The following is a 144,179-nucleotide window of genomic DNA, read 5'->3' on the forward strand; positions in this document are numbered from 1 at the left end:
CAACAGGCATCACTTTACACTTGCTTACACTGAACCGCATTTGCCATCTGAATGCCCATTTTCTCAGTTTCGAGAAACCCTTCTGGAGCTCTTCACAATCTGGAAGTGAGTCTCTTCACACTCAGTGAGCCTCTCTCAGTGGAAGCCAGCTCCCCTGGCAAAGGGCCACCCTCTGGGCTCCCTCATGCTGTTACATGCACAACCAAGTGAGCTCACTGTTGCTGCTGCTGCTTCTGGCACTGATGCCACAGTGGGCATTTTCATTTAAAAATAAAATAAAATTATATACTGTCTGTATTTATTTATTTATTCATTCATTCATTCATTACATTTCTATACTGCCCCATAGCCAAAGCTCTCTGGGAAGTTTACAGAAGTTAAAACAATAAAATATAATTTAAGAGCCATACATCCCTCTTAAGGTGGTTCACACAACATAATTATAATAAAATCATCTATAAATATATCATTATAAAATACAAAAACAGTATTTAAGGGTGCCTATCTAGATAGACGGCCGCTTCTGAACTCAGAGGTGACTGCCTATCCAAACCAAGGCAGGAGAAACATGGGGGGATCGTTCCCTCTGCACCTCTCCTGCCCTGTTATCTCTGCTAGACAGCTGATTTCAGCTGTCTATCCATGGGGTGGGGGCGAGCGGGAGAGGAGGCTGCTGTACGACACATAGGTTGTGTCGTACGTGCAGGTCCGCTCTCCCCGCCCCGGAGTGCCTCCAGCCCCACCCCTTTTCAGCCGCTCGGCGCTCCTCTTCCGAGCATGGAGCACAGGACTTCTCCGTGCTGCCTGTGAGGCAGCACGGATGTGGAGGGAGGTTGGTTTTCCAGGAACCAACCTCGGAGCGCGGGCTCAGAGGTCGGTTCCCAGAAAACAGCATATCCTATGGCCGTCTAGCTGCTGTCTAGCAGCCATAGGATTGCTCCCTCCACCACAAAAACATAACCTAAAACAGAGGTGGGCAACATCCAACCCTCCAGATGTTTTGGCCTACAGGCTATGCTGCCTAGGGCTGACAGGAGTTGTATTGATATGACACGGGGTGTAGATCTGGCCTAGGTAGCAATGGAAAGGACGACAGGAGGAGCAGGGTATATAGGGGGTACGTTAGCAGATTTGCTTGCCTCCCTTCACTCACACAGTGTAGGCTATTGCCCATATCATGACATTCTCATTGAGCTCAATAGTACTACCTTTGGATAGTACTGTTGGGTACACATGGGTACCCAATAGTACATGCATAGGATGTGTACCCATTTCTGTCCCTGGCTAAACAAGTCCCTTACATTGGTGGATCATTGCTGAAAACGCACCCCTGAAAAAGAATTTCCAAAATGCATTGGACCTACAAATAAATCTTTTGGCATCTGGAGTTCCTCCCCCCAACACCCCCATTTGTGGTGCCATCTCAGTTTTGTTGTTGGGTTTTGTTTTTTTCCCCTGCCTAAACAAAACCCCAAATATGGCTTTCCAAAATGACAGGCACTTTGCAAATTTGGAATTGATTTCAGTCCAGCAGTAAGCAGCAGCCAGGAATCTTGCTTTCCCTTCATTTCATAAAGCAGTCTTACAGTTTTTGCTTGCCTTTCTGAACTCCTTTTAATTTTCTTGTTTGTTGCCAATGATTTGTTGTGAGTCTGGAAAGGACTCTTAAAAACAACTGACCCAATTCACTTTCCTTATTATATTAAATGCTCTGCATCCAGAGTTTCCTTTATACATACGATTGAATGCTACTGTGAAAGTCCACAGTTGATTTTGCAGTTACACAGCTTTAAGCTACAATAATTAAGCTGCAAGAAGAAAAAGCTTCTTAATTGGGAGTCAGTCCCATTGAGCTTAATAGACTTACTCTTGAGGAAGCACACATAGTATTGTGCAGTTAGCTCACCTTCTGGTTAGTTAGCACATGGAGGGCTGAAATAGAGCAATATCATTTAATTATAATTGTATTCTGCCCTTCCTCCAAAGAGATCAGGGCACTGAACAAAAGTTTTTTTCCCCATTTTATTCTTGCAGCAAGCCTGTGAGATTGGTTAGACTGAGAGATGGGTGGACTGGTAAGCTTTGTGCCTGAGCAAGTACTCGAACCCAGGGTGCTGTCCTATTGGGGATTACTGCAAATTGGGAGCATTTCAAAGTTATTCGCAGCACAGGATGTTATGGCCAATCTGCAGCCACCCAGAGATTTCCAGTGGAAAAGCCAGATTTTCTGAGACGACTTTTTCTCTGTTTTATTTCTTTAATTTGGGTTCTCTACGCTTCTGGTGCTATGGGTCCCTGTCCTCCATATTTACTTGGGCTTGATAGCCCTGCCCAGGGATGTACCTTTCACCTGGCCATGACTTTGCTGAGCCTTTCCAGCCTTCAGAATCACTCTGTACCCCCATTTAACCAGTGGGAGTAATTAGCCTCCATGATGATGCACTTCTCTGATGTTTGCATTACTTCACTTCTCCAGTGTTATGTTAAACTGCGTCTCTGATATTGTGTAAAAAAGTTGCTTCTTTGATGTTATATAAAGTCACTTCTCCAGCGCCAAGAGCGTTATCATAGTAGCGATCTGGCAAGGTCTCAGGAGCCTGTCAATGCACGCAGGGAGAAAGTGCCCAGAGAAGGAGAAAGGGGGTGGTTGGGGTGGAAGCAATAACTCCGTGATAATTTGCTGGAGTGGGGCAAAATGGCAGGGGGATGCTCTCAGGGGGAGCCTTCAGATGCTGCACTTGAGAATTGTGGATTTTGGCTTCTTCATGCAAATGGGAGTAATCTGGACAGGGGTAGGAAAAAAGCCTCTCTCACTGGTTGAACAGCCCCTGCCAGGCTGATGATGTTCCATTCTACTCCCCACACCAAACCTGGAAGCATGTTGCTTTCAAGCACTGCGTGACCTGTGAAAACCAGATTTTAAAGGTACAATATACTCAGCTTTTCTTGCTTCTGTGTCCCTGATGGACCAACGCTGATTCCATGAAAATATGGATAATACTCTAATGCACTTCTCATTCCATTGTAGTGAAGACCCTCCCCCCCATTTCCCAGCTCCAAATACCATACCCTATTCACAGCCCCCAACTCATATTTTCTAAAATACACCTGTTTTGCATATTTTTAAAAAATTATTTTATGAGCTGTCATTTGCTTTGGGATAAAATAATTAACCTGTTGGTTGACTTCACCATCTCTACCTCAAAATATAGTCATCTTGATCCTAGGGGTGTGCGAAATACTTACCCTCTTCCGGCCAGCAGTCCATGGGGGGGGAGGCGATCCGTCCCTCCCCCCAGGAATCCTTCCCAGCTGGCTCTGCTCCGCGGCAAGGCCACAGAGCCACCAGCTGGGGCCGGCCGCAGCTAGACTTCTGGCCGCTGCTGGGCTGCGGCTGCAAATGGCAGCCGCTACGCTGGCCACCATTTGTGTCCCTGCCGAGCCATGATAGGCTATGTAAGTACCTACATAGCCTATCACGGCAAAAGGCAGGGACGCAAATGGCAGCCGCTACACCACTTGCGTCCCTGTCTTTTGCCATGATAGGCTACGTAGATACTTAAGTAGCCTATTACGGCAAAGAGCCATTTGCGCCCCTGCTCTTTGCCATGATGGGCTACGTAGATACTTATATAGCCTATTATGGCAAACAGCAGGGGCACAAATGGCGTAGTGGCCACCATTTGTGCCCCTGCCTTTTGCCATGATAGGCTATGTAGATACTTACGTAGCCTATGACAGCTTGTCAGGGACACAAATGGCGGCTGGCGTAGCAGCTACCATTTGCAGCTGCAGCCCAGCAGCGGCCGGAAGACGACCCGGAGCTGCCGCCACCGGAGCCGCTGCCACCGCCAGGTAGATCCATTCCGGGGTGGATTTCAGGGGGGTAGTCTGTTCCGCCACGGATTCTGGGGGGCCAGATTCTAAAGAATCCGGCCTTACTGGAGTCCGTGGCAGAATTCTCCAACATCCCTACTTGATCCAAAGAAAATTGGCTATGCTTAAATCCATTTGAAAAGAGTGGGATTAAAATCAGATTCAATGGGACTCCAGCATGACTAAGTTTCCCTGGACTGGGGCCTTTGACATTGGCTTGTCAGCCTGAAGCCTGGTATCAAATTGCCTCTTTTAAAAAAGCTGTGCTGAGGAACTTGGTAATTCCGAATTTGCAAATGCAAATGAATTTAAATATACACAAAGCTCAAATTTCATTAGAAGTGACAGGCCTGGCCAGGTAGCAAGCCGGTCTGCTTCTGAAGGGGAAAGCAAGATGCTCTTTCCGCAAGGCTCCAAAAATGGTTTTGCATCCTGCTATTTGTCGGGTGGAAAATGAGAGCATCACTGTGGTCTTTCTGGCCAACCTCTTTACTATTTGACAGTTGCTTGAAAGCCCTGATGAAATACCTCTGCTCTGTCTCTCCCAGGATGCCACACGCCATTTGCGTAGCTGACTTTACCATGATAGGTAAAATACTTACGTAGCCTATCATGGAAAGAGCAGCGGCACAAACGGCGTAGCAGCCACCGTTTGCGTCCCTGCTCTTTGCCAGGATAGGCTACGTAAATTCTTACGTAGCCTATCTCAGCAGCCTGGCAGGACGCAAATGGCGGCCACTATGGCGGCCGCCATTTGCAGCCACAGCAGCCATCCGTGGCCGGAACTCCGGCTGCAGATGGCCCTGGCTGGTGGCTCCACAGAGCCGCAGCGGAGCAGAGACAGCCCAGGGAGGATTCCGGGGGGAGGGACAGAACGCCTCCCCCCCACCGCGAATCAAAGCTGCGAAAAGGTAAGTGACTTTCGTACATCCCTAGCTGTGTGTTGTTGACTTAACCCATGATAAGGTTGCCAGACAATCAATCACATCATGGGTTGTTCTTCCAATTCATCAGTTGTTTTCTTCCACCCCCTTGCTCCCAGCCCCTATCCCATGAGCCTTTGCGACACCAAAGAGCTGCTTCTGTAGCCTGACAAAACAACCCACAAACAACTCACCATTCTAGGTTCTGATGTAATAATAGCCCATGGCTTGAATAACCCACAGTGGACAACCCAACAACAAGTCATGGGTTCTCTTTGAGGGTTGTTCATGGTTAGCAACCCACAGTTAACCCATAGTCACAGATTCAGATGTAAGGACAACCCTCAATTCAACAAGCTATGGCTTAAGCGATGTGCTGTTGTTATGTGTGAACAGGATCATGTTCTTGCCTCTACCCACCCCACACAAAGCAAGGCTCTGGTGCTTGGTGCACAGCTGGGTGAGGGGGTAAGGTGACCACTTGTGAATTTCCAAAAGAAAGGATATCCATCACCAAAAAAGAGGATGAAAGAGGACACTATTTTGCATAAAATTTACATATGCTAATTTATATGTAAAATGCCAAAGCAGAAATAATTATTATAATTTATATAGAAATACAGTATATCTCACCATAGTGTGGAAGACTGTGACCAGGTGTGCTGTGTGCCTTGCTCAGTCTGCTGCCCAGGTGCTGTTGATGGGCAACTTCAAGGCCCAGCTCTTCCTTCTGATGGTTCTTTATCTTTAAAAGAGGACACCTAGCCACCTTAAGGCAGGAGTCAGGCTGTTTTTGGACTGTACCACTTAAGGCTCTGTTTGCATATACACAAACAGGAAAAAATACTTTTACATTCCCAAAAACACATGTCAAGGAAACAGCCACACTAGCTTGCTTTCCCTTGATATCTAGGGTTTTTTAATGTGGGGGTGTCAGGGTTCCCCTTATGACCTGGACCCCTTAACAACTCCTTAAGGATCTCTTGAATCCTTAAGAGTCCACCTACTTTCTTTTACCATCCCCTTTCTAATAAAGTGGGGTTTACTGTAGGCTGTAGGTGTGGGGTGATTGACACTCTAGACACAGGGTTTAGCCACATTGGTTTATTAGCAAATTAAAGCAAGCAAATCACAACTAAAGTATTTATACAATAAAGATGAGTGATACAAAAGACTTTAAGAGAAAATAAGAGTTGCAAAATGCAAGTTCATTTACTCTATCTGTACTTAGACTTCTCCAGGCTGCTTCTTCCTGCTCCCTCTTCAGGCTCTGCTCTTCCTGACTCTGCTCTTCCTGGCTCGTGGGCTCTCTTTATATACCCTCCTTCCTCAAAACTGAAAGTCCTGTTTCAAACCTGCAGAAATGAAACTTAACCGGGGAAATGAAACTGAAACTTAACCCGGGAAATGAAATTACTCCTCTCAGGGATACCCCCTCTCAACAAAAAACTCCAGACCTCTAAGTCTGACCTTTTTTTCCTTTGCCTCTGTAGGCCTCAAACTTTCACAGGGAGGATGTTTCACCATGTCTTCCCCTATGTACACTCTGACTGCTTCACCAGTAGTTTGTGTAGAAGGCAATAAACTCCAATTGGGAGCAGTGCCTAGAGAGAAAGTGGGCAGCAGCAATTGGTGGCTGGAAGAAGTGGCTCCCTTTTTCCTTAACTTTGAGGGCCAGCTGAATAGGACCCACTACTTACTTGCTTATCCTTTAACCTTTCTCCCAGCTCTGCAGAACTCCCACCTGCCTGGTTTGTGTAGGAGCAGCAGATGTCTCTGCCTACTTGCTCACTGGCTCTCTGCCAAGCAAGTGGTAGCAATGAAAAGAAAGAGGATGAGGGGAAATAGCAGCTGGGAACAATGGTGGTGAGAAGGTAAATACACTGAGGGAGGGGGCCCATTGAGTGTGTCTTGCCCAAGGGTCATCCAAAGCCTAGAGCTGGCCCTGATGGGCAGTGTTAACCCCTTCCCTGACATTAGGACCAGCACCAGCCAGGTTCATTCCACTGTTACCACTGGGAACAAGAAGAAATGGGAGCACTCTTGCCAGAATAAATATTTACTGTTTTTCACCTTGATTCTTCTTGTGCATTTGGATTTTTTTACCCCAATGTTCCAGGGATGGACAAAGCTGACTGTTTCACTTCCTATACCATTTGCATTTTTTAGGAATGTACGAATCCCTTACCTGGCTCCGCACAGGGGCATCTGCGGTGGGGGGGAGGCACTCCGTTCCTCCCCCCGGAATCCTCCCTGGCCGGTTCCGCTCCGTGGCGACTCCGCGGAGTCGCCAGCCAAGGCCGTCCACAGCCGGAGTTCTGGCCACGGCCGGGCTGCTGCTGCCGCAAATGGCAGCCATTGTAGTGGCCGCCATTTGCATCCTTGCAAACAGCTGTGATAGGCTACGTAAGTATTTACGTAGCCTATCACGGCAAAGAGCAGGGACACAAATGGTGGCCGCTACGCCATTTGCGCCCCTGCTCTTTGCCGTGATAGGCTACGTAATTATTTACGCAGCCTATCATGGTAAAGGGAGCCACGCAAATGGCATAGTGGCCGCCATTTGTGTGGCTGCCTTTACCGTGATAGGCTACGTAAATACTTACGTAGCCTATCACAGCGGCAAGGCCGCAAATGGCAGCTGCAGCAGCCTGGCCACAGCCAGCTAGGAGACCAGCCGCTGCCGCTGGAGCCACCGCCACCGGAGCCGCATCCGCCCCAGGCAAGTTCCGTCGCGGGGGGATTTCATGGGGGGGGGGCGGGGGTGGAATTCTCTGACATCCCTAGCATTTTTCCAAGTACATTATTCCATTCAGTTTCCGAATATGTTTTTTTAAGTACACATTAAAATTCATATGCAATTTCATGGACATTTTTATACACATGAAAATCTGTATGCATTTTTGTACACATTTCTCTCTGATATGCAGAGTTCTGCAAGCACTTTTCTGTAACATATGCCTTTCTCTGTGTTATTTCCCTTAAAGTATAGATTTTATGCAATCTCCCTTAATGTGTGTCTTTTGGTACACAATTTTTGATCAGAGAACTGCATTACAAAATTCAGAGAAGTGCAGAAATCAAAGGATTTCGGTCCGCATATTAGTTCAGGAAGTGTGAATTAGTGCAGTTCACATTAAAATGAAAACCAAATGGATTTCTCTCCCATCTTTACAGTGTACATCACTTTGCACTTATTTACACTGAATCTCATTGGCCATTTCATTGCCTATTTATCCAATCTGGAAATGTGTTAGGAGGCTCTTCACAATCCGTTTTGGATTTGACTATTCTATATGACTTGGTGTTATAGAATCATAGAATCATAGAATAGTAGGGAAGGGGCCTACAAGACCATGGAGTCCAACCCCCTGCTCAATGCAGGAATCCTAGTCAGAACATCCCTGGCAGATGGCTGTCCAGCCTCATCTTGAATGCCTCTAATGTGGGAGAGCCCACCACCTCCCTAGGCAATTGGTTCCACTGGGTGAGGGCCAAGAGGCTGTGAGATTTCACCTGGGATCCTGCTAGCTCCCTGAGCTGTCCTTCAGCCTTACCTCCATCTGCCGCTCCTCCCCCTGGCAAGTATTTAAGGCATGGCTGCCAGAGGCAGCACCTCTGTGCGTGCCTCTGTAGCACGCAAAGTGCAGTGAGAAGTTAAACTTAACTTTAAAAACTAAACTTAAATAACTTTGTATTGACAATTTTATGATCCACCCTATCACATCATCTGCGCATAGAGATGCACAGCAGGACTCGTTTTTTCTTAAAGAACCCATGCCAATATCTGTTAAAATCTCAGAAGACAGCAATGATCTTATGGCACAAGTTTCAGGTGAACCGCTTGAAGAGAGCCTGTTCTCAGCGGACTGCCCCATTAAAGCAGACTTGGATGCCTCAGTTGATGCTGCAGTCTCTCATTTGGAGCAGGATAAGAGAGCACTTTCCTTTAGTCTGCCCAGTCTCCTGCATGACAACGATTTGGAGACCCTCTCTAAACACTGTCTCCTGACCTCCAAAGTGATTATTAAATTTTTCCAGGAAATCCGGGACATTAGATTGATGGTGACAGGCTTTAAATCTTACTTAGACGTGTCTGTCAATTTTGTTCACCAGGGTTTTCCTGTGGAGAACCAGGAACTACCGACTATAGTCACAGAGGAGGAAAGTTCCATTTCAGAGCTCTCTTTGGACAAATCTTCCTCCTGTTTGCAGGAGATTGCCCCCCTGCTGCCTCTTCTGAGTGCCCTTGTCGAGGAGGCAGGCTGGTTGGTTCCTAAAGCAGCAAAATACAATTCAGGCAAGGTTTTAAAGAGCAGTCAAAATCCTGGTAATAGGTTCCCCAAAAGGAGGAACCTAAGGAAAACTAAATGTACATCTAACAAAAGATTGGGAGTAGGGGCTGGCAAATTGTCATCATATAGAGTAAATGTTCGCAAGAAGGCAAACAGGTTAAAGTTTAACTCACTATTAACAGTACCAGATGACAGTCAGGATGCTGAAATGAAGGACAAGCCAGTGAGGCAGGTCAAGCACCTCAAAAGGGAGAAAATGCAAATGAACTCCCCGAGCCCACAGTTCAAAATTACTCAGGAATCCAGTACACAGACAGACCCCAGCGGCCTAGTTTTGAATCAGGAGCAAACAGGAGTCATTACATATCTACAACAGGTGCAATCAATCACATGTCAAAGACCCCCACAATTTGATAGAGTCCAATCCTGTCTGATTTTAATGAGAAGCCATCTAGTCTCCTCAAATTTGGTTCTGCCCAAGGCTTATTCAACTCATAGAAATAAGACAGAAGACTTTTTGCAGGCACTGAGACATTCTGGTCTTAAGGACCTTATTTCCCTGGATATAATAGAAGTAGAATACCTCTCAAGCTCCAGAATTCTGGCCTCATTTGCAGACATACACGCTGTTAATTACATCCTAAAGAGCAGAGCAATGTTGGAGAGGAAGGGGATATTGGTTACCAGATACTTCAGGAATATTGCTAAACCCATCCCAGTTAGGTTGCATGGGGAAGCCCGTCAAGTAACCTCTGAGGGAAAACATAGTCCATTACCTTCTGGAGATTACCTCAAACAATGCAGCCAAACTAGGGTGGGTAACTCTAGGAGCATTATATAAATTAGTGAGAAATATAATTTCTGAGTTGGCTAACAACCCTGTGGAGCAGGTTGCATTGCATTGCTTGCATCTTAGGCACTGCCCTAAACCTATAGGTGCTGGTGAAATTAAGGTCTACTTCACAGAGGAAGAAGAAGACCTGGTGAAGCACCCCTGAACAAGAGGAGCTACTGTTTAACTTGTGCTCTCTTTAGGAATTACTGAACGACCATCAGAATAGAGGGGATAAGTCACAGGGTGAAGTGAACTCTCAGTCTTCGTTCAAGTTGCATTTGCATGAAGGATTAGCTACCTTGGAAAAACTACTGCCCCCAGATGAAGCTGCTTGTTAGCATGGTTTAAGCTTCTGCCACCCAAGGCACAGGAATTATCCATTAGGGGTCTACTTTTTCTGCCAGATTCTTTGTTCTCCCTCGTGCGAGATGAAAGGGGTGTTCCCACTTCCCCAGTGGTGCACTCCTATTCAGGGATAACTCCTCCTTTGGACATTTGCTCTACCCCTCGATCCCCCCCCCCCAGTCTCTTTAAACTGTTGACTAAACAGCAGACAGGTTGAAAAAACATATTTAGATTTAAAGATTCTGTCTTGGAGTATTTCCAGATGGCATGCCCAGATAGTGGATAGGGATGGCGGAGAATTTCTCCCCGAAACTTCGGGGGGCCGAGCGCCAACGTGTTCGGCCCCCCGAACAAGTTTCGGGGAGAAATTCTCTGCACCCCCCGCCCCCCCCGGGATGGGACTTACCTTTGCCAAATGTCCCTCCCGGCGGCGGGTCCAGCCAGCGGTTCGGCGGGTGTTCGTCTGGGGCAGGAGCGGCAGCCGGTCTTTCGACCGGCTGCCGCCGCCGCCATTGCAATAAAAGAAAAAAAAACAAAAACGCCCCCGTGATAGGCTACGTGACGATTAACGTAGCCTATCACGGCTAGATTTGCAAAGTCAGCCATGATAGGCTACGTAAATCGACACGTAGCCTATCATGGGTGACTTAAAAAAAAAAAAAAAAGCGCGTATGGGTAATGGCGGCCCCCATAGGGAGCCGCCATTCCCGTTCCTTATTTGGTCGCTGTAGTCTACGTAAAGATTTATGTAGACTATGGCGAAAATAAGGGCAACGCTATTTGCGTTGCCCTTATTTTCGCCGTAGTCTACGTAAATCTTTACGTAGACTACAGCGACCAAATAAGGAACGCGAATGGCGGCTCCCTATGGGGGCTGCCATTTGCGTACGCGCTTTTTTTTTTTAAGTCACCCGTGATAGGCTACGTGACGATTAACATAGCCTATCACGGCTGACTTTGCAGATCTAGCCATGATAGGCTACGTTAATCGTCACATAGCCTATCACGGGGGCGTGGTTTTTTTTTAAAAAAAACCTTTTGAGTTCGCAGCCGGGCGAGGCGAGGCGCCTCCTCCCCGGCCGAAATTTCGGCCGGGCGAGGCGGGAAGCCTCCCCGCCGGCCTGAATTTCGGCCGGGCGAGGCGGGAAGCCTCCCCCCCCGGCCTGAACTTCGCGGGGGGAGCAGCGAAGCGCCTCCCCCCCACTGCGAAAAGCTTCGAGGACAGGTAAGTGAGTTTCGTCCACCCCTAATAGTGGATAAAGAGGTCATTACATACCTACAACAGTTTCAGATAATTTTCTTACAAGAAACTTGGGTGGAGGACGTTTCCTGTCTATAACTGCAGGGTTACAGGGCATTCTCTAAAGCCTCTGTCAGACGCCATAAAAGGGGCCACTGCTGTGGTGGGCTGGCTGTGTTTGTTTTGGTAGAACTAGATGGTAGCTGGCGAATGATAGAACCCCAGTTGCATAATAACATCCTGATGTTACAGATTATCACTAATGGTACCTCCCTTTTCTGTATTAATGCTTATGTTCCACCAGAGAACTCATCACTGTCACCCCAAGATGTGTGGTTATCTTTGGAATCTGGTCTGGGAAATTACGAGTGCCAGTCTGACAACTCCCACATTATTTTGGGAGGTGACCTAATTGCTCGGATAGGACAAACTAATTCAGAGCTGTTCAAACATTTTGGTCTTTGCCTGGACAACCTATTCTGTCTAGACAGGCATTCTCAAGACAGGAAGTTTAACAGGAATGGTTGTAGCCTTATTATGCTGTGTTACAAGTCTTTCCTATTAATTTTGAATGGTAGTTCGAAAGATATATCTTTCGGGCATTACACATTCCTTTCTTCTAGGGGAGCCAGTGTAGTAGATTATTTTTTGATTTCTCCAAATCTAATCCCGGATGTAAAAAGTTTCTCAGTTGAAGATTGGCCAGAGAGTGACCATCTTCCTATTAAGCTTGTCATTCAATTGCCAGTTAAGCCAGCTCAGGAAAAAAACACGTATTCTTTGAAAATGTTCACTGCCTACCATAGACGGTTCAAATGGTCTGAGTCCACGGGTTCAGTGATAACTGACTTGTTATATAGCCTGACTTTACTGGGACTGAGAAATCAAATTCTAGTGGGTCATTTGGAGGTCTTGGAGGGTTACCAGCAAATTGCCAACTACCTAAAACCTTTTCTGGTACAATCTGGTCCCATGCCTGCTATTTGCGTAGCCTACCACATGAAAAAAAAAGCAGGGCCACAAATGGCATCCACTATGCCATTTGTGGCTGTAAAAGTCTTAGTTTAAGCTAAATGCAGCCATTTATGGCTGCATTTACCTTAATCTAAGACCTTTACGGCCGCAAATGGATTACTGGATGCCATTTGCGTCCAGAGACAGTCCCCCTCATGCAGCAATGGCGGCCGTATCGCTGGTGCTTTGGAGCCGGCCAGCAGCTCCGCAGGATCGCCGCAAGCAGGATCCAGCCGAAGAGGATTCCAGAGGGAGGCAGAGGTAAGTGCTCCATTCCACCATGGACTCCGGGGTTCTGTGGCGGAATTCTTCACCATCCCTAAAGGATTGCAAGAACATGAAAAAAGAATTAGCAAGGATACCCGTAGCTTTAAGCGCTTTAGATCAGAGGAGTGTTATAAGACTTTAATTACAACCCATTCATCTTATACGTTTTTAATGACAAAGAAGGCAGAGTCTATTAGACAAAGATGGATGGAGTTGGGATTGGCAGTGAGACAAAAAGATAATGTCAAATTTTGGAATTTGATAAATTCAGGGCTACACTTTTCCATGCTCAGATTAGAATCTCAAATCCCTGGTTCATTATGGCAACAACGTTTTGAAAACATTTTCCAGGGACCCACCTCTATAGAGGTTAATCCTGCTTGTATGGATCTCCCTGACTGGCCACTGGTCTCAGTCTCGGAGATCAAACATTTACTCCATAACCTGGTATCCGGCAAAGCACCTGGTGAACATATGCTCCCCCCAGAATTATTTAAATGCAGCCTTGCCTGGTGGGCCCCAGTGCTGGCAAAGTTGTTTTCATGTATTACTCTAACTGGAATCATCCCTGCCAGGTGGGGGTCCAGCATTATAGTTCAGCTGTACAAAAAGGGTGAAAGTTCAGACCCTAAGAATTATAGGCCAATTAGCCTTTTGGACATAGTTTCTAAAGTGTACGGAAGATTTGAATAAACTGGAAGCGTGGGCAGAAGAAAACATTTTTGCAGATGAACAAGCGGGTTTTCGGTGGGAGAGGAGCACAATTGACCAATGTTTTGTGCTGTCCCATCTGATTTGTAAAAGTCTGAATAGGCCTGGAGGCAGACTGTATGTAGCCTTTGTGGACTGTACTTCTGCATTTGATCTAATAGACAGAAACTGTTTATGGGAAAAATTGTCATATACAAACATTGATAAGCGGTTGCTGTTTTGGGTGCAGAAAATCCACTCTCATACAGATCTGAAAGTTCGTACTGGTCTGTCAGGAGTGCTCTCTGGAAAAGTCAGCACCAGAAGAGGTGACAGACAGGGCTGTATACTGGCCCCCTTTTTGTTCAATTTTTATTAGGGATGGCGGAGAATTTCTCCCCGAAACTTCGGGGGGCCGAGCGCCAACGTGTTCGGCCCGCCGAACAAGTTTCGGGGAGAAATTCTCCACCCCCCCGCCCCCCGCACCCCCCCAAGGACGGGACTTACCTTTGGCAAATGTCCCTCCCAGCCGCGGGTCCAGCCAGCGCTTCGTCGGGTCTTCGTCCGGGGCGGGAGCGGCAGCCAGTCTTTCGACCGGCTGCCGCCGCCGCCATTCCAATAAAAGAAAAAAAAAACGCCCCCGTAATAGCTACGTGACGATTAACGTAGCCTATCACGGCTAGATTTGCAAAGTCAGCCATGATAGGCTAGGTAAATCGTCACGTAGCCTATCACGGGTGACTTAAAAAAAAAAAAAGAGTGTACGGATAATGGCGGCCCCCATAGGGAGCCGCCATTCCCGTTCCTTATTTGGTTGCTGTACTCTACATAAAGATTACGTAGACTACGGCAAAAATATTTTTTATTATTATTATTATTTTCGCCGTAGTCTACGTAAAGATTTACGTAGACAACAGCGACCAAATAAGGAATGCAAATGGCGGCTCCCTATGGGGGCCGCCATTACCCGTACGCGCTTTTTTTTTTTTTTAAGTCACCCGTGATAGGCTACGTGACGATTTACGTAGCCTATCACGGCTGACTTTGCAGATCTAGCCGTGATAGGCTACGTTAATCGTCACGTAGCCTATCACGGGGGCATTTTTTTGTTTTTGTTTTACTTTTAATTTCGCGGCCGGGCGAGGCGAGGCGCCTCCCCCCCGGCCTGAATTTCGGCCGGGCGAGGCGGGAAGCCTCCCCCCCGCCTGAATTTCGGCCGGGCGAGGCGGGAAGCCTCCCCCCCCGGCCTGAACTTTGCAGGGGGAGCAGCAAAGCGCCTCCCCCCCACCGCGAAAAGCTGCGAGACCAGATAAGTGACTTTCGTGCACCCCTAATTTTTATGTGAACAGTTTAGTGGCAGATTTAAGTTTGCTTGATCACTTCCCTCCATCTTTGGGACCCCGAAAGGTACAAATGTTACTTTATGCAGATGATATGTCCCTTCTCTCAACCACTCTAGTCAGTCTAAGCAGACTTTTAAATAAACTTAGTTTGGTCTGCAGACAGAAGAAGTTGGTTATAAATTATTCCAAAACCAAGGTTATGTTTTTTTCTAAAAGGAAACGACTACATAAATGGCACCTGGATGAGCACATAATCGAACGATGTCCTAGCTTTAAATATTTGGGGGTACAATTCTCCTCAAATGGCAGTTGGAAACCCCACATAGAGGCAGTCAAGCTTGCCACCTGGAGGACTGCTAAAGCAACCCTATCTTTCGGGTGGCGCAACAGTGGTTCTCTGGTGGGCCCAACCTTGGAAATATATCTAGCTAAAGTGCTTCCCCAACTTCTGTACGGTGTAGAGTAGGGATGTACGAATCCCTTACCTGGCTCCGCGCAGGGGCATCCGCGGGGGGGGGAGGCGCTCCGTCCCTCCCCCCAGAATCCTCCCTGGCCAGCTCCACTCCACGGCGGCTCTGCGGAGCTGCTGGCCAGGGCCATCCGCAGCCAGAGTTCTGCTGGGCTGCTGCGGCCACAAATGGCAGCCGTCGTAGTGGCCGCCATTTGCGTCCTTGCAAGCAGCTGTGATAGGCTATGTAAATATTTACGTAGCCTATCACGGCAAAGAGCAGGGGCGCAAATGGCTGCCGTTACGCCATGTGCGCCTCTGCTCTTTGCCGTGATAGGCTACGTAAATATTTACATAGCCTATCATGGTAAAGGCAGCCAGCAAATGGTGTAGTGGCCGCCATTTGCGTGGCTGCCTTTACCGTGATAGGCTACGTAAATACTTATGTAGCCTATCATGGCAAAAAGCAGGGGCGCAAATGGCGTAGCGGCCGCCATTTGCATCCCTGCTCTTTGCCATGATAGGCTACGTAAATACTTACATAGCCTATCACAGCTGCTTGCAAGGACGCAAATGGTGGCCACAGCAGCCCAGCCGCGGCCAGCCGGGAGACCAGCCGTTGCTGCTGGATCCGCTGCCGCTGCATCCGCCCCAGGTAAGTTCTGTTGTGGGGGGATTTTGCAGGGTGGCAGGGGGCCTAGAGGCCGTTCCGCCATGGATTCCAGGGGGCCTCACTGGAATCTGTGGCGGAATTCTCTGACATCCCTAGTGTAGAGATATGGGGTCAGGGTCATGCCCCAGCAGTTGAGACCATGCAAAATATATTTTTGAGAGAGCTGCTGACACTTGCACCGGGGGTCCCTTCTTCTCTGCTAAGATTGGAAGTTGGAATTATGTCTATCGAAGCAAGAATAGACAAAACTCTCATCCTTTATGGCAAAAGACTACTGAGCACCACTGATGGAAACCTGGCAAAACAAAGCTTTCTTGAGCAAATTGATAAGGGTGGCTGGGCCCAGCATTGCCTAGTGCTGTCTCAGGCCTATTTTGAGCATCCCTGCAATTCCCTAACTATCTTGGATAAGCAGAATATCAGAGACAGAATCTCCAAAGCAGATTGCCATTAAACTATTCTGGAGAGCCAACGCCAGGCTTTCTCACCATGGTTTTGTCTTTTCAAAAGGGGACAATATTTATAACACTATTTCCAGGATTTAACTTTTGTGGTTCCCAGGAAGGTTTTTACAGCCCTTCGTTTTCAAACCATGCCAACTGCTTACTTGGATGGGAAGTACAATGGGATCCCTTTGGCTCAGCAGACCTGTATTTGTGGTTCTGGGGAAGTTGAGGATATAGTACATTACCTTCTGCATTGCCCCTTGTATGAGGAACCTAGGACCTGCCTTTTGGGGGGGTCTCCTGAAAAGGAGAGCTGGCAGATCTCCTGTGAAAATTATATGTGATCTATTGGCAGACTATAACAAATGTATTACAATGAGGGTAGCATTTGCAGTAGCAGCTCAAAAAATCCGCTGTAACTTTTTAATGACATCTGCTGTGAAATGCCAAGGAGATAATTTATTATAACATAAACCAGTATGAGCTTGGCCAGTTTGTTCATTTGGTATATTTTTGTTATATAAACTGTTTTTATTCTTAGCATAAGTTTTTAATGAACTTTTTCATGTTTATATAGTTATTTTGTTTTACTGTGGCCCGATCTTAGCATTTTTTTTTAAAAAAAATCTTTCTTAGTTTCTATTTCTATTTTTTGTATAGCCCCCTGGATTCTGTTTTTAGGTATTCATTATCTGATGCTTTCGCTTTGGGCTTATATTATATATAACTGTATTGTAACTTATATTTGTAAAGGTCTTTGTGCTATGGACAAATAATAATAAACAAACAAAAAATTGGTTCCATTGTCATATTGCTCTAACAGTCGGGAAGTTTTTCCGGATGTTCAGCCAGAATCTGTCTTCCTATAACTTGAGCCCATTATTCCGTGTCCTGCATTCTGGGATGATCGAGAAGAGATCCTGGCCTTCCTCTCTGTGACAACCTTTCAAGTACTTGAAGAGTGCTATCATATCTCCCCTCTTCTCAAGGCTAAACATGCCCAGTTCTTTCCGTCTCTCTTCATAGGGCTTTGTTTCCAGTCCCCTGATCATCTTCGTTGCCCTCCTCTGAACCCTCTCCAGCTTGTCTGCATCCTTCTTAAAGTGTGGTGCCCAGAACTGGACACAGTACTCCACATGAGGCCTAACTAGTGCTGAGTAGAGGGAAACTAGTACTTCCCAGGATTTGGAAGCCATGCTTCTATTAATGCAGCCCAAAATAGCATTTGCCTTTTTTGCAGCCACATCACATTGTTGGCTCATATTCAGCTTGCGATTGACAACAATTCCAAGATACTTCTCGCTTGTAGTGTTGTTGAGCCACGTATCCCTTATCTTGTAACTGTGCATTTGGTTTCTTTTTCCTAGGTGCAGAACTTGGCATTTATCCCTATTAAATTGCATTCTGTTGTTTTCTACCCTGCACTACAGTCTATCAAGGTCAATTTGAATTTTGTTTCTGTCTTCCAGAGTATTAGCTATCCTGCCCAATTTTGTGTCACCTGCAAATTTGATCAGCATTCCCTACACCTCCTCCTCCAAGTCATTCATAAATATGTTGAAGAGCACTGGGCCCAGGACTGAGCCCTGCGGGACCCCGCTCGTTGCCTCTCCCCAGTTTGAGAAGATCCCATTGATAAGCACTCTTTGAGTCTGATTCTGTAGCCAACTGTGGATCCACCAGATGGTTGTTTCATCTAGCCCGCTTTGAGCTAGTTTGCTCATCAGGATATCATGGGGCACGTTGTCGAAAGCTTTGCTGAAGTCGAGGTATATGATGTCCACAGCATTCCCACAGTCCACAAGGGAGGTTACTTGATTAAAATATCAGATCAGATTCATTGGGTAGAATTTGATCTTGACAAATCCATGTTGGCTTTGAGTAATCACTGCATTGTTTTCAAGGTGCTTACAGATGGATTGCTTTATCATCTGCTCCAGAATTTTCCCAGGGATTGATGTCAGACTGGCTGGTCTGTAGTTCCCAGGTTCCTCCTTTGTACCCTTTTTGAAGATAGGGACAACATTAGCCCTCCGCCAGTCATCTGGCACTTCACCCATCCTCCATGATTTCTCAAAGCTAATAGACACTGTTTCTGAGAGTTCTTCTGCCAGGTCCTTTATTACTCTAGGGTGCAGTTCATCTGGCCCTGGACATTTGAACTATTCAAAGTAATTAGGTGTTCCTTGATCATATGCCTATCAATCTCAAGCTGCAATCCTGCCCCTTCAGCCTGTACTTCGCCTTTGCCAGGGGGGTCATAGACCCTCTTTTGGGAGAAAACTGAGCCAAAGTAGGAATTGAGCACTTCTGCCTTTTCTTTGTCAACTGTTATCATTTTGCCATCCTTATTTAATAGCTGAACTACCATTTCTTTCCTCTGTCTTTTACTGTGCATGTATGTGAAGAAAGCCTTTTTGTTGTTTTTAGCATCCCTCGCTAACTTCAGCTCGTTCTCAGCTTTAGCCTTCCTGACGCCATCCCTGCAATTCTGTGCTACCTGCCTGTACTCTTCCTTTGTTGCTTGGCCTTCCTTCCACTTCCTATATGTGTCCTTTTTTGTTTTCAGGTCATCTCTAAGCTTTTTGTGAGGCCACATTGGATTCGTCTGTTGTCTTCCACCTTTTTTTCTTGTTCGAATTGTTTGTAATTGTGCCTTGAGAATTTCCTTTTTTTAAAACTCCCACCCATCTTGGACTCCTTTTCTCATTAGCATCACTTGCCATGGGACTTTGCTGATAATTGTTCTGAGTTTATTAAAATCAGCTTTCCTCAAATCCAGGGTACACATCTGGCTACACTAGGCTTTTGCTTCCTTTAGAACCATGAACGCAAGGATAACATGGTCACTTTCCCCCAGAGTTCCCGTAACTGCTACTTTATGCACTAAGTCATCTCTGTTGGTTAGGATCAAGTCAAGGATAGCCAATCCTTTAGTTCCTTCCTCTACTTTCTGTAGGAGGAAGTTATCCGCCACACAAGTCAGGAATTTCCTGGAGGGGCCTTGTTTTGCAGAATTTGTCTCCCAAAAAATATCGGGGAAATTGAAGTCCCCCATTACTACTACATCATGCTTCCTTGAAACATTGGCTATTAGCTTTTCAAAAGTTTCATTCTCGTCTTCTCCTTGATTGGGTGGCCAGTAGTAGACTCCAACCACCATGTTCCTTTTATTATTTGCTCCATTTATTTTAACTCAGATGCTCTCGATGTTGCTACCAAGCTCATCCTCCTGTATTTCTGTGCAGAGATATGTATTTTTAACATAAAGTGCAACTCCACCTCCCTTTCTGTTCCTTCTGAATAAGTTATATCCTTCAATTGCTGTATTCCAGTCATGGGAGTCATCCCACCAAGTTTCAGTTATACCTATCAAGTCATAATTTCCCTCCTGTATTAAGGCTTCAAGTTCATTCTCTTTGTTTCCCATACTCTGGGCATTAGTAAATAGACATCAAAGACCATGTGCTTTATAGTCTGGCTTTCTTCCTACATGTTTTTGAAGACTATTATTGGGCGCTATTAGAGCTGTTCTCTCTGTTGCAGTGCATGAGCCTTCGTCCATTGTTACCCCCAACTTTATGTCTCCCTTCCCCATAGGATTCAGTTTAAAGCCCTCCTGATAAAGTTCTTCATGCTAAGATTATCCACAATCTTAGTTACCCCACTACACACCTCTTAGTTCAGTTCATTTATGAATAAGTTTAATAGCACTGATCTCAATGTAGATTGTTATAGAGAAACACACACCTTACTTTTCTCCATTGTAAAAACTGGCCATTTATTCCTGCCCCCTTGCTTCCTGTTACTTTACTGATTATCCTTCTGTAAGAGCAGGGCTGGCTCCAGGGTTGAAGGGGCCCTCAGCAAAGTGCTATCAAAGTCCCCCGGCTGCAGACTTTCCTGGCGGCGGCAGCCATCAACTGGGAAGCCGCCATTTTGAATTTCTCACAGTACCCTGAAGCAAAGCTATGTTGAGCACTATGGGAAACTTTAAATGGTGGTTTGTAGCTGCTCAGCATGGGAGACCAATGCTTCACCTTCTTGAAGGCTTCCTTGACTCAGCTATTTAACCACACAGGTATCCTCTCAGGCGTGTTTGTTCTCTTCTGATCTATAGTATACATTTTATCTGGCCTCGTTATTTTGGTTTTAAATAACACCCAAGTGCCCTGAAGGGTATTGCACCTCCTGCCTTTCCTCTGGAATTCCATTTTAACAAATCCTTTTTTTTCTTTTTTTTTTAAGAAATCACTTCTCCTGAAATTAAGTATCTGTCTGTGTTTGACTTTTTGGAGAGTTTTCCACTCACAAAAAGTTTGGCCAAAAAAATTGAGGACTACTGTCTGTAAACCATAAGCTGAAGTTGACTACACCAATGAAAATTAATGCAAGGGGAGCCGGAGGCAAGGAAATATGTAAGGGTGCAATCCTACGGATGTTTAGACAGAAAACAAGTCCTACAACCCCCAGCATATCCCAGCCAGCCATAAGTAAAGTGAAAATAAATGCGTTCCCTATTTTTCGCCGATTTATCTTACGTAAATATTTACGTAAGATAAAACGGCGAAAAATAGGGAACGCAAATGGCGGCCACCGTAGCTGCCGCCATTTGCCTATGCTGGGGTTTTGTTTTTGTTTTTTTGGTTAGCCGTGATAGGCTACGTAAATTCTTACATATCCTATCATGGCTGCAAGGATGGCAATGGTGGCGGATTCCGCGGGGGGAAGAGGGAGGGGGCCGTTCTGCCACGGATTCCGGGGGGGGGTGGATTCTAAAGAATCCGGCCTCACTGGAATCCATGGCAGAATTCTCCGCCATCCCTAGGAGAGGACAGTGGAGTCATTACAGAGCTACACTTCCCCCTGACCTGTCCTGGGAAAGCAACAGCAACTGAATAAAGAAATGTGTCAAAGGCGACTGTATATGAATGTCACTCCTCATGCTTAGATATCAAGTTGCAGCGCAGGTCAGTTTGACCCAAATTGCCTCTATAAATATAAAATCACCTTGAGTGTTACAAACCCTGAGATATTCAGGGCTAGCTATTAAAGAGGCAGAGCGGCCTCCTTGGTGTCTTTCCTGTTTGGCAGAAAATCATCTCGGGGAGCTGTGGAAGCTCAGCCTAGTTGCTTCCCTGACTCTGACCTGCCTGTTGGTGGTTATTCCCAGGAACACCTTGAAGGCTTTATTGCACTGCAGTATTTCAGCCCAAAGAACAGAGCAAATGTTGGTGTGAAATATCATTTGCTGTTCCCGCCTGTACTTCAAAACACACCAGCCAGGAGCATACAGTCGTAAAATAAAGATGTATGCTTTAATTTCCAACTGGTATCTGGGTAGTCTATAAAACTGAAATACTGGACCATTATTGGAGCTTTCTTTACATCATTATTGTAGCAAGCAACCCTGGCATGCTAAATTTTTCAAAATGGGCAGGGAAGCAAAAGCCATTCCTATTTAAAATGTCAGAATAACAGAGATGCCTGTGTGGAACTGGGCTGCTATGCAGGCAACAGACCATTTGAGTAGAGAGGGGTACATAAAGCGTAAGAACATAAGAAGAGCCATGCTGGATCAGACCAAGGGTCCATCTAGTCCAGCATTCTGTTCACACAGTGTCCAGTTGACTGGGAACCCAGAAGCAGGGCATGAGTGGGACAGCACCCTCCCACCCATGTTCCCCAGCAGCTGGTGTACATAGGCCTACTGTCTCTGATACTGAAGGTAGTGTATAGCCATCAGGACTAGTAGCTATTGATAGCCCGTCTCCTCCATGAATTATCTAAACCCCTTTTAAAGCCATCCAAATTGGTGGCCATCACTACATCTTGTGGTAGTGAATCCCATAGTTTAACTCTGCGCTGTGTGAAGACGTCCTTCCTTTTATCTGACCTGAATCTCCCATCAATCAGCTTCATGGGATCATCCTAATACTAGAGAATTATGAGAGAGGGAGAAAAATATCTAATATTATAAGAGAGGTAGTATCCTTGTGGGGGCCCCCACCACTCTTGCAACAGGCTTTGACACTTCGAAAAATAACCCAAAATGAGCAGAAATGCTCATTTCCAGAATGGGGCAGATCAGCAGAGCTGACAGAACCTGTCCCAACTGAAAATGAGCATTTCTGCTTGTTTCCAGGATTATTTTCAGAAGCTCCAAAGCCCCATTGCACAAGCAGTGGTCTCTGTGAGCATGTCAGGGCAGAGTGGTCCCATTGGATACAGCCAACTGACTTCAGCTTATCTTGCAGTTCTGTGGACTATTTCCTACTCCATGGTAGGGCTAACTCTTAGGAAGAGTGCATAGGATGTTGTACCCAAGATACAGAACTACAGTCAAGGCCAGAAATATTGGAACAAGGATAACGGTTTATAACGGTGCATAATGGCAATGATTATGCAATAACGGTTCATAATGGCAATAATCCTTCTGATGCTTCCATTTTCCAGCTTTCAGCTGATCAACCAACTCTGACCCTATCTGGACAGAGATAGACTAGTTATACATAGTTGCTCATGTTCTGGTAACTTCCCGCATGGATTATTGTAATGTGTTGTGGGGCTGCCTTTGAAAACAGTCTCTAAACTTCAGCTAGTCCAAACTAGGGTTGCAAGATTGTTAAATGGGACTGGATGCTTTGAATGTATTACACGGATGCTTCGTCAGCTGCATCAACTTCCAGTCCATTTCCAGGCTCAATTCAAAGTGCTGGTTTTAACCTTTAGAGCAATGGTTTGCGGCCGATACCCAAAGGAATGCCTCTTCCTATATGTATCGACCAGACCTTGAGGGCCTTACTGGAGCCCCATCTCTGGTGGGTGACTACTAAGGAGGGGGCCTTGTCAGTGATAGCACCCCAGTTGTGAGATGCCTCTATGAGAGCTTCTCCATAATGTAATTCAGCCTGAAAGAGGTTCAACACCTCTGGTTTAGAGAAACAAAACCCAAAGACACTGTTTGGAGAGGAGAGAGAATATAGGAATATATTCCCTTAAATATAAGGAAATATCTCTTTGTTGCTATTGTCTCAAACCGTGCAAATCCAAACACACATTTATTTGATTGTGACTTGGAGGATCCATATGTAAGAGAATTAATAAAATCAGTGTTCTCCTTTCTCAGAAGTGCCTCCACGAGGGCTGCTGTGAGCTTCTCCTATTCAGGTTTTGTATTATGTTGCTTCGCCTCTCGTTATTGATTAAATAAACAGATTCAGGGATCATGCAAGGTACACAACTTTAAAAGGATCCAAACATCTGCCCTTGAAAATATTTGAATTTTAGACTTTTGTTTGGAAGGTTGTCATGAACACCAACAAATGCAAAGCAGGGCTTTCAAAATGACTTTTGTTAGAGGCATATTCTTGAACTATTCATCTGTGCTAAATGCATTTTGCTTGAATTGTATGTCATGTTGCCAGAAAAGAGTTGTTTCCATGCCAACTCATTTGCAGCATGGGAAAGAAGAGGGAGGGGGGAAAGGGAGGGGGGACAGAATCAAAGCTACTAACATCTGGAAGATGTCAGTACTGATAGAAGCCACTTGCCATGAAAGGCAAAAGACGGCAGGAGGCTTTGCCAAGTCAATGCTGCGTATGGGTTAGTATACTGTAAACTCACTGCTCAACAGTGAATTATAATTCCATTTTTGGCAATATGTTGGATCGACCCCTTGTGCCAAAGATAGGTTTGTAATGAAGGGAACATAAATACCATCCATAATTCTAATGTGCTCTCTCTCTCTCTCTCTCTCTCTCTCTCTCTCTCCCCCCCCTCCCACTCCCTCCCTCCCTCCCTCCCTCCCTCCCTCCCTCCCTCTCTCAAGATCTAAGTGGCATATTTTTATCCTAACATTCTTACCATAGCCACTCCATGTACAGCTAAGTGAACTAGTGTTGAGCTACACTTCTGTTTCCATAGTATTTCTTTCAGTTCTCCATACTGCTGAGCGTCCTTTTATAAAGACCCAATTTATCAGCAAGATTAATGCCAATGTCTGAGTTTTGTGTCCACTAGTTTTCCCCTCTCCCTGCTTCCTATGCAGTAACTCTTTTTCTCTCCTCCTCCTCCTCCTCCTCCTCTTATTCTTCTTTCCTTGTTTTGCCTCCAGATAGAAATAAGGTTGTTTGGTTATTATTACCTAAGCATCATGAAATGCCAACGGCTGGAGGTCTGGTACTTGAACAGTTCAAATACCTAGATATATTTAATTTTGAGACTATCCGGGAGCTGTTGTACTGTTAGGCCAATAGGAAGCAGCAGAAGCAGTAATTTTTGCTTCAAGGTGCTGAAACATTTCTAATTTTCTCAACTACAGGCTTACAACTTCATTTAATTTATATTTGTAGAGGCACAGTTATTACTAACCGAAATGTTCTGCAATACAGACGGTGGATGCAATTCACATGCCATCACTGGGGGGAAAAAAACCCATTGGTTTTAATGGATTTAGGCTGCATTCTGTGGATATACCTTCTCGCTTACTGTACAGTAGTAGCAAATACCCAATAAATAGAAGTTTAGTTCGGATTCCTACGAGCTTGCATTATAGGTTCATGTTTCCAGTGCATAAACCTTTCCAAAACTTTCACCCTACAGCCTCAGATAAAAAGGGTTTCCAATTCTGTTCCAGGTAGGGTGGCCACTTAGGCAATGCCAAATAAGAGGAAACATGTCACTAAAAAAGAGGACAAAAGAGCACACCAGCTTGAATTAAATTGATATGAGCTTATATATACATATATATATTTATGCAAATTTAGAACAAATTACTATAATTTAAATAGAAATCCAATACATCACATCATGGAGGACAAGACTGCGACGAGATGATCTGTGTGTCTGCTTTTTCTGCTATCCAGGAGCTGTTAATGGGCAGCTTTAAGGCCCCTGTTGTTAACCGTTCTTTATCTCTAGACTGGACTTGGTCTGTACAGGAGTGGCCCATCCATATAGGCAAACTAGGTGGTCTCCTAGGGCACCAAGTTAGGTGGGGCACCACATTTGAGGGGGGGGACAAATTTTAAAAATACAAATAAAAATGAAAATTTTGTGTCTCTGTTTTATCTGATCTCAGAAACACCAGCTGGACAGATGGGAAAACCAAATAATTATGACTCTATTTAAATAAATATGCTTAAGAAACATTAAATGGAAAATAGGGGTAAAATGTTTCCCGGTTTACCGAAAACCTCAGCCTAGATCTGCCCTTGGGGTTTGGGGGTGGGGCGCCAATCGCATGATTCGCCTAGGACACCAATGCTGGCAGCTGATCCAGGGCTGCCCTTGACTGTACAGCCCCTCAAAGAGAGGACACCTTCAAAAAGAGAAGTGTCCTCTGACAGCCCTTCCAATAAAGGGCTGTTCTCTGTAAAGTAGGATATGTGGCCATCCTACGCCCAGGGGGGGGCCTGAACTTCCTTAGAGGCTTCTCAGGGGTTCCTCAATAAGATCAGTAATAGCAGATAAGTTTCCAGAAAGGGAATTTGTCTACTGTTATATTGGGTGGCAGGAGCACAAGCAAAGAAGAGTCATGCCTTTAAAATACAACTCTTCGTTACTGCTGCATAACATTTCTGGGATAAAACTTCACCCATCAGCCACTGCAGCATGACAACTGCAAGAGCTCAAGAGACCCAATAAGCACTAATTTGAACCACAGCTGCTCCTTGGCCTTTATAAGAAGTACCTGCCAATATTTCCTTATAATGTGCAAGCACAGGGGAATGTTAAGTGCATTCTAGAGTGTGGTGTCGATTTACATGAGGTAATGGTAAGGCCTAATAGACCTCTGTGCATTGCGGACCAACCTACAGGTCCAGAACCCTCAGCAATGTGCAGGGGTCAGTGGCGTGGCTAGAGCCAGACTGTGGGGTGCAGGTCAGGGCCCTGGGGGCCCCCAACAATGCTCAGAGCTTAACAAGGTGGTGGTGGTAGCAGGCATCAGTGGCACCCTCCACTCCATCCACCGTGGCCCGGCCCGCTAGGAAAAGGAAGTGGAACGGCAGCCCGCTGGGGAAACCTGCACTGCAGCCCACCATAAAAAAAACCCCATATTCTTATTACTTACATAAGTAGCAGCAATTTGAACCAACCAGATGCTGCCTTTGGGGGGCATGGCTAATGAGGGCACAGGAGCAACATAAAGACTGCCCCTTCACCACTTCTGTGCACTCATTGGCTGTTCCCCCCCCCCCCGGCAAGGGAGGAACTGACTAGTTCAGATAGCAGCTACTCAGGGTCATTTTTTAAGAGTTATTTTAAAGTAGTGCACTGTAGGGCCTGCCATGTTGCTTGGGGGGGGGAGCAAGAGGAAGAAGCACCACGACTATCACCACCACCACCACCAGGTGTTTAAAAAGGAAGGAAGGAAGGAAGGAAGGAACGAAGGAACGAAGGAAAGAGGGAGGGAGGTCTGGTTAGCAGCAATGGCAATGGTGGGGTGGGGGGGCAGGGAAAGCAACTTGCCTGGGACTCCCTTTAAGCCAGCTGCACCCCTGGCAGGGGTATCATGACAAGCATGTCAACATGGAAAGGTTTCCCTGAAGGTAGAAAGTTTGAAAACCACTGGCCTAAAATATTCAATGTTAGGAAATGTATTTATTTTTAATTTGTGAACCTTTTTTTTATTATTACTAACAAAAAGCCCCTAAAGCAGTGTATAAAGTTAGATGAAACATACCCAAGGTAGGACAATAGCTCTTCATCTTTTCATACATGAATTTAAAAAGGGAGTTTCGATGCTTCTGCAGCTTATGCAAATTTGCATATATACACATTTACTACTACCATTCTTAGCTTAAGGTCTGGGATATGAGCTCTGCGACTAAAGGTGCAATTCAATGCATGTTTAGACAGAAAAAAGGCCTACATGCTGTTAGTTGTAGGCCTTTTTTCTGACTCAACATGCATAGGATTACACTCTTAATTAACTAACATTAAAAGAGCTAGAGAAGGGAGGAATGAATTTTTTCACAAAAAAAATTGAGCCTTTTGATCATGTATTGGAAAGAAAAGGTTCACGTGATTCAACCCTTTTCCCTTCTGGGGACAATATAATATTACCTTGGAAAGTAAGGCAGTTGTTGTTGTTTACTTTATCTAATGTTTACTTTTATTCATTGAATTTACTGCGCTATAACAGAATAGCATTCATTGAACACATATTCTGTGCATGAAATCATCAATCTTGAGAATTTAGGATTATTTATGTATGTATATATGTATTTATTTATTAAAAAAAACCTATATTTTCATTTGCCTCTTAAAGGGCAGTAATTTTTTATTTATAGTTCAGAATAATTTTTAAAAATAAATTCTCATATATATATATATATATTTCTCTGTTATGGTGGCCATGTACGGAATCTCAGGTAACACTTGACGATACCAGTTTTTCATTGCATTTGGATACACACTATTAAGCATTGAAGATACAATCTATTTTTATAGGTTCCTATTATGTTATTTTATATTCTGCAGGAAAAATGGAATTTGCTTTTGTGTGCAGGTGCATTTTATATGCAGTCTTTATTACTACAAAGAAAGCTAATCCTTGGAAAACGTGTTGCTGTTTGGAACGGCGGGTGCTGCTTTCTTGGCTCCCTAGTCAAGGCTGAGCGTGTGCCATGGTAAGTGTCAATATTCCATATATTAAGACCACTTAGGACTAATTTAGATTAATGTTGACTGTCTGTTAACATTGACTCACCAGAAGCTGCCTTGGTTTGGGCGTCCTTCCCAACATGTGCCACATAGGAAAATAGCGTACGATGGAAGTCCTCTCCTGTTACAAATGTAGCATGCCAACACATACAAACAGAGATTAAGGTAACAGGAGAGAGCACTTCAGCTTTAACAAATTAACTGATGGATTATGTCCTTAGAAAGTGATTGACCAAATGAGATATGTCATTTCAAAGTGCAAAGTTGCCAAGAGGCTATGTCAGCCATGCTCCGTCAGCTCAATATGTTGTACTTCTCTCCAGACGTTTAATTAGGGCAAGGTGCCAGCCCCTTCATCCATAGCTTTTGGTCCCTAATGATGAGCAATATGACCGAAGCAAAGTGGTGTTTCTGCCACAAAGGCTACAACTGATAACGAGATCCACCCTTGAACTATTGCACAACGAGGCCACGTCAGGGTAGAAATGGAGAACCCAGACAACTGAAAACTGAGCATGCTATGTGAGCCTTAATATTGTAGGGGGGATGTCTCGTCATGTCTGACCCGATGTCTGATGAAACAATTGAGCTCTCGATGTGGAAATCAGCTTTCAGCAGCACTAGATATTCTCTGGCAAACATGGGATTTCCAGTTCTGTATTCGCCTCCAGTGTGCAAAGCAAGGGTGGCACTTGCAGAGAAGAAGCTGGGCTGGGGGAAGGGTGGTGAGTGGGAGGCAGTGCCAGCTCCAGGTCCTGAAGACCCTTGGGCAAGGCCACTCAATAGGCCCCCTCCCCCAGTGAGTCTACCATTGTCACATGGTCACTTGCTCTCATCATTATTACCCCTTTCTTGCGTGACAGGCAGAGAGTGAGCAAGCAGTCCATGGCATCTACTGCTCCTCCTCCTCACCACCACTGTTGTCTGGGCCAGACCTAGAGGCAGGCAAACAAGCAGGTGGACATGGTGAAGGGGAGAAGCAGCTCTTGGAAGCCCTTATCAGTGGAGCTTTGCTGGGGTGTGGGCCCTTGGCAGATGCCCCACCATGCCTATACTTGATGCCAGCCCTCGTGGGAGGAGCGTTGCTTAATCCTTCCCTTGCCCACCACTTTTTTTTCTGGAGAAACACCCACCCACAGATGCTCCCCTTCCCCACCCCCCACTCTGACTTCCAGCTCAGTTGTGGGGAAGCAGCACCATATCTGAACTTCTAATTCAGATGCTTGGTGAGTCCCAAATGAAAACACAATTATGCTGAAGTTTATAAGGCTACCCATATGTTAAAGCAATCTCTCTTTTAGGGAGGGACTGTAGCTTAGTGGTAGAGTAGATTATTTGTATGCAGAATATCCCAGGCTCTAGCATCTCCAGTTTAAAGGGTTGACATAAAGTCCTTTATTCGTTCAAATGGACTGTGGAGCACCCCAAAGGATTTCTGTAACAAGCAGTAACATAAACAGGGGTACTAATTTCTGCACTCTGCATACATTGATAACTGTAATTTGGAGGCTATTTATCTATAGTTATAGATAAATAGATAGACAATGGCAGAGGAGGCTTGTCCCCCATCAGTAAAATGGATAGCTCAGTGATAAGGCACATGCTTTGAATGCAAAAGATCCCAGGTTCAATTCTGGGCATCTCCATTTAATAATGGATCTTAAGTATCAGGTGATGGGAAAGACTTCTGCCTGAGATCCTGAAGACCCATTATGAGGACAGACAATACTGTACTAGGGGACAAATATTCTGACCTCATATATGGTAGCTTCCTATGTTCTTATGATTGATTTAACAGAAGATGAGTCATACTGGGTAGGACCAAAGGGCCTATCTAGTCCAGCATTCTGTTTGCACAGGGGACAACCAGATGCCTATGGGAAGCCCACAAGCAGGGCATGAGTTAGATAGCACCCTCCTGCTCGTGTTCCCGGCAACCGGCATACAGAGGCATACTGTCTCTGATATTGGAGGTAGGATATAGCCATCATGACTAGTAGCCCCTGGTAGCCTTACCCTCCATGAATTTCAGCATTTCTACATGAGACATTTATCATGTGCCCATCATGCCCTACTCAGGGTTATTTACAGGTTCTTCAGATGATGTCATGACCCTCCAGTTTTGCTTCTGTGTCTAACCAGCACTTTCAGTGAGTATTTTTAGAGCAGGGAAAATGCAGCATTTAATTGTGAAAGCAAAAGAAAGTGCTATTTCCTCTTGTGTATTTGTGCTATTCCACTATACCACAAGTATTCCTCTAGAGGTCATATAGAGGAAAAGCAGGAGAGGAAATGTTTGGCTTTCAACTCTGTGAAGAAACCAAAAGTAGATACAGTGGATTAACAGCCAATTAACAGCCTTGTGTAGAAAAGCTCTTTGTCTAATCCCCCTTTAAAGCCATCCAAAAAGATGGCCATCACTATATCTTGTGGTAGTGAATTCCATTGTTTAGCTATGTAGGGATGGGTGAAATCACTGTGGTTGGAATCGCATGCCGTTCCCCACACAGCCTGCAAGCATCCGGCGAGCAGCGCGCGGCCACCCAATCCCTTACCAAGCTGCCATTTCATGTAAACATGGCAGCTTGGCCTTTTTTCCTAAAGAGTGATTTTATGCAAATGGTGGCTATAAAGCAGCCATTTACTCAAGATTACAGGCATTTTGCGGTCCGGTGAGGGATCAGGGGTCCCCACACTTGCCCAGCTGGTGTCCAGGGGGCCGAGCTGGCGATTTCTCTATGGCTATGAACTGTGTGAAGAAGCCCTTCCTTTTATCTGTCCTGAATTTCCCACCATGCAGCTTCATTGGATGACCCCGGGTTCTAGTATTATGAGACAAGGGAGAAAAATGTCTCCCTATCCACTTTCTCCATACCACTCATAATTTTATACCTCTATCATGTCTCCCCTTTCTCACTGTTTTTCTAAGCTAAACAGCCCCAAATCTTGAAACCTTTCTCCATACGGAAGTTGCTTCCTCCCCTTATTAATTTTGGTTCCTCTTTTCTGCCCCAAAATCTGTATCAAACCCCACCCCTCTTCAGTCAATGTATATTGCAGCTTAACTGCGACAATATTTCTTTACTCTTATGTTGTTGAGCTCCATTATTCTAATTGAACTTGTCTTTCCCCAAATCCTCATGCAGTTGGTGTTGAATTCAATTGGCTTATCTCCATTTTTTTGTATGAATTTTCATTGGTTTTTAGTTAATTGGAAAATTCAAACTTTTAATAATTCTAAATCTGGCTGTATTTTGCCACACATTTTGGCTTATGACCTAGCCTAGTTACTCTACAGCAGGTTTTACTAGGGTTTCAATCAGTCTGAGTTGGTACTCTCATCTTTCAAAAATAAAAACTGTTTGAGAGAATAAAAATGATTCTCTTCACCACTTCTCATTTGAGATCATCACACAGAGGTTTCTTCCCCTACCCCTCCCTAACTTATCTTCATTATCCTAATATGCTGAGGCATCTGTAATAGTTCATCTAATCTTTCATCCTTCCAGTAAGTTTTTCCAGTCAGCTTAGAGCTGCCTGTGCAGGGCATCTGCTTTCTGTGATGAGCCATTTTTGCACATACTGGATCATAAAAACGTAAAATAAGAACAGCCCTGCTGGATTGGATCAAAGGTCTATCTAATCCAGCCTTCTGTATCCAACAGTGGGCAACCAGATGTTTCTGGGAAATTCACAAGCAGGACATAAGAAGATAAGAGTCTGTTTCCCGCCTCCCAGCTGAGCAGAGCTCAGAGGGAGTCTGTTTCCCGCCTCCCAGCTGAGCAAAGCAGAGCAGAGCAGAGCAAGCTGCTCCAGCTGGTCCAGGGACTACAGAAGCAAGCAAGCTCCCAGAGAGCAAGCGACCAGAGCGAACGAACAGGGGGAGCAAACAGGAGTTGGTCAGGGGAGTTCAGCAGGGGAGGTCAAGGGGGAGGCCCCTAACATTTTTTTTTTTTAAAAAAATCTTCATTTTTTATTTTATTTTTTAACTAACTTTTTTTCATTTATTTGTCTTATAACACACACTTCCACACCAGTGGGACTCTGCTTTTAACCTCTAGTGACTAGGGGAGCAGGCACAGGCTAGTCTAGAACAATCACAAAGCTAGACACAAAAAGGGAAAAGAGGCAATGGAAGGACAGGACTCTCCAGTGGTGGTGATCTGCAAGGTGTGTGCAATGTTTGTTTTCTTGCCTGAGAACAACCTGCAACAAGTGCAAATTGATCACGCTGCTGGAAGAAAAAGTAAGTGGACTGGAGCGGTGACTGTCGACCCTCCGGGGAATAAGACAACATGAAGAGTTCTTGGACAGAATGGGGGAACTACAGCAGCAAAGGGAAGACCAGAAGCTTGAAGAGCAACAGCAAGATAAGGCAGTGAGAAATGCTGAGGTGAAGAAAAATGGAGTAGAGGATACTCCTTGGAAAAGGGTGACAGTTAGGAGAAGAAGAACTAGACACCACTCTGTGCCAGTGGAAGCAGTGGAGCTGGGGAACCGATTCCAGGTACTTGCGGATGAGACTGGAAGACAGCCTGCAGAGGAAGAATCACAGGGGAACCTGCATGAGAGTGAGCAAGAGGCTGAAGGTCAGTCAAACAGAGGTGATGAAACCCAGGCCTACAACAAGAAGAAGAGAAGAGTGGTAGTAGTGGGAGACTCCTTGCTGCGTGGGGTCGAGACCCAAGTATGTCGCGAAGACCCATGGACTCACCAGGTATGTTGTCTCCCAGGAGGACGGATTAGAGATGTGACTGAAAGGTTGCCTGCACTCCTAAAGCCCACTGACAGGTATCCCTTTCTTCTCATTCATGTGGGAACAAATGATACCGCCAAGCAGAGCTACGAAGAGATCACGTCAGACTTTGAAGCTTTGGGAAGGAAACTCAAGAACATTGGGGCCCAGATAGTTTTCTCATCCATCCTTCCAGTAGTAAGAAGAGGGATAGAAAGGGAACGAAAAATACTCCGGGTGAATGACTGGCTACGAAGGTGGTGCCGACGAGAGAGATTTGGATTCTGGGACCACGGTCTATACTTCCTGGAAGATGGGTTGCTGGCAAGGGACGGGTGGCACCTCACAAAGGATGGAAAGAATGTGTTTGGCCACAGCATGAGGAACTTCATCAGGAGGGCTTTAAACTGAATCCTACGGGGAAGAGAGATGTAATGTTGGGGGTAGGGTTGGCGGAGAATTTCTCCCCGAAACTTCGGGGGGCCAAGCGCCAACGTGTTCGGCCCCCAAAACAAGTTTCGGGGAGAAATCCTCCAAACCCCCCCGCCCCCCGCACCCCCCCGGGACAGGACTTACCTTCGCCGAATGACCCTCCCGACGGCGGGTCCGGCCGGCGGTTCGGCAGGTGTTCGAGCGGGGCGGGAGCGGCAGCCGGTCTTTCGACCGGCTGCCACCACCGCCATTCCAATAAAAGAAAAAAAAAACACCCCCTGATAGGCTACGTAACGATTAACATAGCCTATCACGGCTAGATTTGCAAAGTCAGCCGTAATAGGCTACGTCAATCGTCACGTAGCCTATCACGGGTGACTTAAAAAAAAAAAAAAAAAAGTGTGTACGGATAATGGCGGCCCCCATAGGGAGCCGCCATTCACGTTCCTTATTTGGTCGCTGTAGTCTACGTGAACATTTACGTAGACTACAGCGACTAAATAAGGAACGCGAATGGCGGCTCCCTATGGGGGCCGCCATTAGCGTACGCGCTTTTTTTTTTTTTAAGTCACCCGTGATAGGTTACGTGACGATTGATGTAGCCTATCACGGCTGACTTTGCAGATCTAGCCATGATAGGCTACATGAATCGTCACGTAGCCTTTCAGGGGGCGTTTTTTTTTTTTTTTTTAAACATTTGCGTTTGCGGCCGGGCGAGGCAGGAAGCCTCCCCCCCCGGCCTGAACTTCGCGGGGGGAGCAGCGAAGCTCCTCCCCCCCACCGCAAACGTCCTTCGAGGACAGGTAAGGGACTTTCGTCCACCCCTAGTTGGGGGTAACAATGGACATAGGCGCATGCACTGCAATGGAGAGAACAGCTCTGATAGCACCCAATAATAGCCTTCAGACACATGTAGGAAGAAAGCCAGACTATGAAGTAGGGATGGCGGAGAATTTCTCCCCGAAACTTCGGGGGGCCTAGCGCCAACGTGTTCGGCCCCCCGAACAAGTTTCGGGGAGAAATCCTCCGAACCCCCCGCCCCCCCCCAGGACGGGACTTACCTTCGCCGAATGTCCCTCCCGGCGGCGGGTCCAGTCGGCGGTTCGGCGGGTGTTTGAGCTGCCGCCGCCGCCATTGCAATAAAAGAAAAACAAAACGCCCCCTGATAGGCTACGTGACGATTAACGTAGCCTATCATGGCTAGATTTGCAAAGTCAGCCGTGATAGGCTACGTCAATCGTCACGTAGCCTATCACGGGTGACTTTAAAAAAAAAGAAAAAAAAAGCGCGTATGGATAATGGCGGCCCCTATAGGGAGCTGCCATTCCCGTTCCTTATTTGGTCACTGTAGTCTACGTAAACATTTACGTAGACTACGGCGAAAATAAGGGCAACGCTATTTGCGTTGCCCTTATTTTCGCCGTAGTCTACGTAAATCTTTACGTAGACTACAGCGACCAAATAAGGAACGCGAATGGCGGCTCCCTATGGGGGCCGCCATTGGCGTACGTGCTTTTTTTTTTTTTTTAAGTCACCCGTGATAGGCTACGTGACGATTGACGTAGCCTATCACGGCTGACTTTGCAAATCTAGCCGTGATAGGCTACGTTAATCGTCACGTAGCCTATCACGGGGGCGTTTTTTTTTAAAAAAAAACTTTCACGTTCGCGGCCAGACGAGGCGGGAAGCCTCCTCCCTGGCCTGAATTTCGGCCGGGGCGAGGCGGGAAGCCTCCCCCCCGGCCTGAACTTCGCGGGGGAGCAGCGAAGCGCCTCCCGCCCACTGCGAACAAGCTTCGGCGAAAGGTAAGGGACCCACCCCTACTATGAAGCACATGGTCTTCAATGTCTATACACTAATGCCCAGAGTATGGGAAACAAACAGAACGAACTTGAACTCTTAATACAGGAGGGAAATTATGACTTGATAGGTATAACTGAGACTTGGTGGGATGACTCTCATGACTGGAATACAGGAATTGAAGGATATCACTTGTTCAAAAAGAACAGGAGGAACAGAAAGGGAGGTGGGGTTGCACTGTATGTGAAAAATACATATCTCTGCACAGAAATACAGGAGGATGAGCTTGGTAACCCCATCGAGAGCATCTGGATCAAAATAAATGGAGCAAAGAATAAAAGGAACATGGTGGTTGGAGTCTACTACCGGCCACCCAACCAAGGAGAAGACGAGGATGAAACTTTTGAAAAGCAAATAACCAATGTTTCAAGGAAGCATGATGTAGTAGTAATGGGGGACTTCCATTTCCCTGATATTTGTTGGGAGACAAATTCTGCAAAACATGGCCCCTCCAGGAAATTCCTGACTTGTGTGGCAGATAACTTCCTCCTACAGAAAGTAGAGGAAGGAACTAGAGGATCGGCTATCCTTGACTTGATCCTAACCAACAGAGATGACTTAGTGGATAAAGTAGCAGTTACAGGAACTCTGAGGGAAGCGACCATGTTGTACTTGAGTTCTTGGTTCTAAGGGAAGCAAAAGCCGAGTGTAGTCAAACGCGTACCCTGGATTTTAGGAAAGCTGATTTTAATAAACTCAGAACAATGATCAGTAAGGTCCCATGGCAAGCAACACTAATGAGAAAAGGAGTGCAAGATGAGTGGGAGTTTTTAAAAAAGGAAATTCTCAAGGCACAATTACAAGCAATTCCAACAAGAAGAAAAGGTGGAAGACAACAGAAGAAGCCAATGTGGCCTCACAAAAAGCTTAGGGATGACCTGAAAACAAAAAAGGACACATAGGAAGTGGAAAGAAGCCCAAACAACTAAGGAAGAGTACAGGCAGGTAGCACAGAATTGATGGCGTCAGGAAGGCTAAAGCTGAGAATGAGCTGAAGTTAGCGAGGGATTCTAAAAACAACAAAAAGGCTTTCTTCAGCTACGTGCATAGTAAAAGACAGAGGAAAGAAATGGTGGTTCAGCTATTAAATGAGGATGGCAAATGATAACAGATGACAAAGAAAAGGCAGAGGTGCTCAATTCCTACTTTGGCTCAGTCTTCTCCCAAAAGAGGGTCTATGACCCCCCTGGCAAAGGCGAAGTACAGGCTGAAGGCGCAGGATTGCAGCTTGAGATTGATAGGCATATGATCAAGGAACACCTAATTACTTTGAATGAGTTCAAATCTCCAGGGCCAGATGAACTGCATCCTAGAGTAATAAAGGAACTGGCAGAAGAACTCTCAGAACCTCTGTCTATTCTCTTTGAGAAATCATGGAGGACGGGGGAAGTGCCAGATGACTGGCGGAGGGCTAATGTTGTCCCTATCTTCAAAAAGGGTAAAAAGGTGGAACCTGGGAACTACAGACCAGTCAGTCTGACATCAATGCCTGGGAAAATTCTGGAGCAGGTGATAAAGCAATCCATCTGTAAGCACCTTGAAAACAATGCAGTGATTATTCGAAGCCAACATGAATTTGTGAAATACAAGTCCTGCCAGATGAATCTGATCTCATTTTTTGATCAAGTAACCTCCCTTGTAGACCGTGGGAATGCTGTAAACATCATATACCTTGACTTCAGCAAAGCTTTCGACAAAGTGCCCCATGATATCCTGATGAGCAAACTAGCTCAAAGCGAGCTAGATGAAACAACAATCCGGTGGATCCACAGTTGGCTACAGAATCGGACTCAAAGAGTGCTTATCAGTCGGACCTTCTCAAACTGGGGAGAGGTAACGAGCGGGGTACCGCAGGGCTCAGTCCTGGGCCCAGTGCTCTTCATTTTTATTAATGACTTGGAGGAGGAGGTGCAGGGAATGCTGATCAAATTTGCAGATGACACAAAATTGGGTGGGATAGCTAATACTTTGGAAGACAGAAACAAAATTCAAAGTGATCTGGATAGACTGGAGCACTGGGCAGAAAACAACAGAATTATATTTACTAGGGATAAATGCCAAGTTCTGCATTTAGGAAAAAGAAACGAAATGCAGTTACAAGATGGGGGATACATGGCTCAACAACACGACAAGTGAGAAGGATCTTGGACTTGTTGTCAATTACAAGCTGAATATGAGCCTACAATGTGATGTGGCTGCAAAAAAGGCAAATGCTATTTTGGGCTGCATTAATAGAAGTATAGCTTCCAAATCCCAGGAAGTACTAGTTCCCCTCTACTAAGCACTAGTTAGGCCTCATGTGGAGCACTGTGTCCAGTTCTGGGCACCACGCTTTAAGAAGGATGCAGACAAACTGGAGAGGGTTCAGAGGAGGGCAACCAAGATGCTCAGGGGACTGGAAACAAAACCCTATGAAGAGAGACTGAAAGAACTGGGCATGTTTAGCCTTGAGAAGAGAAGACTGAGGGAAGATATGATAGCGCTCTTCAAGTACTTGAAAGGTTGTCACAGAGAGGAAGGCCAGGATCTCTTCTCGATCATCCCAGTGTGCAGGACGCAGAATAATGGGCTCCAGTTACAGGAAGCCAGATTCCAGCTGAACATCAGGAAAACCTCCTGACTGTTAGAGCAATATGACAATGGAACCAATTACCTAGGGAGGTGGTGGGCTCTTCCACACTGGAGGCGTTCCAGACGAGGCTGGACAGCCATCTGTCAGGGATGCTCTGACTTGGATCCTGCATTGAGCAGGGGGTTGGACTCGATGGCCTTGTAGGCCCCTTCCAACCCTACTATTCTATTATTCTATGATTCTATGATTCTAAGAGCCATGCTGGTTCAGACCAAGGGTCCAGCATTCTGTTCACATAATGGCCAAATAGCTGCTCACGGGAAGCCCACAAGCAGGACACGAGTGCAACAGCACCCTCCCACCCATGTTCCCCAGCAACTGGCGTACATAGGAACACTTCCTCTGATCCTGGAGGTAGCATATCACCATCAGGACTAGTATCCATCGTGACATGGCACAGATCAGATGCATAGCAGGCAGCATGGTGCAACTCAATGCAGTCCTACCCACATGCATGTTAGAGCCAAACCATGTATTTTCTCTCTCATTTGAAAAGATGCATCCTTGCTCCATATCTCTCTGTGTACGGAGGTAAGATCAGGTAGGTGCCAGACCATGGATTTCTCTGTGGTTGCTTTTACTCTCCCAAATGTCATGCCTCGAAAGATCCACCTGGCAAGCCACCTCCCCCATGTGTGTGCGCATGCGCACGCGTGTGTATATAGATAGCTATAGATACAGACATATACACACAAAGAAACTTTTTTAAAATTCTAGATCTGCCTACCCAAGGCCTCGTCACATTTTGCCTAGGATTCAAAGATTTGTCCCAAGACAAAACATCTGAAAACATTACGGCAAGAAAAAAGATTTTTGTTTTGTTTGGACTATTTGTTTATTTAGAATATGAATATGTTGCACCTTCTAGGCATGAGCCAGCTAATACTTGATAAGACTAGCACAGCAAAATTTCTTGGGAGTAGTGGCATGGGAGAGGCCACACATCTCTACAGATAAAAGTATTAAAAATAATATGTTGATGTTGTACTTAAATCCAAAAATTTTCTCAGTGAATAAAAACAGTGCCTCTAAGTTGTTGCTAAAATGAGTCAGTGGATGTGGCGACGGTGAGGACACTCTCCCCCTCCACAAGTAGTCTGTCCTTAAACAAATGGAATATTTGTTGATGCCAAATCATGTTCCTATTGTTACTTGATCACAATGCCAAATGGTATTGTTCAGCAGGGAGGCAAAAAACACCAGCTTTGCTTCTGTTATGTAAAATAGGCATTATATAATTATGATGCCTCATCTTCTTACAAAGTCTCTAAATCAACAGTAAATGCTGTGCACTCTCTAGCTGTAAATAGGAACATATTGGCTTTGATTTCACCAGAACGTTACATAATTGCTTTGATCTTTATCGTGAATTACTCTTCAGCTGAGTTTCATGGCCTGTGTTGTCAGTTTAAAATTTAGGGGTTGGGTAGAGGTATTATAGACCAAAATGAGAAGAGACAAGGGTTTTGTTTTGTGCAGGAACAGCTGCTCTGAATACCAAGGCTTCCATGGAAGAGATTAGGGCTCTTCGGCTTAGACAAGTGATGGCTGAGTGTAAGGTATGCAAGAGGTATATAAAATCATTAATGGTTTGGGAAATGTGCTCAGGAAACAGCTGTTTACCCTTTTGCATAGTACAAAAAACACATGAGTGTGTGATGATTTCCCTAGCAACAGGTATCTTTAAAAAAAACCAAAAACCTGGATGACACACACGCACACACCTCGAACTTCATCTATAAAACTCTCTTTGCCACATGATATCACCATGGTCAATTACAGAATGAGAGACTTTATGTGGCACTTCTGTTTGCCGAGGCCATGCTGATATTTCCTGCAGTAAAAATATGTCTTCTCTCTCTCTCTCTCTCTCTCTCTCTCTCTCTCTCTCTCTCTCACACACACACACACACACACACACACACATCTGCTCCAGAGGGTTGAGGGTGCCCAGTGGAGGCTGATGGCTCCAATTTCAGTGGGGATGTGAATCCATTCAGAACCAGCCAGAACCCTAAATGAGCTACCCAAGGTGCTGAGCCCTATCTCCAAAATAGGGTCACCTTCCTTTAGAGTTCTGGCTGGTTCTGACTGAAACCCCTGTGAAATCGGAGCCAGTAGCCTCCACTGAGGGTGCCTTTGAAAACTGAAACAGGATCACAGATGTAGGGTGGAAAAAGAATGTGTGAAAATCACCACTCCATTCAATTCAGAGGAGCCTCCGCTGGATCAAACCCCCTTTCGTTTATGGAAGGACTCCTCCCATTAATGGAAAGTCAGTGGATGGATCCAGCCCATTAAATGTGATGGGCAAATGCATGTCCCAAAACACACCTAGTGGACACCTTCCAGGATACCACAGCCAATGGAAGTTTCAGAATGCATGTATCTGAATGATTAGGGACTTGCGTATGCCCTTCAGACATCATGTATCTGATACAGTAAATGCCAGTGTAAGACCCACATAGTAGGGGTGTACTTTGGATTTGTCTGAATCCTGAATTGAATTGGTCTGGTTCAGGCTGATTCAGGAGATGTCAAAATTGAAGCCAGACTCCACCAAAGCAGACCAAATCTGAATTTGAACACGCCTGAAGATTTGCGATTCAAAGGGACCCAGAGACACAGACAGTGTGTCTCCAAAAATGGATATGTTTCTCCCCAAGCTCTCGCAATATCTATATCAGATTGGGGGAAGAGGGAAGGAAGAGGAGAGGGTGTCATTTTTTGACTGGCAGTCCTATCTTCAAATCATAGTGAATGGTTTTATCAGTGCTCTCTAATCCCAGTTCTTTGGGAGAGGGATGTTGAAGTAATATCCAGTGTTCAGTGTGCATTGCTAATTCTCTCTCTCAGGTGTAGGAACATTAAAAGAAGTTTGATGGAGCATGTGGGACCTGGGAGGATGTAGCAGTGGGTGGTTCCTTGAAAATGCTGGATGTTCAAGTCCTTCTGCCTTTGCCACTCTATGCTCTACATTCAATGTCAATCCCTATTGCACAGAACTCCCTAGGCCCTGCGCCTATCCTTTTGAAAGTTTTCAGCTTTGCTGCCTAGGGACACCTCTGTAACATACACCATTTTTAAACAAATTGCAAATACACACACCCCATAAGGAAATTAGCAGATCCTTTTTGGGAAACCTCCAAACTGTAAAGGGTGCTCTTGCACAAAGCCCACTGAACCTATTCATCCCAAACATGGCAGGTTTGATCATCTAAGAAGGAGCAACTATCTCCATAAATTTCATCCAATACTGCCCCAATAAAAAAACCTATTTGCATTTGCATTTTTGTAATCATAATTTAAAGGTGGATATCAAAACCTCTCCTGCACCTATTTGCACAAGCTCCTCATAAAGAACTACTATGACTGTAAATGTCATCCAAGTCTGACACACAAAAAGTTAGAGCCATTTGTTGATTTCCATTAATAGAATCATAGAATCATAGAATAGTAGGGTTGGAAGGGACCTACAAGGCCATTGAGTCCAACCCCCTGCTCAATGCAGGAATCCAAGTCAGAGCATCCCTGACAGATGGCTGTCCAGCCTCATCTTGAACGCCTCCAGAACCCACCACCTCCCTAGGTTCCATTGTCGTATTGCTCTAACAGTCCAGAAGTCAATGGGAAGTATGCAGATTTAGATTTCCAAGTCAAGATTCAGATTTGAACCCAAGTAGAAGCGGGCAGCCTCCAAATCAGTCTGAGCCTAATTGGTCTGCTTTCCAAATCACCAAATTGGGATACTAAACCAGCATCTGCATAGCAGAAGGGGATGAGCTCCTCAAAGAATCCATAAGGAACTCTGGAAGACTGGCACCGCTCCTGTGCCTTATGTTCTGTACCACTAAGTGCTGGGAGAGAGGCAACGTTAGCAAGGGTCACTGTTTCCCAGAGGATGCTGACTGTAGCAATGTGAGGCAATGTCTGTATTGCCAGAATTGCAAAGAGTCATAAGATTAGGCTGAGATGAAATCAATGTATGAATTGTCATCTTGAATGGTCAATCAACATTCACAATGATGAACACGAGAGTGAAGGTTCCAATAGTTCCCCAGAATGTTCTGTGCTTCCTACTGACTCTGGAAAAGTCCTATAATTCAGCGTTGCTACTGAGTCTTTTGAAGTCCTTTTAAAAGTCCTTTAATTCAGCACTGCTATTGTGCTTTGCCTTTAGACAGAGAACACATTTGGATTGGTTCTGTGTGCACCTATTTTGTCACATTGTGGCACTATACCAGTGGTGTTGAACCTCAGGCCCACCAGCCAAATCCAGGCTGTCTAGGGTCCCACTCTGGCCTTCTGGGATTCCCCAGATAGCCATGCTCCCTTCCCTTGGCCCCATCAGCTTTCCTCTGGAACCTCTGGAAAGGTGATGCGGCCAAGGGAAACTTGCTGGCTTTTTCTCCATTCCAAAAGATTAAAAGATGCCTCTCCCAAGGATGAGTTGCTGCTGGCAGTAAGAGCTTTCAGCTCAAAGATGCTGGACTTTTGCCATTGGCCCTGGGCCCTTTTCCCTGGAATGCAGCCCCTGAGAGCTTTTCTGAAATTGATGTTGGCCCTTGGGCTGACCAGCTTTGAACAACCCCGCCTTATACTATGGTTCATTCAAAACATACAGTCCTTCAGATATGCTATGCATTGGTGGGACTTTACAGAGCTGATCTGACCTCAGTAGGAAAATGCAAACACAGGGATCATGTCCATTTTGTTTAATGTTGTAAAGATCTTATATATTGTTGTGTGGTCATCTCTTAACATTATATTCATGTTTAGAGTAAAGATGCCTCCCTCTAAAAAGACTTTCCATACATGCTTCTTTGCAAAATTTAGCCTCGCCATCGAGGACCATATAGGAGGCCATTAACACTAAGAAGAAATCTACTGTCAAGATATTGCAATAAAGGACTAAACTGAAAGTAGGATAGGAGTGCCTTATTGCTACACTGTGCCAATTATATTACCACATTGTTTCTTTGCTACAAGACTGATAAGAATCTACAAGCGCCTAGAGCCCAGGGGACTTGAACATGTCTGGTGAAGATTGGAAATCAATAGGAGTCTATAATCGCAAGCAAACTGCATCATTTTCACTGGAGTGAACGATGACAGGCACCACCGCATTGCCAGAGACATTGTTACACAAAAGTGAAAGCTTTCTTTACTCCTCATGAGCAATACATCAGGATGGTGTAAAAAACCAAACAAAGCACCTGATTCTCTTCTTTAAGGTGGTCTTTAGTGAAATATGCATGTGCTCATGACGATCCTTTTAAAGAAAATCTGAGATTCTTTTAAAAATATGGATGTGGATTTAAAACACACACTAGCTTTTTAAGGACATACAAAGAGCCACGCTGGACCAGACCAAGGGTCCATCCAGTCTAGCATTCTGTTCACACAGTGGCCAACCAGCTGTCAGCCGGAAACCCAGAAGCAGGACACAAATGTAACAGTACCCTCCCACCCATGTTCCCCAACTTGTGTACACAGGCATACTGCATCTGATACTGGAGGTAGCACATATCCATCAGGACTAGTAGCCATTGATAGCCTTCTCCAGGAATTTATCAAGCCCCTTTTACACCTATCCAAATTGGTGGCCATCACTACATTTTGTTTTAGCAAATTCCATAGGTTAACGATGCGCTGCTTGAAGAAGTCCTTCCTTTTATCTGTCCTGAATCTACCACCAATCAGCTTCATGGGATGACCCTGTATTCTAGTATAGTGAGAGAGGTTGGGTCCTATATTTAGATGCCCTCTTGCTGATGGACAAATCCCATCTAGCTTATCATAAATTCCCCAGATCATGTCCACTGAAGTAAAATCCATCTGCAACATATGTTGCCCCCAAACTATAGATGGCGTTTTGTCAGGAACTACAATTAGCTCCCATTCTCCAGGACTTTAGCAAGGGTGTGAAGATGCACTGGTGAATTGAGCCTTTTAAAATGTGCAGCTTTACATGTTTTAATGTTTTTACTGTTTCTAACGTTCTTGTTTTTATAGTTGCAAGGTTTTTTGTTTTAAATTGCTGTACTCCACCTTGATGGCTTTCTATCAGATAAGGCATTCCATAATTGATGGTGATGATAATTTTGACTCCTAAAGCTCAGATGCTGGTTGGTTGTAAGTTAAGCAATGACTGTCAAGTGTGATTATTAGATTTAGTCATAGTCTTGCATGGTTTTCAAACTGGGTTCCAGGGAAGCCTAGTTTCCTTAGAGTGCAATCCTATGCATGTTTAGACAGAAGAAAGTCCTACAGCTTTGTTTGTAGGACTTTTTTCTGTCTAAACATGCATAGGATTGCACCCTTAGAAGCTGGCCAGAGGTTCCACCATGAGAAGATCAGTAATGGCAGAGAAGCATCCCTGAAAGGCAGCCTGCCCACCGCTATGAAGCTTCCCTTGGAATGCAAAGCCAAAGGGCTGAAATTCTGGGGAGAAGTCTCAGTTCACATAGGAGGAGGCCCTCTTAAGCCTGGCCAGGAGTCCACATAAATGGACTATCTGCCCTAGAACTTGTCCCAGATTTTTATTTCACAGTGGACACACAAGGCTTCAGCTGCAGATAAGTCAATTTGGAAGGTGTTCTCTCTAGAGAAAAAAATTGAAAACTGCTGTGGTATTGGAACCAACACAGTGCTATCTGTGCTGCCTGAAGCAGAGTCCAAATGGAGCCCCCCCCCCATCACCCACTGGCTAGGGTCAACAGTTTAGTGTTTGGATACTAATTTCTGCCCTCACCTATTCCCACCCCCCATCATGGTGCCACCTAAAGCAGGGGTGGGGAACCTCAGCCTAGGGAGGCAAATCTGGCCCTATGGGATTCTCCAGATGGCCACACTCCTTCCCCTGGCCCAACCCTCTGTCCTCCAATCACTTGGTGGTTTTCTAGCTTTTGTGAAAAGTATTCCCCTCATTCTAAAAGGCTGAAATGCCTCTCCAAAAGCTTAGTTTGTGGCAGTTCAAACTTTAAGCTACAATACATTGGTATCCTTTTGTATTTTTGACCCCACCCCTTTTGCCTTTAGCCCCACCCCTTTGCTTTCAGTTCTGCCCACCGAGAGCTTCTCCAAAAATTAAATCCAGCCCTCAGACTGAAAGAGGTTCCTCACCCCTGACCTAAAGCATGGTGCCACCTTCATCTTAAGGAGCGCCTCCAGCAACACCAGACAGGCTGCTTAACAAGATCAGCCTCAGATGGCCTTCTCTCTGTCCCATCAGCCAGGACAGCTAGACCGGTGGGGATGAGGGAGAGGGCGTTTTCTGTGGCGGCCCCCACTCTGTGGAACTCCCTCCCTAAGGAATTCCGTCATGCCCCCTCTTTAATGAGCTTCTGCCGTGCATTAAAAACGTGGTTGTTCAGGCAGGCATTTGGGGTGGGTTAGGGTATTTTAGAAAATGTTTTTATTGTAGAATTTTATTGTTTAAAACTGTTTTATTATATGTTGTACATCGCCCAGTGTGGCTGGGTGACCAGCCAGATAGGCGATTAATAAATTTATTAAATAAATAATAATAAATAATCTTGCTGTGGGAAAAGGACGACCTTGCACCAACAGTTAATTTCACTGTTAACATCCTATTTGGTTTCCTTGGTTAAAACTCAACTAATCTTCAAGTTGCCTTATGGAATGGAACCCATTTCAGTGTCTGGTAAGCTTTGACGTTCCCTCGTCATTGCAGGTAATTTGGAAAGAGGAGACATACGGACAAATACTGAACGAACTGGTTGTATTTATGGTTGTGTGGCACAGATAATGTGAATGATGTGAAGGAATGAAGAAGATCGTTAAATGGAAGAAAGGAAACTGTGTGAAATTAGATGCTGGAGAAGAATGTGTCTGAATTGGATAAAAAGGCAAACCAACAAAGCGATGTTGGATAGGACTGGAGGGGGATGGAGACTGATGTGAAGTCCAGAGAAGTGGAAATCAAGTATGGTAGGGCATATTTTGCGAAATGGGAGGACTAGTCCAAAGTATAATTGAAAGAGAATTGGCAGGAAGAAGAGCAAGAGGGAGGCATCGCTATAAATGCATAATCCAAATCCAAAGAAGAGAAAAGAGGGATACTACAAACGGCTTGCACAAAATAGAGAAGGGTGAAAAGTTTTTGGAGACCAGTCTATGGATGAAAAGATGAAAAACGACAGATAACAAGGATGCTAAAAGCCAACCTGATGATAGCAATGGGAACAGCATTTTCAAAGTGAATTCTGGCTACCAATGTCTTTAAAAACAGTAGCCGGCTTTTAGACTTAAAATCAGAGTGGTATGTAAAAAGCACTAAAATGTGAATTCAAAATTCTACAGCAGTCTAACCCAGATTCTGCACCAAGGACGGTGTTCAGGAGTAGGCATGGTCAGGCACCTGCCAAAGGCCCTCACCCGAACAGGGGCCAATTGACAAGAGCCCCCTGGACTTGCTCTTCTCTTCGCCATTGCAACCACCTTGTTCACTTCATTCAGCTTGGGGAATCACAGGCCTGTTCTAATCTATATGGAACTACAAGTCATGCTGAATATTTCTCCCAAAGAAGCTACAGAGAGTTATGCTAAACTGTCCACCCACTGGCGGCCTGTCTTCATGGGTGATTTGCTGTGGATTGGGACCGTTTGGAGGCCCTTTGTGGCACATGGAGTTGTGGCCAGTCTGCGGAAACCCCGGAGGTTATCTGTGTGGAGGCTGCATTTTTGCAAAGACCGTTTACTCCATTGTTTTTCTTTAATCTGGCTCCCCTGTGGTTCAGCTGCTGTGAGCCCATCCCTCCCCTTTAAATTCAGTATGATCAGGCATTCCTAGGGGTATATCTTTCACCTGGCCATGACCTCAGCAACCTAGGTAACTAGAGCAACCACCCTGCCTTTTCAACTCATCAAAAAGGCTAGAGCGCTCTTCCACACCTTCAGAATCATGCTGAACTTCTTTTTCACCAGTGGGAGTAGCTAGCCTCCGTTTCCCAGCCCAGCCACCTGAGAGCCACTCTGATGCTTGTGTTACTTCGCTGCTTCTCTGCACAGAGGGAAAGGACTGGCTGGAGTTGCCTCCCTCTGCTAGCGCTGCTGCTGCGTCTGCTGGATGCCTCCTCTCCTCCCTCTCCTGCATTCTTTAGTGTTCACTGTATCACTGTGTTGATACAGCGAAATACTGGGGCTGCAGGCTCCTGTTCCTGGCCTCCTCCCACTACACAGCTAGTGCTTGAAACAGTACAGCTCCGATTTTCTCAATGGGAAAAAGATGCTACTGATTCTTAATTGGGGGGTGCGGGAAGCAGGCAACAGAGGCTGCAGACTAGGGATGGCAGAGAATTCTGCCACGGATCTCTGGCATTTGGCCCCCCGAAATCTGTGGTGGAACGGCCTGCCACCCCCCGCCCCCTCTGTGGATCCCCCCGGGCCGAGACTTACCTGGGGTGGATCTTCCTGGCGGAGGTGGGTCCAGCGGCGGCTTCGGCGGCGGCAGCGGCGGCTGGTCTTCCGACTGGCTGCCGCCGCCGCCATTTGCAGGTTTGTTTGTTTTTTTACACAGACGTGATAGGCTACGTAAGTTTTTACGTAGCCTAAAACGTCTGGGTAAAAAAAAGGCGTACGCAAGTGGCGGCAGCTATGGCCAGCCGCCGCCATTTGCGTACGCCTTTTTTTTTTTTTACCCAGATGTTTTAGGCTACATAAAAACTTACATAGCCTAAAACGACTGGGTAAAAAAAAAGGCGAACGGAAATTTTCGTTCCTTATTTTGGGCCGTCTTACTCTACGTAATTAATTACGTAGACTAAGACAGCGAAAATCAGGGGAACGCAAATAGCGTCTGCTATGCTATTTGCGTTCCCCTTATTTTCGCCATCATTGTCTACATAAATATTTACGTAGATTAAGACGGCCAAAAAGAAGGAACGCAAATGGCGGCGGCCGTAGTCACCGCCATTTGCTTATGCGGGTGTGGGTTTTTTTACCCAGAGCCTTCCGTGGCTGGAAATCCGGCTACGGATGGCTCTGGCCTGGCTGGGCCTGGCCGGCTGCTCTGCGGAGCACAGCTGGCCACGGAGGATTCCGGGGGGGAGGAACGGAGCACCTCCCCCCCCAGCCAGGATTCCGGGGGGAGGGATGGAACATCTCCCCCCCCACCATCAGCATAATCCGTGAAAGGCAAGTGATTTTCGTACATCCCTACTGCAGACTGAGAGTGGGTGAAGCAGCTAGATCACTGTATTTACTCCTTGGAAGCGAAGCGTGCGACTGGGATTTTATGACTGGGCAACACAGGCTGCAGACTGTCAGTGGGTGAAGCTGCTAAATCACTGTATTCACTTCCTAGAGAAGGAGAAAAGGGATGGGAGCTCTAACTCCCTGACTGTGGGCTGGAATGGGGCAAAATTTTGCTGGTGGGGTGCTCTCATGGGGAGCCTTCAGATGCTGTTGGGGATAATAATGAGGTAGCTAGGGGGAGTCTGGACAGGAGCGGGAAACAAGCCTATCTCATTAGTTGAGCAGCACCTGCTGGGTTGATGGCATTCAGTTCTACTCCCCCACACCCGACCCAAAAGTATGTTGCTTTCAACCACTGTGTGACCTGCGAAAAGTGGATTTTTAAGGTAACGGTGCACTCAGCTTTTCTTGCTTTGTGTGTCCCTGATGGACCACAGTCGATTCCATGAAAATCCAGATAATACTCCAATGTGCTTCTCATTCTGTTGTCATGAAGATTCCCCCCCTGGTGTGACTTGAAGGTGTTACAGCCAGACTGGCGTGATATGTCCTCAGCTAGGGATGTCATGAGTGCAGTTCAGGGTTCGGGAATTCATCAAGCAACCCCCGCCCGCGATCCCTGAACTACGCCTGCTGAGATGCTGTCCTTGTTTGACCCCACTTGTGCCCGCTCATGCTCCCCAGTCCTCACCACGAACCCATTTGGCAAGCGCCACTATTTTCACGCCTTTGATTTCTGTGTAAAACAGGAAGTTAAAAAAATGCATATATTCAGAGAGGCGCAGTTTGGAATTGGGAAAGCTAAATATGTGCAATATTAGAGGTATAATCCCTCTAATATTGCACTTATTTAGCTTTCCCAGCTCCAAACTGCACATATTTGAATATGCACATTTTTTAAAACTTCCTGTTTTACGCAGAAATAGGGATGTACAAAACTCACATACCTTTTCGAAGGGTGACATTCGCAGTGGGGGGGAGGCGCTCCATCCCTCCCCCCAAAATTCTTTCCGGCCAGCTCCGCTCTGCAGACATTCTGCAGAGCTGCCAGCCAGGGCCGCCCGCAGCCGGACATCCGGCCACTGGGCAGCCTGCAGGGACACAAATGGCGGCAGCTGTAGCCGCCGCGATTTGCGTCCCTGTATTTGCCGTAATAGGCTACATAAATATTTACGTAGCCTATCACGGCAAAAAAAACCCCAACAACAGCGGACACAAATGGCGATGGCTATGGCGGACGCCATTTGCGTTCCCTTTTTTTTGCCATGATAGGTTACGTAAATATTTACGTAGCTTATTATAGCAAAAAAAAAAGGGAACGCAAATGGTGGCCACTACGTCATTTGCGCCCCTCTCTTTTGCCATAATAGCCTACGTAAATATTTACGTAGGTTATCATGGCCAAAAAAAAGGGAACGCAAATGGCGGCCGCTGTAGCCGCCACCATTTGCGTTCCACTTTTTTCGCCATGATAGGCTACGTAAATACTTACACAGCCTATTACGGCTTCCGCAGGGACGCAAATGGCATTGCTGCGTTAGCCGTGATAGGCTGCGTAAGTAGTTACGTAGCCTATCACGGCTATAGTAGGGATGTACGAAAGTCACTTACCGTTTTGCAGATCTGCTTCGCAGTGGGGGGGAGGCGCTCCGTCCCTCCCCCCGGAATCCTCGATGGGGGGGAGGCGCTCTGTCCCTCCCCCTGAAGTCCTGCTTGGCCAGCTCCGCTCCGTGGGGATTCCGCGGAGCCACCAGCCGGCTCCGCCCGCAGCTGGACATGCAGCCGCTGGGCAGCAGGGACGCAAATGGCGGCGGCTGTAGCCGCCACTGTTTGCATCCCTGTACTTAACCGTGATAGGCTACTTAAATATTTCTGTAGCCTATCACGGCAAAGTAAAAAAAAACGCGTATGCAAATGGCAGCGGCTACGGCGGCCGCCATGTGCGTTCACTATTTTCCACTGTTCTAGCCTACGTAAATATTTACGTAGGCTAAAACGGCGAAAAATAGCAAACGCAAATGGCAGCCACCGTAGCCGCCACCATTTGTGTATGCTGAGCCTGGCCACGGCCGGCCAGGAGACCCCACCACCACCAAACCCACCGCCGCCGCCGCACCCACCCCTGCACCCACACCCGCCGTCGCCGCCACCACACCTGCCGCCAAATCCGCTGCACCCGCACCCGCCGAATCCACTGCCGCCGCTGCACCCGCCGCATCCGCCCCAGGTAAGTGCCATCCCAGGGGATTCCATGGGGGGGGGCAGGGGGCCGTTCCGCCACGGATTCCAGGAGGCTCACTGTAATCCGTGGCAGAATTCTTCGCCATCCTGAGGCTATAGTGAAGAAGCGAATGGCGGCTGCAGACGCGGCCACCATTCGCAAGTCAACGCGAACGGCAGCAGGTAGGTGTCCCGTTTCGCATGCCTTTCTCGGGGTGGTGGGGCAGGGGGCTCCGTTCCGCCACGGATTCTTGGATCCGTGGCAGAATTCTCTAATATCCCTATGGGAAATGCACCGAACTCGTGGGTGGATCGAGCGCAGGTTTGGGGGGATGCAAGCAGGGGCACTGCTTCGGCGAGTGCCTGGAGAACCTGAACTAGGTTCTTACATCTCTATCCTCAGCTAAAGAATGCTGGTTTTTTCCTCACCTTCAGGTCTCTCCCTCTATTGTAGCCCTCAGAGAAGGCTGGTCCAAGACATTTTGCTGCCTGAGGCTGAGCAGCAAATGCTGCCCCCATCTGCTCAAGGTGCACAGGGTGCACAGTGCCCAAGGCCAGCTAAGTAATTTTGGCACATGAGGCAGAAAATCCCAGAAGCACCCCACTCCTTCTGTGGCAGAAAAAAAAGTCATTGTGATTAATGCAATAACTGACAATGTGCTGCTTTTTCATGTCCCCCAAAATCAGCTGCCTGAGGTGGTGGCTGGCACATTCAGTTTAATCATAGGCCTGGCCCTGCTCTCAGGGTGTCTCCTTACTGGTTGTTAACGGAGAGCTGGCTTGCCAGTCTCGTTCTGCAATGTATATAATTGTAAATTCTCACACTTCTAAATCCTGGGGCATTTCATCTTGCACAGTGTAAGCACTGCTGTTGCCTAAAAGTTTGCACTCTGTGCATTTTTATAAATACTGAATTGTTTAAAAGATTTCTCCCATTTTTGAAAGACTGCATGTTATCAATGCATGTGTAGACCATAAGCCATCCCTACCATTAGGAGGTCACTGCAGGCAGCTGATTTGAGGTGTCATGAAGGGGCAGCAAATCACTAGTTATTCCATTTCTTATTGCTGTCTCTTTTACTCCCAAGGAGATGGAGTGATACTCCTGGGATTTTCTGCTCTAGGTGTCCAAATAACTCGACCAGCTTGGGTACTATATGCACCTGTATCTGTGGACGGGAGGGGGCACCATTAGCTGATCCACGCCAGGCAGCAAAATGTCTTGGGCCAGGCTTGTAGCCCAAGACCTTTCTGAATAGTCCTTGGCTAAGTGAATGTTCAGGAACACTGCACCATCCTTCACCCTGTATGCATTGCCAAGGTACTACAGAGAACGTAATCTAGAAAGCAACAGAATGTTTATGAGTGGCTTTCAACTGTGCTTCAGGGGATTATTTCAACAGCATTCTAGATGACATTGGTAGAATTAACAGAACTTCAATTCCATCTCTGTTTATTAAAATGCAGATGGGTACAAAGAAGCATTGGTGAACCTCCCTTTCATGCATCTTTCTCTCTGTGTCAGGGTCAATTATTTATTAATGCAAACCTTGCATGGAGGATTTCCTATGTCATGAAGAAAGCCGGGGAAAAATAATAATCTAATAAATTGCTACCAAAGATCCCTCGTCATATCACAGATTGAGAAAAATCAGGGTCCCTCCATTTTTACCCCATTTTATCAACTCGTTCTGATATTATTCAAGGGCATTTATTTTGTTTTGCTGCATCAAGAAGATGCAAGAGCAGACATTATCGTTTCCATTAGAACAGTGTCTCTTTCTTTTCATTGATTAGAGACTTGCTAATGTCAGCACGCTCTTTTTATAACCCTGCAGCCATTCTACAGTATTTACACAATGATGAGGATTATTGTAGGGGAAACTGCTGGTAGCTGTCTGAAAAAAAAAACAATCCAGACATCACATGAGCAAAATGAGCTTTGCAAAGGTTTCTCCTCGATCCATCTTGGCAAAATGTAGGTGGCTCTTATTAGCGGCATAACGTTAGACTAAATAAATAAATATTTCAGGGATGGATGATGTTGGTACTGCTGTGGCCCAGAGAAAGCCCACCTCATGAAGTAAGAGATTATGGCTGCAAGCCTGTACCCATTTACCTGGGACCTCTGGCCAATAAGCAGATATGCAGGGGACTGTGCTGTGTGTCTCCTGAAACAAACACTCCACACTGAGTACTCCTCAAAAAGATAAAGAAATGTCCAATAAAGAGATGTTTATTCAAAAGCATGACTTAAAAAATAAAATAATAATCACTACCTACAATACACAATCCTTTTAACTACTTTTTGGAATTTAGGGAGCTAGTGGGCTTCTGGAAGGCATGGGCTTCTGAAGAAAAAAAAGGAGAATCCTCCACCATTCTGGAGGAATGGTACCCCTCTACTTCCCTTTTCCCATGTCAGGGAATTAGGAAATTTACCTGTTCTGAATGGGGTTTCATTGTCCTTGAAGGAACAGGTATGTAGCTTAGGAGTGCTCCTAGATCCAACATTATCATTAGAGGTTCAGATAGCCTCTGTTGCAAGGGGTGCCTATTACCACCTTCGTTTCATAGTTCAGTTACGCCCTTTTCTGGATTGGGTTAGTTTAGCCATGGTGATTCATGCATTGGTAACCTAAATAGTAGGTCTGTAATGCTGTCTGGGGCTACCCTTGAGTTCAGAAGCTGAAACTAGTATAGAATGCAACAGCCAGGGTGTTGAGCGGGACCCATGGCAGCACATTTATTACACCTGTGCTAAAAGAGCTGCACTGGCTGCCTGTTAGATACTGAGCCATGTTCAGAGATTTATTACTGATGTATAAAGCCCTAAATTACTTGGGACCAGGTTACCTGAAAGGTTGTCTTCCCCTCTATAGACTCGCTAGATCACTAAGATCTGAAGGAGGCCCTGTGGGTCATGCTGCGATTTGTAGTTTGTCGTCCTTCATAGGTGTGCCTACCTTCTGGATTCCCCCCTGTTGTGCAGGAGGCACGGATAGCTTTCAGTACCTATTAAAAATGTATCTTTTTTCTTGGGCGTTTCCCAGTCACTAAACACTGGATCTTACTGCCTTGCAATTTAAGTGGTTTTGATGTTTAATATGTATTTATTATGGGTGTGTGTGTATGTGTGTTTTCTTTGTTTGGAAACCACTTCGAGATCTTGGATAGTAAGTGGTCTATAAATATTTTAAATAAATAAAATTAATATATAAATGTTGTTCCACTCATGATTCTGACATGAAATTTTTTAATGTAAAGAATGTTCTTCCTGTGTTTGAACAGATAATGCGGATAAGTAATGTAGATGGTGGATGCGTGTCTATCAATAAACAAATGCATTCAGACATATCTTGGCATGGAATGCAAAGGAAGAGGTCATACAAGCATGCTAGCCCATGGTGATATCAAGGATAGGCATTGTTGGGGACCTACTGAGGGCCCACATCCCAGCAGGGGCCCACTGACAAGTAGGGATGCTGGAGAAATTTGAGACAGGCTAAAATGAGTTTGGATTTCTAAGAATCTGACCTGAGGAATCTGTTGCAGACCAGCCTCTTCAGGCCATGCACAGCCCATGGACTTTTGGATTTGTTTTTTAATTTTCCGAAATTTAAACTAATTTATTCATGGGGAAATGTGCACATTTCTGCTGGGACATATGCCATCCTGGAAAATATACACAGGGAAAGGTTGAATGGAATGGGGGACAATATGCTAAACGTTGCGTACTAATGTAAATTATGTAAATGGTTGCAAACCCCTTTAGGGGAATTATTTGCGTATTTTCCCACATAATGGGGAAAAATAGAATCTGTGCACAGACACCAGAATGAACAATACCACACAATCCACAAAACACAGATGGATGGATTTCACAAAATCCGGATGTCCCTACCGCCAAGAGCCCCCTGGATGTGCTTCTCTTTTCACCATTGCAACCTGCTTGTTCACCTGCCTCTCATTCTAGCCCTGTCAACAGTGGTGGTGAAAAAGAGGAGCAGCAGATGCCAAGTCTGACTTGCCCACTAGCTCTCTGCCAGTCAAGCCAGCAAGTGTTAGCAGTGATGAGAAAGAGGACAGGGAGCAATAGGGACTGGTGAAAAGCTAGTCTCACTGAGGGAAGGAGGAGCCCTCTTAGGGTGTCTTCGACAAGGGCATTCAAAAACCTGAAGCCAGCTTGCTAGCCAGCATGCCCCTCCAAAGGGCATATTTGAAGTTGCACCACATATAAGGGCCAGGTTGTTGGAATGCTTAGAGAACAGAGGCACATCCCCCCCCCCAAAAAAAAGTAGCAGTGAAAATAATGAAGAATGAAATAGGGTGTTCTTTCCCCTTAGATGCAACTTGGGATCTGATCCAAATTCTGTCACATCTCATTTTTTTCCATCTAAATCTGCCTTAACTGCAAGTCAAACAAGATCGTTAACAACTTCATTGCTTATGAGGAACAAATCAGGATGGTAGCTTGTAATTGCTGCAAAAAACGTTTTTGAGACAGAGACGGAGGGAGGGGAGAGGAGAGGAGAGGAGAGGAGAGGAGAGGAGAGGAGAGGAGAGGAGAGGAGAGGAGCGGGGGTTGTGTGTGTGTGGAAAAAAGGATGCTACCTTTTCTGATATCCAGCCATCTGGAAGATTAACAAACACAAATGAATGAAAGAAAATGTAGACACTCCAAGACTGATTTCATCAAAAGTGCTGAGCATTCTGTGACTGATCCAGAAAAATTATTGAAGCATCTGTTTTACTGGATATATATAAATTAGTCTCATCTTATTAACTCTTAACATTATACACTTGTCAAGTGATATAACCCCGCCTGAACATGTTCCTCTGCCTTTGATATCCATGCCAACAACCACACTGCCGACGTTAAGCATTTGTAATGTAACAATGGTAGTTGCCGTTGTCATCTATAAGGAAAGCTTAATCCTAGCAGTCCTTGTCATATTGTGAGCTTTAGAAATGAGCATGTTTTGTTTTCCTTTTCTGTACTTCAGAATTTAATAGCCTTTTAACTTTTCACAGAATAATAGCCCAGCAAGTAGCTGAATATGAATATTCTGAGAGCACCATGCTTTCCTTAATCTTCTTTCCCAGGGAGTGCAGATTAACAAATGGCCTCAGAACTGCGATCTTGTCGTATCTTTTAAAATCAGTCAAACCTGGATGCAGATTCCACAGCCAATTATTGTATAATTTATGTATTTGATTTACAAAAAAAAATGTTATACTGCTTTTTGGCCCCAATAAGGGCCCCCAAAGAAGGTTACCAATAATAATACACACACACGCCTTTAATTAAAGAAAAAAAGAAAATGTAGCTGCACACTACGTATTCAGCATAATGTATACTTTGGCTTGCAGTCAAACAAGCAGGTCATGTTTATTACATTATGCATTTTTGCTTTGCTTAAGTCAAAGAAAACACATCATATACCAGGGGAAACCATCTTTTTTTTTTCATTAATCTCGTCATCAGATCTGACCAGGAAGACCCTAGTCTGCCTTGAAAGCAGCCTAAGAGGTAGCTTCAAAGAAGAGACTGGTTTGGGGAAAGGAAAAAGAAAACTACTTTTACTGATCAAAAGATTAATTACTTTGGAGTGCATGCTTAGTGCAAACTAAGTAAGAAACCACTAAAGCAACTGAATGGAAACCAAAGAGACGATCCTTCCTTTGAACTGAAAGTGGAGTGTATATTATAAAAATGGATGAAGTTCTACTGACTGAGTCAGTTTGAAGGTGGCCTCTCTTAGAGCTCTAAGGTAGGATTAATGGCCTCTTTATCTGATAGCAACCTAAGTCACCCCAAGGAAGTATGTGTTCAGAAGTTCTGGAGCACTGATGTTTGCCTTAATATCTTTTAAGATCACAAAGGGTATCAGAGGAACTAAGAATACCAGGCCAGTGATGTAACAAATTCCTTTGAGAAGGCTATTAAAAAAGCAGTTTATACTTGAATAACCTGAGGGATGTGGTGGTGGTGGCGATAGAGCCTGAGGCTATGGGTGAAAATCCCTCATTTCCTGAGGTGTGGGGGGCAAGGTGAAGGGTCTCTGGTTGCCACTGGCTGAACTGCTCTAATTGTAGGCAGGAGCAGCAGCACACCGAAGGGCTGAGGAAAGGCAAGTTAGAGGAAGCCGAGAGGCCTAGGAACAATGCTCAAACTACAGGGAGGCCAGCAAAGGCTAGTTCCTCATCTTTTGTGATGGCCCTTTTATCTACTCTTTAGAAGGCTACTAGATTTGTTCCCCCGGCCCTATTCAAGCCTCCCCCCTCCCCAATATGTCCCTTCTCCATGGATCTCTCCACCATGTGTCTCTGGGCTCCTTCACCCAGAGTTTTTTTTTTAGTATGATTGTCATCCTTCAGTCATGGTTTTGCCCACATGCGTTACATGATGTCGTTGCCCTGCAGCTGTTGTCCCCCCGCCCCGCATTTCCCCATGTTCTTTCTTAACAGGGTATTCTTTCTTAACAGGGAAAATGCAGTATTTTCTCAGGTAGCACCATCAACCTGCCACCTCCTGCCCATGTACTTCTGCCACGGCACAATGAGCCACTTTTGTGTGGGTGGTTGTTGGGGGTGTGGCTATCATGATGATGTCTGTGACAACGATGGAGTGGGAGTGTCACCCTGCTGCACCGGCAGCCTTTTGCCTCTTTGCCTTTCCACTACTGGTTGCCCGCAGAGCACAATGTGGTGGGAGTCTGTAAGCTTTGCTGCCGCTCCTCCATTTCTCCTTCTTGCCTGCTACCTCCACCACCACCCCAGCAGTGCTTGACAGCGGGATCGGGACATTGCTCTCCTCTGCACGAAATTTCGCAACCCTTTCTATCCAATCCCCATGCACACACAAATGAGAGAAGTGTAACCCCTGTCATCTCCTGCCAGCTGACCGCAGCTGGCGGTGGCGATAAATCACCGGCTGATAACAGGGCTGCAAACCTGTCCAAGGCTGGGGAGCGAAAAAGCTTGTAGCAAGGAATGTTTTACCTGGGCAGTGAGTCCAGAGCCTCGAGGCAAAGATAAGTCCTTTGTCCAGTCCGAGGTCCAAAACACATGAGGGAACACGGGCACAGAGGTGCACAAGGTCCGAGGCTGAGATCCAGCATGTGACATGACATTGCTTCTTCAGCAGTCTAGCCCCAGCCTGCCAAGCCCTTTTAACGGCCATGACTTGAGGCAGCCATATCTAATCAGTCCTCCTGCCTCTGAGAGCCTCTCTGTCTTAAACAGACAGAGGCTCGCCTATGCTGCTACCAGACATGCAGCTGCCTTCGTTCTCCAGGGGTCAGTGGCATTTCGCCCTCCAAATCCTCGGGGGAGACTGCAACTGGGCCTGGAACCTCCATAGGGGGCTTGGGGGCTTGGGCCCCTTCTGTGCTGGTCCCTTCACCTGGGTCTGGAGCCTGCTCTTCCCCTTCATCTTCAGAAGAGTCCGAGGGGGGCATGATGACAACCCCTTTCCATTCGATCCCCTTTCCCAGCATATACACAAACGAGGAACGTGTTACTGTTTGCTTTTACAAGGACAATACTGACTTGCACACGTGGTGGTGGTGGGGACTTCTGAAGCTGTGATGTTTCAGTGCTTCACAATGGGATCGGGGGATTGCTCTGCTCTGCAAGTGCTGCCTGGAAAACTTTCCGCCCTTTCTATTCAGTCCCCAAGTACACAGAACTGAGAGAACTGTAACTGCTTGCTTGGGGTGGGGGGGGGGAGAGCAGACCTCCAACGTTGTGGAATACCATGGCTGAGGTAGGGATCAGAGCTGGCAGAAGTGAAAAGGTGAGGCAAGGAAGTTGAAATGAAAAAAAAATTCATGCCAGGAGGAGGGAGGGACTACCCCAGAGGGAGCGGATAGTGGGGCGTACAATGCCACTGACATCCCACCAGGCTCCGCCCAACAATATAAATGGCCGGTAGCGTTATGCAGTAAAGAAAAAACAGCTGTAAAGAGCTGACTTAAAATCCCACAAAGAATCCAAAAGAAGAAGGAGTGGTAAATGGCAGGAAAAAAGCCTTGTGTGGAGAAGCCCTGTGTGCCTGGTTGAGGTGAACAGCTTTGCATAGGTACTCAAGTATTGCCAAAAAAGAGGAAACGCACCACCAAAAAAGAGGACAACCCCCTAGTGATTTGCATAACATTTGCATATGCGAATTTGTATGTATAAATGCAGATTTAGAAATTATTATTATAATTTAAATAGAAATGCAGTAAATCTCACCATAGCGGAGAAGACTGGGACCAGGTAACCTGCATGCCTGCCTGCCTGTTCAGTCTGCTGGCCGGGCGCTACTTGTTGGTGGGCCGCAGTTCTGATGCTTCTTTACCACTGAACAGGAAATGGAGAGGACAGTGCTAAAAACAGAGGGCAGACCTCAGGCAGCCCATCAAACAGATGGCTGTCCTGTGTGAAGGAGAAGGCCACCCGAGCTCTGCACTGCTTTGCCTGCTTAGGCTGTCTGTCCAGATTCACTCATGTACCCGAACTGCAAAAGGGAGGGCAGAGCGGGACCTGGCCCCCATACTTTTCCTGACAGTCCCCTTAGCTATCATGTTTAAGGCTGCAGGGGACATGATTTGGCTAAAATTGGGAGAAGTCAGAGGTGAGGCTTCAGGATTTCCTTTAAGGCCCCCTATAATTCAAGCACTGCCTAGGAAAAGAGGAAGGAAGCCTTGATAAGGCAAGGACAAGATACCGAGGGATGTTGGAGAATTCCGCCACGGATTCCAGGGAGGCTGAATTCCAGTGAATTTGGCCCCCCGGAATCTATAGCGGAACGAAGCAACCCCCCTTGCCGCCCTGCGAAATGGGCCCAGAACGGAGCCTAGCTGGTGTCGGCCGTCCGGTGTTCCGCGAATGGCAGCTGCGTCTGCGGCCGCCATTCGCCTTCCTTTGAATGGCCATGATAGGCTATGTAAGTATTTACGCAGCCTATCACGACTAACGCAGGGATGCCATTTGCATCCCTGTGAAGGCCATGATAGGCTACGTGATAAGTAACTTACGTAGCCTATCATGGCAAAAGGCAGGAAAGCAAATGGCAGCCGCTACGCCATTTGCATCCCTGCGGAGGCCATGATAGGCTACGTAAATACTTACGTAGCCTATCATGGCAAAAGGCAGGAACGCAAATGGTGGCTGCTACGCCATTTGCGTCCCTTTCTTTTCTTTTGCCATGATAGGCTACGTACATATTTACGTAGCCTATCACGGCAAAAGACAGGGATGCAAATGGCATAGTGGCCACCATTTGCGTCCCTGCTTTTGCCGTGATAGGCTACGTAAATATTTATGTAGCTTATCACGGCTCAGCGAAGGGACGCAAATGGCGGCCCCTACGCCGGCCACCCTTTGTGGCTGCAGACCTGCCACAGCCGGATGGCTAGCTGCAGATGCACCCAGCCGGCGGCTCCGCAGACTCACTGCGGAGCGGAGCTGGCCGGGGAGGATTTCGGGGGGAGGGATGGAGCACCTCCCCCCCCCACCGCAGATGCCACTTATGAAACAGGTAAGTGGTTTCGTACATCCCTAAGGATATCTAGAAGAAAGTGAGGACCAGAAGAATGAGGGAAAGGAGAGAATGCCAGTTCTAGTTGTTGTTGCTCTTTTGATTTCTCAGATGTCTTTGTCTAAAAAAGATTCAAGGCACCTTACAGCAAAATCCAAATATACAAAATTGAAAACAGCTAAAACAATTATCCCCTAAAACACACCCCACTTCATTCCATATTCATCCCATAAAACAACTAAAATGTCAGTGACAACCATAAAACATTCCTGATGTATTAAACAAATTCATCAAATGCCTGGGAATAAAGGAAAGGCCTAACCTGGTGCTGAAAGGTTGATGATGTTGCTGCAAAGCAGCCTTCGCTGGGGAGAACATTCCATAATTGCAGGGGCACTGAAAAGGTCCTCTCCCTTGTTGCCATCCTCCAAACATCGCTCAAAGGAGGCATTTGGAGGAGGGCCTCAGATGTTGATCGTATGAGTAAGTTCATAGTGGGAGAGGTGTTCCATCGAGTATTGCGGTCCCAAGCCATATAAGGATTTATAAGTTAAAACCATCACCTTGAAGTGGACTCAGAAATGTATAGGCAGCCAATGCAAGCAGGCCAGAATCAGTGTTATATACTCAAACCTTCTCATCCACAGTATCAGTTTGGCCACCACATTTTGCACAACCTGTAGTTTCTGAACCAGCTTCAAAGGCAGCCCCACACAGACTGCATTGCAAAACTCTTGGAGGTTACCAAGATTTAATAAACCATGAGGGGCAAGGATCACACACAGATGTGGATCCTTGCTCCTCATGGCAAGTGGATGCACTGTTGGCAAGGGATGGGTTGCACCTCACAAGGGCTGGGAAGAATGCGTTTGGCCACAGCATGAAGAACTTCATCAGGAGGGCTTTAAACTGAATCCTACGGGGAAGGGAGATGTAAAGTTGGGAGTAACAATGGACGAAGGCTCATGCACCACAACAGACACAACAATGCCCAATAATAGTCTTCACAAACATGTAGGAAGAAAGCCAGACTATAAAGTACAAGCTATTCAATATCTATATAATAATGCCCAGAGTACAGGAAACTAACAGAACGAACTTGAACTCTTAATACGGGAGGGAAATTATAACTTGATAGGTGTAACTGAGACTTGGTGGGATGACTCCCATGATAACTGGAATACAGCAAGTGAAGGATACAACTTGTTCAGAAGGAACAGAAAGGGAGGTGGAGTTGCACTGTATGTTAAAAATACATATCCCTGCACAGAAATACAGGAGGATGAGCTTGGTAGCCCCACCAAGAGCATCTGGGTTAAAATTAATGGAGCAAAGAATAAAAGGAACATGGGGGTCAGAGTCTACTATCGGCCACACAATCAAGAAGAAGAGGATGAAACTTTTGAAAAGCAAATAGCCAATGTTTCAAGGAGGCAAGATGTAGTAGTAATGGGGGACTTCAATTTCCCCAATATTTGTTGGGAGACAACTTCTGCAAAATATGGCCCCTCCAAGAAATTCCTGACTTGTGTTGCTGATAACTTCCTCCTACAGAACGTAGAGGAAGGAACTAGAGGACCAGCTGTCCTTGACTTGATCCTAACCAATGGAGATGACTTAGTGGATAAAGTAGCAGTTACGGGAATTCTGGAGGAAAGTGACCATGTTGTACTTGAGTTCATGGTTCTAGGAAGCAAAAGCTGATTGTATCTAAATGCGCACCCTAGATTTTAGGAAAGCCAATTTTAATAAACTCAGAACAATGATCAGTAAGGTCCCATGGCAAGAGACTTTAATGAGAAAAGGAATCCAAGATGAGTGGGAGTTTTTAAAAAAGGAAATTCTAAAGGCACAATTACAAACAATTCCAACAAGAAAAAAAGGTGGAAGCTAATGTGGCTTCACAAAAAGCTTAGGGATGACCTGAAAACAAAAAAGGACACATATAGGAAGTGAAAGAAAGGCCAAGTCACAAAGGAAGAGTACAGGCAGGTAGCACAGAATTGCAGGGATGATGTCAGGAAGCTAAAGCTGAGAACGAGCTGAGGTTAGCGAGGGATGCTAAAAGCAACAAAAAGGCTTTCTTCAGATACATGCATAGTAAAAGACAGAGGAAATAAATGGTAGTTCAGCTATTAAATAAGGATGGCAAAATGATAACAGTTGACAAAGAAAAGGCAGAAGTGCTCAATTCCTACTTTGGCTCAGTCTTCTCCCAAAAGTGGGTCTATGACTCCCTTGGCAAAGGCGAAGTACAGGCTGAAGGAGCAGGATTGCAGCTTGAGATCGATAGGCATATGGTCAAGGAACACCTAATTACTTGGAATGAGTTCAAATCCCCAGGGCCAGATGAACTGCATTCTAGAGTAATAAAGGAACTGGCAGAAGAACTCTCAGAACCACTGTCTATTACCTTTTGAAATCATGGAGGACGGGTAGGGATGTCAGAGAATTCCGCCACGGATCTCAGTGAGGCCGAATGCCAGTGCATTCGGCCCCCCGAAATCTGTGGCAGAACAGCCTGCCACCACCCCGCCACCCCCAGGGATCCCCCCCAGGATGAGACTTAACTGGGGCGGGTGTTCCGGGCGGCAGCACCGGCTCCAGTGGCTGGTGTTCCGACCAGCTGCCACCGCAATTTGAAGTCTGGCGTTTGTGTGGTTTTTTTTTTTACAGAGACGTGATAGGCTACGTAAAGACTTACGTAGCCTATCACATCCCGGTAAAAAAAAAAAAAAAAAGCGTATGCAAATGGCGGCGGCTATGGCTGCCGCCATTTGCATAGGGATGTACGAAAGTCACTTACCTTTCCGTGGATTATGTTCATGGTGGGGGGGAGGCGTTCCATCCCTCTCCCCAGAATCCTCGACGGGGGGGAGGTGATCCGGTCCTCCCCGCCGGAATCCTCGACGGGGGGGAGGCGATCCGGTCCTCCCCCCCGGAATCCTGCCCGGCCGGCTGTGCTCCACAGCAGCTCCACAGAGCAGCCAGCCAGGCCCAGGCCAGGGCCATCCGCAGCCGGATTTCCGACTGTGGAGGGCTCTGGGTAAAAAAAAAAAAAGCATACGCAAATGGTGGCGGCTCTGGCCGCCGCCATTTGCATTCCTTATTTTTTGCCGTCTTAGTCTACGTAAATATTTACATAGATTATTACGGCGAAAATAAAGGGGAACACAAATAGCATAGTGGGCGCTATTTGCGTCCCTTTTTGATTCGCCGTTTTAGCCTACGTAAATATTTACGCAGACAAAGACGGCGAAAAATAAGGAACGCAAATGGCCGTGGCTGTATCCACCGCCATTTGCATATGCGGGTTTTGTTTTGTTTTTTACCCAGAGTCCTCCGCGGCTGGAAATCCTTATTTTTCGCCTTCTTAGTCTATGTAAATATTTACGTAGGCTAAAATGGCGAATCAAAAAGGGACGCAAATAGCGCCCACTACACTATTTGTATTCCCCTTTATTTTCACCATAATAGTCTACATAAATATTTACATAGACTAAGATGGCGAAAAATAAGGAATGCAAATGGCGGCAGCTGTAGCCGCCGCCATTTGCTTACGCCATTTTTTTGTTTTTTGTTTACCCAGCAGCCACTGCAGCTGGAAATCCGGCTGCGGACAGCCCTGGCCTGGCTGGCTGCTCCATGGAGCCACCACAGAGCACAGCCAGCCATCAAGGATTCTGGGGGGAAGGACCAGATCGCCTCCCCCCCGTCGAGGATTCCGGCGGGAGGGACGGAACGCCCCCCCCCCATGAACAGAATCCACTAAGGACGGGTGAAGATGACTGGAGGAGAGCTAATATTGTCCTATCTTCAAAAAGGGCAAAAAGGGGAACCTGGGAACTACAGACAAGTCAATCTGACATCAATCCCTTGGAAAATTCTGGAGCAGATTATAAAGCAATCTATCTGTAAGTACCTTGAAAACAATGCAGTGATTACTTGAAGCCAACATGGATTTGTCAACAACAAATCCTGCCAGACTAATCTGATCTCATTTTTTGATCAGGTAACCTCCTTTGTGGACTGTGGGAATGCTGTGGACATAATATACCTCGACTTCAGCAAAGCTTTTGACAATGTCTAGAAAGCTAGTGGGCTAGATGAAACAACGATCAGGTGGATCCATAGTTGGCTACAGAATCAGATTCAAAGAGTGCTTCTCAATGGGATCTTCTCAAACTAGGGAGAGGTAACAAGCGGGGTACCGCAGGGCTTTTTTATTAATAACTTGGATGAGGAGGTGCAAGGAATGCTGATAAAATTTGCAGATGACACGAAATTGGGCAGGATAGCAAATACCTTGGAGGATAGAAACAAAATTCAAAGTGATCTTGATAGGCTGGAGCACTGGGCAGAAAACAACAGAATGGCATTTAATAGGGATAAATGCCCAGTTCTGCATCTAGGAAAAAGAAAACAAATGTGCAGTTTCAAGATGTGGGGGATACTTGGCTCAACAATATTACAAGCGAGAAGAAGGATCTTGGAATGGTTGTAGATCACAAGCTGAATATGAGCCAACAATGTGATGTGGCTGCAAAAAAAGGCAAGTGCTATTTTGGGCTGCATTAATAGAAGTATAGCTTCCAAATCCCATGACGTACTAGTTGCCCTCTACTCACTTAGGCCTCATCTGGAGTACTTTGTCCACTTCTGGGCACCACACTTTAAGAAGGATGCAGACAAGCTGGAGAGGGTTCAGAGGAGGCCCACAAAGATGATCAGGGGACTGGAAACAAAGCCCTACGAGGAGAGACTGAAAGAACTGGGCATGTTTAGCCTTGAGAAGAGAAGACTGAGGGGAGATATGATAGCACTCTTCAAGTACTTGAAAGGTTGTCACAGAGAGGAAGGCCAGGATCTCTTCTCGATCATCCTAGAGTACAGGACATGGAATAATGGGCTCAAGTTACAGGAAGCCAGATTCTGTTAGCAGTGCAACAATGGAACCAATTACGTAGGGAGGTGGTGGGCTCTCCCACACTGGAGGCATTCAAGATGAAGCTGGACAGCCACTTGTTTGTTTGTTTTTAATCTATTTTTATTTTATTTTTACAAATAAAATAAACACTACCAACAATATAATCAAAATTGTCAGTTCCCAACATTACAATATTCTAGAAAAAGAAAAGAAAGGGAGGATAGCAAAAGAAGGAAGAGAAAAAAGAAGAAAAAACAGAATTATATTAAACTTCAATAAAGACAAACCAAATACCCAAACAGTCTTCTAGCTAGGGATGGCAGAGAATTCCACCACAGAATCCCCCCAGGAAGGAACTTACCTGAGGCAGATGCAGCAGCAGCTCCGGTGGCAGGTCTGGCGGCAGCAGCGGCTGGTCTCCCGGTCGGCCACGGCTGGGCTGCTGCAGCTGCCATTTGCAGCCGTGATAGGCTACGTAAGTATTTACATAGCCTATCACAGCAAAGAGCAGGGGCACAAATGGCATAGCAGCCGTCATTTGCGTCCCTGCTCTTTGCCGTGATAGGCTACGTAAATACTTATGTAGCCTATCATGGCTGCTAGCAAGGACGCAAATGGCGGCCGCTATGACGGCTGCCATTTGCGACCACAGCAGCCCGGCGGCTATGTGGAGCCGCCACAGAGCAGAGCCGGCCGGGGAGGATTCCGGGGGGAGGGACGGAGCACCTCCCCCCCCCCACAGATGCCCCTGCGTGGAGCCAGGTAAGGGATTCATACATCCTTACTTCTAGCACAGAAATAGAAGTAAACAATCCATTTCCATTAGCCATAAATTACTATTCAGTTAAAACGTATTAATAAACATTAAAGGTTTAACCAGCAAGGAACAGCAACAACAATAATCCCATAGTGATATTAATAGTGATAATTATTAGTAGTGATAATAGAGAGCCAGTGTGGTGTAGTGGCTAGATTGCTGGACTGGGAGCTGGGAGATCCGGGTTCTAGTCCCCACTCAGCCATGGAAGCTCACTGGGTGACTTTGGGCCAGTCACAGACTCTCAGCCCAACCCACCTCACAGGGTTGTTGTGAGGATAAAATGGAGAGGAGGAGGATAATGTAAGCCGCCTTGGGTTCCTTGCAAGAGGAAAAAAGGCGGGATATAAATGCAATAAATAAATAAATAATAAATAAATAAATATAATAGAAAGGGGGGGGAGAAGTTCAAGAGAAAGACAAAAACAGGAACAAATCATTTGCATATTTTAAGTAGTATCATATCTAAAAATAGATTTATATGTGTACTCACACATACGCACACAAATATGCACTTTAATACAATATAACATAAAAAAAGAGGAGAGAAGGAAAAAAATGCAAACATTTATCTTTGGCCTACTGCCTGACCAGTTATCAGCTAAAACCCAAACAACACTTCAAAAGAACAGTAAAAATGGCTAAGTTCCAACTCCAGAGACTGAGAGAGTTGGTTCCCTGAATTTAATTTTAATACCAATTAAAAATATTTCTGCAGCGTCAGGATCCAAGAATCATCTTGGATCTTCATCTGATCTTCAAAAAGAACACAAAATGTAGCCAGATATTTAATATGATATTGCAGGTTAATTTGCTTTGCCAAACTTCTTGCCTTGGCAAATTGCCTTCATATGTCAGCAATTTCTTTAGAAAGAAGAAAGAGCATAATCTTGTCATTTGCTGGTCCCCACCGGAGCTCATGCTGTTCTCTTGCCAAACACATAAGTAGGGATGTCAGAGAATTTCGCCACGAATCTCGGGGAGGCTGAATGCCAGCGAATTCGGCCCCCTGAAATTGGTGGCGAAACGGTCTGCCCCCCCGCCCCCCCCGGGACGGGACTTACCTTGGGCGAATCCTCCTGGTGGCGGCGGCGGCTCCGGTGGCGGGGCGGTGGCGGCCAGTCTTCCGACCGGCTTCCCCCACCGCCATTTCCAGTAAAAAAAAAAAAACCAACAAAAAAACGTGATAGGCTACGTACAGATTTACGTAGCCTATCATGGCTAGATTTTTTAAAAATACCATGATAGGCTACATAAATGTTTATGTAGCCTATCACAGCTGAGTAAAAAAAAAACTGCACGTACGCAAATGGTGGCGCCCATGGGTGCCGCCATTTGCGTTCCTTATTTTGGCACATCTAGTCTATGTAAACATTTACGTAGACTACGGAGAAAATAAGGGGAACGCAAATAGCGTAGTGTCTACGCTATTTGTGTTCCCCTTATTTTCGCCGTAGTCAACGTAAATGTTTATGTAGACTAGACGTGCCAAAATAAGGAACGCAAATGGCGGCACCCATGGGCGCCGCCATTTGCGTACATGCGCGGGGGGGGGTTGTTTTGTTTTACTCAGCCGTGATAAGCTACGTAAACATTTACGTAGCCTATCACGGCTGACTGCAGGGACGCATTTGCAGCCCGGCCAGCCAGGGAGTGGAGGGATGGAGTGCCTCCCCCCTGGCCAGAATTTCGGGGGGGAGGGACGGAGCGCCTCCCCCCCACCGCGAATCAAACTTCGTTAAAGGTAAGTGACTTTCATACATCCCTACGCATAAGGTAGTTTTTTTGTAGAGACTTGTGAAAATTGAACAATAATAGTCCCAGAAGTCCCTTTAGCACCACGCCTTGAACAAGGAACATGATATGCATGCTCAATATCAAGTAAGAAATCATATGGAAAAACAAATAGCTCATGCAAAAGTTTATCCATAAATTCCACCAAGCCTATATCAGTAGCCATGTCTTTAATACCAAGGATATGTAGATTTGCTCTGCATTTGAAGGCCTCCAGTTGAGAGATTCAAGCAGACAAAACATTATGGGACACTTTCATGGCCATTTCATGTGCAACAATCTGATCTTCAAGATCATTAACCTTCACTTCCATCTTTTGAAAAGAGATATTATTTAAATCCACAGCCCCCTGAAGGGCAGTTATTGAGTCCTGAATTGTTTCAAATTTCTTTGACTGCTCTCGTAGCTGCAAAGACATAGTTTTTATCAAAGCAAGCAACTCCTCTTCATCTCCGGCATTTCTAGAAACCTTTGCTGAGGGACCCATTGGGAGGGTAGGTGGCGTTTTCAAGCCTTTCCTTTTTTCCTTTGGTTCTGCCATCCTCCACTTTCCAAAGCACAACAGGCAAGTATAATTGCAGAAACAAGAAAAACAAACTTACACAGATTTAATTACAAGTCCTCAGATATTGCTGTTAGTTTAAGTTCAGAGATGTTGTTTGGAGCCATTTGACCTTGTGTTAGGGATGTACGAATCCCTTACCTGGTTCTAGTCCGGGGCTTCAGCAGTGAGGGGGTGGCGACCCGTCCCTCCCCCCAGAATCCTCCCCAGCTGGCTCCACTTCACGGCAAGGCCGCGGAGCTGCCGGACGGGGCCAGCCACAGCTGGACTTCCGGCTACTGCCGGGCTGCTGCGGCCGCAAATTGTGGCCGTCGTAGTGGCTGCCATTTGCGTCCATGCATTAAGCCGTGATAGTCTACGTAAGTATTTACATAGCCTATTATGGCCTAATGAAGGCACACAAATGGCGGCCGCTACGACGGCCGCCATTTGCGGCCGCAGCAGCCCAGCAGTGGCCAGAAGACAAGCCGGAGCTGCCGCCGCTGCATCCACTGCCACACCCTCCACCACAGCTGCCGCTGCATCCGCCACCAGGTATGTCCATTCTGGGGGGGGATTGCAGGGGGTGGCGGGGGGGGAAGGCCATTCTGCCACCAATTCCAGGATTTAGAATCCGGCCTCACTGGACTCCGTGGAGGAATTCTCCAACATCCCTACCTTGTGTCTCCTAATTGCTTAGAAGTTTCAAACAGTGTGCAGTGATGACACTCCGGCGTCTATTCTTAGATTTCAGCCCCTCTGTTTCTTCACAAAAGGAACTGTTCTTCCAAGATTTCATCCAGATGGTACTGTAGGCTTCCTCTTTTAATTCCAGGGGAAGATAAAAAGGTTTCTCAACCTTTTCCCTGCTGTTTGAGATAGGCAACCTGCAGAACTCTGCAACTCACTGCCAGACGCCATGGCTCCAACCGGATATCTCCTGGACAGCCACTTGTCAGGGATGCTTTGACTTGATTTCCTGCATTGAGCAGGGGGCTGGACTCAATGTTCTTATAGGCCCCGTCCAACCCTACTATTATCTGGTTCTATTACTCTAAGTGGTCGCAGGAACCTGTCCACACAAGTGTGGTAAGGCTTGCAGCCCCACTATAGAAGACTAGTGTCAGTGCAATTTGCTCAAGGCATCAAAGTTACATTTGATTACCACTGTATCTTCAAAGATCTTGCAGATCTTCAGCTTTGTAATAAAGCTCTATGATTTAAAAAAAAGAGTTTTGTAAAACCACCAGTTAGTAGGAGATATATAACAAGTTCATTGAGGTAGATTAGAGGAGTGCAGACAAGAAAGCATTCATTGGGTTATTTCAAGAATATAGCCTATTCCATAGCAAATGAAAACTTAAATATCCTCATTTAAACATTAGTGGCAAAAGTGCTATTCTGAAAATAATAATCTCACGCATCAGAGAGACAGCTCTCTGGCAGCCCTTGGGAAGGGCCATAGCTCAATGGTAGGGCATCTGCTTTGCACGCAGGAAGTCTCAGGTTCGATGCCCAGCATCTCCAGGTGGGGCTAGGAAAGAATCCTGCCTGAAACCCCGGAGAGCGGCTGCCAGCCAGCATTGACAATACTAAGGTAGATGGACAAATGACTCCAGTATTTCATTTTCAATTACTCCAGTATAATGCAGCTTCCTATGTAACTAGGGATTTTTTTTGCTATTCTCCCTTTAAAGGCTGTATGCAGATGTACCTCAGTCGATGAGTGGTTGCAGGTTTTCCTGCTCTGTGGTGAGCTCTGCTTCACCCGGCCTTTGCTCCTCTTGTACTGACCCATGTACCTGGCTGTGACGCCAATATGAATTTTTGCTGCTCCCCTATGCTTAGGCAGGCTTGGGGGGCAGGGGGATACATTTTTTTCAGGCAACAATCATGTTTATAGTTAAGCATTGATTTGGCAGCTTTAAAAATATATGAAACATTGCATATGCTAAAAAGGTAAGCCAATCAACACACTGCAAAGCTGGCTGCAGAAGGCAGAGGGAGATGGCTTTGTCAGTCTCACAAAGGACAGCCAATCAACACTCTGCACAGCCAGATTCTATTGGACAAAGGAAGAACTGGTTGCTCCTGACCTTGATTGTGTTTGGAAGTTTGTACATCTGTCCAAACAGAGATAAATGTGGATCTACAGCAGGCTCACTGCTCAAGATATGTACATCTATGTTCAGCCTGTAATGAGAAGAATAGCTTTCCAGATTCCTCTGAGGAATGAAGACAGCTTGTCTGTAGCATGGTTTTGATGCTAAATCCAAAACTGTTTCTCTCCTCGTGTCTAAATTTAGTAATGAGAATATGATAGAGCAGTTTCCAAGTTTCTGTCATCTTTATCCTGCAGGAAACTGCAGCTTAACTTAAAATTGTGTCAAATATTCAATATTAATTTATCTAATCAAATCGATTTTCTGCTTCAAAGAAGGTGGATCAAAGCCAAATTTTCTTTGAATTTCACATGATAGCTCAAGACATTTATTTTTCATTCCAAACAGTTAGTCTGAAATATGCCTACATTTTTACTATTTTCAAAACTTAATATTATTTCCTTAATGTTTCATTGCTTTATTTGCTAGTGAACCAATGTCTCAAGGAGCCATGTAGCCTGATCTTATGTATGTTTCCTCAGAAGTAAATCCCACTGAATTCAGTGAGGTATATACCCGGCTAAGTACACACGGGACTGCAGCCTCACAGGAGACATTGTACCTAGCAAACTTAGGTTTCCTTAATTTCTCAGAGGACAGGGTAGCTGTTCATGAATCTAGTGTGGGTCATGGAATCATAGAATCATAGAATCATAGAACAGTAGGGTTGGAAGGGGCCTACAAGGCCATCGAGTCCAACCCCCTGCTCAATGCAGGAATCCAAGTCAGAGCATCCCTGACAGATGGCTGTCCAGCCTCGTCTTGAATGCCTCCAGTGTGGGAGAGCGCACCACCTCCCTAGGTAATTGGTTCCATCATGAGTGAGTGAATGCATTTTTGCTTAATGTCACAGAACCATAGCTTTGGAGGGGGCTTTGTAGCCTATCTAGTCCAACTCCCTGCTCGTTTCAGGAAATCCTGCTAGAACATCCCCAACAGACAGCCTCTGCTTGAAGCCTCTGCTTGAAGACCTCCAGCAAGGGAGAGCCCACCACCCCTCTAAGTAATTGGCTCCATTGACAAACTGGTCTTGCCATCAAGAAGTTTCTCCTAACAGTCAACCAAAATCTACCTTCTTGTAATTTATGCCCATTAGATCTAACCCTGTCTCCTGGAGCAGCAGAGAACAAGTCTTTGTCTTCATCTGTGTGACAGTTCTTCAGGTATGGGAAGAGTGCTATCATGTCCCTTCTCACTCTCCTCTTCTCCAAGTTAAATATATCCAGTTCCTTCAACCTTTCCTCATAGGACTTGGTTTTTGTAACGTTGACCATCCTGGTTGCCCTCCTCTCAGCCATTCCAATTTGTTTATATCTTTCTTGAACAAATTTACACAATGATAGCTGTCCAGCAACTGAAGTAGGGTTCAGCCACAACTCAGACGACTACCTATGCTGGTGGGATTGCACCTGTTCACCACCATTCTTCCACTGAAGTTCACCCAGCAGTCAGAATGGGCTGGTGTGGAAGCTGCTTCCCAGCAGTCATGCTGCGCAGGTTCAGACCAAAGTTCCCTTACCTTTTCATATCTAGCCAACTGACAGTATGATTCATGTACAGTGTAATCCTCTACATGTCTACTCAGAAGTAAGCCCCATTGAATTCAATGGGACTTACTTTCAGATAAGTGGAGATAGGATTGCAGCCACAGAGCCTTTAAGAACATAAGAAGAGCCATGCTGGATCAGACCAAGGGTCCAACTAGTCCAGCATTCAGTTCACACAATGGCCAACCAGCTGCCCACAGGAAGCCCACAAACAGGACATGAATGCAACAGCATCCTCCCACCCATGTTCCCCAACAACTGGTGTACATGGGCATACTGCCTCTGATACTGGAGGTAGCATATAGGTATCAGGACTAGTAGCCATTGATATCCTTCTACTCCAGGAATTTGTCTAACCCCCTTTAAAAGCCATCCAAATTGGTGGCGATAAGTCTTGTGGTAGCAAATTCCATAGTTTAATTATGCACTGTGTGAAGAAGTACCTCCTTTTATCTGTCCAGAATCACCAATCAGCTTCATGGGATGACCCCGGGTCCTAGTAACTTGAGAGGGAGAAAAATGTCTCCCTATCCACATTCTCCACACCATGCATAATTTTGTACACCTCAATCATGTCTCCCCTTATTTGCCTTTTTTCCAGCTAAACAATCCTAGCTGTTGTAACCTTCCCTCATAGGGGAGATGCTCCAGACTCTTGACCATTTTAGTTGCCCTTTTCTGCACTTTTTCCAGCTTTACAATATCTTTTTTTAGATGTAGTGACCAGAACTGTACACAGTATTCTAAGTGTGGTGGCATCATAGATTTGTATAAGGGCAGTGTGATATTAGCAGTTTTATTCTCAGGGCTTCTTCACATGTAGCTTTTATCCAGCAATTGAGATTGCTCACTCAGGGAAGTTTGTGGGCCCTTTAGATGATGTCATTAACCTCCAAGTGTCTCCTACACTAATGACGTTTATTCCATTGTTAAAAGGATTGGAGATAATGAGCTATCAAATTACCCTACTTGTGTTCTGCCTGAGTTCCCTCCATGAAAAAGGAAAAGCTGCAAGAAGAGGAGCTAGATCAATCAAAGATATGGAAGACTCAGATAAGGGGGAGAAGGAAGGGAAAAGGGAAGGCCGGGGGGGGGGGAAGCCCATTCTCCCAGCTTGGAGAGATTCTTTTGGAGCCCCTCACAACCCTTTTTGTTTTCACCACCCTAAATAATTTGGTGTCATCTGCAAACTTGGCCACTTCACTGCCCACTCCTAATTCCAGATCATTTATGAACAGGTTGAAAAGCATTGGTCCTAATACCAATACCTGTGGAACCCCACTGTTTACTTCCCCCCATTGGGAGCATTTACCATTTATTCCTACTCTCTGCTTTCTGTTCTTTAACCAGTTGCTGATCCATAAGAGGACCTCACCTCTTATTCCATGACTGCTAAATCTGCTCAGGAGTCTTTGGGAAGGGACTTTATCAAAAACCTTTTGGAAGTCCAACTAAGCAATGACTACTGGATCACCCCTGTCTACATGTTTTTTGACACTCTCAAAGAACTCTGAAAGCACTCTACACAAGGCCTTTATTGTGCACTTGTGATTCCTCACTTATGATAGTTTGTGGGTCCTTTACACAACGTTGTTATCCTCCAGGGCCTCTCCCATGCTTTGCAACCATTTTAGCAGGGGGTTTTCTAACGAGGGAAGTCTGGTATTATTTGTGAATGGTGGGGCCTAATGTAATTAGGGATGTGTGAACCCACCTCCATCCAGGTTCTGCGGGTGCCCTCCCAGCCCCTGCCTCCACTCGCCAGTCCCTGGACTGCACTCAAGCCCCTCCTGTGCTCGGCAAGTGACCTGCAATCACCCCAGTGGCCTCATCAAGCTCTGTGGTCACCTTTAAAAAATAAAATAAAATGGCAGTTGCAAAAATACACATATTTGCATATGCGCAAAAATACGCATTTTTGCAGATGTGCATGAATATGTGCATTTGCAAATTGCAAATATTTGTGTATGCGCATTTTCACACATGCACCAATATGCACATTTGCAAAATGCACATTTTTGCACATATGCAAATATGTGCATTTTTGTGATCACCATTATATTTTTCAAAAAATGGTGACCATGGATCTTGACAAGGCCGCCAGGGTGAGGGGGCGAGTGGGGGCAGGGGCTCAGTGAGTGGGGCTCAGGGGTTCGGGCAAGGGGGATTCTGCTGGATTCCTGAATGGAATCGGGCGCCTGCACCATCCCTAAATGTAATTGAGCATTTCTGCTATACCACAGCACCACTTAGTGCTTGTGTAATGGAACATAAGGAAAGGAGGACAAAGAAAAAGCCTGGGGAAAAAACACATCAGAGGGAGCAGTCCCATGGCTGCTAGTCAGTGGCTAGATGGCTGTAGGATATGTGGTTTTCCGGGAACCGACCTCGGAGCCCACACTCCGAGATCGGTTCCTGGAGAACCAACCTTCACCTCCTTCCATGCCCTGTGCTCCACACTTGGAAGAGGAGTGTGGAGCAGCCAAAATGGGGCATTCCAGGGGGCGTTCCGGGGAAGGGAAGGTGGAAATGCCAGTATGATACATCCTATGTGTTGTCCGGAAGCCTCCTCCCTCGCTCTGCCTTCCCGCGACTAGAAGGCCAAAATTAGCTGTCTAGCCACAAATGCAGGGCAGGAAAAGTGCAGAGGGAACGATCCCCTCTGTGCTTCTCCTGCCCTGCATTGGATAGGAAGTTGCCTCCGGGTGTGGAGGCGGTTGCCTATCCCCATAGGATTGCGCCCTAAAGGAGCTAATCTTAATCCTGCAAAAGAATCTGGAAACAGAAGCCTCGGTAAAGTGGCAGGTGAGAGCCTCATGTAGAAAAGCCCATAGTGAAGCTATTGCCTGCTGTTTACCCATCTCTCTGTTGGCTCCTTCTTCCCTCCCTGTAACTCCCACTACAATAGATTTCCTCAACCTGGTGCCTTCCAGATGTGTTGAACCACAAATTCCATAATTCCCAGTGGCATGGCCATTATGGGAGTTAAAGTCCAGCACATCTGGAGGGGTACCAGTTGGAAGATGCTGCACTATAGGCACAAAGCATGTTCCCTCCCCACAGGAGTGTGGCCTTCTACATGTAGGTAGAGATGAGTGCTCTCCCAATCCCCCTAGGTACGGGCAGTTTGCAGAGGCATGATTTGGGAAGGAATGTTTTTAATAGTGGAGTTGTTGCAAGTTACAATCAATATATGTTAGAAATGGGGTTTTTAAAAATTCTTTAAGGAGAAAGGCTTTTTACATATTCTACATAAACCTGAAATGAGAGGAGCACTTCTAAGAAACTTGTTATGAACTTTCTCTGGGTCATGCCCAGCGGGGTGATGCTTGTTTTTAAAAGGTGAGCTTCCCCATCTTCCTCTTTCCCCATCCCTTTACCTCTATTCAAAGAAAGTAACTATGCTACTTAACCTAATGATGCTCTGATATTCTCTTCCAATCTCCTGGGATACAAAATTGTTTCTCCTTTCTTTTATGTACCTGCGCTTCAGTCAAGAGTTATTACAGATTTATTTAAAGCTCTGTTCCTTTCCCAGAAAAAGGACTGATTGTATAACAGCATTAATATTCTTTTAAAATTTCAGCAGGAGGTGGCAGTATACTAGCTGGTGGGGAACGTGGGTGGGAGGCTGCTGTTGCACTCATCTCCTGCTTCTAGGTTTTCCATGGGCAGCTGGTTGACCGCTGTGTGAACAGAATTCTGGACTAGGTGGACCTTGTTCCGATCCAGCATGGCTCTTCCTATGTCCATATGGCTTTGCACAGCCATATGGCCTGGAGTAGCAAAGGCCTTTTTCCACCATATTGATGCTTCAATTCCTCCTCCCAAGTTAAGGTAATCTGTTAAAAGAAACAAAAAAAGAAAGAAAACCCTGCTCATTTATTAGTTACTGGTCTTTGACCATTTCTTTAATGCAAGCCTGCAGCTTCCCTTGGCAAGCTGATTTGCATAATGTGTTATTATGTCTAAATGGAAAACTAAATGTCTCCATGTGGTCTTTAAATGACAAGTGCTTGTCAGCTTCATGCAATATTCAAAAGTAATAGATCCAAATCACAACAGCTCGCACAGAGATGTTAAAAAACTTGTTGTGTATCCTTCCTTGACAAATTTACACTTTGGTATGGAATTGTCAATTAGAGTTTTCATGTGTTAAACACTTCAGTTCAACTGTGAACGGATTTTGTGTGGCTTTTATTCTGCCGTGCTTTGAGAAATTACTATTCACACAACAGGCTTTTCTCCCCCCCCCCCCCCGCCCTTTCTCTCCCTCTCAAACAATGCAGCTCCGGGAATAATCTCCAGATGACCTTGGCAAGATATACTGAAGAACTTCTGCGTTAATTATTCTGGGAAACACAAATGCCTCATGACAATGGTTCCAAGCACGTGCGGAGGAAATCTGTGACCACGTTTCCATTTTAAACAGCGTTTGACTTGAAATTTCCTGACACTCATAGATTGTTCCAGACCCTTCCCTGAAAAGTAGAAGTTCAGGGCAGCTTTCACAGGAGCCTTGTTCAGGCATTCATGTAAATACAAATGATGGTGTGGTGTGTGTGTGTGTGTGTGTGTGTGTGTGGCAGGGGAAGATTAGGATCCCACTGGCATTTTCTCCACCTCTATATGTTCAAGTGCCCTGTTTGCACAAAGCCTATTGGCACAACTGTGTATAGCAGGGTGGGCAACCCATGCCCCATGGGCCGCATGTGGCCCCGTAGGGTTTTTTACAGTCCCCAGCTGGTCCCCTGAATCCCCTGCCATTGGGTCCCCATGTCACTGAATTCCCATTGATTCTGCTGGGAACCAGGGCCCTGGGAGTGCACACCTTGTTTCCTAGCAGAATTGTTGGGAATCCAGCCACTTCTGGTGGTGGCAGCAGGGGAGGGGAACACCTCACAAAGTTTCTCGCCCCTGGTGTATAGGCTTCTGTACATGTGATCCATACCCTTCATTTTTCCAGCTGCACGTGTGGCACTATGACACATTTGCAAATGGGATGCTTGAACATGTGGAGACTGAGGGCAAAGGCAGGGATGCAACTCTGGTCCCCTGGCCATATGCTTATTTCTACCTACATGAATACCTGTACAGCATGGATGGGCAACTTGTAGCCTTCCAGATGTTTTGGCCTACAACTCTCATCGACCCTAGCCAGCACAGCCAATGGTGAGGGATGGTGGGACGTGTAGGCGAAGACATCTGGAGGGCAACAAGTTGCTCCCCCATGCTGTATTCAGTTAGGGTAAGGTTCATTTTGGATGAGAGAGGTTTGCAGATTTCTGGTGTCGTTATCATAATTACCTGCTTTCTTACAACTGCACAGGTTGAGCAGCTGTTACGTGAGTGCAGAAGCAAACATATGGGAAGTATTAAATTCATAGGCAGTTCACAAAACTGGTCTTTCCCAGCTCTTCTCGCGTACATCCCCTGGACCCAAGCAGATCTGGGAATGTGACTCATATTCCAGAAAATTGGAGGAGCTGTGTGTCCCCGCAACAAATGGACTACACAAAGCCTAAAAGTCAAGCTCTTCGTAACAAACTATCCATGATTCCAAGTATATGTTGCATAATACACACACTAATGGGCATGTATTGGGACCGCCTCATCACAGGAAGAAGCCTTGCAATCCCAGTATCTCAGTTTCAAAGTATCAATGAATGGAATTGATTTCCAAATGAATGTAATGGATTGTATGCCCAATTCCAAAAGCCATGCTATTGATTTCAGCAGAAGCTTTAAGAGTGCACTGCTTTGGTCTGAATAATGAGGTGAAGCAGGCTGATTCAGAGATGCCTTGTCACAATCAAAAGCAGATCAGAATAGCAACAAGGTACCCCTGAAGTGAAGCACCTCATTGACAAGGTGCTTCATCTGCTTCGGAGATTTGTAGCTCTTCTTAAGCCTTCTGAGCAGCCCAGACTGGCTGCCTCCAAAATGTACCAACTTGTGAAAGATCACATGGAGGGAGAAGAGGAAGAGGGAGGGGAGAAGGGGAGAGGAGATGGAGGCACCAAATGTATTAATTTGAGAGAGATCCAGCCACCAGGAGGGGCAGAAGATGAGGAGGGAGGGGGGATGGGGAGAGGAAGAGGAGGAGGAGGAAGAGGGAGCTTTGCTGTGAGTCAGTCTCCATTTGCTCATTGTGAGAGAGGTGGTGTTACTGGAGAGGAGAGGACTCTGTCTGAATGTTATTTGGGTAGAGCAGTGGTCTCTAAAGTGGGGTGCACGCACTCTAGGGGGTGCACAAGACGAATCATTGGAGTGCGTGAGCTGCCTGATAATTAAGCAGCCTCCCACTGCCCTGATGAGCTGCCATTGCGTGCAATGAAGGTGGCAGTGGCAATGGCAGCAGGGTAGGATAGGAGCCAAGAGGGAAGCTCCAAGGCATTCCTCTCTCAGCTCAAGTCCTATCCTGCCTCTGCTGCAGCCACCAAGAGCAACTGCACCAGTCTCTGCCAGGCATGGCAGAGGAAGTTGCGGCACCGGAGCAGCTGGCATCCTGCTGAAGGAGATTAACCCTTCTCACTCTCCTTTGGCAAAATGAAGCCGAGAAGAAAGCACAGGCTATGACTAGGGATGTACGAAAGTCACTTACCTTTCCGCGGATTATGTTTACGGTGGGGGGGGAGGCGTTCCATCCCTCCCCCCGGAATCCATAAATACAGAATATTTACGTAGGCTAAAACGGCGAATCAAAAAGGGATGCAAATAGCACCCGCTATGCTATCTGCGTTCCCCTTTATTTTTGCTGTCATAGTCTACGTAAATATCTACATAGACTAAGACAGCCAAAAATAAGGAACGCAAATGGCGGCGGCTGTAGCCACCGCCATTTGCGTACGCGTGTTTTTTTTTTAACCCAGCCGTGATAGGCTACGTAAATCTTTACATAGCCTATCACGTCTCTGTAAAAAAAGAAACAACCTCCAGTCTGCAAATGGCAGTGGCGGCAGCCGGTCGGAAGACCAACAGCCGCTGAAGCTGCCGCCGGAGCCGCCACTGCCCGGAAGATCCGCCCCAGGTAAGTCTTGTCCCGGGGGGGAACCATGGGGGGTAGGGGTGTGGCAGGCCGTTCTGCCACAGATTTTGGGGGGCCGAATGCACTGGCATTTGGCCTCACCAAGATCTGTGGTGGAATTCTCTGACATCGCTAGCTATGACAGCTACGTTAGTCTCACCCCACCCTGCCCCGCCCTTCTGTAATAGGTTTACTGCTCATTCTTGTTCTTTGTTCATTGAAAAATCCAGAAAATTCCACTGTTGTTGCTTATCTTCCCCCCGCTCCACTCTCACACACACTTTTTCAATTCTCTCTCAACCATTCGTTTGCCCTTACTTTGATTCTGCCTAGAATTTTTATGAATATACATATCTAAATACAGTACTTTCCTTTCCTTGTTCTTGGCTCCCCTCCACCCCCCTTCTCAATTCTTGTATTCCTTTCCTTCCCATTTTTGATCTCTTATCCTAAAGCATAAAAAAAATAACCTTTCTCTTCTGTTAGGTTTATAGTTAGTCCCCTCCCCCCTTTGCTTATAGTTTAATGTTTGCTTTTCTTTTTGTTCGTATGCGTGTGTGCTTGTGTTGTGTGGAAAGCAAACAAGGACTACACACAATCCACATTTCCAAAAACAGTGGGCAAAGCACTACACACATTAACCGCTATTATTTAGATAATATTATACTACACTGTGTGTTGCAAAGCAAGCCAGCCCAATATGAGGCATCTTCAAGGTCTTGGCAGGGGCACAGGTGGGCAAGATGCTGCTGTGCCCTCCTGGCAGGGTTGCTGTGTTGCTTCCTGCCTCTTCAGTCCAGCAGACAACTGTCGTTGCTCTTTGTTCAAGTCCATGTGCCCACCTGGCAGGGTTGCTATATTTGTTTGCTTCCTGCCTACCAGCCAGTGTTTTCCCAGGCAATTCAGCCAAAGGGACCCTGAGGTTATTGACTGTAAATAGGAAAGTAGTATTAGTGGAAAGGGGTTATTTGCACTTCAAAGAAACCTACAGCAGAGTTTAGGGATAGTGACCTCCTCATCACTTCAACAACTAACTTGGTTATGAAGTGTGGTTCGAGTTACTGAGAACAGCAGATTTTACCTGTGCCTAGCACAAAAACTCCTGTGCCAAACTGTCTGAAACTTGGTGGGTTGGATGCCCTCCTGGGGGGCTGTGCAGTTCCCAACTTTCATGCACTTCTGTACAACTAGTGAAAAGTTAGAGCTCTTTGCTTTGAGAGATTTCCTTGAAAGAATCAAGTTTCACCTGAGCCTTGCACAAAAAGTAGTGGGCTAAACTGTCTGAGATTTGGCAGGTGGGGTGCCTTCCAAGGGGGCTGTGCATTTCCCAAATGACATGGGCAAGCAGTGAAAAGTTATAGCTCTTTGCTTTGAGAGTTTTTGTGGAATAATTCAAATTTCACCTGCACCTAGCACAAAAACTACTCAGCAAAATTGTCTGACATTTGGCAGGTGGACATCCCTCCAGGGGGGCTGAGAGTAGGGATGGCGGAGAATTCTGCCACAGATTTCAGTGAGGCCAAATGCACTGGCATTCGGGCCCCCGAAATCTATGGCGGAACAGCCTCCCACCCCCTGCCCCCCACGGATTCCCCCCTGGACGAAGCTTACCTGGGGCGGATGTTCCGGCAGTGGCAGCTCTGGCGGCGGTGGCGGCTGGTCTTTCGACTGGCTGCTGTGGCCGCCATTTGCATCTGCTGTTCGCCATGATAGGCTACGTAAGTATTTACGTAGCCTATCACGGCAAGCAAAAAAAAAACAGCGTATGCAAATGGCGGCTACAGCGACTGCCATTTGCATTCCCTATTTTTCGCCATTTTAGCCTACGTAAATATTTAGGTAGGCTATTACGGCGAAAAAAAAGGGGAATGCAAATAGTGTAGTGGATGCTATTTGCGTTCCTTTTTTTTCCCGCCGTAATACGTAATAAATATGTAAATATTTACGTAGGCTAAAACGGCAAAAAATAGGGAACGCAAATGGCGGCCGCCGTAGCCACTGTCATTTGCATATGCTGTTTTTTTTGTTTTGTTTTGTTGTTTTTTGCCTGCCATGATGGGCTACGTAAATACTTACGTAGCCTATCACAGCAGCCTGGCTGGATGCAAATGGCGGCTGCTACAGCGGCCGCCATTTGCATCCGCAGCAGCCAGTCCACGGCCGGAACTCTGGCTGTGGCCGGTGCTGGCCGGCTGCTCCACGGAGCCGCCGCGGAGCAGAGCCGGCCGGGCAGGATTCCGGGGGGAGGGACGGAGTGCCTCCCCCCACACCGTGAAAAATTCTGCGAAAAGGTAAGTGACTTTCGTACATCCCTAGCTGAGAGTTCTCCATATTTCATGGGTGTATCATGAAAACTGGAAAAGTTATGGCCATTGTGTTTTCCCATGCAAGTCAGCGGGAAAAGGCCAAAAACGAGTGATTCAGATGTCCGAATCTTGCTTCGGATTCAGATCTGAGTTGAAGCGGATGGGGTCTGAATTAGCCTGAAGTGAAGCAGAGCTGCTTCTGAAGGTACAAAGTGGCATCTGAAGTGAAGTGGGGGGTCCGTGCACAGCCCTACTTCATCCCAAGGAAAATAGCTCACAAAACTAAAATCAAGAAAAGTAATTCACAGCATGGAAGAAGTGAAGCATGATAGCTAATGGAACATTAATCTTCATAGGGACTGATTATGAAACAAGCAATGGGGGAGGACTGAAGGCTTCATGCCCTGTTTATGGGCTTCCTGGAGGCATCTGGCTGGCCACAGTTAGAAAAAGGATGCTGGACTAGATGGAATACCACTCTGACCCAGCAAGGCTCTTGGGTTAGTGTGGTATTTTTGCTTTAAGCATATATAAGGCTTTAAAATCTTTAATGTTGACCTTCCCAACGAATTTCCTGATGCAGATTTGTCTGATAGACAATAAGTGGCCCATGGCCATGCAGTAAATTTCATCACCAGACAAGAATATGAACTTAGCACTCCCATTTCCAAGCTCAAAATTCTATTCATTGTGCCACATGGGCTGTTTTTACATGGCATGGCATGATGCACAGAACCTGAAGCAAACCTGAGTGAGCCTTAGGCTCATGCGCTCCCCCCTTCTCTTCTCCTGAGTAGAGTTCACATGCTTTCACTTCAACTTTTTAGTTAACCATAGCTTGCCATTTGGTCTGGACTCAGAACTATGGCTAACGTTAACTATGGTTAGTTTAAACAATCCAGCTTCAGAAACCATGGTTTGGAGTTGGCTTGTTTGAAACTAACCACAGTTTGTTCATGTTAGCCATAGTTTGTCAATCAGGTCAACATGACAAACTATGGTTAAGTAAAAGCGGAAATTTCTGACCTCCTCCTCCTGGCCACATGGAAGAAGGCGCAGGTGGGGTGGTGGGGAGAAGCCAAGGCTTGTCAGGTTCACGTCAGTTCATGCATGTTCATGCATGGCTTAGTGTCATATGCAAACCAGCTCACTGGCTCATAAAGATGTCTGATCATTCTTTGTTCTTTCCATTTTTAAAAATGCTTTGTATTTAAAAAACAAACAAACAACCCACCACACTTTGTATCTTTGTATACATTCTTTGTATTATTTTTTAAAAGTATCAGATACCAAATTAGTCTGAGAGCAGTTAAGACACAATAACCAACCACACCTGAAACAAATGCTACCAATCAAATTGAAATAGGTAAGTAAACTGTTCATGTGAACTATTTAATGAACACTTTCTAAATAAGTGACACATTTTATAATAGGCGAAAAAGACTTCTTCACAAATAATTAACTAATGAGAGATAAAGGCTTCTGTTTCTGAGGGCGGGGGAGGATGTATTCACAATGAATAATTCATCTAGCTGTAGTTGACTATAACATTATTTCTGGTGAAACTATATTACAGGCTGAAGACTTTATATATCATAATGGCAAGTAAATTTTGTGCTCCAAGTGGCTGTTAAATAGCCTCATAGGCTGCACATGATGTTGAAATAAAGTATAGCACTACTGCCTGTGTTTTGCATATTTCTGAGTATAGGTTTTTGTTTTTTTGTTTTTGCTAATTTTTTTTAAGAAGACATAGTCTGATATATGTGCAATGGTTTATACACGCAGCACTCCATGTATCAAAGTGGGAATAAACCCCCCGTTGGGTAAAACCAGCAGAAATGAAAAAGCTTCCCAGTGCAGCTTTTAGTAATCTACCCTTGCCAAAAGAATAGATTTAATTATCTAATGAGATGGCAATCAGACTTGATCTGAAGGTAAAAGAAAAGTAGCTGGTAATGTAAAATTAAATAAAATGCACACACACGCCACTATTGGTTTTTGCTTTTATTCTCTTGCAGACAAAGGGTTTAAAAAAGGAAAGAAGGGAGCCTCTTATCCTTCTCTCCATACCTGTTGAATTCTCAGTGAAAGATTCTGCATCCCTGGGAAGGCATGTTGAGTTTCAGCCACTTAGGAAGTCCAGTTCTATTCTAAGGAAGTCAGACCTTCCAGCCAACTTTATGGGGGGCAATTATGACATATTACTGAATGAATTGCACACTGTGATTAAACTGATAGGAGGTTCTCAGCATCAGCCCTTGCACTGAAAGGGGTTCTGATTACCATTTGTGTTCTGCATTTTAGTAATCAGAAATCATTATGCAGAATAGCTGAATAGCAGGACATCTCTTATAGCTGTGCTAACTTGATAGGAGTTTTGGAAAAATCCAGCTTATAAGTAAATATTACTTTTAGCTCATGGCATCAGTGTATTGTCTGGTCTTTAGTTCACCAAGAGCCTGATCCAAAATGCTGTGGTATCTGTGCAGAAACACTCTTGGAGCACTAACATAAGGTCAGGGCTTATGGAGCTGTTCTGGCACCTAGGCTTTTTGAATGCGCCATCCAAAGGACTAATTTGCTGGGATAGCAACATCTGGGAACGGGAGCAAACATCACATCTACCATGAGGATGCTGCTGAAAATGGCCGCCCTGCGGTGAGCAACCCTGCTCTGTTGCTGAAATGTGGACAACCATCAATCCAGGGAGCGCTGCCATCTTTTGATACGTGTCTGTGATCCAAATTCACGTTCCTGGCAGCTGCTGGAGGGCACATAAAAGTTCAAATTATGACCATCAGAACTCTGTGTGGTAAGTGTTATGGTTGGGACAGAGATGACGCATAACAGGAAGGTCATTTTTGGCAGTGCTGGCCCAAGCCATTTTGTTGCCTGAGCTGGAGCCCTGGCCCCCACCCAGCTTGGGCTAACACTTTAAAACTGGAGTAGGCAACCTGGTGCCCTCCAGATGTTTTGGACTATGACTCCCATCAGCCCTACATAGCATGAGGGATTGTGGGAGTTGTAGTCCAAAACACCAGGCTGCCTATACTACTCTTTAAATTTTTTAAAAAAAACTCTTGCAGCACCATTGGGAGACCAATTTCTGTCTTCATCTATTCTCCCTCCCCCCTGGTGCCACCTGAAATAGGTAGCTTCACTCTGCTGCGTGATGTGGCTGGTCCTGTTTTTTGGTGGAATCCATATGGCGAATAGAATCGCACTCTCTCTCTCTTTCTGTCTCTCGCCCTCCCTCTTAGCCACCACTAATATTTCTTGGCCTGGTCTCTTTTTAGTGAAAGATACCAATTTTACCAGGTAATCTTCTCTGCCTGCTTTGAAAGGCATTCAGTGTCACAGTTGCTGCAGCGGATCAATAAACCCCAGGATGGTACAGTTAAACTCTAGCCATTTTTTAACAGCTTCCGAGTCTTATCCTCCATAATTTAGATTCAGTGGAACTTGCTTCTACATGTAGAGCCTTGGAGGCTAATCCTAACCATATTTATTCAGGAACACATCCCATTGATTTCAATGTTGCTTACTTCTGGATAAATATACTTAAGATTTCAGTTTTGCAGCCCTATCTTACAGGTCTATTGAAAAGTAATTCAGTGGGACTTACGTACATACCAGATAGCAGTTTATTTAGTCTTAGTTATAAGCATCTGCTGTATGTGTGTGTGTGTGGGGGGGGGGTGTTTAAATATAATTATATATTGTGTCTGTAGCCCTGTATCCCACATGTGATTACCATCACATGAGGGGGAGAGTGGGGACAAGCCCATTCATCGCCTTCCATGTGTTAGAAAGGTGACCTTCTCCAGCAGAAAGCTTTCTCCACTCATGGAACCTCTGTATATGATTTAGAATGCTGGAAGATCAAGATTTGAAGGTTTCAGACTTCACATCATGTAGTTTGCGGCTGATGAGAATAATTATACTCTAGAGTAAGTGTGTGCGACCGTGATTCGGATTAGAAATACCATGCACTGGGAGAAGAAGGTTAAACTTCCCCCCCATTTTCCCCCTGACCTCCCCCCCCCCCGCACCATGCAATGTTTTTAAAAAGGGAAAAAAAACCTCTCAGTGGGTATCAGTGGGCATTTTACTTCCCCCCTGGGTGGGTTAATTGAAGGGGAATGATGGGGGGGGGGCAAATGGTGGCGGGGGGGGAGATGTAATCCTCCTCTCTGGTGCATGGCAGTCCCAATCTGAATCAAGGCCATGCACACTTACTCTAGAGAAAGAAAAAAAAATCCTTACCCACACACTACACAATTAGCATTATGTATAGTTTGACCCTAAATTGCCTGGGGAGTGTCCATAGGTAGAGAATGCTCCCCACTGCAACAATTTGCCTTCCCAGCACATGGAGGGTGGCCAGGATTAGGACAGTGGTGCGACAGAGGGAGAGCAGCCAGCCCACCCTTCCCCAATTTCCCCCTTATCACATAACGCCTGAGGGAGGCTTCTGTCTGTATTACACATGTAAGTGAGTGATGGCCCTTTTTCTTTTGGGTGTGGAGTCAAACCTCAAACATTTCTTTTAAATACATGCAATTTAGTCCATTCCGTTTTATTGCTGTTCATATTTTCTCACGTTTCTGAGAATATTAGTCAACTCCGATTCATTGGTTTTTTTTAAGCAAGCTCTCCCAGAGATTTAAACTACTTAACAGGTGCGAAGCACCATGTTAGAGTTCCTGAATTATTTTAACTAAATTACCATTGATCAGAATATAGAAAAACATCTTCTGGAGGAGTTATATGGTTCTTTCTTCCTGTAAAGTACTAAAATGATGCGCTTTGACATATTTTGACACCTGGCTCTTCAAACAATTTGCCACTAACTATTATATTGAGGTCTTAACCAATTTTATAACCATCTGTTTGTCACTGAAATGTGAATGCCTTCTTTACACAGACACACACAGAGAGAAAGTGCATGGCAGGCAGATGAACCACCATTTACTCCGAAGTAGCATCAGTGAGGTCAACAGAGCAATAGTGGTGGATGACCCAGCGGGGTGACGTTCAGCCTTCACTCTCAAGTTCCCACCCATCCGCACTGGTACGAATGGAGTCATCAGTTCCTATGAGAGTGGGGAAAAGCAGTTGTGTGAGTGTTCCTGCTGGCCAACAAGGTGGAAAGGGGTGGTGCTGCCATTGCCCTTCTTCACCATTACTGGGATGGTATGAGCAGAATTGGGAAGGGGTGTGCTCAAAAGTGGGCTACGGTTATTGCCCTGATTCTGCTAAGAGGACTTGAGCAGGATGATTAGCTTTTATGAGCAGCTCTAATAGGTTTCTTCCTACATCCCAAATTAGGGATGCGGGGCCTATTTTCCAGTTGCTGCTGCTTGCTTTTCTTCAGACATGTCCTTCCTCACACACTTTGCATGAGGAAAATGGCTGCTCTACTTACAAAGGCCTCTTTTTGTTTGTGCGGAAATGTTCTCTGGATCATGAGGTGGTCATGTTAACTGAAGAACACACCCCTTTATCTCATTTAATTATTTAGAGTTCATTTATAAAATCAAGAGAGGGAGATAAAGGATGGGAGAACCCATGATTTACAAGCTTGACTAAATTATCTGAAAATCACTTCAAAGCTTGTTTTGACTGTCCCCCCTTTTTTACTTGCCTTTCAGCTCATTCAAAGGGGGAAAGTGCACATTTAAAACGGGAAAAGTGCACATTTCCGTGTGTATTTTTCAAAAGTGAGTACCTTTCCCCCATTGACTAATGCATGAAAATATTTTTTAAATGCGCTTTTCAAAATGCGGGTTTTTTTATATATGTACACATTTTTCTAACATGATAGCAAATTCTGGAATTCGCAAACATTTCTTTAAAAAAGCATTCTTGCTTACTTTCAGGATTGTGAACAGGACATGCTTGCATGATTTGTGAACAGAAACAAAGTTCTTGTACATTCCTAGAGGGTGACCTGGTGACTGCTTTCCTACTGGACCTGGATCCTGGGAAGTTGGTATAGAACAAGCCAAAGGTAGAACACAGTAAAAGTGGCTTCCTAGCAGCTTCCTTTTCTAGCCAGAGTTGGATCAACCATGACATGATGTGGCCTCTGATTCTGACAATGCCTGAATACATGCTTGTGTGAACAAATGTAGCATGTGAGACAGCATGACACTCAGCAACCATTTCCACAATCACAACAGTCCTGTTTAGAAATGCTGTTTTTGAGGAAATTGCTTCTGAGTTTACCATCACCAGGATAATACATTTCTCCACATGATCAGCATGATGACAATGAAGGGGGGGGGACCAAGTGTGAACAGTCTCTAAAGTTAGAACACACACACAAAAGGGTAGTCTTTAGAATTTCGCTTTGTAAACTAGATTACCTAACTCGGCAAATATATTTCTCAGAAGAAAGGACAATTCAACTCCATGACAAACTTGAAATGGTCTTATCAGCAAGTTATGTGGAAATATCTACACAACAAGTCAACAACCAGTATTCAATTTCTGAAAACACACACCCATGGATTAGAGTTGAAAGGCACAATGCCTTTTTGGATGGTTTCTGATCCCTAGGGTGTGAGGTCAAAAGCAATTGTGTGCTATTAATTCTCCCTGCAAAGAAGTCTTCCAGCCTCCACCATTATATCCCTATGGGTCAATGGGTTTCATACTTTTTACTGAACCCTTTCCTCAGTGACATGGCATGTTCTTCCATGGAACCCTTATGCATTGCAGAGAATTCTGGGGCATATTCTGTAGGAAAAGAAAGAAAGACCAGCAGCCATGTTTCTTAATGGTATCATCCCACCTACTCTACAGCAAATGTCCCCAACCTGGTGCCCTCCAGATATTTTGGACTTGAGTTCCCATAAGCCCCAGCCAGCATGGCCAATGGTCAGGAATGCTGGGAGTTGTAGTCTAAAACATCTGGCAGGCACCAGGTTGAGAAAGGCTGTTCTAGGGCATAGTTGACATGGGGCGCTGTTGGGCCTCACCACCACCCTGAATGAACTGAGAATATGTTCTAGAGCAGAAGTGCAGTACCTGTGGCCCAAGGAGCCCTCAGCCTAATTTCATGCAGCCCTCAGTGCCATCTGTCTCCCCAGATGCAACAAGCCTACTCTTGCTCTACACTGCCTCTCTGGGGATCACTTCCTCTTCCCCTTTGTGCATGTGTATCTGGGCAAGTGGTAGAGAAGGAATGGGGAGAGGAAGAGCTATACAGTCCTGCAATGCTGCAAACTCCACCATCTTTGGCTCTGGCTCCACCGACCATGGATGGTGACCCCCAGTTGACTTTCCACATGGCTCAATGGCCCTTCATAGGAAAACAATTCCCCACCCATGCTTTTGAGCATACCCAGCACACTGTGTCCTTCCAGACAGAGGGCTCTTAACGTTATCAGTCAAAAGGCACTGTGCAGCTCCTTCATCTTTTCCCCTTAATGGATATTTTCTGGTAAGAGAAAAGACAGATGCAGTGGTGGGAAAACATAGAAGAGCTACAAATTGAAGACAACATCACCTGGACCCTATGTAAAATACTGTGAATGAGGCAGGGTGATTGCACAATAAAATCAACATGTACACATTGCAACGACAGCAACAACAAAAATCAGTAGTGAGGGGGCAAACTTGTCTTTCAGAGACGTTTGTCCTCCACTACTATCTTCTCACTGAAGAAACCTACACAGGGCCCCAAGGAACCCAAGGGTCCCTCTCAAAACAGTTTGAAAACCATCACAATAGGATTTCTGTTGCTTTTATGGCACATATTACTCTCACACGACAACTGTGTCACCTAAGGGCCTTGGATGGTGGAAATTTCAGGGTATGAAGTATCTTTTTTTGGGTAGGAAATGTAAAATCAACGCCAATATTTGTGTGTCTGTGGGTACATATGCTTCACGGAACAAGCACAACTTGAAATAAATGAATTGGGCTTTCTTTTTTAATAAGGTAAGTCATGCAATTATGTGATACCTAATTTCTGTGCATAATTAACATGATTGTACATGCAGATCAAGTAATTATGCATGCAAATAATCGTAATTAACTGTTTCATGGGTAATTATTCAATTATTTAATTTCCACGCACAATCACAGTAATTGAGTGCACAAATTAAGAATGCAATTGTGTGTACAAGTTCAGTGCATACTCATGTGCTTAATAATCTAGCTCATGTAGGGGGAGTTTTTCTCATTTCTCCTGCATGACATGGACATTCTCTGCTTATATCCTATGATAGTTTGCTACTAGCAATGGCATGACCATTATATATGAGCTGGAAATGTCGTAAGACTGTCGTTGGTATTCATAATTTCCCTTCCAAGATTTCATTTGATTTTGTTAATATTTCTCATGAATACTGTGAGTGCAAATGATTCCTCAGTGGAAGGTAGCCCAAAGCGAGGAAGGACTACTGAAGTTCCCCTGCAAGCTCAGGAGCTTTCTTGGGCTTGGCTCTTTGGGACTTAGTTTGGGCTTGCACACACACAGAGAGCCAGGACCATTAGGCAGAGTGAGGCGATCACCTCAGACAGGAGATGCTGAGTTGCAGCTAAGGATGGACGAAAGTCCCTTACCTGGTCCCGCAACTTGCTTCGCGGTGGGGGGGAGGCGCTCCATTTCTCCCCCCGAAATTCAGGCCGGGGGGGAGGCGCCCCATCCCTCGCCGCCGAAATTCAGGCCGAGGAGGAGCGCCCCATCTCCCCGGCCGTGAAATAAAAAAAGTAAATAATAATAATAAAAAATCACGTGATAGGCTACGTAACGATTTACGTAGCCTATCACAGCTAGATTTTCAAAGTCAGCCGTGATAGGCTATGTATATCATTACATAGCCTATCACGGCTGACTTTGGGGGAAAAAAAAAAAGCGCGTACACAAATGGCAGCGCCCATGGGTGCCGCCATTTGCGTTCCTTATTTGGGCACAGGTAGTCTACGTAAATCTACGTAAACCGTAGTCTACATAAATAAGGGCTATTGCGTTGCCCTTATTTTTGCCGTAGTCTACGTAAATCTTTACGTAGACTACCTGTGCCCAAATAAGGAACGCAAATGGCGGCGCCCATGGGTGCCGCCATTTGCGTTCCTTATTTGGGCACAGGTAGTCTACGTAAATCTACGTAAACCGTAGTCTACATAAATAAGGGCTATTGCGTTGCCCTTATTTTTGCCGTAGTCTACGTAAATCTTTACGTAGACTACCCGTGCCCAAATAAGGAACGCAAATGGTGGCGCCCATGGGCGCCGCCATTTGCGTACGTGCTTTTTTTTTTTTTTTTCAAAGTCAGCCATGATAGGCTACGTAAAGATTTACGTAGCCTATCATGGCTGACTGAAAATCTAGCCGAGATAGGCTACGTAAATCGTTACGTAGCCTATCACGTGTTTTTTTTTACTTTACTTTGTAATGGCGGCGGCGGCCAGTCGGAAGACCAGCCACCGCCATCGCCACCGCCACCGCCACCACCAAAACGCCGCCGAAACGCCTCCAGGACCCGCCGCCGAGAGGGACATTCGAAGGAGGTAAGTCCCATCCCGGGGGCGTGGGGGGGCGGAGAATTTCCCCAACAATTTCGGGGGGCCGAATGCGTTGGCATTCGGCCTCCCGGAGATTCGTGGAGAAATTCTCCACCATCCTTAGTTGCAGCAGTGGCAGCTGCCTGGCTGTTCTCACAAATTCTCTGGCTGTTCACCTCTGTTGGAGGACAGAGCAATATATGTCACACAACCTGTCCTGGACCCCTTCCTGGCTGTTCTCATGAATTCCTGGCTGTTCTCACGAATTCTGTGGCTGTTCACCTCTGTTGGAGGACAGAGCAATATATGTCACACAACCTGTCTTGGACCCCTTCCTGGCTGTTCTCATGAATTCCTGGCTATTCTCATGAATTCTGTGGCTGTTCACCTCTGTTGGAGGACAGAGCAATATTTGTCACACAACCTGTCCTGGACCCCCAAAACTAGCCTGCTGCCTCAGGTGTGGTGGATTGTGCCATCCCATTGCCAGTTTTGAAGTAAGATTCAACTCCAATCGGGTCAGCTTCTGGGGAAGAGGCACCATCTTGTCCTTTGCCTCAGGCAGCAACATGTCTTGGGCCCACCCTACATAGAACCTGATTTGGCCAAAAGCATTGATTTAAAGCTGATGTCCCCATTATGGCCACTAAGAAGAAGTCATTTTAAGGTTGCTATCCTATGCATGTTTAGATATAAAAAGTCCTACAATTCCCATCATGCCCCAGCCAGCAAGGCTGGCTGGCTCTGACATGCTGGGAGTTGTAGGACTTTTTTCTGTCTAAACATGCATAGGATTGTGCCCTAAATCACTTTGCATGATAGAGGGATCACGGCATGGACTTGAGTGGGGTTGTTTTTGTGTGTGTGTGTTTTTTAAAACAGGAAAAAGCCTGAGTGTTGTATGTAAAATTGCACAGTGGATGGCTTTACACCAATGTCTTGACATATTATGCCTGCTTCCACCTGGTTTTAAGATGCCCGCCAGTGTTAAAACTACAGTCAAGTTGATTTTAAAAACATCTTTTCATAAATTAATAACCAATGACAGAAGAACATAAATGTAATGTAATTGGGGCAAACAATGAAAATGGATCAATACTGTAAAACAGCCTCTTTCTAACATATAATAGGTGCGGTGTTATCTGTCCTAACAGATCTTAACATTAGGAGTTACTTTACTCCTTGTTACTATTTTTCATCTTCAGTGTATCTATTCAGTAGCAAAATAACATTTTCATTTCCCCCATTAATAAGCTGCCACCATTTTGCAGCTGTTTATAAATTAATGATTAATGCCAAGTCTCCTCAGCAATGCACAAGTATCCAAGGCAGATTTTCTCCCTGTGAAAGCAGATGACCGGAAGCAGAGCAACTCCCAGTTAGTGTAGGCAACAGTGAGCTAATTGAACCAATGGTATCTGACTCAGTATAAGGCAGTTTCCTATATTGCAATGACCCAACCTGCATTGGCCACACTCATCCAGACTAAAATGGCTGGATAGATTTTTTTAAAAATATATAATTGGGGATACACATTCAAAGTTGGGCCCATCGGGTTTTATGTGTGACTAGTGGTTGCCTGTGACTACAGCTGGATTGGGGCCAAAATCATCATCATCATCATCATCATATTATTATTATTATTATTATTATTATTATTATTATTAAAATTTAAATACTGCTCTCCACAAAGGTATCAAAGTGGTGAACATAAAATACAATGGCATAAAAGCAACAATAAATATAACAATAAAAATGACACAATACAAATTCATCAGCAATAAAACTGCACACGCTACGTGCTACAAACCATAGCTGGGTCACACTTCAGGGAAAGTCTGTATAAAGAGATGAGTTAGTTATCATAGCAGAACACATTCAGGATCCAATGGGATTTGAAGTCAGTCATTTCCTCTATACTCTCAAACACTTTTCCGCCCAGAAACAAATTCATCTTTAAGTCAGTGTTCCATCTTGTGGTTCCCGCTGGCTTTTATTCACAGTATATACCCACGTCCACCCAAAACCGGGAATTAAAACCTCTAGAAAAGGATAATTTTGAAATATCCATAAATGAGTATAATTGGAATGACTTTCCACCCAGTAATGTGGGCACTGGATTTGAAGCGGAGAGACAAATCGCTAATTAGCAACAATAAAATGTTGGATGTTCTTGTTTTCCCACTTTTGCTGACTTCACAGAGCTTGCAGCTGCCTTATAGATAGCTTTTCCAAACATTTTATCATTCTGTAAGATTTATGCTTCCTCACCCACCCCCCTTCCAGTCTGGTTGTTTCAATATTTCTTTACCGTTATTTTGTGTTACTGAAGATAATTGTAATTTCCTTTTTCCTTTTTCAAAGATAGTCCATGTTTCTCAAGGGCACGTCTGCTGAACTGCTTATCATGCATGCAATGAAAAACTGAATGCACTGACAAAACCCAATTTTTCCCCAGGTTAAGGATGCCCCCTGCTATAATAAAGAAGGATCAACCTGGTGATCATATCTGACCCCATGCCCCATCTCTTTCTTATTGCGACAGATTCAGTCAGACAAGTTGTTCCTCATGACAGACAAGACATGACCTTGTGGAGACTTGGGAAAATTCAGGATAAGCTGGAATTCTAAGTAATTTATCTGGTGTTAACAATATTACTTCAAATGCCCTCGAAATCTCTTCATAGAAGAGAGAACTTTGCACAAGTATTAGCGATATTAATCTCACAGATTGGCAGAAATCATGGGGGAGCGGGGAGAGAAGCAGAAAAGAAGACATTTTCATGAGGGAGAGATAGGTCTATTAAGGTACAATCCTATGCATTATTTAGACAGAAAATGTCCTACAACTCCCAGCATGGCTGTGAGTGCTGGGAGTTGTAGGACTTTTTTCTGTACAAACATGCAAAGGAGTGTGCCCTTAATCTTCGACAAGGGATCCATAATCAGGCAGCGCAATCCAATACAGGTTTACTCAGAAGCAAGTTCCACTGTGTTCAATGAGACTTACTTCCAGGTAAGTGCATACAAATGCAGCCATAATCTTCTTGGGGTTGAACTCAGTGGTCTTACAGGCCCCTTCCAACCCTACTGTTCTATGATTCTATGCTTCTTTGGCTATTTTTGAGCATATATTCTCCTTTATGTACAGATTGTAAAAGGGTGAGGTATGTAACAGCATTCTGTGGTGTTTATACATGTGCCACAAGGGGATGGAAGGGAAATACAGCTGTGTTATGCATTTCAGGGATCTCTCTATGCACTGATGTCTCTGGTGCACTGGATCAGGCCCATGGTGTTTCATATGTAAAAAAAAATAAATAGAAAATTAACTTACAAGGTCCTGCCCCAACTGGTTCAGAGGAGGGCAACGAAGATGATCAGAGGACTGGAAACAAAGCCCTACGAGGAGAGACTGAAAGAACTGGGCATGTTTAGCCGTGAGAAGAGAAGACTGAGGGGAGATAGGATAGCGCTCTTCAAATACTTGAAAGGTTGTCACAGAGAGGAAGGCCAGGATCTCTTCTCCATCATCCCAGAGTGCAGGACACGGAATCATGGGCTCCAGTTACAGGAAGCCAGATTCTGGCTGAACACCAGGAAAAACTTCCTGCCTGTTGGAGCAATGTGACAATGGAACCAATTACCTAGGGAGGTGGTGGGCTCTCCCACACTGGAGGCATTCAAGATGAAGGTGGTCAGGCACTTGTCAGGGATGCTTTGACTTGGATTCCTGCACTGAGCGGGAGGGTCTACTCGATGGTCTTATAGGCCCCTTCCAACCCTACTATTCTATGATTCTAAATTTCAGCAACAAACAATTAGAGAGGAGGAGTGGGTTGGAGAGGAAAGGCTGAGAAGGGATTCTGTAAGCAGGGGTGAGCAACGTGTGGCCCTCCGGGTGTTTTGACCAACAACTCCCATCATCCCTGACCATTGGCTATGCTGGCTGGGACTGATGGAAGTTGTACACCAAAACATCTGGAGGGCCAACAAGTTGCCCATCCCTGCTGTAAGCAAATGCAGTGGCAATTAGGGATGGGGACTAAAGGGTTCCAAGACATGGTCTGAAGGCCCATGAGGCAGCCACCTTGCTGAAGCTAAGCAGGTCTGGGCCTGGTCAGTGCTTGGAGGGGAGACCACCTGGGAACCTCATGTAGCCACCTTGAGTTCCACGATGGAAGAAAGGTGGGATATAAGTGTACTAAATAAATAAAATCAATCAATAAATAAAGGGTTAAGCCAATGGCTTCATAGAGAAAGGTAACTTCTGAGGAGGGATTTGAAGGCACAGACAGAAGTTGCATCATAGAGATGTCCTTGGAGGGGATTCAAGGCTTAAGGTATAGAAATGGATAATGGGTAGTCTTTTAATAGAGTGTGAAGGATGCATCCAATGTTGTGTCCACACACTCAGCTCCACTCCTCTGGCCTCTGTGTGGTGAGTGAAGTTGAAAAGGAGGAGACGGCTACACGCACACAACTGGGAGTCTGGCAGATTGGGGCTCCCAATTGCAAAGCAGACTCCCAGATAGGTTTTCCTGGAGGATAAGCGGCACCCTGTTTTGTAGTTTCCAGTATATAAATATGAACACACCCACTATATAGAGAAGTAGGGGAAAAGTCATCACCTGATTAAAATTTTAGTTGATCATTCTATGACACTGAATTAAATTAAATCTCCATGTAATTAAACAAAGTATCTGAAGGATGTTTCTGTCCATGCTCTTCAATCATCATCAGAGGCCTGGCTCTGAGTGCTTCTACATATTGAGATTCAGTGGGTGGCTACTCTGGGGTGGGCCTTTTCAGTGGTAGCCTCCCAACTGTGGGATGTTCTCTCCAAAGAGTTCCTCCTGGCACCTACTTGGTTAATTTTTCAGTTCCAGGCAAAGAGCTTTTGTTCCCTCGGCCTTTTAACTTGCTATACACTCTGCTGCCCAGATTTATCTTAAAGTTGTGTCTTAGGGAGAAATCTTATGTTCTTTTCACACAAACAGGGCTTGGAGATTAGGAGCTTCTCATCCTGCAACTTTACTGGGACTTCTGCTTCCAAATTCTTTGCAGGATTAAGATCGGCTCTTTACACACGTTTCCCCCCTTTTCCCCATTGATCTCATTTCTCTGTAAGTTCTGTGTATTTCATTCTACAGCTTGTGTAATACAATTGTATTCAATGTTAGTCCTACTTAGAGTAGATCCATTGAAATGAATGGGACTTAAACTAACATTGGATACAATTCTGGGCTTTCACTTGTCACTGCTCCTGGAGTGATGGTGGAGCATCCAGAGCTGGGGTTTGTCCCCCTGATTCCACAGCCTCCCCAAGTGAGGTGTCTTCTGGGTAGCAGCCTCAAGGTGTGTTGATTCCTTGTGGTCCCAGAACATGCTTCCTTTGAGGAAGTCTCACCTGGCTCTGGGTCCAGACATGAACTGATCATGACAGTAATGATCAGTCAACGTAGAGGAGACAATACTGAGCTAGATGGACCACTTGTCTGACTCAGCATAAGGCAACTTCCTACATGTAATGTGTAAGGGTTCTCATAGTGGTAGTCTCAGGTTATGTTACCTAAAATCTATAAGTAAGGTTAGCAAGAAAAAGAAGGCGAAACTACAGTACGCTCATTTGAAATATAAGGAAACTGGGTTGCACATTTTGGGCCATCCTATATATGTTCGGAAATAAATAAAGCACGTGTTGTAATAGGACAGTAGTGGTTGGCTTGCCTTATATCGAGCTTTTTAATGCTCACAAAGAATTCATTGATCATGATGCTTTGAAGGAAAGTTTTTGGTGTGTATTTCTAATAGGGATGGTGGAGAAATCCACCATGGATCCCGGTGAGGCCGAATGCCAGTGCATTCGACCCCCTGAAATCCATGGTGGAACGAAGCCCCTGCCCCCCCAACCCATGAAAGGCGCGTGGAACGGAGCCCCCAACCCATGAAAGGTGAATGAAATGGAGCATTTACCTGCTGCCATCCGTGCTGACTTGCTAATGGCGGCCACCCTGCAGCCGCCATTCGCTTCCTGATAGTAGCCGTGATAGGCTACGTAAATACTTACATAGCCTATCATGGCAGCCTGGCTGGACACAAATGGCGGCCGCTATGGCGGCCGCCATTTGCATCTGCAGCAGCCCATCTGCAGCTGGAACTCCAGCTGCGGATGGCCCTGGCCAGCCGCCGCAGAGCAGAGCCGGCCGGGCAGGATTCTGGGGAGGAGGACCGGATCGCCTCCTCCCCCCTGTCAAGGATTCTGGGGGGAGGGATGGAGCACCTCCCCCCCCCACCACGAATCACATCCGTGAAAAGGTAAGTTACTTTTGTGCATCCCTATTTTCTAACAGCTGATTGAAAATGGCCTTCTTCTGACCCGGCTCTGTGAAATGTAGGGATGTCAGAGAATTTCACCATGAATCTCGGGGAGGCCAAATGCCAGCGCATTCGGCCCCCCGAAATCGGTGGTGAAACAGTCTGCCCCCCCGCCCCACCCGGGACAGGACTTACCTTCGGCGAATCTTCCTGGCGGCGGCTCTGGCGGCTCTGGCGGCGGTGCGGCGGCGGTGCGGAAGCCGGTCTTCTGACCGGCTGCCGCCGCCACCATTTCCAGTAAAACAAAAAACAAAAACAAAAAAACGTGATAGGCTACGTAAAGATTTATGTAGCCTATCATGGCTAGATTTTTAAAAAACACCGTGATAGGCTACGTAAATGTTTACGTAGCCTATCACGGCTGCTTTAAAAGAAAAAAAAATGCGCGTATGCAAATGGCAGCGCCCATGGGCACCGCCATTTGCATTCCTTATTTTGGCATGTCTTAGTCTATGTAAACATTTATGTAGACTAAGACAGTGAAAATAAGGAACACAAATGGCGGTGCCCATGGGCGCCGCCATTTGCGTACGCACATTTTTTCCTTTTAAAGCAGCCGTGATAGGCTATGTAAACGTTTACGTAGCCTATCACGGCTGACTGCAGGGACGCAAACGGCAGCGGCTACGGCCGCCGCCATTTGAGGAGCCGTCCGGCCAAGATTCGGGGGGGAGGGACAGAGTGCCTCCCCCCTGGCCAGAATTTGGGGGGGAGCGATGGAGCGCCTCCCCCCCACCGCGAATGTCACCCGTCGAAAAGGTAAGTGACTTTCGTACATCCCTAGTGAAATGCTCTGCTCTTAGCTCTGACAGTGAGAAACAAGGATTTCTCTGTAAGTCATTAGGAAGGAAGATTTGCTTTGTTAACTGACCAGACCAAAGGGAGTGAGAAATAAAATCTAAATAGAGGGAGAAATAAAATCTAAAATAATCACACACACACACACACACACACACAGAGAGAGTAGGTGTCATGGGCCACGAACCTAAACCCTCATCCTCAGAGGATTCTGACCTCTCATCTTCAAAAGAAGAAGCTCCTGAGTTAACTGTTCGAGGAGTGGAATTGGTTACAGAATTATGTCAGAGCTGTCCACCTCCTCAGGACCCAGATCTCTAAGAAGACCCCAGGGATCTGCCCCCTGTCATCCTCAAGCTCTGAGGACTCCAGCCATGAAGACACAAGCATGCCACAGCTACCCTTCCATTGTCATAGTCTGTGACTGCTAAAACAGACCACACCACTTTAAAAGAAAAGGCTTTAGTCAGTGTAGAGGTGGGACTAACCAACCTAAAGGATGCTAACCCACTGTTTAAGTGTCAGTCATGACCTACTGCTTGTTGGAGCAACATATACGCAGACTTGTCTGGTGGTAACCCCTACTTGGAGTTCTCCTTGGTGCTTTCCCATTCTTGCCTTCTGGGGAAATCTGACTTGCCCCAAACCCTGTAAAGACCCAAACCCATAGTGGGACCCTGTAATCCAGACCTCACCAGCACCCCACAGTTATCAGCCCTCACCACAAGAGAGGCAGAATAGAACAGCAGGTGATGTTATGTTTTTACTGTATTCATTGTTTTAATCAATTTTAATTATGCCTGGAAGCCACCTTGTGAGTGCCATTTGGCGGGGGGTGGGGGTAGAAAGGCAGGGTACAAATCAATCAATCAATAAAAGACAAACTTTCCAGCTAATAATACACAGCAATTTTAATGGTGCCTTAGAGTATTATTTATGTATTTATTTATTTATTTATTTATTTTATTACTCACCCATCTGGTTGGTCACCCAGCCACTCTGGGCAATGTACAACATTAAAAACAGTTCAAAACAATAAAATTCAACATTACAAAATCACATTCCTAAAATTACCCTAACCCACCCCAAATGCCTGCCTGAACAACAACGTTTTAAGTGTGTGGTGGAAGCTCATTAAAGAGGGGGCATGGCGGAGTTCCCTAGGGAGGGAGTTCCACAGAGTGGAGGCCACCACAGAGAAGGCCCTCTCCCTTGTCCTCACCAGCCTAGCTGTCCTGGCTGATGGGACAGAGAGAAGGCCATCCAAGGCTGATCTTGTTGAGTGGCCTATCTGGTGTTGCTAGAGGTAGGGATGGCGGAGAATTTCTCCCCGAAACTTCGGGGGGCCGAGCGCCAACGTGTTCAGACCCCCAAAGAAGTTTCGGGGGGAAATTCTCCGCACCCCCCCACCCCCCGCACCCTCCCCCGGGATGGGACTTACCTTTCCTGAATGTCCCTCCCGGCGGCGGGTCCCGGCGGCGGTTCGTCAGGTCTTCATCAGGGGCGGGAGCGGCAGCAACAAAACGCCCCCGTGATAGGTTACGTGACGATTAACATGGCCTATCATGGCTAGATCTGCAAAGTCAGCCATGATAGGCTACGTAAATCGTCACGTAGCCTATCACGGATGACTTTAAAAAAAAAAAAAGCACGTACGGCTAATGGCGGCCCCCATAGGGAGCCGCCATTCACGTTCCTTATTTGGTTGCCGTAGTCTACGTAAAGATTTACGTAGACTACAGGGACCAAATAAGGAATGCGAATGATGGCTCCCTATGGGGGCCGCCATTTGCGTACGCGCTTTTTTTTTTTTAAGTCACCCGTGATAGGCTACGTGATGATTAATGTAGCCTATCATGGCTGACTTTGCAGATCTAGCCGTGATAGGCTATGTTAATCGTCACGTAGCCTATCACGGGGGCGTTGTTTTTTTTTTTTACTTTTATTGGAATAGTGGCAGCGGCAGCCGGTCAAAAGACCGGCTGCCGCTCCCGCCCCTGACGAAGACCTGACGAACCGCCGCCGGGGGATTTGCATCACGTAGCCTATCACAGGGGCGTGTTTTTTTTTAACTTTTTATTTCGCGGCCGGGCGAGGCAAGGCGCCTCCTCCCCGGCCTGAATTTCGGCCGGGCGAGGCGGGAAGCCTTCCCCCCCGGCCTGAACTTCGCGGGGAGAGAAGCGAAGCGCCTCCCCCCCACCACGAAAAGCTGCGAGACCAGGTAAGTGGCTTTCGTGCACTCCTAGCTAGAGGTGCTCCTTGAGATAGGCTGGGCTGGAACTGTACAGGGTTTTAAAGGTCAAAACCAACACCTTGAATTTGGCCTGGAAAACAACTGGTAACCAGTGCAGCTCCTTCAGCACTAGAGTGATGTGATCTCGCCGGTGGCTGCCTTTAATCAGGCGAGCTGCCGCATTCTGTGCCAGCTGCAGCTTCCGAACTGTCTTCAAGGGTAACCCCACGTAAAGCACATTACAGTAGTCTAAACAAGAGGAGACCAGGGCATGTACTACTGATGGGAGGAGATGGTCGGGAAGGTAGGGGCGCAGCTGCCGTATCAGATAGAGTTGATACAGCGCTGTCTGGCTCACAGCTGACACCTGAGCCTCCATGGACAGCTGGGAGTCTAAGATGACTCCCAAGCTGCTGACCTGGTCTTTCAAGGGTAGCCGTACCCCATTCAACACCAGGTCAACATCCCCCAACCTCATCTTGTCTCCCACCAAAAGTACCTCAGTCTTGTCAGGGTTCAGCTTCAGCTTATTCCTCCCCATCCAGCCACTCACCATCTCCAGACATTTGAACAGGGATTCTACGGCCAACCTTGGTGAAGATTTGAACAAGAGGTAGAGCTGTGTGTCATCCGCATACTGATGACACCGCACCCCAAACCTCCTGATGATAGCCCCCAGCAGCTTCACATAGATGTTAAATAACATCGGGGAGAGGATGGAACCCTGTGGCACCCCACAAGTGAGTGGCCATGGGTCCAAAACCTCCTTTCCCAGTGCTACCCCCTGGTACCTGCTGAAGAGGAAGGACCGGAACCACTGTAATATGGTGTCTCCAATGCCCAACCCCTCCAGGCAGTCCAGGAGGATACCGTGGTCAATGGCATCAAAAGCTGCTGAGAGGTTGAGGAGAACAAGGAAGGAGCATTCACCCCTATCCAAAGCCCTCCTTATATCATCCACCAAGGCGACTAAGGCCGTTTATGTCCCATGCCCAGCCCTGAAGCCTGACTGAAATGTATCTAGATAATTGGCTTCTTCCAAGTGTGCCTTCAACTGCATCGCCACCACCCGCTCAATGACCTTGCCCAAAAATGGCAGATTTGAGACTGGGCGAAAGTTGTTCAGAACTTGAGGATCCAAGGAGGGCTTCTTTAAGAGCGGTCTTATCACTGCCTCCTTGAGGGCTGGTGGCATCACTCCCTCCTCAAGGGAGGCGTTCACCACCGCCCTGATCCCCTCACCCAGCCTCTCTCAGCAGGCTGCAGCTCATAATGAGCCAAGATGGGCAAGGATCAAGTAAGCAGGTGGCCGGCCTTACAGATGAAAGCACCTTGTCCACTTCATCAGAAGGAAGAAGCTGGAACCGATCCCACAAAACTGGTTTGTCACAGACCGCCTCTTGCTCACTAACTGTATCCACAGCGCACGGAATAACACGCCTAATCTGATCAATTTTATCCACAAAGTGCCTTGCCAAGGCCTCACAGGAGGCCTTAGAATGCTCCAGCGGTTCCCGAGCAACTGGACTGACCAGGCTCCGGACCACTTGGAACAGCCTCTTGGGACACATCACATATTCCAAACACATCACAAGTTCTGACTCATGAGCTCAGTAATACTTAGCCCTTTCCTCCTCAGCAGAAGCCCCCTGACAATGACCCCCATGCAGTAGTTAGGCTTTTTAAAAGGCCTCCATTGTCACTCATTGTCACTAGGGAGCAGAAGGGAGGCTCTTGGATGGGGCAGCCCCAAGCCTGTAAAATAGATCAGTCTCATTATCCCTCTGTTGTAGTGAGGGGTGGGGAAAGCTGAGCCAGGAGGAGTGGCTTACCATAGGTCACTTAAGGTGTAATCTTATGCATGTTTAGACAGAAAAAGTCCTACAACTCCCAGTGCAGGGAGTGGTAGGACTTTGTACATGGAGTTGTAGGACATGGTGGGAGTTGTAAGACTTTTTCCTGTCTAGACATGCATAGGATTGAGCCCTTAGGGAGTTCAAGACACAGACCAGATTTGAACCAAATCTTTCAGCTGAACTGATTCATCACCGACATATTACAGTTTCTCTAAAAGAGAGAGAGTGTGCACAATAATTTATGTAAAGGAGAACTGACATTCCCAACTTTGGCTTTAGTGTTGTTCTCCATCTCAGCTGTTCATGGTGAGCAGAGAGCCAGTGACTCTCAGCCATCAGAGTGCTTCACTAATAAAGAGAATAAAAGACGTATTGCAGATAAAATAACCGCCACTGCAGCCCCTTTTCTGATCTCGATTTTCCATTTCATATCTGAACCAAAGTACATTAGCAGCGAATAACATGCTGCTGGAGAAGGAGAGCAAGCAATATAATTAGATTATTGGCAAGTCACAGTTTGAACCAGGAGCACGTCAATCTATTTGATAGTTTAGCAGATACCTTAGGAAAGTTCCCCATTTGGCTTCCGAAACTTGTTATTTTCTTCAGCTGATGCAGCTGCAGTGAATGGAGGGAAAAAAAACATTTCAATCTTCTTTTGGCTCATAGCACTTTATACAGGTGCAAATCGCTCTTTCTCTCCCTAATATATACTGTGAGTGACTGTTAGCTACCTGTATTAATGTATCTGGCAATGGGAGTAAAGAAATGATTACAGCATTTTTCTCTCTCTGGCAGTACTTTCTAGTGTTTGACTGACAAACAGCTTTTTGCAAAGGAAAGGAGTGGGGCTGAAAGACCCAGAGGAAGTGTGGAATGTGTTTGTTGTTTATATGGTGCAAGGGTGTGGGAAGCTTAACTTGTCATTTCCATACATCAGGGTGTATGACAATGAGTTCGTAGGTTCCTCAACAGTGCCATTCTATGTATGTCTTCTTTGGGGCCGGGTGAGGATTAGCAGAATGATAAAGGAGGTCTACACCTGGCAAGAGGGACAAAGAAAATATTGTAGCCCACTTTTCTTTATAAAATGAATTCAAAGCAACTTACAAAAACAGTTCATAAAATACAGAAAAGGCAATAAAAACAGACCACATTGCTAAACTCCAATTTAGGCAATACAATTATGAGCAGGATGTATTAAGCATTAAAAGCAAATCCACTGTGTACACATTTTGAACTGCACTCATTTTCAGAGATACATTTATTGGTAAAACATATTTTTCCTAAAATTAATTAAATTCTAAATCATTAAAATTAAAATGTTTATTATGAGGTTGGATGTCTTAATTACTGTGAATAAGCAGCCAGGGACTTTAACAAGAGAATGATCATGTTTCTTGATAGCTGGGAATTTCTCCTCCAACAAGTGTGAACGGGCTGAGAAATACTTTGGAGCCAGTTTTGCAGTTTGAATTAGGACAGAGGCAGGTTAAGAGAAAAGAGTGAGCTAAGTGGAATGGAGTCTCTGCAAGATCTCATGCCATTGTGTTAATAACATTTTTTTAAGTTGATCATTTTTTAATACAAATTGCTTCACAAGGAAAATATACCAGCTATAATAGAGGAAAGCACAAAAATAATTACAGGCTTATACCTGTCACATCCATTTAAATATCCTTCATTTGGGCCAGGGGAGTGAAGAACCCTTCCAATGTCCAGTAATGACAGCATTTTATTTAAAATATGCATAGCCATCTTCTTCTAACTCAGGGTTGGTGCCCATGATTTTGTAACAACAACGCCCCTACACACACCACCAGTCACTTCATACGTGTCTGTTTGCTTTATTTCATAACCTGTAGACCATGCTTTCTGTCTCTCTTGGTCCTTATCTAAAGTATGGATTTTAAAAGTTCAGTCAGTTGGACATGCTGAGTACGCAGTGCTATAGTTAATATAATATAGTGGCAAATTTTGAAGTGAAGTTACTCATCATGACATTCCCAATACCAACTTCCCCAAGGAGAGTCCAAAATGCAGGCATCTGTGTTGATCTCTCTCTCTCTCTGTGTGTGTGTGTGTGTGTGTACATACACACATACACACACACACTCCAAAGTGCAATAGTATATAGCATAATACCCAGTTTATTAGATCAGCTGGCATTAGTGAGCTGGCAAAGGGCAGTTAGAGACATCCATTGCTGGGAAATCCAGCTTTTGGGGGATCTGCTGGATTTGCAAGCTGAGCTGTACCTTTTCCCCGAATTCCGGAGATTTCTTACCAAATTCTGAAATTGTTACATTTTTGTTTGTTCGCATAAACAGACGTCTACATAAATTGCGGCCACAAATTATGGCAATTTGCAGCCAGAGTTTGTCTATTTCTGCAAAAAAAAAAAATTAAAAAACAGGGAAAATACGCCAGCTGGCCCAACTTGCTGTGGACCGCATTGGGCCAGCTGGCAGAAGACAGAACAGAGTCCAGGGGGCCAAGCTGATGAAGGGTCATTGAGCTCCACCCCCCAACCAGATTCCTCTGACATACCTAAGGGCAGTGTATGACTGCTCTCTCCTGTGTCCCTGCCATTTCCTTAGCTGCTTCCCCCACTGTTCCATCCGCAGGGTTTTAGTGGTGCATCTGGTGCCTAACCATGAGGGGAACCTGTGCATGAAATCTCATCTCATTCCTGCAAACTTAAAGGGTTTAGAGCCCTCACCCTCTTTTTGGTGAGAAGTGTTTTGGCACGGCTTGAGTTTAAAAAGTCAAGCCTCACAAAGCATCCACCTGCTGCCCTGCTTCCCAAGCTGGATGTCCAAGTCCTTCCTTTGTCTCCAGCTGTGCGCACCTTCCCCACTGTTCCCTTCCAGAACCTCCTCCCCTTCTCTCTCCCCCCCAAACCTACTTTGCACCCAAAAGCAGATGGCAATCCTAAACCCTTGAAAGCTGGCTGGAACAGGAGGAAATTTCATACACAGGTTCCCCCTCATGGAAAGGCACAAGATATCCAAGTAAAACCCTGTGCCAGCAAAACCTGCATGGCTATGCCTCTCCATGGGAAACACGGGGATTGTAACACATGTGAACGCCTTGGGGAGGCACTCGGGCAAAAGACAATTTGGGAGTTTGCAGAGCACTTCTCTGAAAGAGAGGGGAGAGGGTGTAGTCAGCAGTGCAATCTGTTGCTAGGCAGACCTTGGAAGCAGAGATTGCTCTCAAGGAGCAGAGTGGCAGCAGCGCCTTGGACCACACTTGCCAAGTGACTCTGTAGGTGAGCAAAATGGGGTTGGCCGTGTGCACCCATGCTGTGTGACAGATGATACAATAACCCATGATGGGTTAAATAACCCTTACGGCAGACCGTGGGTTATCAGGGTGGCTTATTTTGGGTAAATAAGCCATCATGGGTTAGAAAACAGCTCACAGGCGACACACTAACCCACCATGGGTTAAATAACCATCATGGGCTAACGTGTCGTCCGAACCCAGTCCATGTCCCCAAACAAGGTAAGACCAGCAGCTCAAGATTTTCCAGGAGTTTATTCTCTCAGAGCCAGGGAGGAACATTTTCTCTTAAAGTCAACAAACCAGTTCTACCAGTTTTCATCTCCCATCAGGAGCAGATCTTTTGTAAAGCTAATAAGTCTTAATTGCTTATTTAAGACCAAGCCACCCCAAAATATTTGCATTAGAACAGGGGTAGCTCACAACTAGGGATGTACAAAACTGCGGGCAATCTGCAGTGGGGGGGAGGCGCTCCATCGCTCCCCCCAGAATCCTCCCCGGCCGGCTCCGCTCCACGGCGACTCCGCAGAGCCACCGGCCAGGGCTGCCCGCAGCCGGACATCCGGCCGCTGGGCTGAACAGGGACACAAATGGCAGCCGCCATAGCTGCCGCCATTCGCATCCGTGTCTTTAGCCATGATAGGCTACGTAAATATATACGTAGCCTATCACAGCTAAAGACATGGACACAAATGGCGGCAGCTGTGGCGGCTGCCATTTGCGTTCCTTCCTATTGCTGTGATAGGCTATGTATATATTTACATAGCCTATCACGGCAAAAGGCAGGGGCACAAATGGCGGCTGCTAAGCCATTTGCACCCCTGTCTTTTGCCATGATAGGCTATGTAAATATATACGTTGCCTATCACAGTTAAAGACATGGACGCAAATGGCGGTGGCTACGCCATTTGCGTCCCTGCCCTGAGCCGTAATAAGCTACGTAGATACTTACGTAGCCTATCACGACTTGCCAGGGATGCAAATGGTGGCTGGCGTAGCAGCCACCATTTGCGGCTGTAGCCCAGCAGTGGCTGGAGCCGCCGGAGCCGCCATCAGAGCTGCCGCCGGAGCTGCGGCCAGGTAGGTTCCGTTTTGCGGGGCTTTCGCAGGGTGGTTCTGGGGGGGGGGCGAATTCACTGGAATTCAGCCTCCCTGGGATCCGTGGCAGAATTCTCTAACAGCCCTACTTACAACAGTATCTTGTTGCTGGGAAAATCCGTTTTCTCCCAGCTACTGCTGGATTGCAGCTAGCTCAGAAAGAACAGGGAAGCCTGAGGGCGGTGGGGATGGGAGATGCCTTCGTCATCCCTGCTCTTCAAACAGTACCAGTGCTTCCACACTGCAAGCCCTGGCTCCTTTACACAACTGTGAACGAAAAGAGTGTAACTGTGTCTTCAAAGCTCCATTTTTTTCTCCTTTGATTCTTACTGGTAATGCATAAGGAGGGAAGGCTTATCTCTGTGTTCCCTGGGTACAATCAGGGGTTCACATGGCAAGGCTTCTCATTGGTGCTAATGAGAACTTTTCTTCTAAGCCTCCTAGCTGTGTTTGGGGGGAGGTATGATTCTAACCAGGATTGAAGAGTGAAGAGATAAGCCTCCCCTCCCCATGCACTACATCCCCAGTAAGACTTCCCCCCATGCCAGTAATTAATTAAAGAAAAAAGCAAAGACATGCTACATATTCAGCATAATGTATATGTAGTTTATCCCTCAGTAACATGAACAGATCCAGATGTATGTGCTATTTGGGTTTTTGGTGTGGGTTCAACTGTGCAAACACTTCCAGAATACAACTTTTGTGATGGAGGGGAGGGATATAAAAAGCACTGGTCTTAATCTTTAAAGCTCTAATCACCCGGGATCCAGGTAATTTAAGGGTAATGCCTGCATCTGTATGCGCCTGCCAGGGTTTTAAGATAATCTTTTGAAGGCCTGCTCTTTGGACCACAATTACGATCTGTTAGTTCGGTGGGTACCAGAGACAGGACTCCACACCTCTGGAATTCATTCCTCAAGGAGATATTCATTCCACCCCGCTTGGTACAGACCTTTAAGAGGTCCTTGAACACTTCTCAATTTCAGTTTTGTGTTGGGTCGATATGGTGTTTTCGAATTTCAGTTGTTGCTGCTCATTAATCAGCGGGATTGTTAGGTGAATTGTTTGTAACTTTATGAAATCTTGTGAATCACCTTGGAAGAGCTAATCTCTGAAAGGTGAGGTAGAAATCTGTCTATCTACCTGTCTGTCTGAACCTGCCCAGACAATTTGGTCTTCAGGTGAGGCTCTGTTTTGGATACCTTGAACGAGCGGAGCCTGGAAAGTTCCTTCAAGGAGCCAGGCCATTCCATTCACTGCACCCTCATTGTGGCACTCACTGCCAAGAAAGCCAGCTTTCCTCTCTGATGGCCTTCAGGAGAATGATAAAACCATCTTTTGTTTGGAAGACTTTTTGTGTGTGTGAATGAACTAAATGCTGTTTTACTCCTTGGATTTTAGCTTTTGTTCTCTGGTTTTACTGCTGATTTTGTCATTTTAGAATCTAAAATGTTAGTGGCTGTTGTCAACAGTTTTTATCATTCTGTAAGCCATTTTGCTGGATCTATGAATCTGAAAGTATCATCATCATCATGATCATCCAACAATAACATTCTTATTAATAAAATGTGCAAGTTTCATAAAAAATACTTAGTTTCCAGAAGGTTCAAGAATGGTTTATTGCTAAATTCTATAGCCATGTTCGTGGGCATCATTATTATCAAGGGGGAAAACAACTTGTGTTGCTGCTTCTTTACATGGCCTTGGCGTGGTTAACTGTGGTCTAACTTATAAGAAAAACTGTATGGATTGCCATATTGTTTAGAAAGCATGAAGCCAAGGTAATTCTTTGTGCTGCACACTCAGCATAATCTGGCCCTAAAGCAGCTACGTTTTCCTTGTGCTTAGTATTCATAGGCAGCATTTCCACACTTCAATGGACAGTGTACCATGATTCAAATTTCAGAACAGTCACAGTGCTTGAAGCTCCCTTGCAGGCAAGGCAAAAAGGAGTATTGACATGGACTTGAGGATATTTTTTGCGCGGTCAGGATCCCAGACACAGATCTGTTCAGATCTAGGTGTCCACGGCACCCGGGCACTTGACAAGAGCATGACTCACATACCTTCCAGGCAAACTATTTCCATATGTACTGTAGGTCATTTCCCCCTTTAAGGGTGGAGGCTGAGGCGTGTTCTGACATTTCACCTGCCTGTCTTGGAGGCTTTGGACCTTTGGACTCCACCATCACTTGGTGTACCTCCACAGGGATGGTGTCAAGGGTTAGGCACCTTCCGACAGCCCGATACCCCAACAGGGGCTCACTGACGAAAGCCCGCCCCCCCGACTTGCTCTTCGTCTTCACCATCGCACTGATTTTCCTCTTCACCATCCGCTTGTTCACCTGCCTCTCACTATGGTCCAGACAACACTGGTGGCGAGAAGGAGGAGCAGTAGATGCCTACTTGCTCCCTGCCTCTCTGCCTGTCCAGCAAGCAAGTGGTAGCAATGAGGAGAAAGAGGATGAGGGGCAAAAGCAGCTGGTGATCATGGCAGTGAGAAGGCAGACACATGGAGGGATGGGGGCCATTGAGGATGTCTGGCCCAAAGGCACTGAAAGCCAGTACTATACCTTCAGGCACACCTGCTGCCTTGTCTTCTCGGACCTTGCAAAAGAGCAAAAGGGGTAGGTGGATGGGAAAGCTGCTCCTTTACTTGAGAAGCCTGAACCCATGGCCACAAAGTAGAGTCAGACATCGAGTCCTCTTCCTCTGGGTGCACTGCAGGGGGCTCTCTTTTGGACCGGATCTTGGGCTAGCTTGGAGCCTGCAAGACCCCTGAGGTAGATTTCTATAGACCCACAGTTGTAGAAGCTCCTTCTGCCTCACAAGTGCTGTCTAAGGTGCCTGGAGACTGGGACATGACAGAGACATAGTGGGAAAGATTACCCTGATATTTGGGGAAAGCTAATGCCCAAGTTGGTGTCCCAACTTAGCATCTGCTATATCACCAGCAAGAATTTGGGGAAAGTTAATGCCCAGGTTGGTGCCCCAACTTAGCATCTGCTGTATCACCAGCAAGAATCTGGGGAAAGTTAATGCCCAGGTTGGTGCCCCAACTTAGCATCTGCTGTATCACCAGCAAGAATCTGGGGAAAGTTTAACACCCAGGTTGGTGCCCCAACTTAGCATCTGCTTGGTGCCCCAACTTAGCATCTGCTATATCACCAGCAAGAATTTGTGCAAACATCTAATGGCTGAACATATATTTGGTTCAGTTGCTGATGCTGATACATTCACCACCATGACAGGTGCCTGAGACTTCATTTTCTGCCTTATAGTATCACTATTTTTATCCTGCGGGATAAATCCGACACGCTGCCAGTCTTCACGAGATTGATGGCAATTTCTGATGTACCTACCGCCACATTCCAGCGCAAAGCACTGGAGGGCACTCTCACATGCTGAGAAAGGTCAAAGTGAGATGACATCCGTCTCTGAACCTAAATGTTCTGAACTCCCTGCTACCCATTAAGAAGAATACAGAAAAGCTGTGATTTGATGTTTACCACCCAAAAAGAACTGCTCAAGGCTGGAAAAGTTACTGCTACCCAGTGTTTGGAAACTAGGTCTCTCAACGCAAGTACAAGATAGGGGTGCGAATCAGCTTCTCAAACAAAAGGAACAACAAGGACCATCTTCTGTCTTAGCAATTCCCTGATGGGACTTTGCATGGTCTGTTAAACCATCAGTTGGAAAGGCCACAGGGGACCACCTCACCAGGTCAGGCAGATGTCAAATTCCACAGTAATGAACCAAGGATAGAAACAGAGGCAGAGGCAAGGTCAGGTCAGGAAGACCGGTCAGGATCCAAAAGGCGGCACTCCAGGGGAAGGCAAGACAAGGCAAGGCACAGGAGTCTCTAGAGCAGCTACTCTTGCCTAACAAATTGCTTGGACTGAAGAACCAAGCCTGAGGCAACAGCTGTATAATGCTATTGGCTCCCAGATCATCTGGTCTACTGCACTGAAGAGCTGCAGTGCCACTGGACATTATCTCAATTGAACTATAGAGCAACAAAGATCAGGCCAGTAGCTCCTTCTGCCTGAAAGCTGCTCTGGTTGGCCAGAGAGTAACATGTCACGGTCCGGCTGCCTGGTTCCCTGGTTCAAACCTCTTGGACCCTTGCATTCTCAAAGGTACTATGAAAAATAGATCCATTCATTAATGGCACAATGCTATGCATATTTAGGCAGACAAAAACTCCTACAATTCCCCGCATTCCCCAGCCAGCAAGAGGCTGGGGAATGCTGGCAGTTGTAGGCCATTTTTCTGTCTAAACATGCATAGGATTGCGCCCTAAGGCTCCCATAAGTCCAAAGCACCCATCTAGAGAGAAGGCAGCCCGCTGTGTGCTTCATTGCTGCTGCCCTTGCCTCCTTCCGATCAGCCTTTGCTGCGGGTTGATGATACTGCCACATCTGTGTTGGGTTTGATTAGATCTTCACTTATTCTCCGTGCAGGGATGCAGCACAATGAACTGTCCTCAGAGTAGGCCAGCCGTTGTGTCTCTGCATCTGTGGCTGCTCTTGGGTTTGCTTCCTTCCAATCAGGAGGCATGCCCAGATCAGTGACTCATGCAGGAAGATGTGGTGAGGGGGAGCTTCCTCTGAGTACAGGTAATTCTTACTCTTATCTTATATGCTATTAGAGAACTCATTCTCTGAGCACCAGTCATTATGTAGCCAAAATGGTACCATAAGAGGGAGGTATCAGCAAGCTTGGGGAAATCTCAGGTTTTGCTGAACTACAAAAACTTTAGGAAAAGATAAACCCATAAAGCGGGGGGGACACACACACACCCAAACTGCCCCATGTGAACTGAGTATATGCAGTGTCCATAGAATACTTCTGTTGTGGAGGTGGAAACTGGGGAGGAGGGGACATGGAATGGCATAGCCTGGAAAAGGGCATGGCTGGCTGCTGGTGTCCTGAACAGGAGCACTCCACACACTGCAAAATTTTGTTGCAGATGGTTCCCCTCGTTCACTTTAAAAGGGAAATCTTTTCAGCTGTTAAGAGTAAAGAGTACATCCGATTTTAGATCAGAAGAAACCAACAAACAGATTTGGGCGGGGGGGTTGCTGCTTTAGAGATGTTACAACCTAGCTCTGCTGATTGCAGAAACTGGTTCTGGGTTGCTTGAAACATCCTTGATCTACAGATCCCTTTGGTGAGGCTTTCCTCATCCTCTTCTGCGGCTTGCTTGCAACAGCCTGTGGTCTAGATTATGGTTGTCAATCTGGAGAGAAGTGGAAGTCCATAGAGCAACTCAGGGGGTTGGGGAGGTGCCACCATAACTGTGGTCATGGGTAGGGGGAAGTATGGCGCTGGGGGATTAACAGGTCAGCTGAGGGGAAGAGGGGCTAGACTCCCCTCTTCTGGTTCTTCCCCCAGCCTGATGGTTCCTGGCAGCCTTACCAGCTTGCCCTCAGGTCTGGTGATGCTGCTGCTGAATGCCAGGTCGGTCGGTCCAAAATAAAATCTCCCTCATCCATTATTTGATTGTGGATGAGGGGGCTGACCTGGTATGTATTACTGAGAACTGGGTGGGGAAACTAGGAGGGGTTACTCTGTCCCAGCTGTGTTCTCCTGGGTACTCAGTGCAGCACCAACACTGACTCAAGGGTCAGGGAGGGGGGGTTGTCGTGGTCTATAGGAATTGGATATCCCTCTCTAGGATTCCTATTCATTTGAGTGCAGATCTTGAGTGTCTGTACCTTGTGTTGGGTACCCAGGACAGATTAGGGATTCTGCTGGTGTACCACCCACCCCACTGCCCATCAGACTCCCTGCCTGAGCTGACGGAGGTGGTCTCGGACCTGGTGTTGAGGACCCCTAGGATGATGGTCCTCAGGGATCTCAACTTCCATGCCAAGGCAGCTGTATCCGGGCGGCTCAGGACTTCATGGCCGCCATGACAACCATGGGTCTGTCCCAACATGTCATTGGCCCAACACATATAAAAGGACACATGCTTGATCTGGTTTTCTTGACTGGGCAGGAGGATGGTGATCTGAAAGTGGAGGAATTAACATCTGTCCCTTTGTCATGGTCAGATCACTTCCTGCTGAGGGTTAGACTCTTGGCAGCCTTTCCCCTCTGTGGTAATCAGGCCACTCCTGAAAAAACCTAACCTGGACCCAGAGGATGTTAACAATTATAGGCTGGTGGCCAACATCCCCTTCCTGGATGGTTGAGTGCTTGAGAGGGTGGTTGCAAGACAGCTCCAGGCACTCTTGAATGAAATGGATTATCTAGATCCATTTCAATCGGGCTTCAGGCCTGATTTTGGAATGGAAACTGCCTTGGTCACCCTGTGGGATGACTTCTGCCAGGAGAGGGACAGGGGGAGTGCGACCCTGTTGATTCTCCTGGACCTCCCAGTGGTTTTCTATTCCATCGGCCATGGTATCCTTCTGGATAGGTTGTCTGGGTTGGGAATTGGAGGCACTGCACTGCAGTGGTTCCGCTCCTACTTGGATGGCCAACTCCAGAAGGTGGTGCTGGGGGATTATTGCTCTGTGCCATGGCAAGTATGCTATGGAGTTCTACAGGGCTCTATTTTATCCCCCATGCTGTTTAACATCTACATGAAACCACTGGGGGAGGTTATCCATAGGTGTGGGCTGAGGAGTCATCAATACGTGGATGACACCCAGCTCTACCTCTCTTTCTCATCAAACCCAGATGAGGCAGTGGCTGTTCTGAATCAGTGCCTGGGCATTGTAATGGACTGGATGAGGGCCAATAAACTGAAACTTAGTCCAGACAAGACAAAGGTACTGTTAGTGGGTGGTTCGTCTGCCCAGCTAGATGATATTCAACCTGTTCTGGAGGGGGTTGCATTCCCCCTAAAGGATCACATTCATAGTTTGGGGGTGCTCTTGGACCCAGAACTGTCACTTGAGGCACAGGTGAACTCAGTGGCACGGAGCACTTTTTATCAGCTTAGGCTGGTATACCAACTACGCTCTTACCTGGACAGAGATAGCCTAGCTACAGTTATCCATGCTCTGATAACTTCTCATCTGGATTACTGCAATGCGTTATACGTGGGGCTGCCTTTGAAAATGGTCTGGAAACTTCAGCTGGCGCAAAATAGGGCAGCAAGATTGTTAACAGGGACTGGCCAGCGAGCTCATATTACGCCAGTACTTTTCCAGCTGCTCTGGCTGCCAGTCCATCTCCAGGCCTGATTCAAAGTGCTGGTATTAACTTTCAAAGCCCTTAACGGCTTGGGGCCAGGTTATCTGAAGAATCGCCTCCTCCTGTATGTGCCTGCCCAGACCTTAAGATCATCCTCAGCGGCCCTTCTCCGTGAGTCCCTGCCAAAGGAAGTGGGGTGGGTGGCTACTAGGAGGAGGGCTTTTTCTGCTGTGGCACCCTGGCTGTGGAATCAGCTCCCTAGTGAGGTTCGCCTGGCACCTATATTGTATTCCTTCCAGTGCCAGGTGAAGACCTTTTTATTTTCCCAGGCATTTTAGCATTTTAGCTTTGCTGTTTAAATCTGTATTTTAAATATTTGCATTGCTGCTAGGTTTTATGCTGGTTTTATTCTGGTTGTATTGTTATATTGTGGTTTTAATGTTTTTATATTTTATATTGTTTTACTGTGTGCTTGTTGGTTTTAATTTCTGTGAACCGCCCAGAGAGCTTCGGCTATTGGGCGGAATACAAATGAAATGAAATGAAATGAAATGGAATGAATGAATAAAGGACTGATGTGTGAAGGATCCTGCCTTGCCTACAGTCAAGGGATTGGAACTGATGACCTTTTCATTGCCTCTAGTCCTATAATTCTAGATTAAGTAATTAAGCATTAAGCTTGACATGGATAATTAATACAAAATGTTCATCAGGCTAGTAGCCTTGAGAGGTAATAATTTACATCTGTAAATTAATCAGTTAATTAATTGGTTAAAAGCAAGAGCGATAATTGATCAAAAATCTTTAATCAGCTGACAGCCATACTTACAAGGTGAGTTGTAAAGCTAACACCCCCAGTCCTAAACACATATACTTGGAACTTAGCCTCATTGATTTCAAGAGCGGTCTTAAGATCAAATTCTAAATTTATTATCTTTTGGTGGAATGAGTTCATGACTTATAGCAGCATTATATTGTTATGCTATTGCTGTTCAGAGGAAGTACATTGCAGACTCAGTCCACCCTCCTCTCCTTATCAATGTGACATGATCTCTGGCTAAATACTTGCATTAGTTTGCCAACCTAGTAAACTGTTTCCAATACATTAATGCCATTATCTTGTTAACTCCTGCAAATCCCAGTCTTGTTATAAATGTGTCATTAGATGAAGAATTATTGTAGAATCAACAAACATAATGAAAGGAGAGCAAGGAGTACAGAACTGTTTGAGAAAAAAACACTCCTGAAATTGTTGCAGTGCTTTGTAGTTTTGTAATTCATTAATACATTATAATGGCCCCTAAATGTGGGTTTGACAGATCTGCACATTACAAGTCACGTTGAAATCCGTAAGATAATTTGATCCATAGTGTGGAATATATACAGCAATAAAGGAACAACACCAAAAAATGAGCTTAGTTTTGTTGTAATTGACATCCCCTCATCCCTTACTTTTCAAAGTGTAGGCTGACTGGCCTGAGTAACTTGTTTTGTAAGATGGACAATATATGTCTCACTAGTTGTTAATGGTTTCCTTAAATACATGGCTTCTTTTTATCCTGGGACTAAGCACATTCCTTTGATAACAGTTTTGCCACCTGCACGCTTCTCAGGATTAGTCAGTGTGCAGGTGGTAGAATCCTGAGGTGATAGAATGGATTGTACCACTTTAGGTTGCACAGGTGTGTGTGTGTGCATCACATTTTGGAATCCTCCCTCACATATCAACTCCTTGCACTTAAAGAAAAGAAACCCCAAACCATAACATCAGGAAGAATGGTTCTGGCCTACCTTGCCATGACAGTTTCTGCTAGGGTGGAGATGAATTTTTTTTTTTTGCTTTGACATAGGGGAGCTGTAACATATGCATGATAATGTAAAGGTTTGTAGTTGAATTGTAAAATGTTATCCAGGTAAGCCAGAGTTAATGGAACGTGTGTGAGTGGGAGGGGCTTGTGAGTGAGAGAATTCTAAGGAGTTTAAATGGAGAGAACAGAACAGTTTAACAGTTTGGGGATTCAGTGAATGTACATCTAGTGAGTGGGGTTTTTAGGTGAAGAATTTAGAAGGGGAAGGTAGGTTAGGACTAAGTATAGGATGCTTAAATAATTACCTATATAACTCTTCTTGTATTTAATAAAATTTTAGCTGTTTTATTCTATATATCATCCCACATGTTGGTTTGATTTACTGTTACCAAACAGAAAAGTCTATTTTCCTGTTACTACTCCTGTATTGGTTAAAGGAAACCAGTTAACCTATGGGGTGTCTCCTTGACACAAAGTAAAAGGGCTGGGGTCATTTATGTGGAAAATTAAGTTATTTGCTAGGAGAAGGTAGGGAATTTATTCCTATTTATTTATCTTTACAGTTATTTTTTTATTTATAGTTAGCTACTAGTAGAAGGCAGGGGAGAGTTGACTGCTCTGGCCTCCTCACCCTATTGCTAAACTCACATGGGTGCTTAACTCGCTTGTGTGCTGATGCTTTGTCCCTGGGGCTGAGATGCTTCATCACTAGGGCTCCTTGCACTTGGAGAGCTGGCTTCCTTGCAAGCCGACCCCCTTATGTAGCTCTAGCCCCAACTGCTGCTGTAGCCAATTGGATTAGAGGTTTTAAAAAGCAAGGCTCAACTACTGGTCTGCACTAGCTTCTTGTGAATAAAAATGTAGGTCAGCTGAGCCCCCTGGAAGTGCAGATATTCTATTTAGGGGGAAGGACAATAGTCAGTGAGTCATTGGAGGGGACAACAGACAAAGGGTAGGTGATTTGGGAAGGGATGTGGTTCAGATTCCCCTGGGAATGCAAAGGGCTGAGGGGCTGACACTGGATATCTGATTTAGGAAGGGATGTGGTTTGCAAGGGCTGAGTCCCCTTTTGTGTGTTTTTTAAAAAACTAAATGATAACTCCACTACGGCAAATGGCTGGCCTATTGCATCAAAAACAAGGACGCAAATGGCGCAGTGGACGCCATTTGCGGCTGTAAAGCTGTTAGATTAACCTAAATGCAGCCATAAATGGCTGCATTTAGGTTTACCTAACAGTTTTACGGCTGTGAATGGCACAGTGGACGCCATTTGCGGCTGGAGTTACCCCAGCGATATGGCACGGCAATGGCGGCCAGCTGTATCGCCAGCAATGTGGACCCGGCGGCCAGCTCTGCAGGATTGCCGCAGATTGGAACTGGCCTGGACAGATTACAGGGGGAGGGACAGATTGCCTCCCCCCAAGGGTGGATTCCCACCCAGACCAGCAGGTAGGGAATCTGCCCATCCCTAGGCAACACTATATCCCTCTTGCGTATTTATAACTCATAGGACACACAATGACATTTGTTGTGGTATTTTGGATAATGTGGAATAAAAATCAGGAAATAACACTACAAAAGCAGTATATGGAAATGTGCCCCAACAGTTATCAGTGCACTTCAATACTGCTGCAAAGCAGTAATGCAGATCTAGCCTTAGTTGCTGTTGGATTTCCTCCTCATTAGCTGCCAACAGTAAATTTGGAAAGGTCTACCCTTCTGGGATTTAGTTCTCTTTGCTGTGCCATCATTTCAGCTTAAGCTAATGATTTATGAGTTTAAGGGTGCAATCCTATTGGGGTAGGCAGCCATCTCTGAACTCTGAGGCGACCACCTATCCAACGCAGGGCAGGAGAAGCGTGGAGGGGATCATTCCATCCATGCTTCAGCTGCCCTGCATTCGTGGCTAGACAGCCAATTTTGGCTGTCTAGCCAAGGGAAGGCAGAGCGGGTGGGGGGCAAACGCCACCCTCCCCATCCCAGCACACCCCCAGGAATGCCTTGTTTTCACTGCTCCACTCTCCTCTTCCGAGCACGGAGTGCAGGGCCATTCCATGCTGCCTACGAGGCAGTGCGGGAGGGGGTGGAAGTCAGTTCTCAGGGAACCGACCTAGCCTGTGGCCATTTAGCCACTGACTAGCGACCATAGGATTGCTCCCTAAATGAGTTTTTAAATGTTTACCTGAGGTAATTTCATAGCTAAAATAAGGGATTAGGGATTTCTACAGTTAACAGTGTAGTAGTAGAACAAATCAGTAACAATGTCCACTGTAGAGGCTGTTGTATGAACTTACTAAAATAACCCATGTGCAATGCTTATACATATTAATAATTAAGAAAATATTCAATTAAATATTCAGTTAAGATAAAAATGGCTGCTGAAATATTATAGTAAAAAGCCTCAAAATCTTATAGAAATATATTTATTCCTCTGCCGAATTCCATTGCTATTCTTCTGGAATTCATTCCACTTGTTGTTGTTCAGTCGTGTCCGACTCTTCGTGACCCCATGGACCATAGCACACCAGGCCTTCCTGTCCTGCGCTCTCTCCCGGAGCGTGCTCAAGTTCATATTCATTCCATCAGTGATGCTATCTAGCCATCTCATCCTCTGCCATCCCCTTCTCCTTTTGCCTTCAGTCTTTCCCAGCATCAGGGTCTTTTCCAGAGAGTTTTCTCTTCGCAATTCATTCCGCTAGCTGCAAATATATTGTCCAATCTAGTGGAGCTCAGCTGGTACCAATGCCTTTGGGACAGCAGGCAACGTTGTCTAGCCTAAACATGTTGCTTGCGTACTAGGTTATGATTTGGCACCATCGATTAAAAAAAAAAATCATTAAATCTTCATCCTCTCCTGCAAGGGGAAACAGAAAAAAAGGCCTCTTCTTCTGAATTGATGACAATGCTGAAATTTCCCCCTGTGGTGAATGTAGAATATTAAGAATAGCCACTTCAAATTTTTGGCACTTTTTCTGCTTTGAAAGTGTGTACATCATTGAAGAGATTTCACCTTCAAAGATCCTCATTCCAAAGGGAATCCCCTTTTGAGGATTTTCACACTGCAGAGGAAATGGCTCCTCTCTTTTGATTATTTCCCTCTTCAGAAACAGTCACATTGCTTGGGTATCCTCTTTGAAGTTGTGTGTCTTCTGTCCCCCCGCCCGACTTTTACATCTTAAAGGATTTCCCCTTTGAATATGTTCACACTGCTGAGAGGTGACCATTCCTTCACTGGCATTGATTATCTTTGATGATTTACAGAATTTAGGAAATAATCCACAAAATCGGCCCTATAATAACTGCACTCTGGTTATATGGGATGGACATGCTTTGGCTTAACTGGTATTCATAATGGGAAGAATGTAAGTAACACTTAAAATATGCTTCTCTTTATCTGAATTGGGTAATAGCTCATTAGTACAGCATATACTTTACATATATGAGACACTGTGAGGGACCAGAAAGGAGAACACTTTGGTGCTGAAAATTTTAATGTATGTAGCTCAAGACTGGAAAACTCAGGTCAATATTTTCTCCTTTTGTGTAGTTTAACAGGAACCCTAGTGTGTGGGTTAGGGGGTCTTTAACCCTTCTCCCCTGCTATGGGCACGATCTGGATTGGAGGGGGGGCACATTTGCAATTTCTATTTCAAAATAGAAATCCACAATGCAAATGGAACACTATTTTGCAATAAAATTGTTGGTGTGGGTCACTAGAGTCCCAATTTTGTTTGGGCCCTTTGCATTTACTTAAGAGTGATTTTTTTTAAAAAAAGGAATGAAGAAGTCATTTACAGTAACGTCTCTTTGCCATGATGTCTTAGAATCATAGAATCATAGAATAGTAGGGTTGGAAGGGGCCTACAAGGCCATCAATTCCAACCCCCTGCTCAATGCAGGAATCCAAGTCAGAGCATCCCTGATCTTATTAATTATGATATTTCTTCCTTTTCCTATTGAGTTTCTCATTTCCCATTTCATGTTTGCCTGATCAGAGAGTTTTAGACATAGCCTTCTCAAAATGTAATCAAAGTCAATTAACAACAAAAAAGCCATTTTGGTTTAACATGTTTTGTTTAGGACTTTCCATGTTCACGCAAGCTCCAGAATCCTGGGATGTTACAGTGGCTGGGGGTCATTATTTAGGCAAGATACAAGTGGTATGGTATCCTATGCTGTGGTTAGTTCCAGCTTCACCACTACCTTGGAGCTGGATGGCTGTCAGTGGCAGAGTTGTGGACCTAAGTCCCAGATTTGTCTGTTCACTGGAACAGACACATGGGCCCGATCTACATTGCGCCCGCCACTGCGCTGAATTCGGTATCCCGTAAACGCTCTCGCATTTTTACGTGATTATCCACACTCACCCATTTTCTCTGCTCCACTCCCTCCTCGAACGTGGGAGCTTGGTTCACACTCTGGCGCCTCACAGTTCCCCAGCTCCAAAGCAGGGCCGCCCTGATTGGAGGAGCGGCGACTCCTCCCACCCCCGCCGATAAACCACCCACCCTCCCATCAACTCACCTTGCCTCCCCTGTGTCCTTCCTCAGCCGTTCGCTGTAAACCTCACCACGCCTGCGTCACCTCGTCCCATTGATCCCCCGTTAGCTCTTCCTGGACACATTCTATCTTCTTTGGTGTCCAAATCCTGGCTGGAGCCATGGGTCCAGAACTGGCAGTGTTCTACAGGCTGCTGTTTCTCTCTGCAAATGCCCTGATATGGACTGTCCAGTAGGGATGTCAGAGAATTTCGCCACGAATCTCGGGGAGACTGAATGCCAGCGCATTCGGCCCCCTGAAATTGGTGGCAAAACGGTCTGCCGCCCCCGCCCCCCCGGGATGGGACTTACCTTGGGCGAATCCTCCTGGCGGCGGCAGCTCTGGCGGCGGTTCGGCGGCGGTGGCCAGTCTTCTGACCGGCTGCTGCTGCCGCCATTTCCAGTTTAAAAAAACAACAACAAAAGAACGTGATAGGCTACATAAAGATTTACGTAGCCTATCACGCCTAGATTTTTTAAAAATACCGTGATAGGCTACATAAATGTTTACGTAGCCTATCACGGCTGAGTAAAAAAAAAAAACCGCGCGTACGCAAATGGCGGCGCCCATGGGCGCCACCATTTGCGTTCCTTATTTTGGCACGTCTAGTCTACGTAAACATTTACGTAGACTACGGCAAAAATAAGGGGAAAGCAAATAGTGTAGACGCTATGCTATTTGCGTTCCCCTTATTTTCGCTGTTTTGCGTACGCGCGGTTTTTGTTTTTGTTTTTTTACTCAGCCGTGATAGGCTACGTAAACATTTATGTCGCCTATCACGGCTGACTGCAGGGACACAAATGGCGGCAGCTACGGCCGCTGCCATTTGCGGCCCGGCCGGCCAGGATCCGGGGGTGGAGGGACAGAGCGCCTCCCTCCCTGGCCAGAATTTTGGGGGGAGGGACGGAGCGCCTCCCCCTCACCGCGAATCAAATTTCATTCAAGGTAAGTGACTTTCGTACATCCCTACTCTCCAGGCACTGATCACTCTGGAGAGGCTGTCGTCCAAGCGTTGGAGGTCTCGTCTCCAGGTACTGCGCTGTTACCATCAGAACTTGTGTTCAAGGATGCTTCGAAACATATTGACCATGGTGCACAACGTGGCTCTTCTCCCCATGCCTCGGGTTTTCCGGAGGTATTGGGTGCACCTGAGCAGCCAGGACTGGTGGGAGAGGCTTGTTCTGCAGGTGTGGAATGACGAGCACTGGATCGAGCACTTCAGGATGCCTCATCGCACCTTCTTTCGGTGGTTGGCGAGGTGGCCCCACTCTTGGCCAGACGCTCGACACAACTGCGCAGAGCGATCCCTGTGGAGAAGAGGGTGGCCATCGCCATTTGGAAGCTCGCCAATCATGCCTTGTACAAGAGTGTGGCAGAGCAGTTTGGGGTGGGGAAATCCATGGTCGCGAGGATCTTTGTGGAGGTACGCCTTGCTTTGGAGCATGCTCTACTGCGGAGAACTGTGACCCTTGGCGACGTGGATGCAATGAGTGTGGCTCGGGGGTGGGTGGGGGGTGCATGGCTTTTGGGGGGGAGGGAACATCTTCAGTGCTTCAAATATTCAAAGAATCAAAGTCCCGTCTAATGTGTTGGTTTTTATTAGGTTGGGTTCGCATCTTCAAAGAATCGAAGCTGCGCTTACTACAGCACAGTATAGGCGAGATCAGCACAGTTTTTGAGAGGTACTCCCTGGTTCATGGTGATTGCCATCCTCCTGGATGTGTGTGTGTGTGTGTGTGTGTGTGTGTGTGTGTCGGGAGCGCGTCACACAACCCTCAAGGTGGGTGCTGTGTGCTTTGTGCTTTGTGCTTGATGGGGCTTGTCCAGGCAAGTGTGTGGGGAGATGGGGGCATGAGTGGGATGCATCTGTTGCTTGGCAACAGCCACTCATGCTTTGGCTGCCTCCCACCAAATATGGTCTCCCCTCTCTCTCCAGGTGATCCTTGGCTTCTCCGCCCTTGGCTTTCCTGGGGCGTTCACGGCTTGTGATGGGATGCATATCTTGATTGTATCCCCAATTAGACAGGGCAGCGAGTTTATCAATCGGAAGCACTACTACTCAGTGTTTCTGCAAGGCACAACAGACCACACAGGAAGATTCACCAATGTTGAGATCAGGTGGAGTGGCTGAAACCACAACACCTACGTCTTTTGTAACTCGGCACTGTGCGAAGCGATGGACGTAGGGAAGTTTGTGCTTGGGAACACGATGTGGAGAGCGGGCGGTGTGCTTATCCCTCTGCTGATCCTGGCCGATGGAGCTTACCCCGTGCGACGTTGGCTGATGAAGCCTTTTGGGGGACACGTCTCACCAGAGGAGGCTCACTTCAATCAGTGCCTCAGCAGAGCTAGAAACATGGTGGAGCGCACTTTTGGCAGGCTGAAGAGAAGGTGGATATGTCTCGAGGGATGACTGGAGGTGGCAGAGTAAAATGTGCCATCAGTGATTTCTACCTGTGTCATTCATAGAATCATAAAATAGTAGGGTTGGAAGGGGCCTACAAGGTCATTCTCCACAACATATGCGAGACTAACAGGGCCACTTTGACAGAGGCTTTCGGGGACAGTAACCGCGTGGTGTTGGACACTCTGGGGCTTCCCTACATGAATGACGACCAGGTGCATAATGAGCGGGGGAATGAGGTCTGCAGGGCTCTTTGTGAATTCATGTGGGAGAACAGGGGAGGATTGCAGTGAGGGGACATCTCCTGGGAATCCCGCTGGGGCCAGCCATTTTTGGGCAGTTGGTGGGCTTGTGGTTTCAATGTCTGCCTTGTTTTTTGCTCACCCCTGATGGCTTCCCCGTTTTTGTTCATGCCTTTTCCGCTCTGATTAAAACTGTTCAAACAACCGTAATTGGCTCCCGCCCCTCTTCTTCGCGCGCGCAAGAGACAGCGGCCATCCCCCCACCTTCCAAAAAGCTTCTTCAAAGAATTGGAGATTCGGAGATTCGTCAACAGGTGGCACTGCGAGGAAATAGGGGAGGCGGAATGCTCTATGGTCTTATCAAAACTGCCCCACTGTCATTCTCCTGCCAGCAAAATGGTGCCCAGGCAGCTCGCGTATTGGCAGGAGAGGGAGGTTGAGCTGATGCTCCAGATGCTGCTCCAGGGCCACCACACCAAGATGGTCATGAGGAGCTTGACCAGGGGGAACAAGGCAGTCTATAGGGCAGTAGTGAGGGGGCTCTCACAGGTGGGGTTCCCTTGCTCTGCCCTGCAGGCCCGCACTAAGGCCACGAAGGCCCGGTTTGTTGAGCAACACTCTGGGATGCCTCTCCCTGTGGTGCAGCCTCCCCACTACAGGGAGATGTGCGCGTTGTGGGTGCGCACTGGGCAGCCAAGCCCCGCAGATAGGCGCAGCACAGGTCAGCCATGGGGTGTCTCTGCCACTGTGTCTTGGGTGCTGTGCCTGTGAAGTGTGTTGCGTGGTGGTGTCTGGGGAGGGGCGGGGGATGGCCCTTCCATGGGGAGGGCTGGTGAGAGGCCCAAGCTGGGCTGTGATGCCTGGGGTTAAGCCCCGCTGGCAACTCTGGCCGTGCATGGTGCTGGTAGGCTCCCCTCGCCCACGTGTGCCACAGTGGTGCCCCCTTGCCTGCGCTGAACATGCGGCACACCCCAATACCCAAATGGGCCCCCTGACTGTGCTGTCCCCACTGGGGGGTGCTTTGCCTGGGGTGGCCCGGGAACGCTGTGGGCGGGCGATGGGGTGTGGCCTGGGCATGCGAGGACAATACCTGGGATTGCCCCTCTCAAGATCCCCTCTGGACACAACACTCCTCACCTCAGTGCCACATCTCTGGGTAGCTGTGGCAGCACAAGCCAAGGAAACTGCGCGCTCACTCAAGTGTGGTGGTGCACTAACGCCCTTGCGCGCACACATGTTTCCCCATGTGTGCGCCTGTGGGGCAACTGGTGGGGAGATTGTCGTGTGGCAGGTGAGAATGCCACCAGGCCTGTGCGTGAGCTCGGTTGGGGCACCTCCCCCAACCCTTTGGGCCACCCTTCTCCTTAGCGCGAACCTCTCTTTTCCAGCACTGCAGAGAGTGCTGGCCGGGCAACAAGTAACGCTGCCAGCAGGCCTGGAGGGGCTGTACCATCCTCCTCCAGCGGTGGAGGTGGACCTAGGGCTGGGAGCCAACCCGCCCCTGCAGCGGCCACTGTGGGACAGGTCGTGCCCAGGAGGAGGACCGCAGGTGAGCCTAGAAAGAGTTCAGTGAAGGCCCTTCCCAGCATGTCCTTGTCCTGGGGTCACCACTCTGTAGCAGCGCACGGCCTCTGATGGGCCATGGACAGCAGGATTTCAGTGGGGGAACAGCCAGCTGTCCGGGAGCAGCCCATTGCCACACAGCGAGTGAATGAGCGGAAAAGGTGAACGGGTTCCTGGCCTGCCACAGGGCAAGCACTCCTCCCGGTGGGCAGCCCTACGTTCTCTTCCCGCTCCACTTACATGCCAAATTTCTCCCAGAGCGGCCCACCGGCATGCGATCACCCCCTCCACGGGCGTCCCATCGCTGGGGTCGCACTGACACAACTTCCCCTTCCGCCAACACAGGTGCGGCTGCGCTGGGGATGTTGGGGCAGCCCGCCCAAGGCTTGGCAGGACCCACTGTTGCGGGGCCCAGCGAAGCATCTTTGGGGCAGGCGGGGACAAGCACCACTGTTCTCGGAGACATCATCCGCCTGGAGGGCTCCGTGAAGACCAGTGAGTATCTAATGCTGGCAGCTTACGTGTGTGGGCAACACACAGGCTGTTATTTGTGGGGGCCCTGATCAGTATCTTTCCCTTTTTTTCAGTGGGGAAGATGAAGAAGCGGTTGTCGCGCCTTGAGAGGGAGGCCCAGGAAAAAAAAGACCTGTTGGGAGCAGGCTTGGGGGGGGGGAAGCGTTAAGCTGGGGTCTATTGAACTGGGGGGACACTTTGTAAATAGCACTTATAAATAAAATGAGCAAGCACTTAAATACATTTTTAACATAAAGCCGCCTTTGTGGTACCACACTGCTCTCATAAGTAACTAGGGATGGACGAAAGGGACTTACCTTGTCCCGCAGCTTGCTTCGCGGTCGGGGGGAGGTGCTTTGCTTCTCCCCCTGAAGTTCAGGCGAGGGGGGGGAGGCGCCCCAACTCGCCCGGCTGAAGGGGGGGAGGCGCCCCAACTCGCCCGGCTGAAATTCAGGCCGGGGAGGAGCGCCCCATCTACCCGGCCGTGAAAAAAAAAAGTAAAGTAAAAAACACACACACACACACCCGTGATAGGCTATGTAACGATTTACGTAGCCTATCACTGCTAGATTTCCAAAGTCATCCGTGATAGGCTATGTAAATCGTCATGTAGCCTATCACGGGTGACTTTGGAAAAAAAAAATTCGCATACGCAAATGGCGGCGCCCATGGGGCGCCGCCATTTGCATTCCTTAGTTTGGCACGTCTAGTCTACGTAAAGATTTACATAGACTACGGCGAAAATAAGGGAACGCTATTTGCGTTGCCCTTATTTTCGCCGTAGTCTACATAAATCTTTACGAAGACTAGACGTGCCAAACTAAGGAACGCAAATGGCGGCGCCCCATGGGCGCCGCCATTTGCGTATGCGATTTTTTTTTCCAAAGTCACCCGTGATAGGCTACGTGACAATTTACATAGCCTATCACGGCTGACTTTGGAAATCTAGCAGTGATAGGCTACGTAAATCGTTACGTAGCCTATCACGGGTTTTTTTTTTACTTTACTTTTTTATTCTGCAATGGCAGCGGCGGCGGCCGGTCACAAGACCGGCCGCCGCCGCCCCCCCACCGAAACGCTGCCAAAACGCCGCCGGGACCCACCGCCGAGAGGGACATTCGCACGAGGTAAGTCCCATCCCGGGGGGGGCAGGGGGCCGGCGGAGAATTTCACCACCAATTTCAGGGGGCCGAATGCGTTGACATTCGGCCTCCTGGAGATTCGGGGAGAAATTCTCCGCCATCCCTATAAGTAACACAACTTGTCGGAGAGACGTGTTTGGTTTCTAAAGAACTTTACTATGGGGATGACGGGGAATACACAGGGGATATAGATACTTGAGCATGGTCCTGCACAGCGATGTGGGGCACTTCTCTTTGGGCGCTCGAGTCTTGCTGGGGCCTCTTTCTGGTGCACAGCCAATCCTGCCATGCAGGAAGCGACTCTAGCCAGTTCAAGACAGGTTCCGTCATGGCATCCCCCTGAACTGCAAAGAGAATATGATAACAACATGGGGGCGAAACATAGCATGGGGGAAACAACGCTTGGAGACTGTACCATGGCTCACCTGCTGTGGCGGTCATGTGTGGAACTTGGGGGGTGCCCTGAACACAGGGGGGAAGCAGGGAACTTTCACGGGGAGTCCCTCATGAGGAGAATTGCCTTGGGCGCTTGTGCAACTGCGTGGGCCTCATCTGAGCACCCACAACACGCCTTGGCATGGATGTCTGGGGGGAAGGAACCTCCACTTGAACCCGGGAGGGGGTCCCCGTGGTGGCCAAGCCTGACCTCATTGGGCTCCTCTCACGTTCCTGGGAGTCGTGGTGTCCCCAAGTGTGCAATCGGGGGGCTGGCCCCTGATGTTCCTGGTATGCCTACCCCATGCAACCTCCCCCCCCAGGGGAGAAGCTTCCTGCCCTGAGCGCTGATCGGGCATCTTTGCCATCATTGCCCAGAGAATGTCTGCATGGGCATCTATGGAGGCGATGAGTGCCCTCCTATCCCTGCTCGCAGCCTCCTCGTCCAGAGTGGATCTTCCTACATACTCCCTAAAGCCCACCACGTCCCCTTCCATGATCGCGAGGACAAGGTCATTCTCCTCCATGGTGTGATGCATGATGCATTCTGTGATGTCGTTGGCCACTTTACAGTTCCTTCTATTTCTTATTTGTGACAGGCGCGTAGTGGGGGATAACGTGGCCTGCCTGTTCTTCACTAGATGCTCTGTTAGAGAGAGTTGACAGGGTTTAAGCATGCAGTGCGGTACAGCCTCTGGTGCCCGGCATAGAGCAATAGCCATGCACGGGGCCCACGTGTGAAACGCCCATCGCCGGGAACCACAGTTGTCTCCCACTAACAGCCATCACCACCCCAGGTAAAGCCAAGGAATGTGGGAAGTGTGGCAGGCATTGCTGCGGTGTAATTTCTGGGCAGAGACCAGGGTGGGATAATACCCATGCTTAGGGCCCCAGGCAGGTATAGACCCTTAACAATACCACAGTAACCTTGAACTTCCCTCCCTGCATGGTGGGGAGGGGACACCACAATCGGCCCCGGCATTGTCCCTGAGGGTGTGTCGGGGAGGGCTGGAAGTGGAGGGCTGGCCGACGCTGATTTGTGACCACCAGCGGTAGACCTTGGCCAGGGCTCAACCCTATGAAAGAATGGGCTTGCTGGCCAGTGGGGGAGTTGCCCTGGAGGGCCAGTCTGAGTGTATCCAGGCAGCGCACACATTGCACGCAAGCTCTCAGATCTCCCTCATGGGGATCAAACACGCGGGAGCATGCTACTCCCCTTGCCTACCTGTGTCCTCAAGCTCATCTGTAGCGCTTCCGCTTTCCCTTGGAGCACGTGTGCTCTGCCCCACACCTGGAAAAGCGAGGCAGATCTCAGCCAAGCAAAAGGAAAACCCACCTTCTTGAAACACACGCTGGCCACCCCTCAACCAGGATCCACCCAGGAATACACCACCCAGGGGGGGAGTGGCTTTGAGGTGGGGCTTTTAGGCACCCAGATGGGGACAGCAGAACAACCTGGGGTGGTCATTAAAGCAAGTTTGGGAGCTGCCCATCCAGGCACCTGAGCTGGCTAGGCACAGCACGTGGAGAGGTGCTTTGACGTAGCACCATTTGCCGCGGTGGGCGGGCTACCTGATCACTCTGTGGGAACTGCTCAAGGAGCCAGGGCAGTGGAGTGTGGACATCTCCCATCCCCCCACACTGACCAGCCGGTGCACGGAAAGGCTTTGGTGTGCCCCCCAACTCACTGCTCCACCCGAGTTCCCCAGCAAACTCTTCATGGGAGCATCCTTCTTCCTGCTCCTGGCTGAGAAGACCTGTGAAAAGTGTGTCTCTGGTTGCCCGCTGTGTCCTTGGGCATGTCCTTCTTCAAGGAACCCGATACCCCTGTCCTTCTTGTGCCCAGACTGCTCCACACATGCCCCCCAACATCGACCCAACCTGCAACCAGGGAGTATTCTTGAGTATGCGGGTGGACCCAGTCGCTGTTGGCCGATGGAGCAGCCTGTGGTTGTAGGTGGTGGGGCTACATGTGTGGGGCTACACTGGGACCATGCGGAGTGGAGTATGTGGCCATGCCCCCAGAGGACAGCCAATGCTCCACGCACACCACTCCCAGACACCAACCCGGGCCACAGCACCTACCCACGTCACGCGCCTCTAAGGGAAGGCAATCCTCCTCTTCCTGTGATCCCTCTGGTGTCTCCAACATTTCCCCTTCCAGGGGGTCCATCTCCAGGATCTCTGCGTGCACTGCACCACGAGCAATCTGCAGACTCCCTACCACATGCTTAGGGCGAATGCTGGCATCCCCCTGGAAAATGCTGTGGAGCTCCACGTAATATGGACAGGTGGCTGTGTTGTTCCCTGAATGGGAGTTACAGTTAACCACCCTCCTGTACTCCTGGCACATTGACTTTGTCTTCCCCCTGCACTCAACAGTGCTACGGGTGCGGCCCCGCTCAGTCATCTGCCTGGAGATCTCCTCGAAGAAATCCAGGTTCCTGTGGCTGCTACGAAGCTGCTCCTGGATCCTCCACTCCCCCCAAATGTTCAGCAAGTCCACTATCTCCACGCGCCTCCACGACACCCCTCTTCCCTTGCTAGTGGAAGCCATCCTCTGTTGACATGGATGGGGGAACGAAAGGTGGCCCGATGCAGTAGATCTTTCCAAGAACTGTACTGGTCAAGATTTCCAGTGGTGGCAGTGGGATCTCCCTGCCATCGAGGGTCACCCAGTGGCCCTCACAGTAAGAGCCTAACTTACTAACTTAAAACGAACACATGGAAGTAAATTGCAGGGCGGGAGCTGGCCCACCAAGCAGTCACAGTCCATGGTGGGCATCACAGCGTAGCTGCATGTCATGGCCCTGATTTGGAGCACCTTCCGTGCAGAGGGCGCCCCACCATGTAACCGGGTGGATGTTCTCATGTTTGCCTGCAAAAGTGAGACAGAGCACGTCGCCGAAGCAGGGAAAAAAGGAAAGAGGAGCAGGCGAGCTTTGCAGCCATTTCTGGGGGAAGAGAAGCAGGGGAAATTGCCCTGACACATGCTCCAGGGCAAATGCCATCCCACGGGACCGTGTGCCCAAACATGTCACATGTCCCGGGAAGGCCGATCAGCCACCCAGCGCGCAATCCCCGTAATGCCAGTCCAGCAGTCTCAGGCCATGTTGTTTTCAGCAGTCTCAGGCCATGTTGATGGGAGGGCTCCCACCAAAATTCTGTTCAACTCTAGAATCTTCTGAACTATGCTCTGCAAAGGCGCAGAACCCATATGTGTAAGTCACAGAGACCATGAAGAAGAAATGTATTTCAAAATGAAATAAAATTCCATGAGGAAGCCTTTTTATAATCATGTCAGATCACCGCAAATGCATTGTTTTCAGGAGTCAGTCACGCACTGAACTTCATCAAGTGCTGAGTCATCGAATGATGTATATACATGCATGAATCAGTCCTCAGCCTACTTCTACTAGAGAGTGGGATTCAAGATCTGCTGCCTGTCGAGCTATGCACGGAGGTTAGCAGGAGCCATTTCACCACCTATGGCCTCCTTGCTTCTTCTGCTACACCACTATTATGTTCAGTAGTAACGCGCATGAATGCATGCGAAGAAATAAACACAACTATTACAGAAAAACAAACATGATGGTGCCACAAGATTGCCCTAGTGTTTGCATATGTACAATGGTCACCTATCTGTATGAGCTTCTTAAAGTGGAGAGGTAAGGGTAACAGAACTTTGCACAGAGACAGGGAGGAGGAGCCAAGAGTGGATCTCCTCTTGCGCGATTGGAGCTCTGTCTCCAACCTTGGAGGAGGATTTCCATTCTATCCTATGGTCTATGGTATGAACATCATACCTCGGATTGTTTATGTTATACATGGGATTCCTCTACTTTTACCTGGAAAATATTTTCAGAACCTTTGGAAAATTTTGTGGGGGTTCTTCCCCACCATGAATATCTCTGAAATGGATGTAACTTCCAGTTAAAGAAGATGGGTTCGGTTTTTTGGACCTTGCTTCATACCATCAAGCCTATTTGTTGACCTATACTAAATTTTGGTCTTTTCCAGTCCAATTAGATTTTCCACCCGGGTCAGTTCTGGAGTCTTTCTGTCTGGACCCTCTTTCTAAATGGATGACATTAGGTTCTCAGCATATTATAATGGATACCACCACTCCTCCAATTCCGACCATTAAAGAAGTGTGGCGTATAATGTCATGTCAATAACAGTTTGATCCATTTTCTCATGCTCAATTGACTCTATGGGGAAATCCAGATTTAAAAATTGGGAAAAAATGTTTTTGTGGCAGACTTAGACGGATAAGCTGATTTTTTACCCTAGATCAATTATTGGGTCCTGTCAATGAGTTTTTGTCATTTTCTGACTTGCATGCCAAATATGATTTTCCTGCTACAGCTGACTCTCAATCCTTGCAATTGCAACATTTGTTAGAATCTAGATTTGGTCTGGCCACTTTTATAGCTTCAGAATCTCCATTGTTATTGGAAACACTTATAGTGGCTGATCAGTCATATCAACCCACGATTCCTGAATATAAATACTTATTATCAGTAAATAAATACGATATTCAGGGTCTAAGACAGGAATGGAATAGAGTACTGGATCACCCCATTTTGCTTAATCGATGGATCATAGTTTTAGTGTCTGTACCTGAAGTATCTATGGATCTTAGGCTATGTCTTATTAAGTAAAGAAATGTTGTTTCGGGTGTATTGGACTCCAAGTCTTTTTAATAAGGGTTTGTCTAATTTGCATAATTGTTGAAGTTGTAATACACCTAATGCTTCTTTCAACCATATGTTTTGGCAATGCCCAACAGTTGTCTCCTTTTGGGAGGATGTCATAATATGGATAAATTTTGTAATGGAACACTCTTTAATATTTAATGATGAACATGTCCTCCTAAACTATTTATCGGTTTCCTGGAAGTTAACATACGGTTAGCTCAAATGGATTTTCTGAACCCTTTTGACGGCTAAAAGACTGCTATTACAACATTGGAAGGAGAAATTCTCACATCCTATAATGCAATGGATTGTGGACCTAACAACGCTATCAACATTTGAACGGGTGGTATAGAGGCACCACTCACAAATGGACAAATACATGGACATTTGGTCTGCTTTTGTTGACGCTTATGCATAACCTCCTGTGTTTTGTAGAAAGTTGTACTTGATGGAATATTAATATTTTATGTACGTAATCCTTTGTGTTTTTTCCTACCCCCCATAATTTGTTTTGTGAAAACCACAATTACAAAATTAATTAAAAAAAGGGAGGAGGATCCAAGATTGGATCCCCCCTTATGAGATTAGAGCTCTGTCTCCAACTTTGGAAGGGGATTTCCACTCTGTCCCATTCATTATTCATTCATTCATTCATTCATTCATTCAGTTTATTAGCTGCTCATCTGGCTGGCTACCTGGCCACTCTAGGCGGCGTACAATGCAAATAACAACACAAAATATGACAAATGTACATGATCAACGAAGCAAAACAACATTGCTCTAAAAAAACCTAACCCACCCCAAGCGCCCGCCTGAACCGCCAGGTTTTCAACAGCCAGGTCTTCCATTGCCTCTGGGAAACTGTTCCAAGGACCACAGGACTGCAGCTTAAATAAATAAGTGAAAACGAGACCATTGTTGTGAAATTTCTAAGATTACAAGCTAAGAGCTGAGATTTAATATCTAAATGCAAGTTTACAATGAGACGCTTTCATGCATACTTTCCCTCTATTTGATTTACACAACACAGTTGTTTGCCATTTGTATTTGCACCACTCTATTACAGATTTATTTGTGCTTGTTCAGTCTACTGCCTGCCTATTAAAGGATGCTGTAAATATTTTCTCTACAAATATATTGCCATTTCTTTTGCTAATTGTCACAAATGGTGTATATATAAATAAGCAACACTTTGAGATCTGGGAGCTTCCTTGCTGCATTATATGTAAGGCTTCTAAATTATAAGGTTAATAACTCCTCTGCTCTTAAATAAATAAAATGCCTTATCATGTGTACAACTACTTTTTGCCATGCAGTGCATACTTTTAACACATTTGAATTACATTTTTATCTTGCTTTTTCTCCAGGGAGCTCAGGAGGAATGCAAGATTCTTCCTTTCCCGCCAATTATATCCTCAAAACAACCCAGTGAGGTAAGTTAGGCTGAGAGATAGTTACTGGCTTAAGGTCACCCAGTGAGGGCCAAAGCACATGCTCTGCTATGTATGACTTGATTATTTACCTCAGTGTAAGCATGTCTCGGTTCAGGACTGTGGTGCTCTGGGTGGGGGGATTTAAGCTTCCCTCGTGTTTTTGCTCTGAAATTCCACTCACGCCCTGCAGAGTGCCACAGTCCTAATCCAAATCAAGGCTGTGCATGCTTACACTGAGGTAAATAATCCAATCCTGTTGGAAGACTGTGTAGTTTGGCCATGAGCTGCTTGCCTGAGTGGTGATTCAAAACCAGTCTCTTCAGTCCTAGTCCAACCTTCTAACTACGACACATGGACTCTCGGAGTGTATGGCATTGTCTCATGTAGATGCATTATAAAGTATTACAGCTGTTGCAATCTGCACACTTTTTAATTTAATATACTTTTTAATATTATATGTATTCTGAACTTCCTTCCACACGGTCTTCTTCAGTCACTTCAGTGGAAGAGACCGCTGGATACATGCAAAGGCTTTGCATAAGTGCTATACACTCCACTTTTTGACCTTTATTAATGTTGCCCAGTGATGCCAGAACTGAACCAGGATTTGTGCATGGCTCTTGAGATCTCCAGATAAAATGGATTCCTCTATTCTTTGCCGGCAGAATTGCCATGAAGCATCCCACCGCTGGCTGAATTTTAAGTCATATTTTTGTTCTCAGAAGCATTCTGTCCAGCCATCTGCTTCTCTGAGAATACCTCTTGAGAATTTTGATAGTGAACAAAAGTAACAGAGACATCTAGTTGTTGCTAAGAGCTTTTTATGTGTGTGTGAGACAAAGAAAAAACTAATCTACGGGACTGAGAAATGAGAATTTGAATTTAAGCATCTGTCATAGAAGGAAGGCACAAAACATGTCCTTTGGATGATCCTTTCACACTGCAGAGGATTGGACTGTTTCACAATTCTAATTCGTTAAATATTTTAAACAAATGGGAAGGAAATAACATGGATGTCAAAGCCTTGCTCTCATCACCCCTGAAGAGCCTAAAATGTGGAGCATGAAGAGTTAAATCTTACATTTTGACCTCTAGATGGAAGAGCTACTCATAGGAGCTACTCACTTCTTGTTTCAGGGAAATTAAATGTAACTTGCTTAAAAAGAAAATGCCAGAAGATAGCCTTAGCTCTGACATTTTAGTTCACTTGCCATAGCGAGCAAACTTCTGATCTGTACATTTAAAGAAGAACTGTTATGGAGGCTTTCACCTGTAAAGGCTACTTTAGGAAGCGGCACAATTGGGTTCAATAAAGCAAGACAAAAGCAATGCTGACTACTGACAATGGTTTGTTTATAGGGCCACAAAAAATACCAGGTAATGGAGCAAACTATCTAGCTTGCCAATTGTGCAATTTGTCTACAGGGGCAAAACCGATAACATTTTAGAAGGACTGAAATGAGTGAGCATTGAGCATCAAGGTTTAAAGAGAGGTGGATGGACCCTAACATTCAGAAATTCTTACTCCACATATATTTGTTCTGTTGTAATTTAACGATTGGTCAGAGTTAGCTATGATGTGCATTAACTCTTTAAATCTAGGCTACAGATCTTAATTCACTTCAGGTCCAACACCTTTCTTCAAAGACTGTATACTTGTAAGTCACAAATCATCAGGGACCAGTTAAGTGAAAGAATGTACAATTTACCATAGTTTGAAAAGCACATTATATATTATTCACTATACATATTTTGTTAATTATGACATTTGTGTATTCTTTACAAATAGCAGGAGAGAATAAACTTATATGTTATTGTGGACATTTGCAGTGAGATCCTTGCTTTCATAATAGTGGTTGTAAACTCTAGGGATGTATGAATCCCTTACCTGGCTACACGCAGGGGCATCCGCAGTGGGGGGGAGGTGCTCCATCCCTCCCCCCAGAATCCTCCCTGGCCGGCTCCGCTCCGCCGCGGCTCCACAGAGCCGCCAGCCGGGGCCGTCCACAGCCGGAGTTCCGCATCCGTAGTAACTGCCATTTGCGTGGCTGCCTTTACTATGATAGACTATGTAAATACTTACGTGGCCTATCATGGCAAAGAGCAGGGGTGCAAATGGCATAGCGGCTGCCATTTGCATCCCTGCTCTTTGCCGTCATAGGCTACGTAAATACTTACATAGCCTATCATGGCTGCAAGGTCGCAAATGGTGGCCGCAGCAGCCCGGCCACAGCCGGCCAGGAGACCAGCCGCCACCGCCAGAGCTGCATCCACCCCAGGTAAATTCCATCGCGGGGGGATTTCGCGGGGGGGCAGGAGGCCATTCCGCCATGGATTCCGGGGGAATCCTCACTGGAATCCGTGGCAGAATTCTCCGACATCCCTAGTAAACTCTCACCAAATTTGCTATGCATTTATGATTATAGCCTTCCCTTTTCAGGGCCATTTAGGGAGCAATCCTATGTCCCCTAGACAGCATCTGGGGACATAGGATTGTTTGGTTTCCTGGATCTGAGCTCAAAGAGAGGGCTGTGAGCTCAGAGCCAGGAAACCGTGCTCCCTACCCCTTCCCCTCATAGCCAACATGGAGAGAACTTCGCTGCTACCTCTCCGCACTCGGTAAATGGACTGTGTAGATGGGAGAAAGGGGCATTCCTGGGGATGGAGAGGGGAGGATGCCAGGGCAGCTGGCTTATGCCTTTTCCTACCTCCGCCCCAGTATCCTTTCTTCCCCCTCCCCAAAGCCTCAGCTAGATGAGCAAAATCTAGGGATGTACGAAAGTCACTTACCTTTCGTGGATTATGTTTATGGTGGTGGGGGAGGCGTTCCGTCCCTCCCCCCGGAATCCTCAACGGAGGGGGAGGCGCTCCGTTCTTCCCCCCCGGAATCCTCCGTGGCCGGCTGTGCTCCGCAGCAGCTCTGCGGAGCAGCTGGGCAGGCCCAGCCAGGCCAGAGCCGTCCGCAGCCGGATTTCCGGCCGCGGAGGGCTCTGGGGGAAAAAAAAAGAGAACCGCATACGCAAATGGCGGCAGCTACGGCTGCCGTCATTTTCGTTCCTTATTTTGGGCCGTCTTAGTCTACGTAAATATTTATTTAGCTATTTGCGTTCCCCTTATTTTCGCCGTCTTAGTCTACGTAAATATTTACGTAGACTAAGACGGCCCAAACTAAGGAACGCAAATGGCGGCGGCCATAGCTGCCGCCATTTGCGTACGCCTTTTTTTTTTTTTTTTTACCCAGACGTTTTAGGCTACGTAAAAACTTACATAGCCTATCACGTCTCTGTAAAAAACAAAACAAAACTGCAAATGGCAGCAGTGGCAGCCGGTCGGAAGACCAGCTGCCGCCGCCAGAGCCACCGCCGGAGCCGCCGCCGCCTGGAAGGTCCGCCCCAGGTAAGTCTCATCCTGGAGGGGATCCGCGGGGGGGTGGGGGGGTGGCAGGCCATTCCGCCACAGATTTCGGGGGGCCGAATGCACTGGTATTCAGCCTCACCGTGATCCGTGGCGGAATTCTCTGCCATCCCTAGGAAAATCACACTTCTAGCTAAAATGCAGCACAGGAGACATGAAGCGTCTCCTTCTCTGCATTGGATACATGTAAGTCTCCAAGTTCAGAGGCTTACATGTACCCAGGGTGCAACCCATAGGATTGCACCCTTAGCCAACTAACTTCTCCACAGTTTTGTGCAACTGGGTATCATAAGTTTGGATAGATAAGATATTGCAATAATGAATCATACACTTCCCTTTCCCCTTTCTTCCTTTGCTATGGCAGTGAAGATGAGATTGGACACACCTGCTTCAGTTATCGGCTAACCATGGCTTGTCATTCTGTCCAAACCAGGACAAACTGTGTTTAATGTTAACTATGGCTTATTGAAACATGCCAGCTTCAAAGTGTGGTTAATGATCCTGGCTTGTTTCAAAAAACCAAGGGTGGACAACTGCATAAACCACAGTTAAAACTAGTTACAGTTTGTCTTGGTTTGGACATAACTACAAACTGTAGTTAGTTGAAAATAGAAGTGAATGGTTTCGATCTCCTTGTAGCCATGCTGGAAGAGGATAGAGAAAGGGTGGGGGGGAGCACATGAGCCCAAGGCACATTCACTTAACACTACACTATGGTTTAGCGTTACTTTTTTAAAAAATTTACAGTATTTATGTACTGATCCATATCTAGAACAGATTTTGGAGTGGTGAACACAAGACATAAAACAGTAAAAGAATAAAAAGATTAAAACACCACATTAAAATTACACTTGTTTAAAAACACAATACTAATAAAAACTGTAACTGGTCAATTAAGGAATGCCTTCTGGAACAGTGCTGTTTTCAGGAGACACCGGAAACAACATAATGTTGGTGCCTGCCTGACCTCCAGGGCCAGGGAATTCTAAAGAAAGGGGGCCATCACGCTGAAGGTTCTTCTCCTGGTGTACTCCAATCGGGCCATAGGTCCATGTGGAACCACCAGGAGCAAGCCCTCCGATGACCTCAGTGACCAGGCAGGATGATAAGAATTGGGCCACTATATTTAGCGACAACAGATTAGGCCAGTACTCAATCTTTCAACAGAAAAGAGCTTTAATAAGACCAAATCTCACAAGGCAAACATTGTATGCAACATCTGTCCATTATCCATAGTTGTTCATGGACCAAGGCATGGTCTGTGACTCTCAGTAGCAGCTGAGAGGTCAGTTGCAGAGGAAATCTGAGGACAGAAGCCATGGAGTATTCAAACACCCAAAGAAACTTAATAAGGAGCAAGCCTATATCTATAGCCAGTGATATAATCCTGAGGTGTAACAGGAATAAACAAGGGCACAATGCAGGCACAGGGAAAGGATGAATCCAAGCAAGAATACAAGTGTGATGAGTAGCAGTGACTGGACAAAGGCTCAAGATTCAGGGAGGAAGTAAGGCAAAGCTCGAGATGCAGCGTTGATAGCTCTTGAAATCGAAAATGCTTGTACCTATTAGACCCTAGGCCTGAACAGCTGTTGGTAGCTCTTGGGGCAGAACCCAGCACAAAAGTTATCTGTTCAACTAAGGGTTCAACAAAGGGTTTCTTTGTCCAGGAAGGGACTCTTCCATCCCTCCAAGCATACCATACACAGGATATTAAGTGCTCACAGATCACAACACAATCCAGACTACAACTGTGTCAAAATCTGAAAGAAGGAACTAATACAACACTTGTAGAGCAGATAGCTTGAGTTTGAGCCAAGCCACATGATCAGGTCAGTTCATAGAGTTTAGGAGCTAAACATATGGAAGACATTCTAAACAACAATTGTATCACATTGTATAGATGGAGAACTTTTATGCTGAGACAAGTTCCAAGCGCAATCAGTGACTCCGTGGCAAAGAACTCAAGCAAATGCAAAACAGATAGCTCAAGAAAGTGAGCCAAGACTCAGACTACAGGTCAAGTCACACACACACACACACACACACACACACACACACTATGAGGAACACACGTACTTGTCCCAAGGATAAATCAGTGAATCAACAGAAGACAACTCACATGCAAGCATCCCTTCTTTATTGTTATTACTTACCTTCTAATGGAAGGGAATACTCAAGCCACACACACAACTTCCAAGTACCCATCTAGTTTGCCACCCCAGGTGAGCAGAAGTTGCCCTGGCCAGAGGCAGCAAGAGGTGAAAGCAGACAGAGCTAGCAATGGGCAGAACTGACTGTGGGTAGCATTAGAATAGTGACTGCACATCTGGCTTCTCCAGCAGCCTCTTTCAAAAATAGAGAAAAGAGGGTGTCAGTCAACAGCAGTAAGAATGCTATAGCTTCAAGCCATTCAAATTGTCCATAAAGCAGCTACCAACACTGAATACCTCCCTAGTCATTCTATATATATTTGCATGCAAACGAGCTTGCTGATATATTTAAAACTGATCTTGCCCCCTTGTTTCACGGCAATTGGCCAGAAAAGAAAGAGAACACACAGTCGGGCTGGGATTTTTCCTGGTCAATTGGCAACCCTATAAGGATGGTGCAGTTACTCTCTAAAACATATATCTACCATAAAACTTGTTGTGGGGCCATTAGCTCAAACCTCGGCCACATTCCATCAGAAACCCTCAATCATCCATCAGACCTAGATGTGCCACTAGAATTAGGTTTTTAACAGGAATCAGACCATAATATAATCAGCCCCGTGTCAGCACCTAGAGAAAGAGGATCAGGGAGAAGTCTCCGATTGGCATCTGAGCGTATTGCAAATTGTTCCGGATTAGGCCCCAAACTCCCCGATACATGCATGTATTAGGAATTAGGATGCATTGTAAATATCGTTGCCAGTGGATAATGCAAAGGGGCATTGCTAATAGGCTATTACAAAGACACACCCTGACACAGCAGCATGTGTCAGAACAGTTGGGTTCTTAGTTGAAGGGACACTGTGACCTGCTTGGCTACTGACTGGACCGACTCCCTCCCCTAGAGAACCATCTCCCTCATGAGCCTGGGATGTTGTTTCCCAAGGAGTTGAAACCAAGTGTTTGGCTCCTGTTTGCATACTTGCTTCCTTAGCCTAAACTAGCCTTCTCCAACCTGGTGCCCTCCAGATGTGTCAGATGACAACACAATAACAATGTTGTAGTCAAACACATCTGGAGGGCATCAAGTTGGAGGACAGGCTACACAAACTGCTATGTGAACTCTCCCCCCCACCCCCGAATCCAGTAAGATTTCACAAATCATTAAGGCAAAGCACCAACAGTGCTTACGAACCAAGCAACGTAACCTGTTGTTCAGGTAATGGGCTGGGGTTGATGTGGAAATATATATAGCTACAGCTAGCAAGGATCAGGAAGGTGAAGCTATGTGGCAGAACTTGCCTTTGATAAGCTATGGTAGCTTTGGGGATCGATGCTTCTTCAAGAAGATCTCTGTTCCAGCCTACCTAGCCCTGACAGCGAGGGAATTAGAAACATTTTTTTTCTCTGATTGTAATTGCCTAAGTCAACTTGGCAACTTTATTATAGTAAGGATGCTATAATTGATCATCAAGATTCACAGCCTCATTAGTAGTTATTGCTAGTATTCAGTAGTATGTGATTTTTCCCCCACTTAGAGGTAAATTAAACTCTATAGAAGTTCAAAGAAACAAAACAAATAAATGTAACTTTTGGAAAGTTTTTTTTTTTTTTAAGTTGTGACAAACAGTCTGTAGCAGTAAGATTAAATGAACATCATGGGTAAAATATAGATGAGCTTCTACTCGCATCAGATTTTGTTGGTATTTGAAAATGTGAATTAATTGTATCCTCCCACTTGTGACTGATAGCCTCTCGGAATGGCTTAAATAAATCCATGGGATTCACAGGTTCACTGGAGTTTTGTGTGAAAAAAAGTAAGGAAATATTCCCTTAAACATTTTGGCTGTTTTCACAAGTGATGCTTAAATCATTTTGTCCTCTGCATTTCCAGCATCTTTAGGGGAGCAGTCCTATGGCCATTAGACTCTGTCTAGAGGGCCATAGGATATGCTCATTTCCGGGAACCGACCTCGGAGCACACACTCTGAGGTCGGTTCCCGGGAAACCGACCTCCACCCACATCCGTGCTTCCTTGGAGGCAGCGCAGAGAAGCCCCATCCTCCGCGCTCGGAAGAGGAGTGCGGAGCAGCTGAAAAGGGGCGGGGCTGGAGGTGTTCCGGGTGGGAGCGGAGCAGCACATACGACACATCCAAAGTATCGTACAGCAGCTTCCTCTCCTGGTCTCCCCCCACCCTGCCACTAGACAGCCAAAAACAGCTGTCTAGCGAAAAATAGCAAGGCAGGAGAGGCGCGGAGGGAACAATCCCCCCCGTGCCTCTCCTGCCTTGCTTTGGATAGGCGGTCGCCTCCGAGTTTGGAGGTGGCTGCCTATCTAGTTAGGATTGTGCCCTCATTTGAATCAAAAATCAACACTGAATGTACATGCCAGACAATTTAGAAAAAGTCCTCCTTAATTTTTTAATGCCACATTAGCAACAGTTATGAACAACAAGACATGCTTTCCAGATTAAAAAGGCATGCTTAGTGTTACTCGTGAACTCCTCCCCTGGGCTCAAAAATAACTTAGTCTATTTTGGTCAAAATACTTACAGTATAAACCTATCTTATGCACACTTACCTAAGAATACATTAAAAAAAAAAAAAAAAGGTATCTGCACTGGTCCATGAGGGGAAAAAAAAGCAAAATCCACAGTTGGGCAATATGTGTATTAGGACTAACCAAAATGCCTCAAAAGAGTGTGCATGGTTTCAAGTCTTCCAGTACTCTTCAGCAGGGCTAGATGGAAAGGGGGAGGGGGAGAGAGAGAGAGAGAGAGAAGTACAAAGATTAAGCCAGATATTGTTGCCATGAGGTAAGCAGGTTAGACTCAGTCTCAAGATGGAGACCACAGACTGAATGAGTTAGCGTGCAACAAGTCCTGTCTGGGGGATGCTGGGAGTTTTGGACTTATTTCTGTCTAAACATACATAGGATTGCACCCTTAGTCACTGGTAGGTGTTGCAGGTATCAGATTACACATAGCAAATGGTATCAGATTACACATCAGATTACATATAGATCCCAATCGCTCACTGGATCGTCGCCTTGCTTTGGTGAGTGGGCTTGTGTGTTCCAATGAACCCTGTGAGCGAAGCTGTTGGGGTCATGTACTCCCAGCAGGGCCACCCATGGTGGTAAGGTCAAGGGGGAGGAACCAGACAAAGAACAATCCAAGAAAGTCCTCAACGGCGGAACAGGCGGAAGATAACAAGGTGTATGTTACAATGGCTGTGAAGGCGGATGAAGGGTGCAGCAGATAAAGGACTACCAATTGCCATGTTATTCATGCCATTGGATTAGAGCCTTTTTCTGTGAAGACTGTGTGCTGATCATTGTGCACTGATCTCCACACATAAAACAAATTCACACAGAAGTGTCTTCCAATCCAAACCCCAAACAACTTAAAGTCCCATGGCGATCGGCAAATGGTAACGGGGGCAGGACTGTGAAATCCGGAAGCCCCTAGTCATGGACCGGCAGATGGGCGGTGGATACAGATTCAGTTGTCCTGACTCAAGAACCGAGGCAGTTGAGTAGTTCAGCAGCTATATCCACAACTGAGCAGTCCTATTTAGGATCCACTCTGCTCACCCCCTATGGGGAGGAGGCTAGAAAAGGTGCCCTAAACATAGTCTGCCTCACCTCTTCCCTGACTGGATTACTGCATCCAGTGGGGTCACCACCTAGCGATCGCAAAAGACAAATGAATTTTGGAACATGGAATATATGGACACTGCTGGACAATACAGATAGTGAACGCCCTGAACGTAGGACTGCCATCATTGCAAGGGAGCTGAGACATTTTAACACTGACATAGCAGCACTCCAAGAAACTCGAAGAGCAGGAGAGGGTCAACTGAAGGAAGAAAAGGAGGTTATACCTTCTTCTGGAAAGGACTGCCTGAACAAGAATGACGAATACATGGAGTAGGCTTTGCTATTAAAAATGATCTTATGAAGCTCTTGTCAGAAGTTCCTACTGGCATTAACGAACGACTCTCAACTAGGGATGGCAGAGAATTTCTCCCCGAAACTTTGGGGGGCCGAGCGCCAACGTGTTCGGCCCCCCGAAGAAGTTTCGGGGAGAAATTCTCCGCACCCCCCCACCCCCCACCCCCCCCCCCCGGGACGGGACTTACCTTTCCCGAATGTCCCTCCCGGCGGCAGGTCCCGGCGGCGGTTCGGCAGGTCTTCGACAGGGGCAGAGGCGGCAGCCGGTCTTTTGACCGGCTGCCGCCGCCGCCATTCCAATAAAAGTAAAAAAACCCAAAAAAACGCCCCCGTGATAGGCTACGTGATGATTAACGTAGCCTATCACGGCTAGATTTGCAAAGTCAGCCGTGATAGGCTACGTAATTCGTCACGTAGCCTATCACGGGTGACTTTAAAAAAAAAAAAGCGCGTACGGCTAATGGCGGCCCCCATAGGGAGCCGCCATTCACGTTCCTTATTTGGTCGCTGTAGTCTACGTAAAGATTACGTAGACTACGGCGAAAATAAGGGCAACGCTATTTGCGTTGCCCTTATATTCACCGTAGTCTACGTAAATCTTTACGTAGACTACAGCGACCAAATAAGGAACGTGAATGGCGGCTCCCTATGGGGGCCACCATTTGCGTACGTGCTTTTTTTTTTTTAAGTCACCCGTGATAGGCTACGTGATGATTAACGTAGCCTATCACGGCTGACTTTGCAGATCTAGCCGTGATAGGCTACGTTAATCGTCACGTAGCCTATCACGGGGGCGTTTTTTTTTTTTAAACTTTTTATTTCGCGGCCGGGCGAGGAGAGGCGAGGCGCCTCCTCCCCGGCCTGAATTTCAGCCGGGCGAGGCAGGAAGCCTCCCCCCCGGCCTGAGTTTCGGCCGGGCGAAGCGGGAAGCCTCCCCCCCCAGCCTGAACTTCGGGGGGAGAGCAGCGAAGTGCCTCCCCCCCACCACGAACAAGCTGCGAGACCAGGTAAGTGGCTTTCGTGCACTCCTACTCTCAACCCTTCGAATAAAACTTGCCAAAAACCAGCAGGCAACTATTTTAAGTGCTTATGCACCAACGTTAGATGCTGATGGAGACATCGAAGAAAAAATTTACTCTCAGCTGGATACCATCTTATCAGAGATACCTAAGGAGGACAAAATTATCCTCCTGGGTGATTTCAATGCAAGAGTTGGGCGTGATTTTGATTTGTGGTCGGGGACCATTGGGAAAGAAGGAATCGGCAATAGCAACCAGAATGGAATTCTACTTCTGACTAAATGTGCAGAGCATAGTCTTGTTATTACCAAGACACTCTTTCACCTGAAAAATAAATTTAAAACATCATGGAAGCACCCTCGGTCAAAGCACTGGCATCTCCTAGATTACATAATTGTCCATGCCAGAGATCGCTGCGATGTACTCCTCAACAAAGCCATGACGAGTGCTGACGACTGCTGGACAGACCACCGATTAATTCGTTCCATTAAGATTGTCCCTCAACGTAGGCTCCAAGGAAGAAAACTAAGACGTAAAATCAACACCCAAGCCCTTCAAGATCCTATTAAGTGAGCCTGCTTTCAAACAACTCTTAAGGAACACCTACCTATGGAAACCCCTGAAAATGTCAAGGAACACTGGAATAAATTGAAGACCTCCATTATCGCAGCCTGTGAACAAACTATCGGATACTAAACTAAGAAACATCAGGATTGGTTCGATGAGAATGATAGGGAGATTGAACATATTATTTATAAGAAAAGGAAAGCCTTCCAAATATGGCAAAAAGACATCAACTGTGCCGCTAAGAAAAAAATCCATGCCAGTGCAAAGGCTGAGGTCCAAAGAAGAACTAGAGAACTTAAGAACACCTGGTGGATAAAGAAAGCTCAAGAAATCCAGCATTTTGCAGATGCCCATGATGCATGGGGCTTTTAAAATGCCACAAAGGCCATCTACAGACCAACAAATCATGGTACAAAGCCCCTACACTCAATAGATGGTGCCAAACTCCTAAAGGACAAAGAGTTTATTGCACTGTCTTGGAAAGAGCATTATCACAATCTCCTTAACCGTAACTCTATTGTGGATGATGAGGTCTTCTTGCAAATCCCACAAAAACAAACCAGAGATGATCTTGCAGTATCCCCTAGTTTGGAGGAAGTCAGTAAAGCCATCAACCAAATGAAAAATAACAAAGCTAGAGGACCCGATGGGATCCCTGTTGAAGTCTTTAAAGAAGGCGGGCCTGAAGCTACACGACAGCTTCACAAGCTCATCGAAATCTGGATGAAGGAGGAGATCCCAGCAGACTTCAGGGATGCCATAATTATCACTCTCTTCAAAAAGGGTGATAGAACAGACTGTGGAAACTATCGCATTTCCCTTCTAGCTATGGCAGGCAAAATCCTGGCAAGGATCCTCACAAACTGCCTTCTACCTATCTCAGAAGACATCCTCCCTGAATCCCAAAATAGCTTCCACCCCTCCAGGGGGACAGTGGATATGATCTTCACCGCATGACAGCTCCAAGAAAAATGCAGGGAGCAAAACCAACCTCTGTACATGGCGTTTATTGATCTGACTAAGGCCTTCGACACTGTAAACCGAACTGCTCTCTGCACCATCCTTTTGAAAACCGGATGCCCTAATAAATTTGTGAACATCTTGCGGCTCCACCATGACGGCAACTATCTTGGATAATAATGGCTCTCAAAGTGTTCC

The sequence above is a fragment of the Heloderma suspectum genome, chromosome 4 (genome assembly GCF_057233095.1).
Source record: "Heloderma suspectum isolate Gila_16-S chromosome 4, 16-S_ref, whole genome shotgun sequence".
NCBI classification, from domain to species: Eukaryota; Metazoa; Chordata; class Lepidosauria; order Squamata; family Helodermatidae; genus Heloderma; species Heloderma suspectum.